This window comes from Myotis nattereri, assembly GCF_964212035.1.
Source record: "Myotis nattereri genome assembly, chromosome: 11".
In the NCBI taxonomy this organism is placed as follows: domain Eukaryota; kingdom Metazoa; phylum Chordata; class Mammalia; order Chiroptera; family Vespertilionidae; genus Myotis; species Myotis nattereri.
In genome coordinates, this window is record NC_138086.1 from 60317735 (window position 1) to 60444589 (window position 126855).

A 126855-nucleotide genomic window follows, 5' to 3' on the forward strand; every position below is an offset into this window, starting at 1 on the left:
GAAGAAGAATTCAAGCAAAACCTAAACGGCCCTGAGTGAGGGAGGCTCCAGAGAGAACGTTTGGACATGCAGACTTCTGAGGATGCTTCTGCTTCTAGGATTTCATGACCATGTGATTCTAAGTCCAGAGTTACAGGGGGGTTCTCAGGGCTCCCTACGCCCATCTCAAGTTCCTGTAGGAAACCCTCCTGTGCTCCCAAGCTGGTGTGATGATTCCTCTCTAGGACTGTCCCCACCCACTCCATCCCACTTACTGTTCTTAACATTTTCCACTTTGGGTTATAGTTGTTGGCATAAGGGTCTCGTTTTGCCATTTCAGAACTACATTTTGTTTGTCTTCCTTTCTCCTGCAACCAGAGAACCCCATTTGTACCTAAAAGGTATTAAGTTGCAGGTAGGAAGGGGCAAAAAGCTTGGCTGGAGTTTTGAATCCAGGAGGCAGATTTAGAGTCCCAGCGGCCAGGGGAAACTTGATCTTGGTCTGCCCTGACTGGGCACCCCATGAAGGCAGGCTCTGGCCATCTGTCCACTCCTCAGGCGCCAGCTTGGTGTTTAACACGTGGCAGGCTCACTGAGCGTTTGTGGAATGTGGGAGGGTTGACATTCCCTTTCATCTGTGTCCTGCTGGAGCTACAAGGGGAGAGAAGGTGGTTGGGGTGATTCTACACCGAAGGGTAGCATCTGACACTGTTTGAAAGCACAGCACAGACACCAAGGCCAGAATTGTCCTCTTGGTCCTAGGAGCTCATCCCCCATCCTGACTTATGACTTCCCAACTCAGAATGATCCTCAGATTGGAGAACCCCTCGTTTCTAAATATCTTCCTCCTACTACCTTTCGGGTCAAACCCCTATTTCTAGATTAGGCTTACCAGATTTGGCCAATAAACGCACAGGCCTCGAGTTAAATTTGAATTTCAGATCAACTATGATTAAATTTTTTCTTTTTAGGATAAGTATATGCCATGCAACATTTAGGACACACTCATGCTAAGAAAATATCCATCACTCGCGAAATTCAAATTTAACTGCGTGTCCTTGTTCCATCTGGCAATCCCGCACGGGAGGCACACTCTGGATTTGCTTTCCATGCAAATTGCCTTTTCCCAAATTGCACCAGGCACAGAAGCCTCATCCTCTTGCATGCCATTCCATCCAGGCTCCTGATTATTATGGTGGAAAGCATGTCAGAAGTCACAGCCTCATTCGTTAGCAGTCACACACTGTTTGATGAAACTTCTCATCCAATTTAGCCCTGGCTCTCAGGTGAGAGAGGTAACAGAAAGAAATCGAGTTCCTTCCCTCAGTTTGCACAGCGAGTAATTGTCCGAGCCAGAATTATAATCTAAGGTTCTGAATTTGGAGGCTTGCTGGATTATATTGTCTCCCCCACCCCCGCCAACCACCCCCCACCCCCAGGACATTTTTCTCTAATGCAGTCCTTTATCTCTTCTGAGTCTTAAAATCCCTCGGAAATCCTCTGGGGGAATGCAGTAATGAATGGGGGAAGGGAGGAGCCGTGGAGGTGAAAAAGAGAGCATCTATTACACATGAACTTTGTACTTTATGTGACCCCAGACCTCTGCTTCTGGTAGGAGCCCACCCTGGCATCAAAATGTTCCTTCAGGCAGCACCTGAGGCAAGAATGCAACAGAAGCGTCTTTCTCGCTGTCTGTCTGTCTGTGTCTCTGTCTTGTTCTTGGCCTTAGAGAGATTCCAAGGGGGGTGGGAGTGGAGGGGAGGGGAGGAGAAACAACAAGCCCCTTGGTTGAGTCCCTCCACCCTCCCACCCCTGAGTCTCTTAAACACTCTGAGTAAAACTCACAAATGGCTTCATCTTTTAAAGCTGTTTTTCTGCTAAAAGATTGGAGGTTTGATGCCTCAACCCTGCAGCTCCCTCTCTCCAGCCCCAGCCAGGATTCAAATCATCTTTCCTGGTTTCAGTAAAACCATCTGGTCTTTAAAACATTGCTACGTCTTAAAATATACAAAACTCAAGACCGACCTTCTCATCTCGGCTCCGAATACATCCTCTTCGGGCTGGGTTCCTCGGAGAGGATGATTCATGAGACATGGCTTAGTATTTGGAAACGGTTCTGCGGTCGGTCCAATTTTATCCTTTGCCTGGCTCATCCTTCTAAAACACACAGTTACGGAAACAGGTTATTGAGTTTCTAGCTGTAATGCTGTGCAGAAGTCATTCCATTTTGTAGCAAAGACTCCACACTAAACTGGTCTGGAAACACCTTCTTCCTTTATCAGTCAAGGTACAGGCCACAGGCTGAGGGGTGAACAGGTGTGTGGTAGGAAGATAAGAGCAGGGGTTTGAAGCCCAGGCTGGCATCTTCCCATTTCTGCCAGGAAGGCAGCCAAGGTCTCAGGTGCCTGACTTCCGGTGGGAGCCCCTCTCCAAGCAGGGGCATTGTGGGGGCAGGGCCCTGCCCACGTTTGTGTCTCAGAGCTAAATAACCACATCTGAACGGTCTCAGATTGTATTCTATTTTGGAAATAGATTAACAATGTTTAATGTTAATGAGGAAAAAATTAAGACATCCTTCATATAGAAGTTCCTGGAGCCTTAGATGCAAACAATGTAGGTTTCTGAAAGTTCTGATGAGCCCAGTTGGTGTGGCTTAGCGGTTGAGCTTCGACCCAGGAACCAAGAGGCCACCGGTTGGATTCCCGGACAGGGCACATGCCCGGGTTGCGGGCTAGATCCCCGGTGGGAGGCATGCAGGAGGCAGCCAATCCATGATGTTCCTCTCTCATCAATGTTTCTCTCTATTCCTCTCCCTTCCTCTCTCTAAAAATCAATAAAGACATATTTTGTAAAAATGAAAGTTCTGATTGGGAACACGACCGCAGGCAGAGAAGAGCGTCTGTAGAAGGGCCTGGCTAGATGAGGGGTTTCTGTGGAGAAGCCCGCAGGGGCCCCGGTGCAGGAAGGAACTGCAGGACAAGCTCCAGGTCTCTCCTGCCATGTTGAGAGGCAGAGGAGCGCTGAGAGGGGGCTGCCGGGGCTGCCATGGCTTTCAGTGACTGAGCTCCAAATGGGTCCTCTGGTGACAGCCCTGTCAGAGAACTGACCAGAGACCCCTAAAAATAAACATGTCTGCTCACATCTGGGGGGCGATGCCAAACCTGTCCCGGTTCCGCCCACAGACCAGCAGACTTGAGGCAGGCCCCCCACCCCCCACCCCCCATGAGAAAGAAGAAGTGACAGTGGGTTTGCATGGGCTTGTGCGTGCGACAGAGTTTGCAGAGCACGACTGGGCATGAGCACCGAATACAGGCGTACGGCTGGGGGCCCGGGGCGCTCCAACCCTGACATTACCTCCAGAAAGGAAGGTGCTGGCAGCATTCTTCAGGGCTTTATGTTTACACAGCTCAGCTCAGGGCATATTGATTTTTGATTCTTTTTTTTTTTTTTTGTAGTTATACCAAGCAGTCCAGGGAATTAAAAATCCAGGCAGCACAAAAATCCCCTTCTAGGTACGATGTTTTAGTTTGCAAATTGCTGCGAGACGGGCTCAGGCAGAACCGAGTCTCATGATGCCGTAGGGGTTTGCGCCCCACTCTGCCTCTTGATCTCCTAAAAGGTCGGCTCCCAGCAAAGCTGGTAAATGCCTGCCTGCTGGGCTCAGCGGCAGGCGGGCGGGCAGCAGGCTCGGGCAGGGTGCAGTCTGTGGCCTGCACTCTGTGAGTGTTCGAGTTGCACTGATCTTGCATGCAGCCCGGGCTCTGACTTACGTGGAAGATTTCCCTCCCTTAGCTGTTCTGTCCTTGCCAAGACAAATGCTGAAGTGTTTGTTCTCTCCGAATGGTACCCCGAGTGCTAAAAACTCCAGGACGAAAACAGATCCCCCTATTCTGCATTCAGCTCACACACAGCAAGTTGTGCAATCTCTTGGGGCCACGACTCTTGCCAACAGAAAATTAAAACCAATTTGGCTCCATAATAAGGAGCCAGGAACATAACTCTTTTTTTCTTAATTTGCCAGGGATCTGATGCTCCCACAGGGATGAAAGTGAAGCCATCAGAGCCCTTGTCAGGGAAAGGAAGTTGAGAGGGGAAGGCACGGGTCTCCATTCTCTCCTCACTGAACAATTGGCAACACTTAATTGAGAGCAACAGCAGAACAGATCCAGGGAGTGACGAGGTACAAGTTGTACTTGCTACCAGAACACACACCGTAGGGCCAAATTAGCAAAAGAGAGTATGTCCGTGGAGCTGAGCAGACATAGAAGTCCTACATAATAGTCTCAGTCAGAAATATTTTTAGTTGCAAAATGGTTTTTATTGCTACGTGCTTTTTTTAAACGTCTACCATGAAGACCGAGTGAATGTCACATGGTAGAGGTTTGAGTTTGGTAGAAGTGATTGTTGACATGTATTGAATGCCGGCGACGTGCCATGTGTGTTCTGAGCGCTTTGTGTGTGTTTGGTATAGTAATTCCACTTTACAGGTACAGAAACGAGCAGCAGGGAGGCGCGGAACCTTCCCAAGGCCGCACAGTTAGCAAGTGGCAAAGGCAGAATTGGAACCCACACAGTCTGGCACCAAAACCTGTGCTCTTCACTGCTAGACTTTACTGCCTCTCAGAAGCTCTGAATCTTGTTGTTTTTGTTTTTGTTTTTGCTCTTCCGCCCTGGCAGATATAAAAAGATAAGCATATAAAACAGCATTTTGAGATGTGCCTGATTTTTTACACCTCTCCCAATTTTACAGTAAAATGAAGCAAACAGTGTCACGCACTCTTATTTGTAACATAGCGTCCATTAAAATGCTTATATGTGAGTAATGTAATCAGCCATTAAAAGTCTTCCAATAAAAGCCCAGCTAGTGTGGCTCCGTGGTTGGGTGTCGACCTATGAACCAGGAAGTCACGGTTGATTCCTGGTCAGGGCACATACCTTGGATGTGGGCTCAATCCTTAGTGTGGGGTGTGCAGGAGGCAGCTGACCAATGGTTCTCTCTCATCATTGATGTTTCTATCTCTCTCTCTCCCTTCCTCTCTGAAATCAATAAAAAAAAATATATAAAATCTTCCATTAATAAATATGCCTAATATAATTATTTAATTGAACATTTTTCTCTAGACCTCCATTCCCAAGTTAATATGAATCAAGTCAGTGAATACCACTAAAAAATAAATATTAAGACACTATTTCTATTGTTAAAAATAAAAAATGAAGACACACAATTTTAGTGTTATTAATATGAACAATGTTATTGCAGACTTTGCTGGCATCATGCTCAGCCTGTGATTCAGGGATCACCCGCTTGTCATTGTTGACAGGTACGGGCACAGCACCATTCTTGCTCTCCAACGGGGAAGACCTAGATGTGCCCTATGTATGCCCTTCATCTACCCTTGCCTTCTTGCTTGTTACAAATCTATTCATGGGGAAAATGTACAAATAAACAGAAGTAGCTGTGAGCACAAGTTGCATAGTCATTTGTAAGTATCACTATAATAGCAACTCAGTAACTGTCAAAAGAAATCATATTAGAATAGAGTGAAGTGACATCACCTTAGAGCAGCTCCAATTTCTTTTTTTAAAAAGAAATTTTATTCCAGAACCCCAATATTTTGTACTTATTGGCCAAGTAGTTGCTCTGTAGTTTATAACTTGTCTCAACACAAGTGTTGTGAGTTGGCAGTTTAAGAATAGCCCAGTGGGACAAATGTTGACACAGTCCAGTTCAGCTACTCATTCATTTATTCATTCATTCAACAAATACTGACTGAGTGGCTCCAGTGTGTCAGGATCTGTTTGTCCCCTGGAGGCATACTCATCACCTTGTGCCTGATACAAATGCTCTGTGTATTGAATGATGTCACTTTTAGTCAATGCTTTGGGCTTTTCTGCCTTCCGCTTTCAATGATCTTTCCTGGCACCCTCCCCTGCCCCTCCCTCACCCCCCCACTCCCACCCCCAGCCCAAATGAGAGGCTTTCTCTAGGACAGTGGTTTTCAGCCTCTTCCATCTCATGGCACACAAACTAATTACTAAAATTCTGCGGCACACCAAAAATATATACCTTTGCCTATCAGAAAAAACATTAGGTATAATTTTGATTCATTCACACTGGACAGCTATTGTGTTGGCTGCTGTCATTTTTTTATTTGACGACCTAAGGGAAAGAGGTCAGTGCTCCCAACTAAGTATGCTTTAAGCATTCTTGCTCTGGGAGATCACAATGGAAGTAAAGACGCTCACCTTAGTACAAAGCACCCTCCATGGGTTTTGCTTCCCGCTGAGTGAGTCAGAGCTTAATCATTTCAGAATCTCAGTGATGAAGTATCATGAGGCCAGTGCTCACTGTCACCTGTCTCGGCCGTTTGCCATCACTCTGCCTGCCATTGTTCAGAGGCAGATGGAGCAGAAATGAGTGGGCGTGGTCGTCTTTCATGAATGGAATCAACAACATTCTAGTGAGCGACAGATGACTTGACAAGTGATTCAAGGGCTTTTCACTAAAAACAAACAAACAACAACAAAAAAAGAATAAATGGACATTGACTTCTGACTCTGAGGTTGATTTGACAACAGGAAAGTTAAAGTCAGTCCTAGGGGGAAAAGTCAAGGTGGTGAACCCTGAGGGGAAAAAATTACACAGTAGTTCTATCTGACTGTATTCCAAGTGTCGTAATTAGATCTCTCTCTCTCTCTCTCTCTCTCTCTCTCTCGCTCTCTCTCTCTCTCCCCCCCTCCCTCTTTCTCCAGCTATGAAAAAGATGATGGATTTATTCTGCTAGGAAATAATAATCTTATAATCTTAAGAATTAAAGATCCTTGGGAAATCCTAGAACAGGAAATTATCCAATCTCTACAAGGCAATAGCAGTCAATCAAACTATATTTATTTGCTTTTCTTAAAAAAAGACCTCATTGTTTACCTGACTACATTGAATTTTTAAGAAGCCATAATACAAATGTACTGACTCATCGACAGAACTTGAGTGGATTCAGAAAATGCTGTAATAGAGAAAACCAAGATGGCGGCATAGGTTAACGCAGGAGTTTGCTGCTTTGAACAACTACTTCAAAAGTGAAACTAAAAGACAGAACGGACATCACCCAAAACCACTGGAACGCTGGCTGAATGGAAGTCCTACAACTAGGAGGAAAGAGAAACGCATACGGACACTCAGAGGAGGCGCAGTGCTGAAGTCAAATTCTGAGGTGCGGAGTGCGCGCGCGGAGCGGGCTGGCGGCGGAGGGCGCGGTTGGCGTTTTCAATCGGGAGGGAGTCGCAGACTCTGAGCTCCAGATCCGGGCGAGTCTTTAGGGACCCAGACTCAAACGGGAGAAGCGGGACCGCCTGGCTTCCGTCAGAGCGAGTGCAGCTTTCTCTCCGAGCTTTGCAGCGGGTGCTGGAACTCAGAGAGGCAGAGCCCCTGGGGACAGGACTGAGAGCCGCCATCACTGCTCTCTCCGGCCCACCCTGTTGATCCTGTGCGACCCGCCCCGCCCAAGCCCTGCACACAGGCATTTGCCGGATAGCCTCAGGCAAACGCCAGATTAGCACCTCCCTAGAGGACAGAAGTTCTCTCACTGCTGACACAGCTGATTCTCATAGCCACTTGGCCTGGAGGTCAAACCCTCCCTGGAATTAGCTACAACAATCAAGATTTAACTATAAAACCACGAACAAAGACCACTAGGGGGTGCACCAAGGAAGCATAACAAAATGCGGAGACAAAGAAACAGGACAAAATTGTCAATGGAAGATCTAGAGTTCAGAACCACACTTTTAAGGTCTCTCAAGAACTGTTTAGAAGCCGCCGATAAACTTAATGAGATCTACAAGAAAACTAATGAGACCCTCGATGTTATATTGGGGAATCAACTAGAAATTAAGCATACACTGACTGAAATAAAGAATATTATACAGACTCCCGACAGCAGAACAGAGGAGCGCAAGAATCAAGTCAATGATTTGAAATGCGAGGAAGCAAAAAACACCCAACCGGAAAAGCAAAATGAAAAAAGAATCCAAAAATGCGAGGATAGTGTAAGGAGCCTCTGGGACAGCTTCAGGCGTACCAACATCAGAATTATAGGGGTGCCAGAAGATGAGAGAGAGCAAGATATTGAAAACCTATTTGAAGAAATAATGACAGAAAACTTCCCTCATCTGGTGAAAGAAATGGACTTGCAGGTCCAAGAAGCGCGGAGAACCCCAAACAAAAGGAATCCAAAGAGGACCACACCAAGACACATCATAATTAAAATGCCAAGAGCAAAAGATAAAGAGAGAATCTTAAAAACAGCAAGAGAAAGAAACTCAGTTACCTACAAGGGAATACCCATACGACTGTCAGCTGATTTCTCAACAGAAACTTTGCAGGCCAGAAGGGAGTGGCAAGAAATATTCAAAGTGATGAATACCAAGAACCTACAACCAAGATTACTTTATCCAGCAAAGCTATCATTCAGAATTGAAGGTCAGATAAAGAGCTTCACAGATAAGGAAAAGCTAAAGGAGTTCATCACCACCAAATCAGGATTATATGAAATGCTGAAAGGTATCCTTTAAGAAGAGGAAGAGGAAGAAAAAGGTAAAGATACAAATTATGAACAACAAACATGCATCTATCAACAAGTGAATCTAAGAATCAAGTGAATAAATAATCCGATGAACAGAATGAACTGGTGATTATAATAGAATGAGGGACATAGAAAGGGAATGGACTGACTATTCTTGGGGGGGAAAGGGGTGTCGGAGATTCGGGAAGAGACTGGACAAAAATCGTGCACCTATGGATGAGGACAGTGGGTGGGGAGTGATTGTGGATGGTGGGGCGGGAACTGGGAGGAGGGGAGTTATGGGGGGAAAAAAGAGGAACAAATGTAATAATCTGAACAATAAAGATTTAATAAAAAAAAAAAAAAAGAAAAAAAAAAAAAGAAAATGCTGTAATAAAAATCTCAGCCGGATATTGGTCTTCTCATAGAAGAGAGGACTTCAGCAGCTTTTTTAAAACAAATCCTGGAAACACAGGCTATCGTTGGAGAGTTTTTGAGAGATCCTACATCTAGGTCTTCTCCTGTAGTTAATCATTTAGTGGTATTCTTTGTTCTACCTTGAAATAACAGACAACAGTGCAAATCACAACTACAACATGGGACTTTTGGGAGATGGATTTTTAACTTGTTACCAAAGCACAAAACCAGACTCATGTCTAAGCCAGCAGCTTTTTTCCTTTAGGAGCAGATGTGAAATGGGTTCTCTCCCATTGGTGATGAGCCACAAGAGGGCAAGGGAGCTGGTTTAGTTTCATTGAATGTCACCTGAAGTCCTATTTGAAGTTTATTAAGACAATTAGATTCAATTCTACAAACATGGAGCTACCTCATGTGAGGAGGTCTGTGTGCTAGAGGCCGTGGGAGCCCAGTGACGCTGAGACAATGGCACCTCATCTCTGGATTCAGAAGCCTGGCTTCCAGCAGCCTTCTTCCTCATTGGTTTCTATGATCCTATGAAATTAACTAGGTATTGAAGCACCTTGAACACCAAAGCAAATCTAAACAATCTATGTCCTGGAACTTCTGAAACCTACACATTCTAGATCAAACTTGGGGAAGGAGAAATCAAGCATTTAATGCACATTTCACTTTGGAAGCTCCTTTCTCACATATCAGTTTTTATAGCTACGTGATTTGTATGCCAGTGTGTTTTTTTCTTTGCTGATAATTGACTTCGTTTTATGGAACTTGTTTAGATTTATTTAGATTAAGTTAATTGCATTTTAACCTAATAGTTCCCAACTTTTAATTAGAATTTCAGAGTTTTCATTTAATTTAATATCTCTTATAATGTTTTCAAAGCCTAGTAGCTAACATTCACTGCACTTGCTCTGAAACCAGAACCATACAAAGCATTTTAATACATTACATTATCTAACCCTATGAGGAGGATATCATTACTATCCCAATTTTACAGGTGATAAAATTGAGGTTTAGTGAAACTAAGTAACTTGCCTGAAATCTTATAGCCACTGAGCAGCCACACTGGATGTTGCCTTATTTCCTTTCTCCCCAAACCACTCCATCCACATTACCCATCTAGTACATGCTCTGGCCTCTCAGGCTTCAGATTTACATGCTGTCTCCATATGAACCAGCCAGCAGAGCCCTTCCCTGGACTCTATGATTCTCAAGCTTCTGCTTGGTTCTGAAGTCCCCACCCTCATTCCAGACCATAGTTCATTGTTGTCTGCATTAGTGCTTCCTGACCAGGGGTAATGTTGCCACCCTGGGGACATTTGGCAGTGTCTGGAGATATTTCTGGTTGTCACAACTGAGGGCAAGAAGGTACTCCTGGCATCTAGGGGCTGGAAGCCAAAGATGCTGCTGAACATCCTAACGATGCACAGGACATATCCCCACGACAAAGAATTCTCTAGTCCAAAATATCAGCAGTGTAAGTCTGAGAAATCCTGATCTACATGATACACCAAGATTTAAAATAGGTTCTCTCTTATTGTGAATTCTATGTTTTTGACAACCTATTTCACGAACTACATTATCCATAGGAGCTAATCCAATACTTCCATATCTCCAGTGGCCAAGCACAATGCCTTGTCCAGAATAGGCACTTAATGCATATATCAGTAGTGGTGAGCCACTCATCTCTTCATTCACTCACTTCCTTCACTGTTCCACAGGTATTTATCAAACTAGGGGCCCAGTGCATGAATTCCTGCACCTTGAAAGGAACTGTGGGCTGCAAGGCTGAGGTAGGCACAGGGGCAGGTCTCAGCCCATCCTCTGCGCACCTGCCTGGTCCCTCCCTCCGCAGCCCTGGTCGCCTGTCTGCTGGCAGCCCTGCTCCCACCGCCACCGCTCCCATGCACTGATGGCACTGGCCCCACTTGGAGTAATTGGGGCTGGCACCAGCCTCGGGTGTGAGCAGGGCTGGCGCCGTCAGTGGGTGCAAGCAGGAACTGCTGCCCTGATCACCCCTCAGGAGCAGGGGGAGGTGGAGAAGCCCTCAGGGACAATTGGGGCCAGCAGCCGCCACTTGTACCCACTGATGGTGCCGAGTGATCAGGACCGGTGCTGAGTGATCGGGACTGGTGCCGGGCACCGGCAGCGGGTGCAAGCAGTGGCTCTGGCACTGGCTGCGAGTGCGAGCAGGACCAGTGTTGGCAGCAGGTGCAAGCACAGAGTGGGACTGCGGCGTGTGGAAGCAAAGAATTTTCAGTAACCGCCAGAGGCTTGCCCTGATGACAGTGACTGGTGTCCTGCCTTGGTCTGGTGCCCCCACTCACCTCCTCCACCATCCTGTTGTAACCAATGCCTGCCATGTTCCGCACACGCCCCCTGGTGGTCAGCGCACATCATAGCGACCGGTTGTTTGGTTGTTCAGTTGTTCTGATTGTTCTGCTATTCGGTCTATTTGCATATTAGCCTTTTATTATATAGGATATCATTCTCTGGCGGGTGCCAATCTGGAACTGAGAGTAAAATGTGAGCAATATAGACATACCCTTGCCTTCCAGAAGCTTATTGTCTAGAGGAAAACTCAAACCACAGAGCAAGTGCTGAGTGCTAGGGTGAAGACATATGGTGGCCAGGAGCTGGGGAAGGCATAGCAGGGGAAATACCAGAGGGGCAGGGTGGTGAGAGAGGTGTTCTTGAGGAAGTTATAATTAAACAGGCACCTGAAGGATGAGGGGGGGATTTTTAAACACATGAAGAAGAGAAAGTGTTCTAGACTGGAGAAACAGTATGTACGAAGGCCAAGAGATGAGAAAGGAACACAGAAGGGGGGTGGGGGGCATGGCACTTGGGCTGTGAGGGGCAAGGAGAAGGAAAGTGAGGGCCTAAAGACATACAAATGTTTCCATTTTATCTCAGGGATAACAGGAAACCATCTGAAGGCTTTATGCGAAAGAGTGACGAGATCTCATTTTGTTTTCAAAGAATCACTCTGTCTATACATCATATGTCATCTGAGAAATGCAAATTAAAATAACAATGAGATGCCACTACACACCTATTACAATAGCCAAAATCTGGAACTCTGACAACACCAAATGCTAGCAAGGATGTGGAGCAATAGGAATTCTCATTCGTTGCTGGTGGGAATACAAAATGGTACGGCCACCTTGGAAAACAGTTCGGGGGTTTGTTACAAAACTAAAAATGTTCAGACCGCGTGATCCAGCATTCAAACTCCTTGGTATTTCCCCAAAGGAGTTGAAAATTTATCTCCACAAGAAAACCTGCACATGGATGTTTATAGCAACTCAATTCATAATTTCCAATACTTGGAAGCAACTAAGATGTCCTTCGGTTGGTGAGTGGATAAATAGTAAACTGTAATACAACTAGACAGCAGAATATTATTCAACCCTGAAAAGAAATGAGCTATGAAGCCATGAAAATATATGGAGGAAACTTAAATGCAGATTGCTAAGAGGGAGAAGCCAATCTGAAAAGGCTACCTACTGTATGATTCCAACTATATGACACTCTGGAAATGGAAAAACTATGGAAGATGTAAAAAGATAAGTGGTTGCCCGGGGGGCAGAGCACAGAGGATTTCTGGGGCAGTGAAACTACTCTGTATGTACTATAACGATTGATACGTGTTCAGACCCATAGAAGGTACAACCCCAAGGGTGAATCCTGTTATAAAGTATGGACTTTGCATGATAATGACGTGTTAACGCAGGATCATCCATTGTAACAAACATGCCACTCTGATGGGGGTGAGGGGAGTGCTGGAAGTGTTGGTAACCGGGGAGGCATGTGAAAGGGAAGGAAGTACTTGGGAAATCTTTGCTATAAACCTAAAACTGCTCTAAAAAATAAAATCCCTTAAAAAGAAAGAAAGAATCACTCTGGATACTGTGCAGAGAATGGGCTGGTAGGTTAACAGTTATGACAATCACAGGGAGGAATTTCTTTGGGGCACCAAAACGTCCATACAAATTGATGTGAAGGCTTTGAAACGTGTGATGACGGAGGAATCCTCTAAATCCTAATCAAGGAAGGTGATTACAAAGCACAAAAGTTGAAATCTTTTCAATTGTATTACTCTGTCTGAAGAAAGACTGCATTACCACAGGAGCCTGTCAGCCTGGGGCTAGAACAGGAAGAGCAGAGAGAGGGAGCATTGAGCAGTGTCTCCAGCAGCAGAGCCAGGCTTGGAGGTGCAGCCCAGCAGTAGCACTGAGGATATTAGTCTGTCATAGCTCAATGGCACCAGCTGTTAATTTCATCCTGCCTAGTAGACATTCAATAAATATTTGTTTGCACCGAATTGGATTAAATTGGATTCCATGCTCACCAAGCAACTTTCTGATCACAATTTGGCTTCCTGTGAATTTTTTTTCTGGGAGCAGAAAATGTACTGATTAGCTGACACAAACTTCCTAGCCTGGTTTCCATTTCTATTTTTGCCAGAAATGGTGAAGTAAGTTGGTATTATGATCCCTGTATCTGTCTCCTTTGTTTGGTCGGTATGATGGACAGCTATGGTTGTTATCCAACTTCTATCTCCCCTTCTCCCTTCCAATCAGAAAACCTTTTTCTATTACCTATCCCTCCACCATGCTGTCCCTGTGCTTTGGGGCTAGCTGGTCCCATCTCCAGCTCCAGGTGGGCCATGACTGTCTGATGCCAATCATCATATTTGACCACCACCACAGGGACTGATTCATATGTTGACATGTGACCTAAGCCAGTCTAACCTAAACAAAATTCAAAAGTCTTTCTTAGGAAACTGGGGCAGAGACAAAGGTGAGCTCATTCTTGATGATGAAGAAGCACGCAGCTCCTGAACGCTGCTGGAAGCCAGGTGGCCACTAATGATGGTCAGCTTTCTGTGTCGGTGTGGCAAGGCTGTAGTGTCCGATTGCTCGGTCAAACGCCAGGAGAGATGTTGCTGTGAAGGTATTTTTTAGATGTGATAAACATTTAAATTTGTAGACTTTGGTTAAGGAAGGTTACCTTCCAAAGGTGGGCAAGCCTCCTCCAACCAGTGGAAGGTCTTCAGAGAAAAGACTGAGGAACCTCAAAGAGGAAGGAATTCTGTCTCCAGGAATTCTGTCTGCCTTTGGCCTCAAGATGGCAACATCCATGCTCCCCCAGGTCTCCGGCCTGCCAGCGTGCACTACAAAGTTTGGACTTGTCATACTAGAGATAAATCCTTAAAATAAATTGAGAGAGAGAGAGAGAGAGAGAGAGAGAGAGAGAGAGAGAGAGAGAAAGATATTTCCCATTGGTTCTGCTTCTTTGGAGGACCTCCAGAGAGCTACCTTCAGGGCACAAAGCAGACACGCAGAAGAGAGCAGAACTAAGACTACTGTGGAGGCCACAAGCCAGAGCCTGGATCAAATCCAGCCTGAAGCCCGTGTGTGTCAGCCATGGCGATTTCGGCAACAGAAAACCCAACTGCCTTAAACAACGTGGAAAGGCCTGACTGCTAAAGCAGAAATCCCAGGGGTAGAACAGACTTCGGGGCCAGTTGACCCAGCAGTGCGGTGATGTCATCAAGGAAGCACAGTCTTTCCTTTTCTCTGCTCCAGAGCCCATGGTGCTTCATCCCAAATCTGATAACTCTCAGACTTTACTGGGTAACCTTGGTAACAACCAGAGCGACCCACTTCCTGCCTCCCATCCAGGGGGAGAGGTTGGATTTCCATCTTTCCGTCTCTCAAAAGGGAGGGTGCTTCTTCTTTCATTATCACATTAGTACAGATTGGGATAGGTTTGCCCATCCCTGAACCACTCATTGTCATTGTCAAGGGAGCAGAAGAAGGGGGATTATCATGATTGGCTTAAATTAATGAAGACCAACCCTCAGAGCCTCTCAATCTCTCAACTCGCACTTGGTGCTGCACAGTGAGGGGGGCTGGGGTGGACATCAGACAGGCAATGGGCATGTCTCCTACAAAGCCCAGCTGCTGCATTTTCTGATAGAGAAGCTAACAAATTGCCTCTTTAAGCCATTTTGAATTGGATTTTTTAATGATTTGCTACAAAAGTTATCCTAACTGTTATGGCGGCCAATGAACCCATCCTCAAGACCTGCTGGCCTCTGCAGACCTCGACAAAATCAGCTTACGGAGTTAAAGACCAGCCCTTACCTTGTGGTCAGCTCTCTGGGCCAGGCCACATGTCTGCGCTACCTGCACCCTCTCCTGGCCTGTCCCACATCTAAATCTCCCTGGGTCTGTCACTCACCAGGCTCATCAGCACCCTCTGAACACTAGGCTCTGTAATTTACCACCACAGGACATCCTTTTCTCCCTGACTCCTGACCTCTGACCTATCATCATGTTTTGTGCACAAGTCATCCACTTAGGATTATATCTACTACCTGCTTCCCTTGCTGCTATTTTGGGCTCCCAAAGGAAAAATACTAATTTTATCTGTTACCTTACTTACTAGTAGCACTGGGTGAGGTGCTTTCTAATTTAAGTCTCACTAGAGGCCCAGTGCATGAAATTCGTGCACGGGTAGGGTTCCTAGGGCTGGCCAGCAATCGGGGCTGATCTGTGGGGTGACCGGCGGGGCGATTGAGGGGGCCCCCCCGCTGGCACCCACCTTGGCTGGCCTGGGGCCTGCGGGCTGGGCGGCAGCTCCTCCATTGAGCGTGTGCCCCCTGGTGGTCAGTGCACATCATCGTGACTGGTCGTTCTGCTGGTTGTTCTGCAGTTCGGTCAATTTGCATAATAGGCGTTTATTATATAGGATCATAACCTTAAAAAGGTGTTCAAATCCTTGTTCACAAATGAGGAAACTGTGCCAGGAATGTTAACTAATGTGACCAGAGTCGTGCTGCTAGGAAGGAATTCATAACCTGGTTGGCCTTCTCCCAAGCTTGCACCACAGAAAATCACACTGGTCTCACCTGCCATTGAATCTTGTTACCCAGTGTGGGTTTAAAACCAGTGATTTACAGTCCTTCTAACGTGTCTTTGACTGTCTCCCTATCACACAAATCAGAGCTTTTATTCCAGACCTTCACTCATTCCTTGTGACCCTAACTACTGTGTCTATAGCTGTGTCTGTACCCATGAAGTATAGATGACCCCCTCTACCTCATGGTGGAATTTAGACTCATCTGACCTAAGCTCTTTATGTATCCAGGTCTTCACCTCATCCCATCACATCTTTCCCCCGAACCTTCTCTATGATCTCAGAGGGTGAGCTCCATCTCCCCTGTAATGCAGTCTTGTTTTTTGGACCCACCTCTTTCTACCTGCACTTATCTTTACCTACCATCTTCAATTCTCATTCATTTGGCCCTTTCCTTTACCCCTTTAAATATTCTCAGCTCTCCCCCATCTTAAAAAAGCTAACAAAGTATTGCCTGACCCTCTTGTGCCCTTTGGTTATTAGCTCTCTCTTCTGACTTTTGCTAACCATTCCTGTATTTATCTCCCAACATCTGATTTATTTTAAATCTTCCACCCCACCCCACCACTAACATCCCCACACACAATGAAACAACTCTCAAGGAAGTTAAAAATGACCTGCACCGGAGGTAGGTGAAAATAAAGGTCGGAGATGCACTTTCGGAACCATCATAGGTGTGAGATTGGAAACTGACATTAGATGCACTTTCCCCTGGAGAGAGTGGCAGGGTGTGGAGCAGGCAATCAGCTTCCGGGGGAGAGGGAGATAGATGGTAAGGAGGCTGACTTGGAGCTGACAAGAGAGGAAGCCAAAGAGCAGCAAGAGAGATGAAAGGAAAGCCAGGAAGCAGCACTGTTACAAAAAACAACTGGAGGCCAAATTTCAGAGAGTGAGTGGACCCTCCTGTGGAATGCTGCAGATGAGTTGAAGAAGACGAAGTACTAGGAATAAAACCATATGGGTTGGGTAGAAGGAGGTCATGTTTAGCTTCCTATTCAAGAACACACTACGATTCCCCTCTGCCTGCCATAGGAGCACAAAACCTCAAGGCTGTTGTCAGAAGTCTCTCTGATGAGGTCCTGCCATTCTCTGTTCTCCCGTTGGATCTGTCTTTCTGGATCTTACATCCCCAGCTGGCACTGCACTGTGTAAAGACAGCCAGTCGTGCAAATGAGTTGTGTCGGGATAGCCAAACAACTTCCCTGCAAATTATGAAAGGCTTTTAAAATTTTGCACTTAGCAACTTGCATTTACTGTGTTCCTTCTGTGTTCCCAGATGCTGTGGGCGGCAGGAAGGCGTAGAAGACAGACTCCTGTGCTTGAGCAACGCACCATCCAGTAGGAGAGCCAGGGGTAAGCATGTGCAGATAATCACACCGTCAGAAATAGTGGCGTTTAAACATGAATCACACAAAAGCAGAAATTATTCATCACAAAGGTTACATATGTGTGTGGTGCACATAGTTTTTGATCATCCAAACATTACAAAAGTATATTAAATAAATAAGGAAAGACTCCTGCTATTTTGCCTCCTTAATTCTCATCTAGTAAGAGTAACATGCTAACAGATAACATAGGATGTATATGTGCATAGATATATGTATACACTCATCTACATACCTGGTTGTGTCATACTATACATATTAGCCCGCAAATTTTTCTCACTCAACAATTATCTCTTTCAACGATATACCTGATCTTTTTTAATGTCTGCATAGTATTCTTTTGAATTCAACAGTCCCCTAGAGATAATCACGTAGCCCTCCTATTTTCCTCTGTCACAAACAATGTTTCAATAAGCATTCATTCCCACATTTTCAGTGGTATGCTGGTAAAGGTTTAACAGTGGCTCTCTCAGTTAAAAGGAAAAAGAATAAGGACTGCTTGGTAAGCTTTGCCTATTTCCATGGTGTAAATGCTCCCACTATTGATGATTTCAAGCAACTTTTGCCATCCAACAGAAGGAGAGATAGGAAGAGATGTGTTCAGGCAGCTCTCTGCAGCAGATCCAGTCAGCCCTGGAATACCACTGTATTTTATTGTGCATATACTTTTGGATGTTTTACAACATAGGAAAGCAAGATATTAAAAGGCAATTGTCACTTTGCCAGACAGGGAACACATAATTACTTTATTAGCTGTAATGAAGTTGAACCATGAATTCAATGCACTCCTTTTGGATTCTAAAGAAGGCCCTTTATCTGTTACCTTAAATAGATTCTGCTTCAAAGCCAAGGAAATTTCCAAGTGTTTCTTTTTATTTCGCCACCTGAGAAAATCACTTAAAGAAAGTAGACAGGATGTATGACTAAATATATTTTAACGATCCAATAGAAGTGCTATTATACTCACCAATTAGTATATTCCGGCACAAACACATACGTGATGAGAGAATGCTGGCCTCTCTTCTCTGGGACACTCACATTAACAGGGCTGAATCACACACACAAATGCATCAGAATAACCACCTCAAACTTGCCTCAGAGTCACCAGGAGGGCTCTCGCCCACACAATTTCCGATTCTAAATCCATAGGCCGAGGGTGAGGCCAAGAATTTATATCAAGTTCCCAGGTGCTGTGCTGTGGCTGCTCTAAAGGCCTCACTGGGAAAGGGGGAAGCACCCTGTGCATGAACGCCGGGCCGAAGCCCCGAGGATTGTCGCCCACGCTCTGGTGTCCTGTCAGTTTCTATCATCAGATCAGATCCCTTTAGCTAGAGACCGTCTCCTATGAAACCACAGATAAATTTAGAAATATAGTAAGTTAAGTTCTTATCAGCAATCGAAGCATTTGAGAACAGGTTTCGTGGGGGGGGCGGGGGGGGGTGGTACAAATTCCTTGCTGCAGAGAAAAGCATACTGAGCTTTGTTTTCTGAAAATGAAGGGCATGGTTAATGATTGCTCTGACAGCTAATAAAAAGGGTAAACTTTCAAAGGAGTGTCATTAGTGAAGGAGCTCAAAGTTCTCATTCACAGCTGTGGTCACACTGGCATCTGGGTGTGAATGCTGTTCCTGCCACTTAACTGATTGTAAACTGAGCAATGTAATCTCTCTGTGCCTCAGTTTACCCACCTGTAAAATGGGGATGATCATAGAAATGGACACCTCATAGGGTTATTGAGAGGATGCGATGGGTACAGGAGCTGACATAGGAGAAGCACTCAATGAATATTGGCTGTTATAAATTAGAACTCCAGTTCTGTACTAAGAAAAAAGCATTTTTTTAGCCAAGTAAATTTGGGAAATACCGAATTAAACCGAGTAAATGTTTCTTTGTTGTAGGATTTCTGAGTGCCTTTTGTATGCCAGGGCACACTATGCCTCCTCTGGAGGGAATATAATATGTAGTGTTTCTAAGGGGTATTTAGCCACAGAACTTTTTTTGCAAGTAGCATTTTGAGATAACAATTTTTAAAAATACTGTTACAATTATAGTAATGCCAGTATTTCTTGACTTAAATAACAACTGAAAGAAATTGGCATGTGTTCCCCGTATACCAACGTCATGGGGGCAGAATTGAGATCACGCAAAAGAATAACACCCCTTGTATCATAATAATTTTCTGCAGCCCTTCTGAAGTGATAACATTTCCCCCGTGTATTGCTTTGTTCTCGCCTGCATTCAATATTTCCAACAAATATTGACAGTGCCTCTATGTAACAGGCGCTGTACTGTAGGTGCTAGGAGTTGAATACTGAATAAAACATTAAATGTTCCTGTCCTCATGGAGTTTACCTTCTAGAAGACAGATAATACACAAATAAACAAGCAAATGAATGGTCTGTCAGGTGGTGATAAGTACGATGAGAAAAATGAGGTGGGCGAAGGGGAGAAGAAAAATCTGCAGGGTGGCGGGTCATGTAAGTCAGCGGTTCTCAACCTGTGGGTCGCGACCCCTTTGGGGGTCGAACGACCCTTTTACAGGGGTCGCCTAAGACCGTCGGAAAACACCTATATAATTACATATTGTTGTTGTGATTAGTCACTATGCTTTAATTGTGTTCAATTTGTAACAATGAAATTGGGGGTCACCGCAACATGAGGAACTGTATTAAAGGGTCGCGGCGTTAGGAAGGTTGAGAACCACTGAGCTGTGGAGGAGAAGGAGCTTCATGGGGACACCCGAGGGAAATGGCCCAGGAGGGAGGCAGTGCACAGAAGTTTGCTGAACTGGGAGTCGCCTGAGCGGCCAAGCCTTTACATGCCCTGCTGAGGGAGGGGGGAGAGAGGGAGGGAGGGAGGGAGGGAGGGAAGGGAAGAGAAGCTGGAGGTGAGGCTGGCGTGCTGGAGGCCACACAGGGGAAGACGGTAGTAGCTCTCTTTTACTGCATAACAAGTCCCCCCAAACTGGGTGGCTTAGAACACCAATGACGACGCATTTCCTCCCACGCCTCTGTGTGTGAGGAATTTGGGAGTGGCAGCCGGGCAGTCTGGCTTAGCGTTCCTCCTGAGGTTCAGTCAGAGGTCAGCTGGGACTGTGTCACCCAAAGACTCCGAGGCCGGAGGGTCTGCGTGTAAGATGCTCACACACAGCTAGCAAGTGGGTGTGGGCTGTTGCCTGGGACACTGGGGGCCTCTCCATGGAGCTGATGGAGGATCTGCGTGGTGGCTGGCTTCCCCCAGAGAGAGCAAATGGGAGAGGCTGAGGCAGAGTGTGATGCCTTTTTGCCCTAAATTGTCAGTCACACTGTGTGTGGGAGGCACTGTAAAGTCATGACCATCCGGATAGGAGGCTCCGTGACAGCATTCTGGGGGGGCTGGCTGCCACACTGTCATAAAGTCTTTGGCTTTTGTTCTGAGACAGAGAGGATCGGAGGTTTGGGCAGAAGAGGAATATGGTCTGACTGGTGTTTTAAAAGGATTGTCAAGCCCTAGCTGGTTTGGCTCCGTAGATAGAGTGTTGGCCTGAGGACTGAAGGGTCCTGGGTTCGATTCTGGTCAAGGGCACTTGCCAGGGTTGCAGGCTCGATCCTCAGTAGGGAGTGTGCAGGAGGCAGCCAATCACTGATTCTCTCTCATCGTTGATGTTTCTATCTCTCTTTCTCCCTCTCCCTTTCTCCCTGAAATCAATTTAAAAATATATATTTTAAAAATAAATAAATAAAAGGATTGTCGGACGCTATGTTGAGAATAGACTATGAGGGGATGGGTAGCAAGGGTGAAAGCAGGGAGAACAATCTCAAGGACGCAAGGGAGAGGTTACGGTGGCCTGGGCGCAGATGGAGATGGTAAAGGTGGTGCGATGTGGTCAGCTCTTCTAGGTGTACTTTGAAGTAGGAGCCAACAGAATCTGATGGGCTGAACTGTGAGTTGTGAAAAGGGAGGAGCCAAAGAGGACTTGACCTGACGGTGCATTTGTTTGCCCTCTGCCCCATCCTGGCTTCAGGCCGGGCCCTCGCCATGGAAACTCATCGAACTCAGACAGGGAGCTGCCAGGGTATTGACAGAGTATTACCCAAGTCTGTCTCTGTGGCACTAGCTCAATATCCCAGCATTTTGCATAAAAAGATCTGGGTGTCATTTCAAGTGAAATATAAAAACCAAAATTGTTGCGAATCCTTAAGAAACGTTCAGGCACTTGTGGTTGTTCCCCAAACCACGGCTAAGCTAATTGTAATCTCCTGCCCCAACACCCCTTCCCAGTTGCTTGTAGATGACAAAATATGACTCGCCATTGTTTGACAAAATATGACTTTCCGTTTATTGTTTTCATTCTACATTAACAGAAAGATTTCTGGACTCTGTCAGCCGTAGAACGCATTCAACCCCTACACAATTTTAAATAACCTTTCTTTGCTTTATAATAAAAAGTGTTTATTTAAAACTTTTACCTTTACCAGGCATTAAAATATTGCTTATTTGATCCGACGTCAGAATCTTTATGCTGAATATTCCAAATCGCTGTGGAGATGAGCACCCTGTAGAACAATGTCGTCATGATGGATCATATTTGCAGCTTAATTGCCCGAGAATGGATATTCTAAGCTAAGCGTGTCTCCTCTTAGGTCCTGGGTTTTAGGGTCCTTGAAAATTCACAAAGCAATCTTTCTCAAATCTGCTGAGACGCCATGTTTGATTATTAAACCGGGTCTTTGAAAGTGCTGTCATTCATTCATTGATTTACTTAGTCATTCCATATTGACCTCATATTATATTCCAGTCTTATCTCTGTGCTGGTGATTCAATTATGGACAAATGACTGCCTGGAGCTTAGCCTTACTGGGAAAGACAGAGGAGAAAACAGACGCAGTGCTGCTAGAGAGTGAGGACGGGGTGCTTTCGGAGTACATAAGAAAGGCCCCTGCCCAGTCTTAGGAAGGGAGGTTATGAATAAGCTGAGACCTGAAGCAGGAAGATAGGTGCAAGGGTGCTCCAAGAGAGAACCTGGCACAAGACAGTCTAAGGCAGCGGTCCATGAGGTCCGAAAGGTTGGCAACTGCTGGTCTAAGGGACATTCAGTGAACATAAAGTGCAATACAGTAGGAACCACACAAGCCAACTCAATAAGGCTGAAGCTTAAGGTAGATGTTGGAAAGTGACAGGACAACTAGAGGGGTAAGCTGGCACCCGCAAGGGCCTGAAACTTCAAGGAGCCTGCAGTTGATCCAGCAGCGATAGAAATTACGTAACCGTTTCCAGTGGGCACCGCTAGGACATTGGTATTTGGAAAGATCACTTCAGCCACAGTTCAGGGCATGGGTTTTGAAGGATAGAACAGAATCCAACCTTCCCTTTATCTCATCATCCTACATCCGCATTCAGTCACCAGCATCTCTCGCCGGTACCACTGCATCAGTCCCCCAAAGAATCCCCCAACCCATTCTCATCAGCCAATTAAAAATGCAAAACTGATCTGGCCGCTCTCCACTGAACGAATGCTTTGCATCCCATTGTCCTTACAAAAAAGCCCAAATCCTTCGCAGCACTCACAGTCCTGGCTCAGTCAGGCCCAAGGTTCCCATCCAGTTTCAATACCACCTCTTCTTCGTTGGGTCTTTCAATTCCAATCGTGGCGGGTTTTCTTTCAGTTCTTTCAAAGGAGCAAGTTCTTGTTCCTCCTGTTCTAGAACTCCAGATGGTCTGTGTTCTCTGCCTGGAACAGTGGACTTACTGTATCTATCTCTGGTTAATTCATGCCTTTTGGTTTATATTTTAGCCTAAATTTCACTTTCTCAAGGATGAGTTGCTTTACCTTCTTGACTAAACGAAGCTCCCCACTTCACACTGGACACTCCCATTACACCTTGGACCTCTCCTCTCACCACACTGTATTGGCCCTGCTTTTTGGATGCCAGTCTTTCCCACTCGACTGAACTTCTGCTTCACACCTCTCCTGCTAGTCATGGTATCCCCATCACCTCTCACTCAGCCTTGATGTACTGAATAACTGAATGATGGCTGGAGACAGTTAAGAGGTGTGTCTGAACAGAGGAAGTAAAAAGAATAGCTTTAAGTCTTGAGTGTTCAGAGCAACTGTAAATGAAGAGAGAGAATTTGGGGAAAGGGCAGGCCCTGTGGGTCTGGTTCCTTGCTGTGTTACATGAGCACTGAGTGGTGCCTGGTCCATGGTAGAGCACTCAATAAACATCTGTGTCAAATGAATGCGGTTGGGTGAGGGGAAGCCTTCGCTCAGGTTGCTGGCTTGGTCTAGTGTTTTCCCATCCCCTGGGAGAAGGGACATAGGAGCAGGATTGCTTGTACAGACAGGGTTTCAAATGGCACCACTCAGCTATTTGCTTTTGAAGAGACTATACAAGTATTCAAAATCACGTTCTCGCAACAGAAAAACATACAGAGCATGAGTGTGTGTGAAGCATTGCCATTGAGTTGTACTCAACTGAGTGTTTATATTCATATTTTAATACTTTAAATTGAACCAGTTACTTTCATTGGAATTATTTCATCTGATTGATTTCGATTTCTAGATCAGATCTTGGATGTGATGCTTCTGGATGTTGTGGTTGGAAGCTGCGATCATCATCATCATCATCTTCTTCTTCTTCTTAGAGGGGGACAATTACAGAGAGTCTCTGAAAACCTCTCTCCCATGACCAGTTATATATCTTTCAACTCAAAACCATAGCAGAGGGTTTCCATGTGGGGTGATGAAAAAGTCCTGGGACTAGCCAGGGGTGGGCAAACTATGGCCCGCGGGCCGGATCCAGCCCGTTTGAAATGAATAAAACTAAAAAAAAAAAAAGACTGTACCCTTTTATGTAATGATGTTTACTTTGAATTTATATTAGTTCACACAAACACTCCATCCATGCTTTTGTTCCGGCCCTCCGGTCCAGTTTAAGAACCCATTGTGGCCCTCGAGTCAAAAAGTTTGCCCACCCCTGGACTAGACAGTGGTGATGGTTGCACAGTATCGTAAAGGTCCTTCCTGCCACTGAATTGTACACTTTAGAATTGTTACAATGCTATCATTTATGTTGTGCCTTTTACCACACAAAAAAATTAACATGAAATGTGTTCCCCAGAAGTAAAAGCGTCTGACCACCATATGCAACTCGGGTATTTTAGAAACGTGAGAAGCTTCGCTCTGCTTGTGCGACGCTTTTGAAAAGCGCAGCAGTGCAGTGCTGTGGTTTCTTTCTGGCAAGACGGTCTGGAGGCCAGCCTCTGAGAAAGGAGTGGAATTTGGGTTGTGTGTGACATGACTTTGAAAGCAAGACAGAGTCTAAGTAACAGCAGAAAACAATCGCTTCCCAGGTCCGTCTGAGAAAAGGGCTGCCCTTGGTTCTCTCCCCGTCAAATTCGATTTGCTTCATAAGCGTTGTCTTCTTAGAGAATGTGAATTCCCAATGCAATTCTGTACTGAAGAAATCCCAGGATGTGGGTTCTTAGTCATAGAGTTTTCAGCTCTATGACTGAAAAGAACACTTTTATTTATTATTTTCCAGCAAGGATTGCATGTTCAGGCAATGTCTACTAAATAATATCTAACAAATTCTCGGATTAAATAATTCATTTCCTGTTTACTGATTAGCAGTTGTATAGTACATACATGCCTACCTATTGGGTTCCTGATTAGCCTGAGGTAGACAGTGTTACTAAACTCATTTGCTATAACTCCAGATAAAAGCAAAAACTTGACTTTCAGGCTTAGCTTTCAGCTTTTTAACCTATCAATACCTTGAGATGTTTTAAAATACTAGAAATTCATTAAGGTTGTAGATATTCTGAAGAAGAACTTGGACGCCTTCATTCCTACCTTCCCGGGTCTCTAATAAGGAGTCCGCACTCTAATAATCAGTGTTTATATCCGTGTGTCTCAACAGAGAGTAGGCAGCCGCCTTAATCAGGTTCAACAAAATCGCCTCAGGTGCTTTTTCAAGCTACACATTTCCCCGAGCCCCTACAGAGAAACTGGTACACCTTTGGGAAGGGGCAGAGGCCTAGGGATTTTTTCCCTTTTTCTCCAGAATTACGACTGCTATCGCGAGCCACTCTTACGGATGAGAGTGCATTGTACCTTTCACATGTATTAGGGCCAAGAAAAGGGTACGAACCAAACACTGATTTATATAACCCTTTGTGGGAGGCTTTTACAGCAAAACAAATTTCTAATGGCAAGTCATTGTCTCATTGCCTAGACTGAATAACACAGACCAAAAAATTATACACAAAGTGTTCTAATGAACTGATGAGCGCTACTCAGCGCTCTAAATATAAAGTTGCAATAAAAATGAGCACCAATAATCAACAGTGCATAGGAGGAGAAACTAGAGTTGCTAACAAATTGGCCCCAAAAGGTTTCAACCTGACTAGGAGCTGAGAGGGTAAAAATGCCACTGTGAGCTTCACTTCAGCTTCCATCCAAGACAGCGTGACGGTGACCGACTTCCTCCCTGCACCTGAAACAACCGAGAAATGGACAAACTACAGGAAAGAGTGGTTTGCAAGACATAAGTCACTGGAGACAGTGATCCTGAGAGAGGAATGATGAAGCAGGCTTTGATACAAGGCGTCCAAGTTCTTTTTCAGAATGTCTAAAACCTTAATGAATTGCTAGTGTTTTAAAACATCTACAGGCATTGATGGGTTAAAGAGCTGGAAGCTAAGCCTGAATGTCTACTTCATATTAGGGATGTGGTGCTTAAAGTAATGAAACAGACCTCTACCTACTGATTTGTATTCCACTCAAGATGTATTGAGAAAAGGCAGGTCACACTCTGTGTATAGTGTGTAGTGTGATTCCACATGAGGAGAAAGATGGATAGATCATTTGAACATACATAGCAAATGTCTGGAAGAATTTGGTGGAGTGCTGTGACCTTTCACCTATTATCTTGGATGATTTATACTGTGACCTCATTTGCACTCACAGCATGAACGCCGTAGCTCAGGCCAATATTCCCCAAGACACCAGGCCCTTTAAGGAACCCTGGCACTGTTGTTCCTTCTATGTGAGACGCCTCCCCTCTCTTCCTTCCTCTCACAAACTCCTCTTTTGCCTGGTGCCAGCTCAGTGTTACCTCCTCAAGATGCTATCTTCAGAGCTCCTACTCTGCTTTCATTGCCTGTCAGCATGTCCACATTTTATTATCTCTCTTTTGTTTTGTTTTTTCAACATACCTACTTTTTTCAAAACAGGAAAACATGACGTTTATTTGTATTTCAGAATCAAAAGCTAGATCTGGCACCTAATAAACACCTGCTAAATGTGTGCTATTATTAAAAAAAGAAAAAGAAAAAGGAATGACCTTTCCAAATATGAAAGTCTAACTTCCCAGAAAAAAGGAATTAGCATCAGCACCCTAATCTGTTTATAAATCTGGAATTTCATTTCAAATAAATGCCTGTTTACGAGGGGGAAAAGCCAATAAGCAGGAAGGTCTTGGGGCCCAATATTATTGAAATAAGGTTTAATCAAAGTGGATGCTTTGAATTACGTGAATATATTGAGTAAATGTTCCGACTCAGTCATTGCTTCAAAGAAATCATTCCGCATTAAATCTCAAGAATCATTTTCCACTTCAGCTCATTTATCAACTTTTATTTATACAAGGAAATGATACAAATGACTGCATCTTATTGGCATTAGTCAGTTCTAATTATAGATCTTATTTTTTTAAAGCATATGACCAAAGTGTTGGTTAAAGCTCACATATCCTGTGATCATTTTTTTATGTTGAGACTTCTATTCTTGTCTTGTTCTCTACTATAGCTCAGGCATGAGGAAAGGGCGAGGAAAAGGCGAGGAAACATGCGAAATTTGATTGGCAGCAAACAGGAATGTTAACCAACCCCCTCCGAAGGGAGCAGGGTGGAATGTGAATAATGGTATCAATCATAATAGGAAGTGAAAAATCAGACATGGTGTGAGCCCTTGGTGTCCTGAGTGCAGGCAGCAGTAGGATGATTGACAGTCTGTGTTATACACATCAGAGTGGAGTGTCTCAATCACCTCTGTCATTAGCCAATCACCATGGAGTCCTTTTGTAATGCTAGCAGTGCAGCGGTAGAGATAAATGATAATGTGTCTAAAATCACACAGACAAGTGTGATTTCAAATATTTTGTCCTGTTGTCTCATAAAGATACCTTTTATACCAGATACCCCAACTTTTATTTATGAGAACACTAGTGGCCTGGTGCACGAATTCATGCACGAATCAGCCTGGCCAGCAATTGGGTCCAATTGGGGAGGCCAGCCGGCCCGGGGGCAGGGACCACGGAAGTTTGACAGCTGGCTGGCTGGGAGGAGGTACCAGGGAGGTTGGCCAGCCAGCTGGGGGGAGGGATTGCAGGAGGTTGGCCAGCCGGTGGCGGGAGGTTGGCTGTGGGAGCACACTGCATTGAGCGTCTGCCCCCTGGTGGTTAATGTGCATCACAGCAACTGGTCAACCGGCCGTTTGGTTGTTCAGTCACTTAGGCTTTTATATATATAGATGGCTTATTGGAGGTACAGACTAATTTGTTATATAAGTAATTTATGAAAAAATTGTTTTTTGGGGGGAGGGTTTAAGATCAGATCTGTTCTATGAATTCCTTCAAATAAACTCCCAGACTCTTCATAATAAAAAGTGACTTAAATAGAACAGATGGCTGTCTACAGATAACTGTTGTTCCACATCTTTGCATATTTCTCTTGGTATTTAGTACCATTCCTTACACAACATAGACTTTCAATAAGTATCTGTTGAATTAATTAAGAGCCTGGAATTAAGGAGAAATGTCTCCAACTCACAAAGAGAAATAAATCTCTCCTTCTTCTAATACTCCTCTAATTTTGCACTTGTGTAGAGCTGTGATTTTTCTGGGGTGTTGTCACACATCCACAAGGACTTAGGCCTTAGATCCTGCTCAACTTATTTCAAAGCCAAGAGAGAAGTGCCTGGATTTTCAGCATACCACCACCCACAGACTCTGCTATCCACTGCCCACCCTCATCGCTGGGCCTCAAATAATTTCTTTTACACTCCATTTGTTTGTTTTGTGGCATTTGTTCTAAAGTTTAAAAAGGGTCTTTGTTCATGTTTTTATTGGACTTCAAAATTCAAATGTCTGGAATGAGGCAAAATTTTGCTGAAAACAAACGTTCTATGCTTTGACCCTAAATAACCCAGTGATTCAATCAGATCTGTTGAATGTGGAATTTTATATATCATTTCTTATAAAGAAATTTTAAGCTTTCTGTGATTTTGGGAAATTAAGAAAATGTTGGATTAAAGATGCGTAATTGGATTCTTAAAGTTTTTCTGTCATGATATGCAAATTTGAAAAGTTGTCCACACAGCAGCCACAGGGATCTCTTTAAAAATCTGATCACAGCTCTCCGCTGCTAAAAGCTCTTCGGTGGTTTCCCACTGACGCCACAAAAGTCTGAACTTCTCCCCACAGTCTTTAAAGCCTCGTCTGTCCCAGCCACATCCAATGCATCAGTCTCATCCTGTAGCCTTTCTCCCCAGCCCTGCACCCAGCTACATACACTTGCTGTTGGGCTTCCCTCCACCAGAACCTGCTCGGATGCTCCCCTGCAGCCTGCAGCAGCACTCTTCCCTCCCCATGCCACCCCTGCCACCCACCTTCCCCTGTGGCTACTCAACCCTCAGGTTTCAGCATAAAAGTCACCGCCTCACACAAAATGCTTTTGTTTCCACAGGTTAGTGGTTCCCATAGCATCTAGCAGTTTCCCTTCACAATGATCTCTATGTTTGTCTTACTCATTGAATTGGATGTCTCTGAGAGGGGGAATGTGCCTAACCTTGGCACTCATGGACCTTTAACTCAAGCACAGTGAATGAGACAATATTATCTATATATATAAAAGACTAATATGCTAAGTGTCCCTCCGACTGTCCGACCAGTTGTTATGATGTGCACTGACCACCAAGGGGCAGACGCTCAACACAGGAGCTGCCGTGATGTGCACTTGCCATTTAGAGAGAAATGGCACCATAGACCTGGTGCCCACAAAGCAATACTTGGCTTCCCCCAAGTGGGACACAGGCCCCGCCATCACCCCAGAGTGACAGCCCACCAAGTCACAGCCAACACTGCTGAGACCCCATGGCGCAAAATGTGGCCCACAGCCCAGCCCAGCCCAGAAACAGTGGTTGTTGGCGCTGGGTAATGACGTCATGTAGCAACGCCCAACTTCCTCTCCCTAGTGACGACTAGCTTCCTTGCAGTTTCTTCAACCCAGGAAGATAACTTGCTTTATAGCCAGGTGCAAACATTTCACACTTTAACCAAATGTCTGTGAAGTGTTTTCCCACACCTCATCTCATTTGATCCTCACAGAAGTCCTGGAGTAGGTAGATAGGAGACTCGGTGGAATCCTATTTTCTTTTCATTAGCTGGAAAACAGAGATTTAGAAAGCTTAGAAACTTGACCCGACTGAAAAGAAGTAAGAAATGGTGGACCTTGAAATAGATTTCAGGTTTTCTCACTGTGCAGAATATAGTCAAACACTGATGCAGTTAAATATTTTACCTTTAGTTCTCTCTGTGTGATCTACAATAATAATCTGCTTCATGTTGATATTTACTGCTGTGTTGCTGACAATTACCTGAAAGAGAAGTTGGGGTGCTTCACTGGGCTGGGAAAAGTTTAGCTACATCAGAAAGCAGGTCTAATTAAGCAAGTTTATTCTATATCTATATAAGGCTAAGTTCACTCGCACATGCGCAATACATATAAAGCTCTCACTTGTGCCAATCGCACATGTGTGTTTCGATCTATCATTGTCAATCGTGAATTTGGTTGACACTTCTATTATAGAGAAAGGGAAAATAGCAATATTAAAATATTTCTTCTAATTAATTTCCTTTTGATGTGCACAAATTTGTGCACCAGGCCACTAGTTGTATTTAAAACACTAGAAATGATCAGGGTTTGAAAGTTACATCTACTTTGTAATCCAGATCTAAAGTATGGACAAACACTGAATAATTTTTTTCCTCTGCCCATGTGCTTAAAGTCACAATTAAAGGTCTTCAGCTGTCAAGAAAGCAAGCAAGAAAAAAAGAATAAAACCCTCCCTTTTTAAAAAAGTATACCCATTGTCTATTTGCTGAGATTCCATGGACTTCAGCATTGCTTTTTAGTTTTTATTGAAGTTTATGATGAGCTTAGGCACTTTAAAATATGTCAAGACTTTAAGGATGAAGGAGAGAAGGAGAAAAGTAAGACTCCTCAAAGTGACTGTTGAATCTGACTCACTTTAAACCGAAGTTTTGGGCACATAGAAGCCACAGGTCTCTGTTGGGTGGGGCCTTACCCCCAGCTCCCACAGAGAGCCATAAATCCGCCCACTCAACTGCATTCTGGGAACAGGAAGGGATAGGACCTTTGGTCTCTCTATCCATATGACTATCCAGGAAGCATATGGACAATGTTTGGAGAACATTTTTAGTGTACTTCATATCAGTTTTTCAATATAAAAAGAATACATACTTTGTGTAATTAAGTATATTTAAAGTATATATATATATATGTATACCTTATACAGATAAAATAACAGCTTAACAAGATGTAATTCACAAACTGTCCAATTCACCCTCTTAAAGTATATACAATCCTGCTCCACTTGATGACAGAATACATTCTAAGAAATGCAGCGTTAGGCTATTTCATTGTTGTGCAAACCCAGCTACATCTTTGTCTGATACCCTCCACCTGAGTGCAGGTGGGACCTGCGACTTGCTTCTAATCAATACAATACAGCAAAGGTGATCGGGTGCACTTACACAGGCCTAGCTGGCACAGCCTAGGCTACTATGCTATAAGCCTATATGTCACCTTACTGTACAAAACAACATGAGATTAAATCAAGCACACGAGATGCAGTAAATACGAGATTACGAGGCTGTTGCCAGCATAACAGGGCATACTGTTTTACAGCAAACAATTTTTTAATAACTGGGAAGAAGACACTCTAAGACAGGGGTGGGCAAACTTTTTGACTCGAGGGCCACAATGTGTTCTTAAACTGGACCGGAGGGCCGGAACAAAAGCATGGATGGAGTGTTTGCGTGAACTAATATAAATTCAAAGTAAACATCATTACATAAAAGGGTACGGTCTTTTTTTTTTTTAGTTTTATTCATTTCAAAAGGGCCGGATCCGGCCCGCGGGCCGTAGTTTGCCCACGGCTGCTCTAAGATAACAATAAAAAGTATAGTAAGTACATAAACCGGTAACATAGTCATTCATTATCACTACGGGGTATTATATACAGTACATAATTATATCTGCTATACTTTTCTACAACTGGCAGTACAATAGGTTTGTTTACACCAGCATCATCTCAAACACTCAAGTAACACCTAGCAATACTACATCAGGAGTTTTCCACGGCAATGAGCGGCTAGGCAATAGGACTTTTTCAGCTCCGTTAAAACCTTACAAGAACACCATCAAATATGCAGTATATTGTTAACCAAAACATTGTTATTCAGCACATGAGTAATCCAAAGGTTTTTAGTATCGTCATAGAGTCATACCACCCTCACCACAATCCGTTCTAGAACACTTTCATCACCCTTCAAAGCAACCCTACAAATTAGCAGTCACCCCCCATTAACTTCCCTTCCTCCAGCCCTCGACAGCCATCAACTGACTTCTGTCTCCTCAGATTTGCCCATGCTGGACGTTTTATATAAATGGATTCATACAATACATAGTCTTTTGTGACTGGCTTCTTTCATTTAGCACAATATTTCAAGATCAATCCATGTAGCAGCATGATCAGTATTTCATTCTTTTTCCAGCTGAATAATACTGCTTTGCATGCATGTGTCACATTATATGTGTCCATTCTTCCGTTGACAGACATTTGTGCTGTTCTACTTTTTGGCCTTTATGAAGAATACTGCTCTGCAGTTCATGTACTGTACATGTTTTTGTGTGGAATCGGTTTCTATTATCTCTTGGATACACACCGAGGAGTGGGTTTGCTGGGTGATATGGTAACTCTGTGCTTAACTCTGAGCATCTGCAGACTTTTCCAAAGTGGCCGCACCATTTTACAGTCCCACCAGCAGAGTACAAGGGCTCCATTTTTCCACATCCCCACCCACACTTGTTGTTGGTTGTCTTTTTTATTGCAGCCAGCCTGGTGAGAGAGGTTACACTCACGTGGGAGTACTAGGTGATATTCGAGCTTACCGACCACAGCACTGAGCACAGTGAGAAGCAACAGGGAACGCTTACAGCTTCTGATTGTAATGCGGAACATTCTCTGCATGGGACAGGGTTGGAGAGTGGAGTATTATGAACAAAGGGACTTCTAGAACTGACCTCACACAGTTGTGAGGAGCAGGAGAATGAAGGCCCCACAGTGGAGGCGGAGTAATTAACTGGTCAATCTCAGAAATCCTGCCGAGAAAAAGAGCTGAGAGGAGGGTGACAAGGAGCCGTTGCCTCTGTGCAGCTATGGCCTCCGTAGGTTTCTGTCAGTCTCTGGTGGTGACCTGGGCAGCTGTTGGTCAGAAGTTGGGAAGAGGAGCCGGGCACGGGCCAGCTGGGACTGGCCAGGCCCCTCAGCATCTGTTCATCACTGACCTGACAGTGACAACCAGCAGAGAGTAATGGCCACTCCATCCCTCTGCCTCCCAATATCATGCAGCTTAACCAGGTCGACACAGCGCAAAACCCCATATCTGCCATCAAGACAATAGGTTGTGTGGACAAAGCATAGGGTGGCCCTCATGGTTCCTGCCCTCAGGTGTCCACATCTTTGTATGATACCCTCCACCTGAGTGCAGGTGAGACCTGCGACTTGCTTCTAATCAATACAATACAGCAAAGGTGATGGATCGCGCCTGTGATTATATTATGTTACATTACACACAGTCTTAGCAGATTGGAGTGAGAAGGCCCGCCTGCTGGCCTTGAAGAAGCAATCAGCCATGCTGCGGACGGCTCATAGAGAACAGACCTGGAAGGGCAACATATCACGGAAGAAAAATCAATCACAGGCATCCAGCATCTCACTTCCAAGGTCTAATTGTTTCACCCTGGTACAGAGTTTCTGAACCTCGGCACTATAGACAGTTTGGGCTGGATAATCTCGTGTGTGGGGAGCTGTCTGGACCTTGTAGAAAGTTCAGCAGCATCTCTGGCCTCTACCCACTAAGCATTCTCATCACTCTCCCCAGGGTGCAGGAGCCAAAACTGTCCCAGGCGCTGCCACATGTGCCCTGAGGGTCAGCTTGCTTTGCCTGAGAACCACTATTCCAGTGTGAGAACCACTCTTCCAGTGTAAGAACCACTGCGGCTCTGAGTTCTGCGTAGCCAAAGGGAAATCTTGAAAAGAAGGAAGATAAGTCTTGGGCAGTTAATTTGCACGCTAAAAAATCTATTTTCTAACCACACACCCACAGTCAACGCCGGTGTTTGCAGCCTGAAATCCAACGGCTTTTTTCATTTTGCTCACCAGCGGATAACGAAGAGAGTGCCTCTGTGAACACATTACAGGTACAACTTGTATGGGGGGGGGGGGGGCGGATATTTTTAACAAGAAGCGTTTGACTCAATCATTAAATAGCAGAGCATAGATTTAAGTCCTATTCTGTGGGAGAATCTATAAAAGGACAGACCTTGGGGAACGCTTTGTTGATGACTCAGTAAGTACACAGAAGATCTTTCTGAAATATTTGCTTGGGGTTCCAGAATCTGTTCTCATCATTATCTTTTGGCATGAGCTGCCATGCTACATAAAATATTGCAGCCCAGGTGATGTTATGGGATATTAATGCTAATGTGAAATCCTATAAATGCGACAATTAAACACGGAATTATCTTGAAACAGATGTCCTGGATAGAATGCTGCTAGCATAACAAGTCCTCAGGTTAACCGAACTTTTAAAAATAAAGTTGACCAAACTAGGAATGAATGAGTGAATGAATTCATTCTTGCAGCCCGTCTTTATTGAGAAAGTACTGCTGGCATTGCTAGAGCTACAGTAGTTAGGGGAGGAATTTAATGGTTACAGTTACAGAAATGGCAGGCTTCTTGTTAAATGAAAGAGACCGAGAACAGATATAAGTAGGTGTCCTAAGTGTGGTGATAATGTCATGCACAGGGCACTGTGGGAGCAGAGAGAGAAGGCAGCTAACTCAGCATGGAGATCAGTGAAGTGCCCCTTCAGTAGCGGAGGATGCGTTTCCATCTGTTGAACAAAGAAGCTAGGAAAGTGTGCTCCGAGCAGAAAGAACGACGTGAGCGAACTGCAGGACTGTGACCCAGGTAAGACCGAAGGAGAGAACAGGTGTATCCAAGTGATAGGAAATGAAGCTGCATGGGCAGGAGGTGCCAGGTGATGACCGGCCTCTTACGACAGCTACGGCATTTTAACTACATCCTAAAGGGGATGAGAACCCTCTGGGCTTCACGCACGGCTGGGATGTAGTTGAATTTGCGTTTTCAGATGAGCAGGATTCCACATGGACACAGACAGGACCCCGACCAATCCTGCAGTAGGAAGACCATTAGGTGGCTACGGCACAGCAGGCTAGAGATATTTGTCAAAGGCTATGCAGAGGCAGCAAGGGTGGGGAAGAGATGATGGAGGTTTGGGCAAGTTCTCATCCTCGGGCTAGGTCTATAAAGGCTGTCAGAGCTGACCTCTTGGAAAGGGTGGAAAGGCAGGAAGAACTCACTTGCGTGGGTTCTGCAGGGGGCAATACACATCTAGAACACATTCCTAAACGTCTTAACGAAGTACTTCTATGATACGGAGAACAACTTTACTACCCCCACCAGAACAGATGTGGTTTGGAGCACGTATTCATTAAAAAGGAATGATCATACTTTACAAATCTGTCTGTGATCGTCAGATCTTGCCCTTCGCATCCCTGAGGAAAATCACCAATGTAGATGGGCCTGTAAATCACACTTCATTTTTCTCAACTAAGTCTAGTTAGTAGACTCAGTGTAGCAAACAATAAGTAACGTATTTTATGCATTTTTGCCAAATAAAACCCACTGGATTCAATTATATTTCAAGAGGCAGACCAATAACCCATAAGCATGGAAAGTTGCAAGATGTTCAAAGCAAGTAGGTAACGACACCCTTTCGGGAATGTATGTGTCATGGGTGTCAGTCAAGCTCTTCTGCTCTAATGAACGTGTTGTGCAGGTATGTCACGCTACTGACTTGGCACCCTTTTGTAACTTCAAGCAAAGACTTTTTCCTCACCCATTTCAGGCCCAAGTAATGGGGTAATTTTTATTTGTTCCCTTTTTTTTAAGCTCACATTTATTATGGTTGTTCTACAAATCAGTACTCATATGTATTAGTCTTTCTTTCTATTATATTTTCTGCATACATATATATGCAAATACATATATGCAAATACATATAATTTTGTCTAAACAGGATTATATAAATGCATTTTTAAATGTTTGTATTTTATATGCAGTCTTGATGTGGCTTCATTTTTGTGTTTATTTTAGGGAGAGAGAGAGAGAGAAAGAGAGAGAAACATTGATCAGTTGCCTCCCACATGCACTTCAATGGATCAAACCTACAATCTCGGCATGTGCCCTGACCAGGAATTGAACCGGTGACCTTTTGGTGCACAAGAAGACACTCAACCAACTGAGCCATATGGGCCCAGGTGATGTGGCTTCTTTTTTATATTCTTAGTTATCGGACTTCTATTCGGTTAGTCTTCAGTTGGTTCTCCAAGTTGGTTGTTCTATAATTCAGTTTGTAATTTTGATGTGGTCATAGGAGGAGGTGAGCACAGCATTACCCACTCCTCCATCTTGACCAGAACTTGCTCTATCGGGATAATTTTTAAATGATGGGAGGCAGAGGTAGAATGTGATAGTTCTTCTTGCCTAAATTCAGCCCTGAAAGACTCAAGAATTTAGAGTGCATTTGCCCCAAAACCTTTAAAACGATACTTGTTAAAGTCTACATCATTCCAAATGGAATGCACTCTAGATCAAGCCTGAATGGCAGAATTGCTCCAATTGTTTCTATTTTCAAGTTATCTAGGCTGATCTAAAGTTTAAATACATTTTCAAGCTTAATTAAATGAAACACTTAATTTATACAAGCATTTAATACTTGGTTGGAAATTGAAAAACAGATACCGTGGAATCCCCAGGTAAAAAAAAAAACCAAGCAACATCTGCTAGTCCCATTTCTCTATCACCTGGGATTGGGTGTGTTTATAGAGACCCAAGTGTTTACATGACCAAATGCCTCTAAAATGATTTTTTAAAACTTTTTAAAATTTTTATTTTATTGTTGAGAGTATTACAGATGTCCCCCATTTGCCCCTCTTAGACATCCCCCCCCCACACACACACACACACACACTGGTGGAAAATCCTGGAAAGCTGTTGCAGAACAACATTTGGTGAAGGCATCAGGAAGAGGCAGCACCCACCACAGGGGTTCCGATCATCACTTCTTGGAACCTGAAAATGCTGAGCAGGTAGGAGAGAAGCTAACTCCTGACTGGGGCTGTGCCAGGATCCAAAGGGTGCTTACTATTTTGGTATGAGTTTTATAGTGATCCATTTATGAAGCTTTTTCTCCCTGACCTTTAGTGGTGCTGTTTTATAGTGATGAAAAGGAAAGCAATTTTAATACATTATGGAAAAAATATAGCACAGTGCCTTACACATACTCAATACACGTTGCTAAAGAAATTAATAAATGAGAGCACTCCCACTCCGCAGTAAAGCATAAGAAGCAGAATTCAAGACTATAAAAAGCCATCAAGATCATCCATCTTGGTATCTCATGCCCCCACCCACACCCAATATTAGAGATGAATAAACTAAGACCCAGGGCCATTAAATAATTTGCCCAAGGTCATATAGTTGATTTAGTAATGAGAACTAGAGATGCAACACAAATGAGAGGATGGTATTCACTCACTAGAGAGTCTGCTAACTTATGTATCTTTGTATATCAATAGACCCTCCCTTTAGCCTGCACATTATAAGTACTCAATAATTATCTGTCACATTCATTCATTCATCATTTTATTTATTCATTCACTCATTCATTCATAGAACCTGTATCTAAATCCCTGCTCTGTGCCCAGCCAGCATCAGGTATGTCATCATTTGGATCACATTCTCCTTCAAATAAGATGTATCAGAATCAAATACATGTGTTCATTCTCCAGTAAGAATTAACATTCCTGTATCAAATCACATCATCAGCCTGTCTAGTACTATACTCTCCCTCCAGCAGGACTCTCTAGCTGGGATTCTTGTGGGAGAGTTGAGTATCCCCATCCCAAAGCTTATTCGGGCCAATATGCAATGTTGCACGTGCCCACGAGGTGCTCAACTGACTGACAAGCTCAGTTAACGCCCTGTTTCGTGAGATTTGGCTACCCGCATATGGTAGTTGACATTATCATAGATGTTCCCCAGTAACGGCAGAGGAATTCAGTTCATTCAAAATTGCTCTAACGTTACCTCGATGAACAGCTCACTAAACCCCATGTAGAGCATAAAATAGAATGCTTCTGTTTACCTAGATGTTATTTATAGCATGTGCCCTTTATCGTCATTACTTTTTTTCTTTTATACGCCCTGCCTTTTTAATTTGGTATGTTTTCATCCCTTTCCAGTTCCCACTTTTCAAAGATCAGATGAGCCTAATTTAACACTTTCTCATCATACATATTCTTGTTTAAAAGATGACGTTTTTAATTTCAAACATTACTAAAAGTTTTTCATTTGGCACCATAGCATCCCACACCGGATCCTGGTAAGATTACTATAAGCAAAGAGGCATTCTACTTCTTTGTTCTGAGTCATATGCTTCATACAGATTAACTTGCTGTCTCAGGTACAGCATGTCCTTGAATAATGCCATTTTGTTCAACGTTTCATTATAACATTGATGAGAAGAAGAAAAAGATTCCTTCCCGGGGCCACTGTCTGTGTGGGGTCTGCACATTCTCTGTATGTCTGTGTGGGTTTTCTCCAGTTTCCTCCCACATCCCAAGATGTGCACGTGAGGTGAGTTGGCGCATGTAGTAAAATGTCCCAGTCTGAGTGAGTGTGGGTGGGGTGGGAGTGGCCCTGCATTGAAAGCTTGTCCTGTCCCTGACCTGCCAGGACTTCCCAGTTACATGAATCAATAAATGCCTCACAACTAAAAGATTATTGATTAATCTGCTATCCTTAAGAACCATATTTTACATAAATAGGTAAGGATACACGTTATGTTATTAACTCAATTTAAACATTTAAGGAACATTAAAATACTTATGAGGCTTTAGCATTATAGATCATTAAAATTTTACTTTCAAAGATTCTTCACTTAAAAAAACAATTTGCGAGTGTCTTAATTCCCTAGCAATTGAATATTCTAAGAGAAAAGGTCTATAAAATATAGGTATGTGTTTCACAGACCACTTGAATATAAAATCACATAATCCAAATAGAGGAAAACTTGGCAAAATCTAACAAAAGTGGATATTAATTTATCTTCGACACAATAGTGCCACTTTTAAGAATCTATCTCAAAGATACAATAGAGCCCGGTTCGTGTGGGTCAGTGGTTGAGGGTCAACCTATGAACCAGGAGGTCACGGTTCAATTCCCAGTCAGGGCACATGCCTAGGTTGTGGGCTCAATCCCCAGTGAGGGGTGTGTAAGAGGCAGCCGATCAATGATTCTCTCATCATGGATGTTTCTATCTCTTTCTCCCTCTTCCTTCCTCTCTGAAATCAATAAAAATATATTTTAAAAAAGATATAATAGCAAAAATATGAGAAGACCTGTACACACCTATTCATTGCAGCATATTTATAATAGGGAATGTGTGGGAACACCTAACTGTCCATCAATAGGGGACTGACTAAATAACCAAGGTACATCCACACAACTGAATACTATGCAGATGTAAAAAGAAATTAGGGAGATCTTGACCTACAATATTACTTGAAGATCTCTAGGAAATGTAATTTAAGTGAAAAAATTAATGTGCAAAACAGAAAACAGTATATAAAGAGATTGCTAACCTTTGTATGATAAAAGGATGTGTGTGTCTATATATATAATTTTCTGCAAAAATAAATAGTGGGAGAATACACCAAAAACTAGTGAAAATTTTTAGTCATCAGAGAAAAGCAAAATAAAAGCACACACAGTGAGATACCTACCGGAAGAGATAATATCACTAAAACACAAATTATCAAGTGTCGGAAGAGACGAGGAACAAATGGAACTTTTGCACACTGCTGCAAGAGTGTAAATTGGAACATTCGCTTTTAGAAGCTCCTTGGCAATAGCTACTGAAACCTGAATACACACATGCCATATGACCCAGCAATTCTACTCTTGGGAATATACTCAGCAGAAATATATATGTGCATTAAAAATGCACATAAGAATGTTCTAAGAAACACTATTGGTGAAAGCCAAAAACTAAAAAAGGCTTATCTTCATCAACAGTAAAATGGATAAATAAATATGGGATACCGTATATTCAATGCAATCGAATATGTTAACATATGACAGAATGAACACTTCTGCTACACGCAACAACATGGGTGGATCTCGTAAACATATTGTTGAGTGAAAAAAGCACAACACAGAAGAATAAAACCTGGCAAATTGGGAGTGTCTGAAGTCAAAGAGTGGTTGTCTCTGGAGTAGAGTAGCATAGGAGTGGGAAGGGCAATTCTGGGAGCTAGAAATATTGTTTCTGGATCTGGTGGTGGGTACATGGGTATGTTCAGTTAATAAGAGTTCATCAAGCTGCCCAGCTGGCATGGCTCAGTGGTTGAACATCGACCTATGAACCAGGAAGTCACAGTTTGATTCCCAGTCAGGACACATGCCTGGGTGTGAGGCATGCAGGAGGCAGCTGATCAATGATTCTATCCTTCTCTCTCCTCCCTCTCCCTTCCTCTCTGGAATCAATATATATATATATATATATATATATATATATATATATATATATTCAAGCTGTAAATTCATGATGTGAATACATCTATATACACATCTATATAATACTTTTAAAATCATTTAAAAGCTTATAAATAATTATATCTGAAGGGAAGGCGGGAACAGGGTGGAGAAGATGGATGGAAAGCAAGGCTTTATTGAACATACCTTGTTATATAGCTTTGGCTTTGAATCATGTACAGATTTTACATATTCCAAAAATAAATTCAGTGAAAAGAAGAAAATGTATAGATGCACATATCGAATGGAGGTAATGAACACTAGTTTGGTCAGGTGTTCAATAATTCCTGATATTGTTATATTGGAGTATAACAGCAGGCTATTCTTTCCGTCAGGATTTTATGTGAATCTGAGCATGGACAAAGGCAAGTCCTCTGAAATGCTAGAGTGATAATTCTAGTTTGGGCCTCCGAGCTTGGAAGGCATCATGAGTGCTAAATGCTCGAAAGTCCAAGCCTTAGGGAAACGAAGAAGAGGGTGGAAAACGGAGCAGCTGGACCAGCACCCGTTCTCCAAAACAAACAGATGGACCGCAGCCAGGCACGGACTAACCCGACGGCCTCTGGAATGAACACAGTGTGAAGGCTGTACCGTCAAGGCAGGGGTCCGTGAGCTAGGCAGTAAACTAAGTGCTAGACAGAGCCCCCACCCGCTTAGCCTTCCTCTGAGTCAGTAATTCAGAACTTTTGCTACCGACCCCCGCAGGACTGTGCAAAATGGCGAGTTCGTCATTGCTTTTGTATCAGGACCTGTACCTGCTTCTTCCAACTGCTTCAGCCCAAAGATTTTTCCAAATGGCCCTAACCTAATGGAGGGTGAAGGATAACGGGAAGAAGCCTAGAATTCTCATCTTGGGGAGAGGCAAGAAATGTAGTTAGACAGGTGTGTATAATGAGCAATCTGAATCCAATCTGTAGAGAATTCTGCCCCCAGTGGGTCTTATACCACAAATGGGGCCAAACGTTTGGACACCCGCCCAGTTTGGGGATTCAAGTCCAGTTCTGCACCTTACTAATTTTGTCACCTTGGCTTGGACTTCAACTTTTCTCATCTGCAAAATGATAAGGAGCCCTGTTGAGCTGTTCTAAGATCAAGCAAGTCATAGTTGATCCAATAAGGCACCTGAAGCCTTTAGTGTAATGTGAGTGTTTAAGACACACTAGCATTGCCATGCTACCAGAATATATAGTCGGCCCTCCATATCCATCCACAAATGCAACCAACCACTAGTCAAAAATACTTGAGGGAAAAAATGTTATGTTGTTGCTGATGTGTACTATGTAGTTAGGTCTGCAGCGCTGCATCTATCCTGAACATGTACAGACTTTTTTCTTGTCGTTATTCTCTAAACCAGGGGTCCTCAAACTACGGCCCGCGGGCCACATGCAAATACAAATATTGTATTTGTTCCCGTTTTGTTTTTTTACTTCAAAATAAGATATGTGCAGTGTGCATAGGAATTTGTTCATAGTTTTTTTTTAAACTATAGTCGGGCCCTCCAACGGTCTGAGGGACAGTGAACTGGCCCCCTGTTTAAAAAGTTTGAGGACCCCTGCTCTAAACAATACAGTATAACAACTCTTTACATAGCATTTATATTGTATTAGGTATTATAATAGTTTATAGATGATGTAAAGTATAAAGGATGATGTGCATAGGTTATATGCAAATACTACTCCATTTTATATAAGGAACTTGAACATACAAGTCGATTTTGGCATCTTCAGGGTTCTGGAACCAATCTTCCTGCGGGATACTGAGGGATGACTATAACCTATCCTCATGCATTACTAACTAAAATAAAAGTAAATGTGATGGATTAACATTTATTCATCGCCTATTTGTGCTAGCTGCCTCACTAAGCATTTACATAGTACAAGATTTTATTTAATCTTTAAAAAACAGTTATGAGGTTACAAATGATGAAATGATGTTGAATGTCACACAGGTAATAAGTGGCAGAACAAGGATTTGAACCCATAGTTCTCTGATTCCAGAAATTATTTACCTTTTGTTTCTACAAAAAGCAATAATCGGGACCAAAAAAAAGAACCTTCTTGGGGAGTAGTCTGTGTCTGCACTCAGCAGTCATTCATAAAGTTGCTCCCACACACACAGTAAGCACTAAACAGAAGGCCTTACTCCCTCTTAGAACGGACAGAGACCGTTCTCTTTGGAAGATGGAGGAGGGCTGGAATGAACAGTGTGGGCAAATTGGAGTTGGTGGGCTGGAGAACAGTGCCGGCACAATAAGAGAGTGAATGGGGACATTTAATGGGGAGAAAAGGGTTTTCAGTCACCATAAGTCCTCTGGGTGAAGCTGAGGTTGGAATGTAGAGGACCAGGGCAAACCAGGGGACTTAGGCCAAAGAAAATATATTCTAAACCAAAACTAGGATCATAGAATAAAATATGAGAAGTGTCCTGAAAACTCCATTCAAGACTAATGGCTGCTGTAGGGATACGCAGTAGGTGGGCTCGTATGGGTGCTGCGAGCTCAAGGCCGGCCAGGGGTCAGAGGTGGAGGATCGTATGTGCCAGGTGTGGTCCCATGCAGTTCAGATTGGACAACAGAATAAACAGAGAGACAGGAAAATACAGACCAAACGGGAAGGCATTATGAGCTTTTTCCTGTGGATCCCAGGACAGCAGCTATTTGCCTATAATTCTGGTTTTAGGTCATTAATATAATTAGGGTAGGGATTTTTTTTTTTCATGAAACTTTCAATGTTAAGTTCTGAATCACCTTATAAAAATGTATTCTTTCTACCATGGCCCATGGCCAAAATATTTTGAAATCTTCTGCTTTAGAGAATATGGAACTTACTAGAAAACGTTACTCTTGTCAATGAAGTTAGGGAAATAAGCTATGATAGTTAAAAAGAAGAGACATATGGTCTTGATAGGCCTCGAAGAGTAGTAGCCTTACCTTAATAGATCACCATGCTCCAAGGTCTAGCTCACCGTCCCACAGGTAAAGGGATTTGACTGCGGCTCCTGTGAAGAGAGTATCAGAGGACTAAGGGATTCATTCCTTTCCAAAGGTAAACATGGCTGCACAAACCTGTTTCCATCATGCGCTCCCTGTGGGTAGTTGAATGAGAATGTGGCGTGGCACACACTGAAACAGAGTAAAGCAAATTAGTTTGATAGTGTGAGTGGTAGTGACATCTGGGTGTGAAAGCTCTCTACGGTAATAATAATTAACAACAACCAGCTAGCATTATTGAAAGCTTACCCATGTCAGGTGTCGCATTTAACTCTTTATATCTCATTTAATTTTCACCCTAGGAGATTTTTCTGCAGAGACATACTTGCCAAGCAGATGGCACATTGATGTCAATTAGTCAACCTACTTCTGATCACATGCTAACAAATTCTCTCTGACTCCACTTTCTAGCTCTGCTGACACACTGTGTTTCCCAGCCTTGCCTACGCAATACTCCTAAAGAGACCCAACGAATGCCGGTGGGCACGCAAGCCACAGAATAACATGGAGAATTTTCCAGAGAACCAGTCTTACTTGATGCTACATAATTTCAAATATTTTTATATACAATAAACTGGATATTGTATGAAGCCCAATGCAAAATTTAAATGAATGTTAGGGGTACACCTTGAAGAAACTTCACCCTTAAACTTAAAAATCTTGAGATCTTTTCTTTAGGATACTTGGTGGGAAGGTTTTAAAGTCATACTCCAAGGGCAATGCAAAAGAGCTGAATAGACTTAAGTTTCCTGAATTATAATCACATCTTTGTCAACCTTCCTACAACACTGTTCAGTTCACCTTGGTTGAATTGGGTGTTTTCAATTTTATGAGCCCCGTATTGACAATTAGCTCTTAGGACCAGGTCTATAGATAGCTAATTTTATCCATTAACATTTTTTTTTCAAAAGTAGAATGTACTCTCTTTCTGACTCAAAAAAAGGGAATACAAATTTATTGTAGACAGTTTTGAAGATCTAGATTAAACATAAAGAAAAAACTTTATGTGCCTTAAGCTCACCAATCAGAAATAAGACTCAATATTTTGACAGTCAAATATGTGGTGAATATCTGCTATGTGCCAGCAACTATTCCAATAGAAGATAGAGACAGAGATGTATAGAGATGCAGACAGAAATAGAGACATACAAATACACATTTATATTTATAAGACCGAGATACTACTATACATATTATTTTATTAGGCAACTTTTGATTTAATACTTTGTTATAAACATGATTTGATTTTATTACATTTTCATCTACCCCATAGTGTTTTAAAGGTGCACAGTAATATTTTTTAGAAATATGATATATATTATCTAATAAACCTTCAACTTATTGTTAGAGTTCAGGTTGTTTTCAATATTTTATTTCTACAGACATACTAAGATGAATATTTATATAGACAAATGTGCATGCATATCTATGATTATTTCCTTCAGATGAATTCTTTTCAGATCAGCATGATTCTCTTGCTGGGTCAAATATTTGCATATTTTCAAAACTTTTGATGCATTATCAAATTGTTTCCCAGAAATATTTATAGCAGTTTATATTTCCAAGTAGCTTATGATAATATCTATTCTCCCATATCCTCAACAGCATTAGGTATTTATTATTAAATTTTTAAACCAATTTGTGGTTGAAAATTGGTTTCTTGTTTTAATATGCTTTTTTTATTCCTCATGAGGTCAAACATCCATTTGGTCTCTGGAGTTCATCTTTTGCAAATTACCTTTTCCTGTCTATTCTTTTACCACTTTTCTATTGGGGTGGTTATCTTTTTCTCTCCTATTTGTAAGAGTGGTTTTTTGTTTTTTTTTAAATAAAGTATATAATGACTTTTTGTCATCATATGGTACAGCTATTTTTTCACCGTTTATAACTTGCATTTTAATTTATTTACTGAATTTTGACCTTGGGTAGTTTTAAAAAATGTTTGTGGTCATATTTGCCAATAATTTTATTTTGTAACTTCTGCTCCGGTTTGTAATTTAGAAAGGCCTCTCCCACCTCTATAGCTGTCACCTTTTGACTCTTTCTAACTCTAAAGAATAACATCACAAACTGTGTTGGACACATTCTGAATGCCTCTCAGATTTGAGAGAAATACTATGATCCCTCTATGTTAGAAGGAATTGGGGGGCGAGGAGAGTTGAAGAGAGGGGGAGGGGGAGGCAGTGCTTTGAGGCATGCATATCACTGCCTTTTCTTCTCAGAGAGCAGCTCTCGTCCAGTGGACTTGGGGAGGGCCCCGGAGTTAGCATTTCTAGCAGGTTCCAAGGTGAGGCTTGAGGATGCCCTAGTCTATGACAATAGACAGGGACACTAGAGTTCCTTAATGAAGCAACCAATTTGAACTGATTTATTTCATCCATTTCCCACTCTAATAATTTTTGCTGATCTGGCACAGTAAGATAAACTTCAAAGTCTGAGCAAACTTTCTCTGGTGTACGTGTCCCCACCCAGCAGTGACCACTCCAGACCTAGCCAGGTGAGGAAGACAGTGTCCAGATGCTGAGTTTCCAGGTCTCCATGGCCCCCGATCACCTGAACTGCTCCTTATGTCACTGGCCCAGGTCAGTTCTGACTGGATACGGAGCGGGTCCATCTTCAGTCTACACCGCTCTGGGCTTCCTCCCCAAGGACCGCTTTGCTGGGGCTGCTCGCCCTCCCAGTCATTCCCACTATGCTGTCAGAAACCCGCTGTGGTACCCCAGAGAAGCTCCTCCACATCCTTCCATGGTTTCCCCGCCGCTGGGAGCTTTCCCAGACCCTTTCTTCCTTCCCCACGTCCAGAAACCACGTCTGGGAGACCTTGCCATCTGGACCTCTCTGCAACCTGCCCGTCCTTTCTATGGTTATTGCTCTTGCTTTGATTCAGGCCTCCATGATTTAGCCCCCGGAGAGGCAGCGTGATGCAGAAACACACACACAGACGATTCGGTGTCACAGAGACCATGCCTGACTCACTGCTTATTAACGTCCTGACGTTGGAACCAGACGGCATTTCTGAGGCTTCCTCCTCTTTAAACGGGAGTCAGATCCATCCCTCACGTGTGACAGACTTAGCGTGCCATTCCACTGAGTGGGTCTTCAACAAATACTGGTTTCCTTCCTTGAACCCTCTTTTGGTTCTTTGGTGTTGATCAATGCTTCCTAATAGATTCCCTGGTCTCTGGAAGAACCCCACACTACCACCAGACCAGCCTTCCTAAATCAGAAATCTGATCGTTCAAGAAGCGGTTAGCGTCTTTCCATTACTCACAGAACAAAGCCGTTCCCGAGGGCTCCATTCACTGTCTCCATCTGCCCCTACAGAACTGTTTTCTATCTGCCCTCTCGATGCTTGCTGGGGCTGCACACTCCTCGGGACGCGCCCTCACACCTTCCTGACTTCCCAGTTCTGGTCCCTGTGGCAGGTAGCCTTCTCCTTTCCCAGCCTCGTTCACCTAACCTCTGCTGTTCACTTCTGAATCCCACCATAGCATCTCCAACACTAAGGCATTTTCTCTGAATGAGTTATGGAAGTGATGGTAGGCTCCCTTCTGGTCACCACCATACGTTACATGAAACATGATTACATCCCTGATAACACTGTAGTGTGATATGATTTGCGTGTCTGTGTCTGAGTCACTGAGAACTGCGGTCACACACTGGGTCACCTAACATAGCCAACCCCTAACAGAGAGAACCATTTTAACTCACTTCTCTGGACCGTATCACACTTTATATTGAATCTATTACAATCAACTCACATCCCATAACTAATATCACTTTCCTGCTATGACACTTTGAAGTTATTTTATAATTTTGCCCATCAAATTATTTAGCTACAAATAACTAGTTTAATTCTGAAAGAACTCTGATTTCTGTGCAATCATTAATCAGACTCACAATTCTCACAAAAAGTAGGAAACCTGACCTAGAAATTATTTTTAAATATAATGAAATACTAAATTAACAATGATATTTTGCAAATATCTAATGAAATACTTATATTTTATATTTCATCTTTTTTCTTTATCATGTGCATTTTTTTTGAACCAATGAAGCTTTTAGGGTTCTCAGATATTGTCATACTCCTGAAAAGCTTATGGGCCAGGAAGACCCTTCTTATGGTACATATTCGATATAATACTTCTGTTGATACATATGCTGCTAAGTAAATAACATGTTTTGGTGGACGAATAAATAACTCTGTGTTCCCAGAGCAGCTGGGCTTGCCTTTGAAGCATCTGTGGTGAAACTAACACACTTGCATGTCTCCCTGACCAGATGGTGGGAGCCACGAGGACCAGAGCCATGCCTTCCTCGTCACCTTTGTCCTCAAGTTTCCAGCATACTCTCTGAGACATGTCAGGTGCTTGAAATGAGTATTAGTTGAATTGGTTAATTTAGTTAACACCAGGTAAAACAACTGTACCAGGAAGTGGGGGGGGGGGTTGGTGTTTTTTTGTTTGTTTGTTTTTTTTTGGGGGGGGTAGGGTTTGCTTATGATGTACTTGGGATAAAAAAAAAAAAATCATAGGACAATATTTCCAAAGCAATCTGTACTCAAATTATATAGTAACATCTCATAAGAGCTTACCATGTTTTTATCACAGAATTCCATAAACGATATATTATGAAACATTGCCACAATTCTGCTAATATTCTTTTGAGCATATTAAGATATCGTGAAGATGTAAAAAGAATTTTAGAGATCAAGCTCATAACGATATGCAAGTGATAGTGATCTAATCAGTCATGTTTGCTGTTATAAAGAAGTCCACATGATTATAAAATATTTCACATATTATGTGAACATTATTATAGACTGCATCATTATCATTAAATACCATCTGTGTAAGCCACCCAGCCAGGTACTACACAAAAGGCTTTAGTTAAAACAAGTACAATCCCTACATTTTGGGAATCAAGTTCTCTCAAGGAATCTTTTTTTTTTTTTTTCTTAAAAAAAAAAGTTTCCTGATACTTTGTTTTCATTTTAAAGAACAATTTGAGAAGCTTGATCCCATTCACTTGACAAGTTCATAAGTTACCAAGTATAAAGGTCAATCTGGAAGAACATTGACTCAATCAAGCTTACATTTGTCGTTTATTAATTTAAACTAGGTCTGGTTATTTATATTGATTTTTAGATAGTCTTTACATATGATGACTCAAGACTTTGTCATGAATTTCAATTTTATTTCTGAATTTACCAGTTGATTTTCAACTTTGTTTATGGCATCTTTTTCTCCAAATAATTTTATGTAGTTGGTTGTTAGTCTTTTGATTAACATTTATGTCTTGGTGTAATGGTGTATTTTCTTTAAGCTCTTTATATGGTTTAATCTTTTAAATTTAAATATTTAGTTCATCTGGAATTCATTTTTTGGATGGTATTTTTGAAATGTGTTGCCAGTTATCGTCACACTACTTTTTTGAGGTATTCAAACTTTCTCTACAAATTCTAAATAATAACTTTTGCATTTCCAAATTTCTATGTATAGATGGATGTATTTCTTGACTCTTGTGTCATTAATCTATCCATCCCTTCTTTCTCAATATTGTATGTTTAAATTATGTTGGCTTTGTTTTCAGTTTCTGGTAAGACAGATTTTTGTTGTTATTGTAAATGAGGTATTTCCTTTTTCAGTTTAAATTTCTATCTTGTTATTATGTCTATGGAAAAATAATTGCATTCTATGAGTTTTGACCAGATGTGAATATCTTTCCAATCCTATTAGTTCTATTAGCTCTTTTATTATCTTTGGTTATCTAGAGAGTCAATTTCATTATCTGTAAATAATGACTTTGTCTCTCCCTTCTATTAATACCATATCTCTTCTCTCTCTTTTCTGTTGCACTGGCTAGAACTTTCCGACCAATGTTTAACATTAGTAGATATAATGGGAACTTTGTCTTCTTTGAGAGGAAAGAAAATCTAAGAACATTCTTATAGCTCAGAATTGTGCACTAAAGATAATTAGTAACTGGCCATTTGCTGTTCTACAACTGTTGTGAAAATAATAATCAGTAATTACTCTGTTACCTGAGCAGGCAACTGTATCAGGCATTTTATAGATTTAATTTATAATCCTTATGATATCCTGCAGGTGGGCCTATTATATCCATTTTTCAGATAAGGAAAGTCTTCATATATTGAATAACTTACCCAAGGTTACTGAGCTGGTAAGTGGTGAATTCAGAAAGAGAACCTAGTTGAGCTTTCTGATTCTAAACTCTTCTTTTTACCATATTATTTGCATTAGATAAATACCATAATGAGTTATGACATATGTAAATGGATATCTCTGATTCAGCAAGTTGGTGTAAAGTATAAGTAAAACATTTTAAGGAAGGTTTTAACTTGTGAGAATTATATATTGACTTAGCATAAGATAAATTACAATCATCACTTCTTAATTTCAAAACCATTAATCAAATAAATGTTAAGTTCCACAACATGTCAATATCTTCATAATTATTTACCTCACTGTACCATATAATCATATATTGATTGAATTGTGACTTAACATTTAATAAGTGCATAACTTCTCTCCCAAGTAGATTGTCTATACATCAGAACTCTGTTGGTGACAAGTGATATAAACTCAACTCAGTTTAGCTTTAATGAAAAAGGTTCTTGTGTACTTACTAGAGGCCTGGTGCACAAAATTTCGTGCACTGGGGGTGGGAGGAGGGTGTCCCTCAGCCTGGCCTGAACCCTCTCACAGTCCAGGACCCCTTGCTCCTTACCGCCTGCCTGCAGCGGAGGCGGGAGAGGCTCCCGCCACCGCCGCTGTGCTCACCAGCAGTGAGCCTGGCTTGTGGCTGAGTGGTGCTCCCCCTGTGGGAGTGCACTGACCACCAGGAGGCAGCTCCTGCATTGAACGTCTGCCCCCTGGTGGTCAGTGTGCGTAATAGTGACCGGTCATTCGGCCGTTCGGTCAATTTGCATATTAGGGTTCTATTATAGGGTGTAACCAGAGAAGTCTAGAAGTAGGGCTGGCCTCAGTCATGGTGAAATTTTCCTTTTCTGAGTTTCTCCCAAGTGTTGACTTGAGGGAAGAAAACAATTATCTTTCTCCCTGCTATACTCTATTTTAAAAATCCAAAATTTCTTGATTTAGGTATTATGCCTACTTCTTGGACCTATCACTGTGGCTGAGGAGATGGGGTCCTCTGATTGGCCAGGCCTTAGTCACATGGCCATTCCTATGAGAGTATGGGGAGGATATGGTGACTAGCAGCACCACCACGATCTAAAGCAATGAATAGTGAAAGATTTCCTCAAAGAAAGAAAGGGGCTGTGATTATCAGAAGATAAAGGAAGGACTATTAGATCAAAATAACAGGCATCTATCATAAATTGTACACTCTTCTAAGTCAACAAAATTTCTTTCCCCTACTTGTATCCCTCATAGCACCTAGCAAAGTGTCCACGTAGATAGAAGGCATTCAAACAATGCATAACTACAGACGAACAATATATACATACAAATAATTAAATAGATCCAGAGTCAGCTATGAACTTCCATTAAAACTATTGAATTAGCCTATATTAATTCTATTTTCCTCCTAAAGTAAAGAAACGTGTGATATGTGAATCAAAACGGGTCACCTGGTGGGTTCTCTGAGACAGTTTAGGGTCCAGTCCAGTAGGTACACTTGGATGAACACCTGTGGAAGGAAGGGGAGGGTAGCAAGATTGGGTCCAGAGAGAAATCAGTGTGGGAGGCATCCTCAATAGCAGCCTCAGCTGTCCCCACAGGGGGCTCTGGAGCTAAAGTGGCCTCTCAGACTTGCCACATTGGCTGCAGCATGCTAGCCTTTCTATTCCTCCCCTCCTCAGTCATTTAATCTGACCACCCTGGGAAGGGCTGGGGACATGAGTGTGAGCGTGTGGACGTCTGCAGCGGAGGCATCCCCGGGGCTGACAGCTGGAGGCTTTCTTCTGACAGCTCTCCTGCAGCTGGGCAACAAGTCTTTCCCTGAAAGCAGATGTGAGGAGTATGTCTGCACCCGCCACATTCTCTAGGGGAGCTGAAACTGACAGGCAATGAGGGGGAAAAGCAAACAAAAAAAGAAACCCATAGTTTTTGCAATGCTCTGCTATAGATAAGCTATAAGTCGTATTGAAAAGGTGTTTCATTTAATCCTCGTGTTGTTCTTTCCTGGGAGAGAAGTGGATTTACACACAGGGAAGCTGATATAAAGCTCTCTTTCCTTTCTTACTTAACCCCTTTTCCCTTGTGTCCTTGTTTCTAAAGTGATGATGATAATGACTCAAATGGGATATAAAAGACATAAAACATTGTCTGCCACCCAGGAGTGAACTCAATAGATAGTTGTTGTCATTCACTATCATTACCAAAGTAGGATTTTTTTTAAAAAACCTGGTCTTTTGTGTTTATAAACAGCAGATATCTTAAGGAGGAATGAAATGCCTTGGACTTCTAGCATGAAGACGGCATCACTTTAGAACAGGCTATTAAGTGCTTAGACTTTTTTAACAGCCAAAACAGCTTGCCCTGAGCACCCTCTACACACACACACACACACACACACACACACACACACACACACACTTCCATCTTTGTCCCCAGTCCCGCGATCCTGACCATCCTTCATTCATTCACATAACAAAAATGACTTAGGTGCCTATATCCTCATGGCTTGGTTTCACCCTCTGACTGCTCTCTAGTCTTCTGGAAGAGCCTCAGCCTCAGAATTTTACCCTTTGCTTTTGTACATAATCATGAGTCAGACACTCTTTCTGATGGATACCACAGACCCCTCACAAAGACCTCCTTTTCCCTCCAGGACTGTGAGCTTCCCTGCCTCTCCAGTGAGCCCAGCACCCCACTCTGGCACCACGTACACTCACCGTTTGTTTTGGTTTTTATATTACATCAAAAACAGTTTTACTAGTTCCAAATACATATACTCAACAACTAAGCATATGCTCAGGGGAGCAAAAAAGTCAGAAACAAAATTATGACACAAATGACCACATGGAGAATTCCAGTCAATCTTTAATCAAGTACTGACAAATCCCCAGTTTAAAAAAACCTGCAGCTCAAAGGGCAAAGGGAACAGATAAAAAAAGAGGAAACTTTATATTCGCCCCTCCCCCACAGGTTTGCCAAACCTGTTGTAGTGTGACTAAACTGTTCAGAATGTGTGGTTTAAAAGCAGTCTCTCTACAAAGAAACTGCTGGCATCCGTAACAAGTGAACAGTGATGGCCAAAAAGCCTGTTCTTCTGAGTCCCGAACATGGTCTGAGAAAGAGTATTCTGACTATAGCAACTGACCAGTCAATCCAGATACATTCACAGTTTTTTAAAAAAAATTTAATTATACATATACTAGAGGCCCGGTGCATGGAATCTGTGGGTGTGTGTGTGTGTGTGTGGGGGGGGGGGGTGTCCCTCAGCCCAGCCTGCAACCTCTCCAATCTGGGACGCCTTGAGGAATGTCCGACTGTCCGTTTAGGGATTGGGCCTAAATGGGCAGTTGGACATCCCTCTCACAATCCAGGACTGATGGCTCCCAACCGCTGGTCTGCCTGCCTGCCTGCCTGATTGCCCCCTAACCACTTCCCTGCCAGCCTTATCACCCCTAACCACTCCCCTGCCAACTTAATCGATGCCTAACTGCTCCCCTGCTAGCTCGATTGCCCCTAACTGCCCTCCCCTGCTGGCCTGGTCCCCCTCAACTGCCCTCCCCTGCCGGCCTGGCCCTCCCCAACTGCCCTCCCCTGCAGGCCTGGTCCCCCCCCAACTGCCCTCCCCTGCCGGTCATCTTGTGTCCACATGGGGGCGGCTATCTTTGACCATATGGGGGCGGCCATCTTGTGTGTTGGAGTGATGGTCAATTTGCATATCACCTCTTTGTTATATAGGATAAAGGGTAATACTCAGAGTTTTACCTTTTGCTTTTGTGGTTGGGCAAAATATATATTATATATACTAGAGGCCCAATGCTCAAAATTCTGCACAGGTAAGATCCCTAGGCCTGGCCAGCAATCAGGGCCGGCTGAGGCCTTCTTTCATTCCACACCACCCCTGGTCATAGCGAGCTATCGAACTCCTGGTCGACTGGTCAAAATCCCGAGGGGACACTTTGCATATTAGCCATATATATATATATATATATATATATATATATTTATAAATCTATATATATCTGTGTGTGTATGTGTATATATATGTGTGTGTGTATATATATATATATATATATATATATATATATATATATATTTCAGAGAGGAAAGGAGAGGGAGAGAGAGATAGAAACATCCTATATAATAAAAGCTAATATGCAAATCGACCGAACGACCTGTGGTTATGATGCGCACTGACCACCAGGGGGCAGATGTTCAATGCAGGAGCTGCCCCCTGATGGTCAGTGTGTTCCCACGGGGGGGGGGGGGGGGGGCAGCGCTGCTCAGCCAGAAGTCCTGAGCTAGGCTCACAGCTGGCGAACACAGCGGCAGTGGCAGGAGCCCCTCCTGCCTCTGTGGCAGCGCTAAGCATGTCTGACTGCCAGCTTAGGGGAGTGGGCCTAAGCCATCAGTCGGACATCCCCGGAGGACTCCTAGACTGCGAGAGGGCTCAGGCCAGGCTGAGGGATCCCAACCCCTCCCCCCCAGTGCATGGATAATGATAAGAATCATTGATCAGCTGCTTTCCACATGCCCCATAACCCTGGGGCATGTGCCCTGACTGTGACCTCCTGATTCATGAGTCAGTGCTTAAATACTGAGCCATGCCAGCCAAACCATATCTTTTTAACTCTTCTTTCAGTACCTGAGTACATAGAAGGGCTATTTTTTTTTTTCTTTCAGCTCATATAGAAATGGAGGAGATGTAATATTGAAGCTAACTTTAACTGAGAATCCCAACAGATTAATTAGGTATAGAAACTGGCTGTTGACGGATAAACTCAACTAGAGCAATTAGGGTCTCTGCCGGAAACATGATTGTCCTTTTAAGAGCTTCTCAGCTGTAACTTGCATATTCAAGAACACGAGTTCAATTCTAATTAGCAACATTTCCCGCCCCCCCCCTCCCCGCCATTTAATTTTCTCTAATTTTAGAAGTCCGCCAACTAACAACTTTATCTGCTCCAACAAATAAGCCTGTACTAAGAGCAGTATTGTGCCAAGTTCTGTAGGCATTCCTGTACCTGGCACCTGGGCTCTTATCTGTGAGCAAAATGGGAATGGGGCTGGGAGTGGTGGAGGAGGAGGTGGTGGTGAAAAGAGTTTAAGATAAATATTTAAAATGTAAATGATACTATTGTGAGGCAGAATAGGAAAAGGGCTATAGAACTTCAAAGAAAGTGTTGTCTCTGTTTGGGGTGGGGGCAGGAAAGGTTTAAGACAGCGGTTCTCAACCTGTGGGTCGCGACCCCTTTGGGGGTCGAATGACCCTTTCACAGGGGTCGCCTAAGACCATCAGAAAACACATATATAATTACATACTGTTTTTGTGATTAATCACTATGCTTTAATTATGTTCAATTTGTAACAATGAAATTGGGGGTCACCACAACATGAGGAACTGTATTAAAGGGCCACAGCATTAGGAAGGTTGAGAACCACTGGTTTAAGGGAAAATGAGAAGGTGAGATGGGCGTAACAACTTGGATTCTAATCCGTATTCCTGCAAAAACAGAGGGTGGAAATATCATGTGGGCAAAAGTAGGTTTACAGTTGTAATACAATACTTAGTAAATAAATAATAATACAAGAATAAATGCTGGCTTCATGTACTCACAACTATAAGCCTACTTTTGCCCACCCCTGAATAAAGGTGCAAGATATGATTGACATGTGATATCCACACACTGGGGAGCCTTGAAGATCAGGGTGAATGGTCTTCTGATTGGAGGCCATGAGGAGGCGGGGACGATGTGACTGACATTTGGCATTAAGGTGCACAAGGGTTGGGGCAAGGAGACTTCCTGTAGGGTCAGAGGAAACTGACAAGAGAATCCACTCCCATGACACTGAGAAAGCAAACTTCAAGGGACCTGGATGCAGGCTGATCTGTTAAGGAAAGGGTGGAGAGGGAGAGAGAGGGAGGAAGAGTGAGGGAAACCAGCAGGAGGATGGTGGAAGAAAGGACTTTGTTTTAGAGATGTTAATTCAAGCTTGGAATGGCATATCCAGATGGGCATAATCCACAGGAAGTTGAAAACGTGCTCCAGCGAAGAGTAGAACTATGGATATAGATGCTGAAGGATTGAAGATAGAGCCCTAAGGGTCCAGGAGATTCTTGAGAGAAACAGTAGTCTCTCCTCTTTCGATACTTTCTTCCTCAAAGATCTCTTCCATTCTTGGTGGGACGTTTTTATTTTGGAAGTGGGAGCAGATGATGGCAACAAGTTAAGAGGTCAGTGAAGGACTCATCAGAGAAGTAGAAGGAGTTCCTGGGTTGTATAGTATCATGGAAGTGGAAGGAAACGAGAGGTTTATAAGTGTGTGTGTGGGTGTGTGGATTAACCCCAAACACTGCAGAGAAGTTGGATTGCTTGAACCCTAAGCAAAGACTCTCCCCACTGTTCCATTGTGTCTGGCTAAGACTATTAACATAGCACTTATCCCAGGATACTTTAATTGCTTATTGTTCTTCAGCATTAGGGAGGGGTAAGTTGATATTGTTGATTATTTTATTCCCAGAATTTACCACTAATAAATGAGTGAATGAATGAATAAACATGTGAATGAAAATATCAGTTGTGATGCAAAGAGTAGCTTAAGTATGGAGGTGGGTGTAGAAGCCAATTCCAAGGCCTATAGTAAATGAATGGTGGCAAAGAGGGTCAGGGAGATATAGTGAAATAGTTTCTCCTTTGTAAGAAACAACAACAACAAAAAACCCAAACACGCAAATTCTTGAAGCTGCTGGCTTTAATTGTGGCAATAAAAAAATAAAAATAAAAAAAAGAATGAACAACCATTGTGTCAGGGAATGCAGACAGAAGAAAGTCTTGCTAAGAATGACATTTCTGCCCCAGCCAATTTGGCTCAGTGGATAGGGCATCAGTCTGTGGACTGAAGGGTCCCGGTTTCGATTCTGATAAAGGGCATATACATTGGTTGTAGGCTCAATCCCCGGCTATGAGCAGGAGGCAAGCAACTGATGTGTCTCTCTCTGTCTCTCCCCCTCATTTCTACTCTAAAAATCAATGGAAAATATCCTCTAGTGAGGAGTAACAAAAACACACACAAAACAAAACAACACAAATGGATGTCTCTTTCTCTCAATCCAATACATTTTTTTAAAATGTCATTTCTGTTCATTCTGAGACTGTGTGTTGACCTAGTGGGACTGCAGAGAGATGTGATGACATGAAAAGCTCTGACAGCTATTCGTGAAAGCTGGATTAAAACTGTGACATGCACCATCAGCTCCGGTCCAAGAGCTTGTATACCAGTGCCCGTGGAAGGCTCGAAGTGGGAACAGCAATCTTTAGGCAGCCAGGTGAGACTAATCTGGAGAAGCTTTAGGAAGGAGATAAATGTAAGCTGTTTTGAAAGGGGACTATTCTAGTCAATTGGCAGAGTCTTAAAGCGCAGGATTAGGTATTTTAATTTGATTACTTGAGGTAATTTGGAGCCACCTCCATGTTCTGAGAAGACTTGGTAGACCAGTAAATGTTGTTTGGAAGCTGACTCGTTTCAGAAGTCTTTAACTCTGGCTGCATATCAGAATTACCTGGAGAGCTCTGGAAAACCCCGGTGCCCGGGCTGCCGCCCAGAACCATGAAATCTAAGGGTGGGACCCAGCCTTCAGTGGGCTTTTCGTTTTTTGTTTCTTAAAGTTCTCTGGGTGAGCCCAAAGTGAGCAGCACTGTTCTAAGTACAGTATAGGACAGCGGTTCTCAACCTGTGGGTCGCCAACCTGTGGGTTGTGACCCCTTTGGGGGTTGAACGACCCTTTCACAGGGGTCGCCTAAGACCATCGGAAAACACATATATAATTACATAGTTTTTGTGATTAATCACTATGCTTTAATTATGTTCAATTTGTAACAATGAAAGTACATCCTGCATATCAGATATTTACATTACGATTCATAATAGTAGCAAAATTAGTTATGAAGTAGCAACGAAAATAATTTTATGGTTGGGGGTCACCACAACATGAGGAACTGTATTAAAGGGTCGCGGCATTAGGAAGGTTGAGAACCACTGGTCTAGGGAAAACTGCAAACAAGCAAGAGAGAGACTTGAATTAGAAAGGTTAGCAAGGAGGCTGGATCGTGGAGGCTGACCTAGCTGTGCGAACAGAGAGAGATTAAAGGGCTGAAGCTAAATAAAGTATCCTGCCGAGGCACTTGGTTGGACTTGGTGATGCATGTCAGCTGCAATTTTTCATAAAGCTATATTCCAGGACCATCACTGCTCTTATTATGATGGATTAGTTGGAAGATGAGCAGGTAGGGCTTGCTTTGCTAAAAAATTGCGGCTAGGTTAGCAAAATGCTCCATTTCTGAAGCAGCAAGGCAGGTTAGAGGAGACGATACAATCTTATTAAAAGCACATAAGCTTTTGTTCCTATTTGAAGGAGGAAATACAACCAACGACCAGAATTAAGACTCAAAATTTAAACTTTAAACTGAGTTATGATGGGAGATATTAGGCTGTGGTAAAATTATGATCCCTTTAGAGTAACCTTGAGGGAAATGAAAAGTCAGACCATTAAGGATACTGAAGGGAAAGAAGGATTCCCCATCATTTTCAATCATAACATTCCCCTCTGCTGGAGTGAAGAATGTGTAACAGGCACGGGAAATGGATGGGTGGTGTCTCGGAAATGATGGCCTCTCAGAAAGGTGGGCTGGCAAGCCACACTGAGAGTCCCTAAAATGTTCCCTTTGAATCGTGTTAAGCTTACTTTGGCATGTCCCACCTTTAAAAGGGAGAGGAAGGGCGGAAAGTCATCAAGTGGCACCATTATTTATAAGAAGAAGTAGTGTTTCATCATATAAGTTGTTTATGAGTATTTGATCAAATATAGACACGGAAACTTCCCTGGCAAGAGCACCCCGAAGAGAAGCAATTGAAGATGGTTGTGGAGCAAAATCATTTTTTTTTTCTGGCTCTGAGGAAGAGGCTGAGCCATACAGCCATGATAAGCCTACATCTAAAAACTGCCGTCATTTTTTTTAGAGAACAGACTTGGAACTGTACATGAAAGAGAACTGTCCCTATGTTCCTGCTCCCAAACGCTGTGTCCCTGGCACTCGCAGGGATAAGGGAGCTGGCAGGGCTGGTCCTAGCTGTAAGTCAAGGTCTACGTGTTGTGTTTGGAGGGGCAGAGACGCCGCTATCTCGCCCTCCTGCAAACTTCTTTATCCTATTTGCAGGGAACGGGGATGGAGGAGGAGGTTAGGATGTTGTTTCCAGAAGACCCTTGAGAAAATTAAAGGATCACACCCAGAAGTGACATTCACTCCTCTCCCCGAGAGGCGCTCAGGCCACTAGCTGGGTAGGAGGAGGTTGATGAGGTTGGGAGTCAGAGGGTGAGAGAATAGGAGTTCACAGGCCTGGCTGGGGTGCAGCAGGAATGAGGCTCTGCATAGCCTGTGACAAGCAAGTGGGCCTGGAGAGCAAGGAGGTGGGAAAGGGTTTGCTGACTCCCCGAGAAGAGAAACCTCCTTCTCCCACTCTGCCTCTGCCTCGCCTCACTCTTGGACACACAACCCACTCTGCCCCATTTCCTCCTGCGGGGCTGACCACCGGGAGGGGGCCCACAGTGACTCTGTTAGGACATTCTGGTCCCCTCAAATGCTTCCAGTTTCCCTTCCTCAGGTTTGCTGTTCCAGGACAGAAGGTTCTAAATTAAAACTCCACAAACTCCCCCTGAATGTTGGTTTGCAAAATTAATGATCCCAAGGAAAAGTAAATTAATCTCTGCTGCTTGGTTGAGGCTGCGGAGAGAAATCAGTTTTGGGGACTGGGCCTTCCTTAACACACCTCCTCCATAGGATCTGCTCCCTGGCTTCCAGGCTAACCATGCTCACAGAGTAGGGGGAGGGGAGGGGGCGTGGACAATACGGCTTGAAACTCCATCACTGCACCCACCAGGCCGCGATGCACTCCCTAATTCTGCAGACATTCATCAAATGCCTGCTTTGTGCAGGATGGTGCAACGTGCCCAAGAGAAGCCAGGAAAGGCTGCATGCTGGAGGTCACCTGATGTGACATTCCTCTCCTGTCAAGTTTTACTTGCTCTTTCTACAGTCACGATTTGAAAAGAATGCAGGAAACACCTTTCCTAAGATTTAAATAACATCCTCATCAAAAGCGCCCTCCACCCCCCCCCCCCACCCCCCAACACAAACACCCCGGTCTGAGGGCTCACGGGGAGATCTTTGAGGATGAGGTAGATGTTAAGGGAATCCAAGTTCTCTGCTGGCCTCGCTGCTGCCCTGCACAGCTCAGTTCCTTTCAACGGAAAAATTAAATCTGCGCTCTCATCGAAACGTGTCCTCACGTTCACCACCTCCCCCCTCCCCCGTTCACCACCCTCCAGGCAGAGGCGAGGTGAAAGGGTGCAGAGCCCCCGCGGAGGCCTGAGAGCAGATGTTTGGGAGGGGCTGAGCGAGGGGTGGCGGGGAGTGTCCCGCACAGCCCGGAGTTGCTCGGGCCTCGGAGCTGTGAAAGGAGCCAGTGTCCGTCCATTTCCTCGGGTGTGAATCACGCTCCCCGGCTGGGCCTTTGGGAGAAAATTCGTGGACACCGTCGGCTGTGTAGAGACTGCCAAACACACATCCGAACCAGGGGCGTGGGGTGGGCGGGGGGAGGGGGGGTCCAGAGGCCTTCCTCCCAGGTCTGTGTGTCCTTTGTGCCCGTGGCCGGCTTCCTGGAGTGTAAACTCTCGGGGAGGGCAGGGAGGAGCCTCGCAGGGGCCCAGGGAGCCCCCTGCCCATCCATAGATGCCGAGTGACAGCGCAATTGGGCCGGGAGGACCCGGCGGGTGTGGGGTGTGCCCGAGCCCCAGCGCGCGCGGCGCCGCGCCAGGACCAGGGCGAGGCCGCGGGCGCGGGCGGCGCGGTCAGACCGGGGCGCCGTCTGCGGGCGCTCGGAGGGGCTCCGTGCACCTGGGCGCCGCGCGGCGAGGGGCGGGGCCGGCTTCCCGGAGGCGGCGGCGCCCCCTTGCGCCCGAGCGCGCGCTCCCCGGCGTCCGGCGCACGCGCGGGGCAGGGAGGGAGGGAGCGCGCCCCGGTGGCGGCGCGAGGAGCAGGCGGAGGGGGAGGAGGGCAGCCGCGGGGAGGCCGGTCGCGCGCGTGGAGGCGGCGGCGGCGCGGGCGACCCGAGCCGAGGCGGAGTGGGGCGAGCGGGAGGGGCGGTGCAGGGGAGCGAGAGCCGCATTTCCCGTCCCCAACTCCGCGCTCGGAGTTTGTAGATGGGGCTGCGCGGCGGCGCCTGCGGCTGAAGGAGAGCGGCGGCGGCGGCGGCGGCGGCGGGCGAGAGGACGGGCGGCGGCGGCGGCGGCTCCGAGGCGGCCGAGGTGCGAGCCGGTGAGTTGCCGGGGGTCCCATGTCGCTCGGGTAACGGTCTCCCCGAGCGCCGGGGTCGGGCGGGGGCGCCCTGTTGCTGGTCGCCGCGCGCCACGCGGGACCCGGGCCCGCCCCGCCCCCTCCGCACCTGGGCTCGGGCCGGCGGGGGCCAGGGAGTCGGGGGCCAGGGAGTCGGGGGCCAGGGAGTCGGGGGCCAGGGAGTCGGGGGCCGGGGCGCTGGTGCGGGGAGGGCTGCTCGGCGCTCAGGTCCGGCCCGCGTGGAGCGGACGCCTTCGCCGCGCCCCCGGCTCCCCGGCTCCCCGCGGGCGGGAGGGCTGGCGGGCGGGCGGCCGGAGCGCGACAACGTGTCTGGCGCATGCTGCCGGCCGCCGCGCCGGCTCTCCCCTCGCGCTCCCCGCGGGCCCGGCGGGGGCTGGGGCGCGGGGCCGGCCCCTCTGCGGCGGCCGGGCATGAATGGGGAGCCGCGGCGCGGCGGCGTTGGCCGCGGCTGACACCTTCGGGTCGGTCCGGAGAGGGCTGGCTCCTGGCTGCGCCTGGCCCGCGTCCCCGGGAGAGGGGGCTTTCTGCAACTCCGGCCGCCACTTCCCGGGAGCGAGACGCCGGGGCTTCGGCCGGAACGGCTGCGGTGGGCCGCGCGCACGCCGCTCCGGGGGCGGTCGCTGCCGAGGCGGTGCTTGGCCATCCTGGGCGCATCGATCTGGAGCCAGAAAGGTGCCTGGACTGGCCGCTGGGTTTGGGTGGTTTTTGGCTGGGTGCAGGGCCAGGAGGGAGCCCGTGGAGGGATCGGTGTGGTGACAGGGTGTGGATTGGCTGGTGGGTGTATTTTTGCAGAAGGACTTTTTTAACACTTGGTGGGGAGTTGAGTCTCCATCTCACCGGCTCCTGGGATTTCAGCCCTTAAACTTCCATCAGCTGGGGCATGGCGTGCGTATGGGAGGCTAGGGAATTGCAGGCTGGTGGGGAAGCTGAGAAGATTCTCCGCATTACTTACCAACAGCCTGTTAAGGTCAAGCTGGCCACGTTTTTTACTCCTTCCCACGCCTTTGGGGATTGTTGGAATGTTACTTTCTGCTTCCCGAATGAGGGTTCCGGTGGCTGGGAACATTGGAGGAGCGTTAACATGCCCCTCAACTGGAATATGACTTAGCAGCCATTTCTTCCCATGAAGTCTTTGAAATGGTCGATTGGAAACTTGTGTATCGCGAATCTATTAGGCGAGGTAACACGCTGTTACCAATGCGGAGATCCTTGCGGGGCATGGGCATAACAGCACCAGACCTCACAGAGTTATTGCTCGTTTTAGGCATCTACTGTGCAATGATAAGGTATCCGGCCTGGTTATAGTCATGTCTTCTGAGGCCTTAATACAGTCAACAAAGAACTTTTATGAGTTGTGTCATTTTGCGGTCATTTGCATCTGGAATTTATCATATACTTAAATACGTATGTAAATATATGTTTGCAGAATGTGTTACTCTTTAAGGTCCATGTTAATTTAGACTAGGGTTACATAATGTACAAATGGTAATACTTTTAATTGCTCTGTTTTGTCCTATAGACACAGAATATATGAAAAAAATGTCCTTTTCTAATTGATGCCACCTTAATTCTTTTCCCACTTAGACTTCCAAAATGATTTTTTTTTTTTACATTCTAGATTAAATGAACACTGGAAAAATTAAGGTGCTTAAGCAAGTCTGGTAGCTCCATGCAAGACAGAATCATTTTTTGCTGTTCTCTAGGCCAACTGTTGGATTTTTAAAAAGGAATCCTATTTTTCTTAAACATTTGAGGGAGCAGTTTGCTTTTTTTTTCTGAGTCTCATTTCAGGCTAAAATTATTCCAGAAGACTACACAGCTGGCTGCTGTCCTGCCTTTCTTCCCTCTTAGCTTGGGGTAACCAAGAAAATCATAGCTGTGAGGCCCTGTCTGTTTATGTTACCTTATTTAAAAGCCTTTTAAAAAATTGAAGTTTTTATTTATTGAAGGTTGTTTATATACTTCATCATTTAATAATGGATGGTTAGCAGAAGACAACCTATATTTTAATTAAAGGCCTTTCACATTTTTGACACCCAAGCTTTGTTAAAAGTAATATCAGCAAATTATTGTTGGGAGTTGCAAGTAATACAAGGATAGTGCTATTCAAAGGATATCTAATTACAGAAACACCAAGAAAATAAATATTAAAAGAGGACCCATTTGTACTTTTGGACATCACTTTATTATAAATTACCTAGTTATATGTGGTTTTTGAAAAGTAGTATTTTGCAAATTAGACATTAGGTTTATACTACTGATAATTTTCTTTTCCGAGGTGATTTATTTGGTAAGTGACTACATTTGTATCAGAACTCTACTTCAGGTGGGTGTGATTAACTTGCAAGAGATGTGCTGGTATTTCTTTCAGGAAGGACACCTGCCCATTAGGGTAAAACAGATATTGTGCTATTTGAGAATACTCTTTTTTTAAAAAATATATTGATTCTTTACAGAGAGGAAGGGAGAGGGATAGAGAGTTAGAAACATCGGTGAGAGAGAAACATCAATCAGCTGCCTCCTGCACACTCCCCACTGGGTATGTGCCCGCAACTAAGGTATATGCCCTTGACTGGAATCGAACCTGGGACCCCTGAGTCCGCAGGCCGATGCTCTATCCACTGAGCCAAACCAGTTAGGGCGAGAATACTCTTAAGTTATTCCTTTTAAAAATTACATTGAAAACAATTCTGCTAGTTTTGTTTTACCTTAGCTTCTTGTCTTCCAAAAATTGTCTTCACATTTATGAATGTCATAAGAGCAGATTAGTGTAACAGATCTCCTTACTGATATGGTGCCAGCACTGAATTAAAGGTTTTATTTCTTCATTGTAGGGACCAGGTTCTGCTTAGAGTATTTTTGGTCAGCCTCATCACAGAAGCTGCAGCGATTCCCCGGCTCTTTCTGTTATCTGTATGTGACCACTGGGGGGAGACTTTACAGTTCAGGCACCACATCCCTCCCTCACATGCACCAGCTACTAATCACCCGGGGGCGCCTTGCCAAACTGCTGGAAATGTGTTGAGGAGGTTGCACTCAGAATCAAGTCTTGATCAAGGTGTGTAATGACTTCTATTTCGTTAGCTCACATCACTTACACAGTACCTCCCTTTATAGATTGTGTTATTTTATTAGTAACAGTCTACTTTTTGGTCAGCCGTTAAGTGGGCTACCCAAATATCTAACATAGTGAAAGAGGAGATTCATGAATACATTAGGGCTTTTAAAGATCTGACTTGACTGACATTTATCTTAGAAGCAGTGTCGGTTTAATTCCTGGCTTAGTGTGCACAGATATTGGTTCTCTGGAAAGGTCTGGCGAGAACCTCACTCTCCTGTGGGGTGTACTCTGTCCAAACCTCTTTAAACCGCTTTGTCTCCTGTTTAAAAAGCTTTCAGAGGAGAGCAGTCGAAGCATCTCGTGTACTTAATTTCACCACGCAGGGAAGTGCTTCCTTATCATAGTAATAGAGATGGGATTTAAACTCGAAACTTTGTTAACCAGTAATCGGTGGCTATTCTGAAGTCAGAAGTCTCGTTTTCACTTTTTCTCATCTGACAGTATTTTTAAAAAAATATATTTTGTTGATTTCAGACAGGAAGGGAGAGGCGATAGAAACATCAATGATGAGAGAGAATCATGGATTGGCTGCCTCCTGCACGCCCTCTACTGGGATCGAGCCCACAACCCAGGCATGTGCCCTTGGCTGGAATTGAACCCGGGACCCTCTATCCATTGAGCCAAGCCGGCTAGGGCCCATCTGACAGTATTTAACCATGTTAATGTCCAATTCAATAACAGTGAACTCAGTTAACAAAGGATGCCTTGTTTACAGGAGCCTAGAACTTAACTTTTAATGTTCTTCCTTTCCAGTGGTTCTCAACCTGTGGGTCGCGAACAATGAAAATACATCCTGCATATCAGATATTTACATTACAATTCATAACAATAGCTACATTACAGTTATGAAGTAGCAACGAAAATAATTTTATGGTTGGGAGTCACCACAACATGAGGAATTGTATTAAAGGGTCGCAGCATTAGGAAGGTTGAGAACCACTGCTAGCCCTTTGTACAGTCTTGTTCATAGTATATTCATTCGTAATAGAATAAACCAGATAGAATTTAAAATATCCTGTTATCTTAGATTCTTCTTGTTTCCTTTCAGATGGCTTTGATTTTGTTCTAAAATTAAAAAAAAAAAATTCAAGGTGTATGAGAAGAGCTATTTTCTGCATAGGAAATGCTCATTCCTGGCTAATCTTAGGATTGTGTCAAATACTTGGGGATGATAATTTCTAAAGACCTGGGTGTTAAAGTTGTCACTGATGTGAGGCTAAATGAAAATTAAAGGTACTGTAGTGAGTTCACAAAGCTCAAGTTATTTTCGAGTCCTTCCCACGGCCTGCCCGTTTCTGTACCTGATCGGATCCCTGCCTACTTCACCACCTTACACCTTTCCTCTTGGGTCTGTTCCTCCTCTGCCGGCTCTTTCACACCCCTGTTCTCGGTGTTGCATCCACACTGCCCTTTCGTTTGTCCCTCGGGAGTGTCATGGCCTGCTTCTGACTTAGTACTCTTCCTGCTGCCCGCAATTCTCCTAAAACATTACGTGACTGGCTTCTTTTTGCCATTTCAGGTTCCCACTCAAATGCTACCTTTCCAGACCAGCAGTATTATCTAACCACCCTTTCGAAATGACTCTGTCCTCATTTCCCACCACCCCATTGCCTTTTTAATTTTTTTTTCTGCAAATAGCACAACTGGAATTTATTTTATTATCTGTATGTTTTCTCTAGAACAGTGGTTCTCAACCTTGGCTGCACATTAGAATCACCTGGGAATCTTTGTAAAATCCTGACTTCTGGGCCTCATCCTCCGGAAATTCTGTTTCTTTGTTATGGGTTGGGGCCACAACATGAGTAACAAAGAAACAGAATTTCCGGAGGATGAGGCCCAGAAATCAGGATTTTAAAAAGATTCCCAGGTGATTCTAATGTGCAGCCAAGGTTGAGAACCACTGCTCTAGAATGTAAGCCCCATGAGAAAAGAGTGGTTTTATCCCTTCTGTTTAACGCCATAATTCAAGGACTTAGACCTGTTCCTGATACACAGCTACCGTTCAGTACACATTCCCCTTTAAACAACAACAGCTAAAAAAGCTTGAGGTTCTGTTCTTCTGAGGTTTTGGTGTTAAGTGTCCCTTTGTGGAGTGAGCAGGTGGTAGTGGTGGTAAGTCGGCCAATGCTGGCTGTAACAATTGCACCTGGCTGGGATAAGCAGGAGGAGACATTTTTGGTGAAGATGCAGGGCGTGTCTGATGGAATCCAGCGGTTGTGAGTGGGGACTCCAGGGTCAGCACCGTACACTTGATCTCTCTGCTCCTCACGGTGCTTTTCCCTCATTTCTGCTCTCGCTGCAGAGCACCCCGCCCTAGTCCTCTCGATGGAAAATTCGCCACCAACAGCTACTGAGTTTTCCCGGGACCCACCCAGACAACAGGAAACTGCCCTCCAGCACCTCTCCCTCCCTCTTCAGAAACGATGTTGTATTATTAGAACTTGGTTGTTCTTGCTTATAACCATGTGAACTGGGATTGGAGAGGCAACCCAAGTAGGTGCCCCAGTGATAATTAATATTCACACTTGACCACCCCCCAAAAAGCAAGTTTCCTTTCTCTTAAGTTTTGCTGGTATATGAGGTTGGAAGATCTGAAAAGCACACTCCCGGTGATACTCAAAAGAAATGTTATTTCTTTTATGGAAGGCATGTACAATTTGGTTGAGGACAGTAAAACATATATAAAGGAAAGAAACAGTCAGTGAAAATAGCATGGCGATAATGCAGGAACTGAGAAAAATATTTGCAACTTGTAATACAGACAAAAGGCTAAGAATACCTATAAATTGATTTAAAAAAAGATCAACCATAAAGTGGGAAAAGATCATGAACAAATATTTCACAGAGAAGGAAACCCAAATGGTTCTTAAGCATATTTAAAGCTGTTCAACCTCACACAGATATAAATACCGTAAATTAAAACTATGAGATACTGTTTTCACCTGTTAGATTGACCAATCAAAAAGTTTGATAATGAAGAAAAAGTTTGATAGTGCGTTTGAAGAGGATATAGACTAACAGGTGCTTCCTCATATTACTGGTGGGAACATAAATCGATAGAATTGTGATTGAAATTTCTGAAGAGTACTAAGGTAAATGGAAATACCTGGGAATATGCATAAATTGATGTAGGTGTTTGCGGGAGAGGAAAGAGCCCAAGTACCACTTACGTTTTTGAACACTAACTTGTGTTACTTTCATCTTGGCTTCAGTCATGAACCCAGGCGAGGGTAAAGGCAGCAAGTCATGGTGTCCATGCATCATCATCATCGTCATCTCGTCCCTGTCCTTTTAGGATGGTGTTTAGTTCCCCTTTCCAGATCACCTCTTTTCTACCCTAGTCCTGGTGGCATTTGTGTCTATGTCACTGAGATTTCCATATACTTTGTATCTTTCAGAACCTCCACTTCGTTAGCTACTTCGTAGCCCTTAAGTAAAGATAGAAGTGAAGGAGCTTAGCTTACTAGCCTTTTATAGAGCCACTTCATAATTGTATGCTTTGGGAAATCCGTAAAAAATGATTTAGAATTTCACTTGTAAATGCGCTTAGGATTTTATTACAATAAATGGTCAATAGAGCAGTTTTATAAGTTATTATATAGTATATTAATGGAACTTTACTTTTATATGGTTCCTTGGTTTTATAAAATATTGTTAGCTCTTAGTTGGGTTGGATAAATGTTGTGAAAAGGTGGGGAGGACAGCTGAAGATGAATGGAACTTTTCTAGAAAAAACCGTTGGAAAGTGTGAGGAAAAGGACACTGAGCAGATAAAGGGCCATCAGTTTAGGAAAGGAAAAGTGAAGGGTTTCGTTTAGGGACAGTCTGTGGTGAGGCTACGTCTTGGGAGGAGTTTTAACCTAGGAAAATGCTAAGCTGATTTATTTGAATACATACTTTGAAGATACAGCATATACGTAGTGATGTTTTTTGTTCTATAGGTCATTTTTACCGGGAACTGACTTGGTACAGGGCTTCTCGATTTAAGGGGCCATCAAAATCTTTTAGAGCAGCCCTGTGCCACAGGGTTCTAATATAGTAGGTTTGATATGGGGCCAGAGCATGTTTATATTTTTAAAGTCCCCAAGAGCCAATATTTGTAAAATAAAGAGTCCTATAAATATTCTGTTTTATAGCCAAATCAATCAGCATAGCTTGTAGGATTCTGCACCGTTTAGGTAACTCTAACCCTAGAGCTTGGTTTGTCTCACCATGGTCTCTGCTTCAGCCAGGTTGGCACCTGTACAAACATCTAGTCGGTTTCCATTGCTTTGCCCAGTTTCATACTCTTCTTTGCCCTCTTGTTTCTTCTCTACGAATAAGTGTTCAGGCTCGCCTCCGCCCAGAAGCCGTCATGCCGGTCTCATCCACAGTTTACCTCTTCAGTACAGGACAAATTAGAACAGAACACATAACTGCAAGTACAGTACACATCATATAAATGACTGGTTTGTGTGTTTCCACTCATATGAACTTGGCGCATATGTGCCTGGTTTTACTGTTGAAAGTCCTTATTTTTTCCTCTGGATGGCAAGGGCTTGGAGCTTAGTCATAGTTGTTACTACCAAACTCAGTATACCTCATCTCTAAAACAGGGATGTAATGTCTCCTTTATGGGGTTGGTTTAGAATTTTAGTTGCACAGCGTAAGTGAAGTGTCTCGCAGAGAGTTTGGTACACGACATTTTCAGTGAGTGTCAGTATCCTTTCCTTCTCACTGTCTGGTGAGGGTTGTGTACAGTGGGTACTATTTGTTGAGTAAACATGTTTTTGTTTGCTCAGTTCATAACTGTCACTTTTTTTCTGTCCAATATAAGAGCTGTTTTATTTTTTAAAAGACCTTTGCTTTTAAAGTAGTCCAATAAATTATGTGCTGTTGAATAAGGTTATGTCTTATTTTTACATGACATTTCAGTGTGTTTAAAAAGCAAATTAAATATTGGATGGAAAGATGACTATATGACCTCAAAAATTTCTCCCAACATAATCTAAAGATTTTTTAAAAATTCACACAGTCCCAGTTTTTCCTCCTGCTCCCCTCCCTAAAAGACTACAAAAGTAAGTGGTGTTTGATAATGTAGCATTTTATTTTGAATGAAGAAAATTACCATACTTACTGCCCTGCCGCTGTGGCTCGGTTGGAGTGTCGTCCTGAACACCAAAAGGAGGCCAGTTTGATTCCTGGTCAGGGTCCATACCTGGGTTGCGGGTTCAATGCTAGGTTGGGGCACGTGCGGGAGGGAATCGATCAATGCTTCTCTCACACATAGGTGTTTCTCTAAAAAAAAAAAAAAAATTTAAAGAAAATAAAATGACCAAACTTTCAATAGGTTTATAATGGTCCATTATCACATGCTGTGAGAGGAATCCTGTACTCTTCTGAATGAATGTGGCTGCCTGCAAGTGGATTTGTCCTTTTATTGTACCTAGAATATGCATATTGGTGTATCTACAGGGTGGGGCAAAAGTAGGCTTACAGTTATGAATATGCAAAACATAGTTTATTCTTATATTACAATTTATTGTTGTATTATTTTCTATAGGAACAACTGTAAGCCTACTTTTGCCTCACCCTGTATAATAAAACGTTTTACGGAAAACTTAGCATTACAGAAATAAAATGATTTGCCTTTATTGTTGTTAATCCTCACCCGAGGATATTTTCCCATTGATTTTTTTTTTTTTTTAAGGGAGAGTGGAAGAGAGAGGGCGAGACAGAGAGAAACATACAATCGATGTGGGAGAGGAGAGACAGAGAGAAACATACAATCGGTGTGAGAGAAACACATCTATTGGTTGCCTCCTGCATAAGCCCCAACCCGGGCCCCAGTGGGGGAGGAGCCTACCACCAAGGTATGTGCCCTTGACCTGAATCAAACCTGGGACCCTTTACTCCACATGCCGACACTCTATCCACTGAGCCAAACTGGCTAGGGCTCATTTGCCTTTCTATTCATCTATTAAATAACCTTCTATCTGGGACTTTGGTATAAGAAACTTGGGTAACTGAGTTAAATTTAACTCATGGAAGTTGCTTATTTTAGAAATTAAACAATGGTTATGCACATTTTTATATAAGTTGATTCAGATGTTTTTCATTTTTAAAACTAGTAATCTTTTGGAATGGGGATAACTGAAAAAAATTTAAAGCGCGTTTTTAAAGAAGGTTGGAATACCGTGTGAGGCAAATAGGCCACGTTGTCACAGTATGCCCATGCCATCCTCAGCATTAGGTTCTCGAAAACCCCACGGTAGAGAAATTTTCCCTGAAGGAATTTAGGATGTTATGGGGAAAAGATAGTTACGTAGCCTGAGATTGTGAATGAACGTTTAAAAATCCTTATAAACTTTTAAATGTTCACCCAGTTAATACATTAAGTAAAATATGTCAAACAGATAATGACAGTTAATGCCGTTCAATTTGGAAATACCAGGTACTTTACACTTAGTTTTCATTTACCACTACTTTCCGGATTTCCACCCTGGGGGGGCGGGGGTGGGGGGGTGGGGGGGTGGGGGGGCGGGGACTCGTACATTCTAAGAAGCTCTTGTTAGGTAGGGTGTCTTAGAGCCTTTCTTCTTTCCACTTAGAACAGTGGTTCTCAACCTTCTGGCCCTTCAAATACAGTTCCTCATGTTGTGACCCAACCATACAATTATTTTCGTTGCTATTTCATAACTGTAATGTTGCTACTGTTATGAATCGTATGTAAATATCTGATATGCAGGATGGTCTTAGGCGACCCCTGTGAAAGGGTTGTTCGACCAACCGCTGACTTAGAAGATATTGACTCCAACTGATGGTTCCAGCGGTGGTTCTAGAGATAGCATAACTTGGATGTTTGAGAGTTAAAAAAAAAAATAATGCTTTAGTAACCTTTATTTAACTCACTCGGCTTACTACAGCCAAGTGGGTATTTATAGTTCCTCCACTCATGATAATTTCAGCAGTACTCACTCCTCAGAACATAGCATAACGGAACACTGGCTTGGCTCTGTCTGTCTTTCTCATTCTCATCTCCTTCCTCTTCCCAACAGACTGTTCCAGGTTGAAGGATGGTAATTTGTCTATCTCTGCTTCTAAGAGTGCACTGCAAATGTCTTCTACTCCTACTCTGCTCTCTCTTTATTTCCCTTTTCTTTTATCTTCAGTTCCCTCTTTCCCAAGATATCTCCGTAAAGAGCAACTTAGAATTTGTAGAAATTCTCACCAAAAGTAAATCTGTGTATATAGCAGAAATTCACATATTAGAAGGGTTACTTTGTGTAGTGTATTTGAGGAAAGAAACTCTTTGTATCCCCTAAGCCAGTGGTCAGCAAACTGCGGCTCACGAGCCACATGCGGCTCTTTGGCCCCTTGAGTGTGGCCACGAAATTTCAATCGCACTGTATGTGTGCACCCGCACGTTGGATTTTGTGAAAGAGCCACACTCAAGGGGCCGCATTTGCTGACCACTGCCCTAAGCCAAGTATTGTCCCATGATCATAGGTGATGCTTAATACTTATCCTATCTAATAGAAGAGAAACATGGTAATTAGCCATACATCTGCTACCCTTCCCATTGACTAATCAGGGCGATATGCAAATTAACTGCCAGCCAAGGTGGCGGCCAGCAGCCAGGCAGCTTGAAGCAAACATGAGGCTTGCTTGCTTCAGTGACGGAGGACTCCAACGTTCCCCGCTAGCCGCTGCCAGCCTCTGAGCTTGCAGTTTGAAACATTGTTACAAATATAGAAGCTAAACAAAATCCCAGAAACCTGCTTTCAGCCAGCCGGGATCTCAGAGCTGGAGTTGAAACAGTGTTTCGATTATAAAACCCAAACAGACCAGATACCTGCTTTCAACAGTGGAGGCCTAAGAGCTGGAGCCAAGCCTCAGAGCTAAAGCTGGCCCAGAATAAAAAAAAAAAAAAAAAAGGAAAAAAGGAGCAGTTGGGAGCTTCAGTCACCCGCCAGCCTAAAAACAGCCCTCAGCCCCTCACCCAGACTGGCCAGGCACCCAGTGGGGACCCCCCCACCCTGAAGGGTGTGTGACCAGCTGCAAACAGCCATCATCCCCTCATCCAGGCTGGCCAGGCACCCCAGTGGGGACTCCCACCCTGATCCAGGACACCCTTCAGGGCAAACCAGCCGGCCCCCACCTGTGCACCAGGCCTCTATCCTGTGTAGTAAAAGGGTAATATGCCTCCCAGCACTGGGATCAGCGGAGCCGTGAGGCCTCCTGCCACCGGGATCAGCATGGCGGTGCAGCACCCAAACCCCCTGATCGCCCTGTGGCTTTGTGTGTGACAGGGGGCGGGGCCACAACCTCCCTATCCGCCCTGCTCTGTTCGTGACAGGGTGCGGCGCCCCAACCCCCTGATCGGCCCTGCTCTGTGTGTGACAGGGTGCGGCGCCACCCCCACCCCCACCCCCCACGGTCCCTGCTCTGTGTGTGACGGGGTAGAGCCATAACTTCCCCATCTGCCCTGCCCTGAGTGTGACAGTGGCAGCACCCCAACCCCCTGATTGGCCCTGCTCTATGGGTGATAGAGGGCGGCGCCCCAACCACCCCCACGGGCCCTGCTCTGTGTGTGATGGGGTAGAGCCATAACCTCCCCATTGGCCCTGCCCTGAGTGTGACAGGGTGCGGCGCCCCAACTCCCCTATTGGCCCTACTCTGTGAGTGACAGGGGGGAGCTACTCAACCCCCTGATCGGCCCTACTCTGTGCGTGACAGTGGGGAGCTCCCCAACCCCCTGATGTGCCCTGCTGTGTGCGTGACAGGGGGAGCTCCCCAAACCCCTGATCGACCCTGCTCTGTGCAAGATAGGGGGTGGCACCGCAACCTCCCCATGGACCCTGCCTTGAGTGTGACAGGGGGCGGCCCAACCCCACAATCGGCCCTACCCTGAGCGTGACTGAAGGTGGCATCACAACCTCCCGATCCACCCTGCTCTGTGCATGACAGGGGGCGGTGCCCCAACTCCCCAATCAGCCCTGTTCTGAGCCTGACCAGCGGCTGGACCTAGGGATTGGGTCTGCCCTCTGCCACCCGGGAGCAGGCCTAAGCCAGCAGGTCATTATCTCCCAAGGGGTCCCAGACTGCAAGAGGCCAGGCTGAGGGACCCCCCCCTCCGCCCCCCGAGTGCACACATTTTTGTGCACCGGGCCTCTAGTCCTATATAATAAAAGGGTAATCTGTAAATAGACCAAACGGAGGAACAACGGAACAATTGGTCGCTATGACAAGTGCTGACCACCTGGGGGCGTGTGTGGAACATGGAGGGTGTTAGACGCAGCAGGATGGTGGAGCAGGTGAGCAGGGGCGCCAGACCAAGGCAGGGGCGCTGGTGGTTACTGAAAATTCTTTTCTCCTGCACGCTGCGGTCCTGCCTAGCACTTGCACCTGCTGCTGGTGCCAGCCCCGCTTGCACCCGCTGCCGGCCCCGATCACTTGGCACCATCAGCAGGTGCAAGTGGCCACTGCTGGCCCTGATCACCCCTGTGGGCTTCTCCACCTCCCCCTGCTCCTGAGGGGCGATCGGGGCAGCAGCCATTGCTCGCACCTGCTGCTGGCACTGGCCCCAATCACTTAGCGCCGTCAGAGGTGCGAGCAGGGCCAACACTGTCAGTGTGTGGGAGTGGTGGCAGCAGGAGCGGGGCTGCTGGCAGACAGGAGCGGGGTGCATGGAGGATGGGCCGAGACCCGCCCCTGTGCCTACTGCAGCCTCACGGCCCACAGTTCCTTTCAAAGTGTACGTATTTGTGCACTGGGCCCCTAGTTATTAGATAAATTGGGAAGAAACACAGATTAGCATATACTGGTAAGTAGTATTTTATCACAGGCAGCAGACTATAAGTTCTGAAAGAGTGTAGGAAAAGAAATTCTCATTGTGGGGAAAGGCCTTGCTACTCATTTGACTGAATAAATTTTGAGATCCCTTTTAGCTCTAAAACTTTGACTCTTAAAAAAGCAAGAACTAGACTATAATTTGATTAGGCATTGAATAGCCAAGAAGAAGAACAAAAAGAATAGTGCTTGGAGTAACATGAGTGAAGGCATTTTAAACGGGAGTGAGATATGTGGTTGTGTGTATAGGAAGTAGATCAATTGGGTTAAAACAGTTTATATTAGAGAAGAGAGGAATTAGGGTGACTAGATAGAAAGCTAGATTTTTAAGAGAAATTTAAACATTCCCAACTGACAGAAAACCGTAAGTTTTTCTAATGCACTATTGTGGTTAAAACAATATTTTAACATGATCTGTGTGTGATAGTCTTATGTTGAATGGACAAAGCCTTGCAGTGATAAATTAAAGGTGAGGTAATGAGGACTTGAAAGACTGTGGTGGCAGAGGGAAGGGGAGTGAAAGATGAATATAGAGAAAGAGTGGGTTCACCAGGGCCAATCAAATGGCCTGTAGAGCTATTTTGGTTTCTAAGGGATTCCTAGGTAAAGGACAGCCCATAGATTTTCAGGGCTTGGGAACAAAATAAGCCTTGTTGTAAAGGTTCATTTAGATTCTTATTTTTAAAAATAAGTTGTTATATTACCTAGATTTAAGCAGGTGTTTCCCAACTGCATTATTATTAAAAATGTTCTTTTAAAACCATTTACCTGGGTATTAATTAAGTCAGATTTCATTTATCCTGCATGATAATACTGTCAACTTTCAATTTACAGTGATGGTGATAGATGATCTGTGGTGTTGTAGTGGAGAGGGGCAGAGAAACTGTATAAAGTAGGAAAAGGGGAAACTTAGAAAATCAAGATACTGATAGTGGTAAGGAAGATAAGAATATTAAACAAGGAATAACAATTTTTATAATGTCCAAATGCATGACATATACTTAAAACAATATTAGAAGTTGTAGGGAATATAAGCGGTGTGTGATTTCATTTTTATTATCAGAAAACACATAGAAAGTTTTTTTTAATTTCACCAAAGAACTGTATATTATATACCTCTTGCAAAATGACCACACTTTTCTCTAGAAAGCTAAATTATTATGAGACATTACTAGATGAGCAAAAAAAGCAGAATGATTTTGATGCTAGAAATATCTATATTATAAAAGGCCAGTGGCCGTAACGGTGTAACGACCAAACGACTGGTCACCAAGAGGTGCATTGATGGGCCTTGTGGCACGGCAGGTCTGGGGTGGCGCGGTGGGTCTGGGTCTCACACAGTTTCATACGCTGGGCCTCTAATCAAACTATATTAGCTTGGTGCATCTAATTGCATTATTTAGAATATACTACTGATTTTTAAGGGGACAGTTTTGCCCCCCATGGGACATTTGGTAACATCTGAAGACATTTTTTGATTGTCACAATTGGGGTGGGGTGAGGGTGGTTACTAGCATCTAGGAGGTAGAGGTCAGGGATGCTATTAAAACAGTTCATTGGATGGTTCTCCATAACGAGGAATTATCTGGCCCAATATGTCAGTAGTGCCAAGATTGAGGATCCTGGAATACAGAGTAGACAAGGTCTCCCTGGGAAATTGAGAGACCTGGGTCAATTTATTACTCCCTTTTTTCTAGGCTTGGCCAGATACTGTCCTTCTGTTAACACACACTCTTCCAGCAGCTCACAGTGAACTTGGTTGTCACTGTCTTGTTTGTTTGTTGTTATTATTGTGTTCTTATCCTAGGATATATCTTAGACACTTTGATTAGACATATATTTCCAAATACGTTCACCTATTTCCTCTTAGGGTGGCCTTTTCTCTGCTAAGTTTATTTGTCTTGTTTCCCTTTTACAGTTTAGTTCTTAAGGAATCACGCTATTTCCAAATTCTGAAGGCCTCTTGACATGATTTCTTAAGTATTTTCTTTTGCATGAGGGCTTTTCATGTGCTCAGGGTGCTTCCTCGTTCTCGAGTCCAGGTTTTTTTGAGAGTGTTTGTTCTAGTTATTTTATGCAAGAACTTTTTTCTGACAGTATTTGAACCTGTTGTAATTTTCCTATATGCAAGAAGCTTAGATAAAATGCTTAACTTAAAGAAAAGAGCATCTGGTAGTATTTTTTTAGAATTGAATCTATTCCTGCTTATTGATAAAATTGCCCTACATATAACAACTACATACAAAATGGTTTATCATGGTTTCATAATAAGTGAAAAACATTGAAACTCTAGAATGAAACAAAGAATGCAAGGATTTTTGTTTGGTTTTATTGTGCCAAACAGAACAAAATAAGTCATTGGAATATAAAGATAAAATGAATGTATCACTAATGGAGAAAGGGGAATATTTTCAAAGAACCACCTCATTTTTCCTTAACCTAACTCAATTTGATGTTGCTCTAAACACACTGGACATTTAGTAAAACATAAGTGCAATAAGCCTGTGTATGCCAGCAGTCCTACATGCCATAAAGGAGCAGTGATGGAAACCAAAGTATGATGAAACTGCTCCTTAGCAGTCAGGATAGTGGATCCAAATTGCATGCATGCCTGGGTGTGTGTGAGTGTGGATGTGCTCAGAATTTTCATCTTTCAAAGGCAGTTCTGGGGTAAGAGTGAATTTTCTTTATCGTAAATATTTCCTGTCCCCTTCTAGTACACATCAATTGTATCTTAATCTTTTATTGTCATCAGTGGAAATGTTTCATTTATTGGCCTTCCATTGATCTAAAACTGATCTACCTCATTGATAGATCAGTTGTTGTTTTTTCTACTTACATATTATTAGTTTTAGGTGTACCACACCCTAATTCCTGTTCCCTGTGGTGACCATTAATCTGTTCTATGTAGATAGGTCAGTTGTTGGCAATAGGATTCATTAATTTACCAAGTGATATATTTTTGAACTGCCCCCCCCCCCCACTTCAAATGTATCTGCTTATTGTGTTTTACAATTTATCTTTATTGTTGAAAGTATTACGGATGTCCTCCCCCCCCGCCCCGCCCCCACCTTTAACTCCTTCTGGCAACTCCCTCTCTCCCCCTACACACACACACCAGGCCTTCACCACACTGTTGTCTCTGTCCATCGGTTATACATATTGCATATGAGTTCTTTGGTGAATCTTGAGTCCTTCCTTGGGCTTCTGCCAGCCATGGAGAGCATGGTGTTGCAACTGCTGCCTCCCCAAGAGGTGTCAGGTCCTCGTTGCATGAGCACGCAACCTGCATCAGTAAGCCTGCTTTAGTCTGGAGACACGTTACCTGAAAAACAGCTAAGTGTTTGAGAGGCTGCTCTTCTGAGTCTAGGAATCCGCAGTAGTCAAGTCAAGTGCACGGCTCCTATCCTTGGTGCTCGAAGAAAGGGTTTGTGTTGATTAATGAGCAGGATCGCTCTCTCTCCCTTTACTTTTTATTTTATTGATTTTAGAGAGAGAGGAAGGAGGGGGGAGAAACATTGATTTATTGTTTCACTTATTGATGCATTCATTGGTTGACTCTTGTATGTGCCCTGACTGGGGGGGTCGAACCCACAACCTTGTCGCATAGGGACGGCGCTCTAACCCACTGAGCTAGATGGATGGCGGTATTATGAATTCTAGGTATTTGTAAGTGCATATATAAACTGTTATCTAGAAAAAAGATAAACCTAAAATCTAGTTTTGAGATACTAAAAAAGATCCAGATTTAGATATTTAATAGCATCTGGATCCTGATTCCGTAGTCAGGTTTGTGTTTATTAGTTGTGTAAAGGCACTTTCAGACAATGCTGCTGATTCAGTTACATGTCTGCATGTTTTCTTGTAACAAAGTCATGAGGCTTTGACCGGCTTTGTTAGTGGTTCGGTTAATACAAATTTATTCAAAGCACGGCTACTACATTGTGAGAGCAAATTAGGAACAACACGACTTATTTGAGCTGTTTAAAAAAGAATGTATGTCTAACTTTCCTCTGGCTGATTCCTGCACTTTAACTGGAATACCTATGGATATAGTCTGGACTAAGGTGGAGAAAGACTGGAGATTAGTAGACCAGTTAAGAGGCTTTTAAGATAGTTCAGACAAAGCAAGAGAAAAACTAAACCAGAGGCTGGAGAGTGGAAATTGTGTTGGGATGAATTTGAGACTAATGAAACATGAAAGAGGAAGGACAGATTTGGGGAAGAATTAGATGTCTGGAGCATAGGGAGAAGAGAAAAATAGATGATTCTGAGAGTTGAAGCTTTGGAGAATGGATGGGAGGTGATGTCATAATAAGGAGAGCTAGAATCTACAGTAGGAGGAGGAGTTAGGGTAGTTTTGAGAACAATAAAGGCAGCATCTTTGGGACTCCCAGGGGACGTATGTGAAGAAGGTAGTCCGAGAAAGGTGAGACCTGTACCTCGGAGTTGGAAATCATACTCCTGTGGAAACTGGTTGAAGCCCTAGAAGTGAATGAGATCGCTCCAGTCAAAACCGAAAACCTGAGGGACACTCAGTAGTGATGGTCTGTCCTCAGCAGGATGAGTGAGTAGGCCATGCCTACACTTACTGTAGAAGTTCAAGGGTGTAGTGGTAGAAAGACAGTAGTGGCTGAGATGGGGAAGGTGGAGAACCAAAGAAATGGTGCCCAGTGTGGTGGAGAAAAGGAGAGAGAAGGCTGTGACTTAGGAAGGAAGTGAGGTTCAAAATAGGGCTTTTAAGAAATTGTTACTGAAGGTTGAAGATGTTAGCACATTTATAAATGTGGGTGTATTAAGGAAAAATACTGAAGTTACAGCAGAAGGATAACCCTTGTGTCGTGGTCCCACAGTGGGTGGTGGGACTTGATTCATTGCATAGGCAGCCGCCCTGCGGGGGAGGAGAGGCACATTTTCTTCTAAGATTTGAGAAGACAGTAAGGAAGTGCTGCTATGTTTGGTTCTACAAGTGGTTGGAAATCGCTAACCAATAAATGATAGCCTCTTTTTTCCTTTCCCTTCTGACAGAATCATCTGCTGACAGTTTACCTGGTAGTTAGTGTAATGAATGGTTTAAATAGGGGGATGTGAGAGAAACCCTAGAAATGGTAAGTAATAGAATTGTGCAGCAATATTTGGGATCTTGATTCTTGGATAACCAGGGAAATGAGAATATTGAAAATTCTGGGGATAAGAACAGAAAGAAGGGTGCTGACTTGGAGGAAAGAGCTGTGGGAATCAGTGTGGAGAGGGTATGAAGACCAACTGGATTCCCCGGCCATTTTGTCCTGGGCGACCTATATTGAAATGAGTGCAGGCATCCGATAGCCAGGCCACTGGGGGACTCTTTTCACTGAGCCTAAATGTAAACTACACCATTAATGCCATTTATCACCTAACAAAGCATATAAAGGAAGTTCTGTTAAAGCAGGAAACTATCATTATAGAAAATGACTTGTACAACATTCTGCAATATTTGAAACAATATCTTTATGTAACCTGTTGAAGATTTACGAAAAAACTACATTGATTACCATATTGTTAGTTCATTTTGTTACCAACGTTCTCCAAATACCTGTCCACTCAATCCTTAATTGCTAGAAGTGAGGGGTTGGCAAGGATATCTAGTTGGTCTGGTGTTCATGCTTGCCATCGGGAAATTTGTAATGAGAAAGAGATTAAAATAGTACCAGTGTTCAATTATCATTTCATCTACTTAGAGTGCTTTTTCACCACTTTGAACATATTGCATATTCCTTAAGTTTCTTTCTTACAACCAGGAAGTCTTCCAGATAAGAAATGTGAGGTTAAAGCCTAAAATAATCTCTCCTTTTGGATAGGCTGTATAGTACCTCTTTGGACTTTATAAATTTCTAAAACTTCGTTAAATAATTAGTAAGACTATTCTATGTAAGGTATTCATGTGGGCACATGGAATCAAAGTTTTCTAACATTTAAACTATATATATATCTTCTACACTAATAAAAGAGAAATATTCAGATTAACCATCACTCTGCCACTCTGCTACACCCACCAGCCAATCAGGAGCGAGTATGCAAATTAACCCAGCTAAGATGGCAGTTAATTTGCATATGTAGGCGCCCAGCGGTCTGGGTCCCAGGAACATCATCGGGCACCCAGGTCACTCCGAGGTAGCCCCTGTGTAGGCCCTGAGCAGCCTAGGAAGGGCCTGAGCCAGAGGGCTCCTGGGCAGGGCCAAGCCTGCCATCAGAGCCGAGGGGTGGAGCCGGCTCCAAGGGGAGCAGGGAGCGGGCCTAAGCCGTCAGTAGGACATCCCCTGAGGGCTCCCAGTATGTGAGAGGGGGCAGACTGGGCTGAGGGAACCCCTCCCCCCAGTGCACAAATTTCATGCACTGGGCCCCTAGTGTGTGTGTGTGTGTGTGTGTGTGTGTGTGTGTGTGTATGTGTATTAGAGGCCTGGTACACGAAAATCGTGCACTCCGGGGGAGTGGGGGTCCCTCAGCCTGACCTGCGCCCTCTCACAGTCCAGGAGCCCTCAGGGGATGTCCGACTAACGGCTTAGGCCCACTTCTTAGCGCTGCTGCGGAGGCGGGAGACCGCCACCGCTGCGCTCACCAGCCGTAAACCCGGCTTCTAGCTGTGGGAGCAAACTAACCACCAGGGGGCAGCTCCTGTGTTGAGTGTCTGCCCCTTGGTGGTCAGTGTGCATCATAGCGACTGGTTGTTCTGCTGTTTGGTCGATTTGCATAGTAGCCTTTTAGTATATAGGATATTTTTTGTAAACTATATTTTGACATTTCATGCAAGGACCCCTTTCATGGGGAGCCTGTGTTCCCCTGTCTTCTAACGGAGCATTCCTATCCAGAGGGCATGATTGAGCAGCATTATATCTTTGAGAAGGGAATGTTTCCATCAACAAAAATGTTGTGTGCTTATTTTTAATGCAGTGTTTTGTATTTACTTGTATGTGATGTTTTGCTCAGTGCTTCAAAAGCTGGTGTAAGTAAAATTGAAGACCAGCCTCAGTGCTAAGTGAGATAAGAATAAAATATTGTAGCCCTAACCGGTTTTGCTCAGTGGATAGAGCGTCGGCCTGCGGACTGAAAGGTCCCAGGTTCGATTCCGGCCAAGGGCATGTACCTTGGTTGCAGGCACATCCCCAGTTGGGGGTGTGCAGGAGGCAGCTGATCGATGTTTCTCTCTCATCGATGTTTCTAGCTCTCTATCCCTCGCCCTTCCTCTCTGTGAAAAATCAATAAAATATATATTTTTTAAAAAATAAAATATTGTAATTTGATAGCTAATCTAGTAGTTTATAAAATATTTTTTAGATGGAGAGATCTGTCTCATGTTAGTGTAACATAATGCTATAATCTGAATTGTGTTTGATTACAGGACAGTGACTTTTAGCTGCAGTTCCTCATTGGAGTGGAACTGGTAGTGTGTGAGTTAAGGACAATCGTGGGTTAACACTAGATAAACATGGCAGTGAATGGAAGCATTTCATGATAAATTAAGATCAACTAAATTTCCTTTTGTTTAAGTTAAATCTTTATACCTATGAATATAGAGAATACACATCTTTTAAAAATTGAAGATACTCTTTATAGATTTTTAAATATTGATTTTACACATTATATTTTAGTGGAGTGTTTGTTTTATTAAAATATATGTCATGCCATAATACATACAAAGAAGAATATAATAAAACATGTCATCCAAGGATAACTTGGTCTTCCCCAGGCTTTTGCCTTAAAAAAGGAAAAAATAAAAAGCCGTTTGTTTTTAATTTTAGAAGAATGCTTACAATTCTCTGATTTTTCTGCATTCAAACAGTTTAGTCTTTACACATGAGAGGTGCATTTTTGTAGGTTTTAATTTCTTTAATTGTTAATGCGTAGAGATGCAGGACTAGCAATGCTCCCCAGTTCTCTTTTTTTTAAAAAAAGATATTTTATTGATTTTTTACAGAGAGGAAGGGAGAGAGAGAGAGAGTTAGAAACATCCATGAGAGAGAAACATCGATCAGCTGCCTCCTGCACACTCCCCACTGGGGATGTGCCCACAACCAAGGTACATGCCCTTGGCCGGAATCGAACCCGGGACCCTTGAGTCCACAGCCCGACGCTCTGTCCACTGAGCCACACCGGTCAGGGCCCCAGTTCTCTTTATCTCTATTTCTTGCTCCCCAGAGGCTGGCACTTTGAACTTCTTAGCTGATTTTCTTGCATTTAGCTCCGTATCAGTAAGTGGCCTGCTTATGTTGCTGACTCTTGATTTTTCAGTTTTCATCACTTTTTATTTCTGCTTTTGCTTTTCTATTTCTTTTTTTTTTTTTAAATATATTTTATTGATTTTTTACAGAGAGGAAGGGAGAGAGATAGAGAGTTAGAAACATCGATGAGAGAGAAACATCGATCAGCTGCCTCCTGCACATCTCCTACTGGGGATGTGCCCGCAACCAAGGTACATGCCCTTGACCGGAATCGAACCTGGGACCTTTCAGTCCGCAGGCTGACGCTCTATCCACTGAGCCAAACCGGTTTCGGCTGCTTTTCTATTTCTAAGAGCTCTTGTATTTCCCCTGGATGTTCCTCTTCCATACCAATCTTACTGTCATTTCATGAATACAATATTCTCTTATTTCTCTGAGATATTTACTGGCTGTTTTCTTCACTCTGACTAGTTTTAAGTAGATTGTACCTGTTTGGTTGTTTATTCTTATTTATCTTTCATGTTATAGGCTTTCCTCGGCATCTAATATCCCAGGGTTGTTAGCTCGTTGTTAAGAGTGGGGAAGCTCTGTTTGCATGTTGAGCTCCTCTGTAGCCATTCTGTGACCGGGTTGTGTGGGGTTAATACCTGAACTTGATGTCTGTGTCTTTCCTCTCAGGCTGGTCATACTCTCTAGCATATACCCTTCACATCTGCCTGGAAGGCAAAGGCCAGGCCAAATGCTTTGGTAGTCAAAGGGGTGAAGCAGGTGAAGGTGGAGTCTCAGTATTCAGCAGTCGCATTTCCCATGATTTCATTGGCCGGTACACTTTTTATCTTACTTTCTCCAGAATGCAAACCTCTATTTTTCAGTCCTGTGTGAGCGGACTGAAGGGTGAGCATCCAGCAATTATTACCCCGCAAGGAGAATGGGGTTGAATTATTGATAAGTAGTTAATGAAAACCTAAGCAAACATATAGTAATTCCAAGACAGTGGAAATACAGGACTAGAGAAAGGTAACTGCAGCTGAGTAGAGAGTGGACGGGCTGATGGACACTGACCTAGTGTTACCCGGTCTCCTTACTGTAGTTCGCCTCGCCTCAAGTGGCTCGTGCTCCTGACTCCTGAGCCTGGAAAGATTTTGTTTTATGAATGGAATTTTCTGCTTTTCTAGCAGCTACTTTAGAGTCTGGCCACTTTGGGTCTGCTAAATCAGTTATTCTTTTGTCCATATGTTTTATAACTTTCTTTGTTGTTTTCTGTTTGTTTGTTTTGTTAAATATATTTTTATTAATTTCAGAGATGAAGGGAGAGGGAGAGAGAGAGAAACATCAGTGATGAGAGAGAATAATTAAAGGCTGCCTCCTGCATGCCTTCTACTGGGGATCGAGTCCGCAACCCAGGCGTGTGCCCTGACTGGGTATTGAACCGTGACCTCTGGTTCATAGGAATGATAATAGAACTGTGCTGCGATATTTGGGGGCTAAGAATAGGAAGAAGGAATATGCAATATGTTCAACCACTGAGCCATGCCGGCTGGGCCTGAAGTTTTTATAGATGTGTTCATATTTGGCTCTTTTTCATTCTGTCTGCTCTGCACTTGGCAAGCCTTTCATCCTGAAGTTTTGTTTGTCATTTAAAACTCAGGGACGTTTTGTCCAAGCCAGTTTGGCCAAGTGGATAGAGCGTTGGCCCACATGCTGAAGGGTCCCAGGTTTGATTCCAGTCAATGGCACGTATTTCCGATGCAGGCTCTATCCTCCACCCTGGGAAGGTGACCAATCAGTGTCTTACTCTCTCACATTGATGCTTCTCTCTCTGTTGCTCCCCCTCCCTTCCACTCTACAAATTAATGAAAAAATATCCTCAAGTGAAAATTAACAAAATAAAACCAAAAAACGCAGGGACATTTTTTTCTATTATTTCTTCGGCTATTTCTTTCCCATCTTGTCTCTGATCTTGTCTTGTGAAGCTCCTGATGGGCACTGTTGGACTTGGCCTATATGTTTTCAGTTTTCTCATATTTCCCGTCTTTTCCTGTTTGTTCTGCATTTGGGAGTTTACTCTATTAGCAGTTTCAATTTTATTCTGTCATTTAGTGTGATGTTTGATTTTTAAACAGTGTGACAATCTTTTTAATTGCCAGGAACTTCTTCCTGTTCTGGGGTTGCTCCATTTTCTCCCTCTTGCTGGCCCATTCCTTTAAGAGTGTAAAAGTCTCTCACGGACCTCTGAGAATGCTCGTAAAAATGAATTGTAAAGTTCTGGCCTCAGCACCATCTGTCTCCCCCTAGTTGAGTCTTTTCAGCTCTGTCTACTGTCACTGATATTTTCTTCAAATGTCTGGTGATCTGGAATAGCTGGATTGTATTTGTAAGTGAGGGACTAGGTTGGTTAGTGGAGAATATCGTCTGGTGAGGATCTCCTCTGTAGTTGTGCAGGCAGCCCTCTCTGAAATGGGGGCGGTGAGTAGGACTGAGTGAGTGGTGAGCCCACAACCCTGGCAGCTTCTCCTTTACACTTGTAGGCAAGAGCAGGTGAGCAAGCTGGGAGCCCTCGTAACAGCTAAATTAAGAACTTACCCGAGGTAGAACATATTAATATTAATGCAATGCTTTAAGTTGGCAGAAGAGAAGGGGAGACAGTGGTACTACCCCTGGAGTGTTAGGAAGGGCAAAGGGAGGTTTGGTTGTCATAATTATGGGACACGGCAGGCATCTGGTGGAGAACAGTCCGGTGCAGAAGGAATATTTGCTCCCCAAATGCCAAGAGTTTGCTGTTTGAGAAACACTGCTTTAGGGTACTCACTCCTGGACAGTCTTTTCCCTGCACCCCGCCTCCTTTAGTTCTGTTATGAAGAACCAGATTCACCTCAGCCTCTCACTCCACATCCGTGTTAGGAACCCTTCCCCGTGCCGGACAAACAGCCAGTATCTCTGGAAAGAACTTGGGACTGGTTTGGCCAGAAAGTGAGCTCTTGCGAATGGGGTTCCTTAATTGCCCTGCTCTCCCGCTGTGCCTGTCCTTTCCCTTTGTTGACGCCAAGCTTAGTGTCTCCCTAAGAATGCTTTGGGAAGTACAGCTCCACATTTTGTCTCAAGGTGTGAAATGTTGACCTTGCATTCAAGAACTTCAGTAGGAGGAGCTGAGTGTGGTTATTTCTATTAGGGTGCCTTCCACTGGTATCTCCCTTCTTTTCCAGCTCGTCACCCTGCCATCTCCATCAAAGAAAGAGTTAAAACACTTGACTCCTTCCCTGTACTCCCTCGATGTTAATAATGCAATAGGAAGTGTGGTTCTAGGAATTTCCCATGTATTATTTAACAGCAACAGCCCTGTGAGATAGACAGACACATTGTCATTCTCCTCTTAGCAGGTGGAAGACACTGCCTGGGGAGGTTAAGCATTTACTCAGGTTTTCAGGACTAGTTACCTGGCAGTGTCCAGGCCCTTAACCACTGTGCTGTACCATCTAACTGTGACTCCTTCCTAGTGTTCTTGTCATTGTGCTTCATACACATGTTTACACATTCTGTTCTACTCTACCAGATTGAATTTTGGGGGAAAGAGAGTATCTCTGTATTCTTCAACATTTAACATTATGTGTGGCCTATAAGCACTCAGTTAATGTTGACCAAGTTCACTGAGCACCTCGAAAATGTTTCTTTTCTTCTTTGATTCAGTATAACCAAATTAGAATTTCCAGGTATTAGAGCTAAGGTATTGGCAGCATATAGTCATATTATAGAAAACAGTTGTTTTACTGACATAACTAATGGTTTACAAGAAGAACTTGGCTGCCATGGTCCAGTCAATTGTGTGAAAATGGTTTTGTCAAAATTTAACCTCAAAGAAACCTCAATTGATCCACATTTCAGTAGGCTCTTTTTTTCTATATCACTCCTTGGAAATGTATTTTTAAAAGAATTTTGCTGCTTTACTGCAAATACGTTAGAAGTAACCTAACTAACTTTTAGGGACCTTCTTTGAAGTTAGGCTTAAATCTTTCCAAATGCACATAGAATGAGATTTTGTTTTTCATATCCTGGATTCTGTAAATTGTACAGCATGGTCCCAGTGAAATAATTATCCTATCTAATAAAAGAGAAACATGGTAATTGGCGTACGACCGCTACCCTTCCCATTGGCTAATCAGCGAGATATGCAAATTAACTGCCAGCCAAGATGGCGGCCGGCAGCCAGGCAGCTTGAAACTAACATGAGGCTTGCTTGCTTCAGTGACAGAGGACTCCAACGTTCCCCCCGCTGCAGGCCTCTGAGCTGCAACTCTAAGCAACTATGTAACAAATATAGAAGCTAAACCAGCCGTGGGCAAACTACGGCCCGTGGGCCGGATCCGGCCCGTTTGAAATGAATAAAACTGAAACAAAAAAAAAGACCGTACCCTTTTATGTAATGATGTTTACTTTGACTTTATATTAGTTCACACAAACACTCCATCCATGCTTTTGTTCCGGCCCTCCAGTCCAGTTTAAGAACCCATTGTGGCCCTCGAGTCAAAAAGTTTGCCCACCCCTGAGCTAAACAAAACCCCAGAAACCTGCTTTATTCCTCCGGGCTTCAGCCAGTAGGATCGCAACATTGTAAGCAAAGGCCAGAAACCTACTTTCAGCAGCGGAGGCCTAAGAGCTGGAGCCAAGCCTCAAAGCTAAAGCTGGCCTAGAATAAAAAAAGAAAAAAAGGAGCGGTTGGGAGCTTCAGTCACCCCCAGCCTGAAAACAGCCCTCAGCCCCTCACCCAGACTGGCCAGGCATCCAGTGGGGACCCCCACCCTGAAGGGTGTGTGACCAGCTGCAAACAGCCATCATCCCCTCATCCAGGCTGGCCAGGCACCCCAGTGGGGACTCCCACCCTGAAGGATGTGTGACCAGCTGCAAACAGCCATCATCCTATCACCCAGGCTGGCCAGGCACCCCAGTGGGGACCCCCACCCTGATCCAGGACACTATTCAGGGCAAACCAGCCGGCACCCACCCGTGCACCAGGCCTCTACCCTATATAGTAAAAGGGTAATATGCCTCCCAGCACCGGGATCAGCGCAGCCGCTAGGCCTCCCGGCACCGGGATCAGCGTGACAGGGGGCAGCGCCCAAACCCCCTGATTGCCCTGCGGCTCTGTGTGTGACAGGGGGCGGGGCCACAACCTCCCTATCCGCCCTGCTCTGTTCGTGACAGGGTGCGGTGCCCCAACCCCCTGATCAGCCCTGCTCTGTGCCTGATAGGGGGGAGCTCCCCAACCCCCTGATCGCCCTGCGGCTCTGTGTGACAGGGTGCGGCACCCCAACCCCTTGATTGGCCCTGCTCTGTGCGTGACGGGGTGGCGCCGCAACCTCCCCATCAACCCTGCCTTGAGTGTGACAGAGGGCGGTGCCCCAACCCCCCAATTGGCCCTACCCTGAGCGTGACTGAGGGTGGCATCACAATCTCCCGATCGCCCTGCTCTGTGCATGACAGGGGGCGGCGCCCCAACTCCCCAATTGGCCCTGCTCTGAGCCCGACCAGGGGCTGCACCTAGGGATTGGGCCTGCCCTCTGCCACCCGGGAGCAGGCCTAAGCCAGCAGGTTGTTGTCTCCCGAGGGGTCCCAGACTGCGAGAGGGCACAGGCCGGGCTGAGGGACCCCCCTCCCCTCCGAGTGCACAAATTTTTGTGCACCGGGCCTCTAGTTTTATCTATAAAATTCTTGCAGAAATAATTTTTAACATCTTATGAAAACTTAATTTACCTGCCATTTTCAATAGGGAATTCAGTTTGTTGAATTGGCATGAATATACCACCAAATGTGCTTACAAAAGGACTTTTAATATTAAAATAAGCTCTAGTTCTAATTTATTAAGACTAGTTTATTTAATTCTAAAACTTGGTAGAAATGCTTATGTAAACAATTCTAGAAAGCTTTTAGAACAGAATATAGGTGGGTAAATACCATGCGTTTTATTAAATTTGCTTCACATACTGAACTATATTGTAGAAAGTTAGAGATAGATTTATACTTAAGAAGTATTTTTGCCATTTTAGTAGGCTAACCATTGAAAGAGATACCACTTCCTTCTTTATGGCTTGTACAATTTGTGAGAAATTGATAGCTTTAAGAATACTGCTTTCTAAACACGGCATTTTGCTGATTCCAAGTATTATGGAGACATTTTACTTTATAAATAACATTTAATTAAAAAACTAGTCTTAATTTTGGTTAACAGGACAATGTTGCCTTTTTGTAACTGAGACTTTATTATCGAGAATTTAGGATGTACCAGACTGTGGTCTAGTTGCTGGGAATAAAGATTTGAACAAGACAGACATGATTTTTGTGCTCATCAGAGTTAGTTTAGAAAGGAAATTATACATTAAACACCAAAGATTGTACAGGTTTGTCAGAGTTATGAAAATATACTATATTAGGAGACTTTATCCTAATTGGGGAAGCCAGGGACATAGGTATTCTGCTCCTGAAGGGTGCCAATGAATTAGATACATAAAGGTGGTTTCCTTCTATTCTTGCTGTAGTAAAATTTTCCATTAGGACTGAGTTTGAGTTTTATTTGACATATTAGATGCGTTGAGATGATTGTGGGGTTTTTTTTTTCCTTATACTGTGAACATATATTAAAGTATATTATGTACTTTTAAAATGTTGAACCATCTTTATATTACTAGGATAAACTATAGTTGACTCTTAATTGTTATTTTTAAAGACATTGTTATATTCAGTTTGTCGATATGTTTAAGACATTTGCATATATGCTCATCAGTGAGTTTAGTTTATAATTTTCTTTGAGTTTTGAAGTCCACATAGAACTTGGAAAGATTTCGATCCTTTCTGTGTTTTATTTTAAAAACATGAATTATCTATTTCTTCAAGGTTTTATAGACTGTATTCTTAAATCTGTCTAGGGCTAATGTCTTTATAAAAGGTCATCTTTGAAAACCTTTGCAATTTCTCCTGTTTTGAACTATTTTCATTTTTATCTCTTTCTCCTAAACTTCAATAATTAACATTTTCAGAGAAAATATCTACCTGATTAAATTTTAAATAAAGTTCTTTGTGTTTTCTTTTTAATCTTTATGCCTGCAATTATTTTCTCATTGCATTTCTAATGTTATTTGTGTCTTTTCTTATTGTAATCAGACTAGCCAATTATTTGTCTATTTTTATTGGTCTTTTGAAAAAGCCAGCTTATTGACCAAATCTATGGTTCTTTATTTTTGAATTGATTTCGTCTTTCCCTATTATTAATTCCTTTGTTTTTCTATTTCCGAATTTCCCGTTACCTTACAAATTTTAGTCTTTCATGATCCATAATGGTTTTCTCATACTTTCTCTCTTATTGCCCTTTTCTAGTGGGAGAATTCTTCAATTTGATCTTCCCACACATTATAACTTAATCTTTTTTCTTTATCCGTTTTGCTTTCTTTTCTCTCCCTAACACATCCCCAAGTAGTTCTGTTTCTTTGTCAGATAATGCTTTTGTTTGTTGAATTAGCTGAGTTGCATTCATGCTGCTCGTTTTTATAAGTGTTTTGTGATTCTTGATTTGTTCATATTTGTAATTGAAGGGTCTAGATTAAATATATTAATTTTTCTACAGCTCAAACAGGAATCCCACTTATATGTCATTGAATCTAGCTTCTGATTAAAGGGTCTGTCCTCTAGTGCTGCGGTTCTCAACCTGTGGGTCGCAACCCCTTTGGGGGTCAAAGGACCCTTTCACAGGGGTCGCCTAAGACCATTGGAAAACACATATATAATTACATATTGTTTTTGTGACTAATCACTATGCTTTCATTATGTTCAATTTGTAACAATGAAATTGGGGGTCACCACAACATGAGGAACTGTATTAAAGGGTCGCGGCATTAGAAAGGTTGAGAACCACTGCTCTAGTGATTATGCAGGAGGAGAGGAACTTGCAAAAATCTGACCTTCTGTGCTTTGGGACTTTTCCTTTCTTCCTGGAATCTCTGAGTACACTGGGACACTTCCCTGTTTCTCTGGCTCCCACCCAGTTTTGCAAGGTTCCCACTACAGAGAACTTCTAACTCATATATTAAGCTTTTACATACTCTAGAGTCGCCTTGTAGTTATCCATGTCTGAGTAATTATAGATTCAGTTAATGTTTTAATAATTTATAAGGTTAATTATCTCTCATATCTTATATATTTTCTCATTATTTTGTCATATGTGTTTAGGATAATTTAGTTTAATTGTGTTTTTTAATAATTCATGTTATTAGACAACTAAGTTATAAAGTCAGACCAGTAAATTGGCTTGTTCGGGGAAACCATTCCTCCATACTGTCACATCTCACCTCAGTAAAAGAGGGGGCATGGGGTTATGCCAGGTGTCAGCACATTTATTCACAACAGAGTATAGAGCAAAAGTGTTAGGGCAGACCCTTGCATGGCAGGGAAGTCGTGTTAATGTTTTGACATCCTGGTTTAACCGGAGCCCCAGGTAATTTGTTCTGCACCTCCCCATCACCTCACCTAACCTCCCCACCAATTTCTGTCCGCCTTTCCCAGCAGTCAACCCTGAGATGCCCCAAATAGGTCCCATTTACCCATGTACAAAGGGGAGTACGGAAGACACAAAGTCCCCTCACCCCAACTTTCACCTTTGGGATTGAATAGCTTGGAGCAGGGAAAGTGAACTGTGATAAGAGCCAAGTGAGGACTTTTAAAGAAGCATGGACAGAAGCATTAAGAATATCTGACTGCAACTTCAGAAAAAAAGTGCACCAGGGGAAAATAAAGTCTCCGCAGATGTTCTGAAACTGCCTGTAAGAAAGGGCTGGGATGGATCATCTGAGCTGGACTCAATGGGGTTTGGCTGGTCCTGTCTGCACCTGCTGAGCCGGATGCTCGGGGGGCTGCCTGCAAGCACAGTGCAGCCTGCTTGGCTCCATCTTCAGCGAGAGTCCTTCAGCTCCCTCTCGGAGCACTCCCCAGTGTGTGACAGCTGTCCACGAAGCTCTGCAACTCGCGCAAGTGCTGAAGTGCTGCACGTTTACTCTTCTGACTGTTGGGGAGACTTCAGGAGATTGGGTTAGGTCTTTGGCTGCTGACAGGTATTGGTGCTGAGAGCTTTCACTTTGTGCTTTGGCCAGGGTGGCTCACAGCAGTGCCTGCTGATAGCGCAGGCTCTCTCTGTTTGCAGACCCGTGTCCCACAGAGGGGCATTCCAACAGGGTGTCAAGAAGGCACACCCTTGCAAGAGATACTGGTGTTTCAGAGACCTAGCAGGTAGGGGCAGGAGTTCTTGCTCATTAGGAATGGGACCCGGCATGGATGGCATCCGGAGCTCTCATCCTGCACGGGCAGTGAGTGTGCTGATTTCCGGGGTTTCCAGCTGTAGCAGTCCTGCATCGTCCTCCGCACGGGGCTGGGGTTGCTACTTGATACACTGAAGCCTAAATAGTTGAGTATGTCTCCACTCTCAAGTCTTTGGGGGCGTGCGTCCCACAGGGACATGAGGTCTTCGAGATTTCATGGAAAAGTACATGATTTGCTTCTTCACAAAAATAAACAGCCGTACAAACACCTGGTTGCTGTCGACCTTCACCCGCATCTCATTCACCCTGAACAGCCAGTTGCTGCCAATTTCCAGGGCTACCCACCCCGTGCAGAACTTCATGGGTTTACAGCAGCGATTTTCAACCTTGTTCATCTGATAGCACATAAACTAATTACTAAAATTCTGCAGCACCAATCTGACCAAAAAAAAAAAGTATAATTTTAATTCATTCGCACCAGATGGCTATTGTTTTGTTGGCTGTTGTTTCTTTATTTGACAATGTACGTGAAAAGAGGTCACTGCCCTTGACTGAGTAGTCAGGTATTGCATGTTTTAAAAATCAGTGTGGCACACTATTGCCCTGTACTGTCCGCTCAGCTTTCCTGGAGCTCCTTGGCCATTTCCTCACGGGGGGGGGGGGGGGGGGGGGAAACCAAGCCAGACTTGGCCAGAAACATGGCTGTGTGGGCAGGTCTGGTATTCTAACAGAAAATAAATAGATAATGTCTAAGTGGGTAAATTAAAAAGTAGCAATGTGGGCATTTATCCAGAAACATAGATGTGATTAAAAGAAACTTAAAATCAAAGTAGTTACTTTTGGAGAGGTGGGATAAGTTGGAGAGGGGCAGATAGTATGGAACAGAGAACTGCTATATTTCATTACTAGAGGCCCGATGCATGAAAATTCGTGCACTTGGCGGGGTGGGGAGGGGCTCAGTCTGTGCCCTCTCGCAGTCTGGGACCCCTTGGGGGATGTCCACCTGCCAGCTTAGGCCCACTCCCCAGGGGATCGGGCCTAAGCTGCAGTCGGACATCCTTAGCACTGCTAAGGAGGTGGGAGAGGCTCCCGCCCCCTCTGCCGCGTTCACAGCTATCAGCCCAGCTTGTGGCTGAGCAGAGCTCCCCCTATGGGAGCTCACTGACCACCAGAGGGCAGCTCCTGCGTTGAGCATCTGCTCCCTGGTGGTCAGTGCACATCATAGTAACTGGTCGTTCTGCCTTTAGGGTCAATTTGCATATTACCCTTTTATCATACAGGATAAGCCATTTAGTAATACCATTTGACTTTTAATATTTGTGTTTTCTTTTAATAAAAGTAGAAAATATTACAACAAGACAACTACAATATTAGTAGACTTATTCTAAAGAATTATGAAGAGGAGATAAAATTAGTAAAATTGAATAAAATGAAGACTGATACTGAATGAAGTGTGGCGAGGGCGGGCGGCGGGGTGGGGGGGGGGGGGTCTAGCTTCACTCTCTTACAGTTATCCCAGTACCATTTGTTGGAAAGGTGATTCATTCTTTCATTGAATTGTCTTGTCACCCTTGTTGAAAATCAATTGACCATGAATTTATGGATTCTCACTTGGTTATATGTCTATCTTTGTGCCTTTCTTGAGTATTGTAGCTCTTAGATTTGAAATTAAGTATGGCTCTCCCAGCTTTGTTCTTTTTGAAGATTGTTTGGCTATTCTGTGTCCCCTGCATTTCTCATATGAGTTTTAGGATCAATTATCAATTTCTGCAAAAACAAGCAAACAGGCATCTGAGATTTTGATAGTGATTACATTAAATCTGTAGATGAGTTTGTGTATATTGCCATTTTAACAGTTTGTGAATATGGGATATCTTTCTATTATTTGTCATCTTTAATTCTTTCAATGACATTTTATAGTTCTAGTATACAAACCTTGCGCTTCTTTTACATTATTAATAATTGTTTTATTTTTGATGCTGTTGTAAAAGGAATGATTTTCTTAATTTCATTTTCGGGGTGTTCAGTGCTAGTGTATAGAAACACAGTTGATTTTTGTATCTTGATCTTGTATCCTGTAACCTTGCTGAACTCATTTATTCTAATAAATTTATTTGTATATTCCTTAAGATTTTATATATATATATATATGATCGTGTCAAAAAAAAAAAAGATAGTTTTACTTATTCATTTCCAATCTCAATGCCTTTTATTTCCTTTTCTTGCCTAACTGCTCCAGCTAGAACCTCCAGTACAGTGTTGAGTAGAAGTGGCAAGAAAGAGTAGACTTCCTTGCCTTGTTCAGTCTTTCACCATTAAGTATCATGTAAGCTATGGAAATTTTCATAGATCTCCTTTATCAAGTTGGGGAAATTTCCCTTCTATTTGTTAATGTTTTTTAATCATGAAAGAATATTGGATTATGTTGAATGTTTTTTCTTTGTCTATCGAGGGAGGTATCGTGTGGTTTTCTGTTTTTGTCCTATTAATACAGTGTATTACATTGATAGATTTTCATATGTTGATGAACCACCTTTGTATTCCTGGGATAAATTGTACTAGTCATTGTATAAAATCCCTTTCAGTCTTGCTGGATCCAGTTTGCTAGTTGTTTATTAAAGATTTTTACATCTTCATTTACAAAGAATATTGACTGTCATTTTCTTGTGATGTCTTTGTCTGGATTTGGTATCTCACAGAATAGTTTGGGAAGTATTTCCTTCTCTCCTTTTTTGGGGAGAGTTTGTGAAGAATTGGTTTTAATTCTTTAATATTTGATAGAATTCACCAGTGAAGCCATCTGATTCTGGGCTTATGGAAAGTTTCTTTTTTTATGTTAATCCTTACCCAGGGTAATTTTTCCATTGACTTAGGTGGAAGGGAGGGGAGAGAGACAGAGAGAGAAACATCAATGTGAGAGAGACATATTGATTGGTTGCCTCCTGCACCTGTCTTTGACCAGATTTGAACCCGAGATCCTCTAACCACTGAGCAAACCCAGCTAGGGCTATGGGAAATTTCTTGATTACTAATTACTATACTTTTAAAATTTTATTTATTAAAATTTCTTATTTATTCCTAAGTAATGTTTTTTAACTTGAAGTTATAAAATAAGTGTAAGATTATAAGCATATATAAGGTAGCCTGATAAAGCCCAAATTACATATAAAAACCTGTCCTGCTACTAATTCATGGGAGGTCAATTTGAAACATAATATTTAGCAATTCAGTTTTTTAAAATGTGATTTTTCAAGAGTGTTCATTGTTACTGCCCTTTTATTTGAATTATTTTATAATTGTATTTCATAATGACTTGGGATTTAAGGCTTTTTAAAATTTATTGAGGTGACATTGGTTAATAACATTTTTCAAGTGTACAGTTCTATAATACATCATCTTCACATTGCAATGTGTGCTCACAAAGGTTTTATTTTAGTATGTTGTTTTTATCTCAGCAGAAATGCAGCAAGTGTTGGATAACCTTACGGAGCTGCCCTCATCTACGGGAGCAGAAGAGATAGACCTAATTTTCCTCAAGGGGATTATGGAGAATCCAATCGTAAAATCACTTGCTAAGGTACATTGGTTTATTCATAAGATTACTAAATTATTTTTTTTAATTATTTTTACAGAGGTCTTTTCAGATATTACTGTGTTAGAACTTAGGCTTAGTTAGCAAATAATACGTACCACATAATGAAATCTCAGTATACGTCAAAATTGGACCACTTTATGCTTTTTCTGTGCTGACTTTAAATACAGGATGAAATGACCCTTAGTTATATGGCCTGTGTTGTAACACATGTAAAATTTTAGGGAAATCAAAACTGAACCGTCATGGGCTGGTTTTCTTTTTTTACATTAGACCATGCACCTATTTTTGACTTCTTATATCTAGTACTTTTTGAAATCTTATTTTCTCTTGGCTAACCCTGGTATTTTAAGTCTCTTTCCATAATCAGTTCTGTAATCATCGCTTTAACTCACTCATCTTTTATAGCTACTTTTGGCCCATTTTTTTTTTCTCTTATACTGTTTTCCTGGAATAATTTTTATATACATCACTAACGCTTGGTGCATTCCTGCTTCACAGCCCTGCCCTCCCACTCTTTCGTGTTCACCAAATGGTTCTTGCTCTCTGACCTTTTTTTCACGTAGCCATTTGTCATTCCCAGAATACTGATTTCACCCTCTCCTTTGATCATTTCTTAGCCACTTGTTTTTTCCTGAGACTTCTGAAAAACCCCACCTTTTGTAAAATTTTCCATTGGTACGAGCTCATTAATGATGCAGATTCTTTATTTTATTCATAAACTCAATCTTCCTAAGATCACATGATATAACGGTTTGGGCCCCTCAGTAGCCACTTGCAGATTGCCCAGCTGGAAGTTTTACGTATATACTGGAGGCCCGGCGCCAACATCAATCTTACCATACATTTCATCTTTTTTCTATTATCATTAATGGAGAATAGTATTTGTCACTTTAGTTACAGCCCACAATTCTTGTTAAAAAGGATTTTTTTTGTTTGCGAGCACGGTTGGACTGTGCTTGGGTGAAGTACTCGGGCGTTCTGGAAGAGCGTGTTCTTCTCTGCAGTTTACTTGTCTAAGGCGCGGTGGTGAGTCAGGGTCTCAGAACTCGCCGCACAAGAAGGCTGGGCCAGTCACTGTGTTTTCTTCCAGGCACTTTGGCAGGTGACACATATTTTTACTGAATTGTGCTCGCTTTCTAGGAGTGCTTTTTCTTAAAGGAAACAAGACCCATTTATTCAAATGCATGTGATTCATTTATCAGAGTTTCCTTTGTCCTTGGTTTGATTAAATTCCAGTTGGTACTCTTGTCTCTTGAAATCTACTAAATAAATTCTGACTTTAAATTTCTTTGACAAAATCTTAGAGCTAAAAAGCTGTATATTAAAAAAGCAATCCCATTTACCATTGCAACAACGAGGTGATGTTAGCATGGCTGTTTGTATAGTGAAAAAGTCAAATAAGTTGTGGAGGTAAGAGCTCAAGCCTTGATGTTATACTACCAGACTCTGCTACTTACTCGCATTGTGAACTTAAACACATCACCTTCTCTCTTTTTGCATCAGTGTCTGTGTCTGTAAGGAGGGTGATAATAACATACCTAGTTTTGCTGAACATACACACATACACTTTCTTACACTATTCTCAGAATATAGTTCCTCACACACAGACACAAGCCCTCAATAAATGTTAACTTTTTCTTTTTGTCTTAAGCTTTCTTATATTATCATAAGAGAGTTAGAGTATTGCAAGGTTAATGATGCTAAATCAGATATTTATTAAAGTAAGTATCTGTATTAAAACAGTAATTCTTGCTTTTTTTGTAAGAGTTAACTAATTATGTATGTTATTTTAGTTTTTTTCCAATGTTGATATTTATTCTGTGATATGCATTGAGTGTCTTCATTATCCTATTCTTATCAAGCTTTCAAAATATTACACACTTGCCTATTCTCATTCTCTGGCATTTCTAGTCTTCTTAATTTTTTCTTATCTAAATCTAATAGAAACTTTTCCTTCTATTTAAATTACATTTGGTCTTTTGACATTTTTCTTTGTTTAAAAGCAGTTATAATTTCTTCTTTATCAGTTTATTTCATGTGATTTAAAATTTCTTCTGAGGTGTTTCTTTAAAATGTTGCTTAATATATAGCCCCCCCTTCTACTTAAAAACTTGTTTTACTTTGTGAATCACCTGGGAAAAAATACATTTAAGTGAAAAATTGCATTTTAAAAATTAAAATGTGTATTTGGACTCTGAAGGATTCTTTCTATGATAGAAATAACATTTAAGTATTATAGGTATCAAATAAGGTGTAATTGATAGTTACCACTTGAAATTAGGATTTTTCTTCAGCATTTACAGAAATGAATCTTAAAATATTATGTGTAAGACTTGACATCTTGCATGGTTTCATTTATAAACTAAATCTTAATAATTATGATTTGCTATCTTCAAAATCAGACTGCAAGCACTTACCAGAAACACAAAGAACACTAAAATATGAAGATTGCATAGTGTTCATTCTCAGTCTGAATGTAAAACTCTGCTTTACTCCTTCAGTGAAAGGGTAATTAGGACGACTGATTTTCTGTGACAGTGTGATTCATGGTCCACTTTATGTGGAAAAGACTATGAGATTTTGAAAAAACAGCTTACGATATATAGACATGAAATGACACCGTCCTTTAAGGTCCAGTTCAAGAACTGCCTCCCCAAACTGATTTATTTGCTGATTTGACTCTGAGTTTCCCAAAATGATTTTTATGATTTTTTAAATGGTAATCTATAGAATGATTATGTTCCTAATAAAGCTTCATCTAGAGTTTGAGCCTAGACCAGAAAATCATTAGGAAATTCTATTGATAAGAAATATGTTTTTTATTGTCATTTGGGCTCTTTGTGTTGTTGTTGTTGTTTCTTACTGATTTCAGAGAGAGGAAGGGAGAAGGGGATAAAGATAGAAACATCAATGATAGAGAATCATTGATCGACTGCCTCCGGCACACCTCACACTGGGGATGGAGCCTGCAACCTGGGCATGTTCCCCAACTGAAAATGGAACCATAACCTCCTGGTTCGTAGGTCAATGCTCAACCACTGAGCCATGCCAGCCTGGCATGGCCTATTTAGCTTTTTCTCATAGTTAAATTATAAAAATGAGTTTTTCATGGCTTAGGATAGGAATAGAGGCCAAGATTTATTATACTGCATGAAAACATGTACTTAAAAATCTCTATATTGCCTCTGATTGAAGTATTAAATTTGGTTTCAATGAATCACACTTTTAAGTCATATCTTTTAAAGCTTTATGTAAAGAAGCAAATCAAGAGGAAAACCACAGTCTGGAGTCAAACAATATGTATTATTACTTTTCCTGTACTGTCTTTTCAAAGGCTCATGAGAGACTAGAAGATTCAAAACTAGAAGCTGTCAGTGACAATAACTTGGAATTAGTCAATGAAATTCTTGAAGATATCACTCCTCTAATCAATGTGGATGAGAATGTGGCAGAACTGGTTGGTATACTCAAAGAGCCCCACTTCCAGGTAAACTTCCCAGCTCTTCTCTCCAAGCCCCTATGTTCCCAAATAGTCTCCTTTCCCAGTGAAGTTCCAGTTTGAGATGAAGTTTTAGATATTATTTAGGTCCATATTTTGCAGAATGTAAATTCCAACATAGATGGTTTAATATTCCGATATTCTGAGGATACAAAAACACACGTGTAACTAAAGCACATTACGTCAATATATGAAGTCTGTCACAAAAATACATCAGAAAGGATTTTTCTTTGTGTAATTAAAAAAAAAAGAAAAAGCCAAATCTGATTCATCATCAGACCATATGCTAGAAACGTCTTTCTCGTGATAGTGGCTTTTTCTTCCTCGTTACCACTGTTTCCCAGACCTCCTTGTGACCAGTCATACATGTCTTCAGTGTTGCTTCTAGGATTGGGGTGTAGTTGATAACCTTAGGACATCAGAGAGCAATGTAAGGATAGGAAGTAGAACATAACATACTTTTGATAGATACAAAACATAAGTGCAATTTAAGCATCGGTCTATGTCAGTGAAGAGTTAGTCATTTTAACAAAGAAAAACCAGTTTCAGGAGAGAAAGGGAGTGGGAGAGATTTCTTATAAATCTGTAATGAAGGCAGTGTGGTATTGGATCAGCATTAGGAAAGTAGATTAATCGACAAGAATAGCAACCCCAGAAATATATCCACACGCCTATGGCTACCTGTCTTATGATGGAGATAGTACATTTTAGTGGGGAAAGAATGGACTGTGTAATAAATGGTTGTGGGGTAGAGAAATAAAGTGTCACTTGATTTCCACTGAAGATCTTGGGGGGCAGCACCCCTTGCTTTTTCCTCAAAGACTTTCTCTGACTCCAACAATGTTAATGTAAAATATGAAGATTTAGAGTGAGATGGTTCCTACAGAAATCAATATCTTAGGTACAAAAACATGGACACATCAGACACACCCTTTATGCAGGGGCCAGTTGATTGACGCCTTATAAAACATACTAAGGTATTGGGACTTTATACTTAGGACAATGGGAAACCATGGGTGGGGATGAGAGGAGGCATTTAACTGGGAGAGGTCTGATTATGGATCTAGATTGTTACGTACTGAGGCAAGAAATTGTGATGGCATTATAAAATGAGGATTTTCCAGTGGTAAGCCATAAAATCAACAGGACATGGTGACTGGTTACATGTGACAGTTGCAGAAGAGAGATGTGGGAAGTTGATTAAGGGTAGGATTTCTGACCATTGGCATCACTGAGGTTAGGAACACTCTAGCACAGTGGTTCTCAACCTTCTGGCCCTTTAAATACAGTTCCTCATGTTGTGACCCAACCATAAAATTATTTTCGTTGCTACTTCATAACTGTAGTGTTGCTACTTTTATGAATCGTAATGTAAATATCTGATATGCAGGATGGTCTCAGGCGATCCCTGTGAAGGGTGGTTCAACCGCCAAAGGGCTTGCGACCCACAGGTTGAGAACCGCTGTGCTAGCAGAATCTGAACATGTGAATGTTGAGGTAACTGGCCATATTAGGTCTGTTATACTTCAGAAACATCTGGGTAGTGCTCTTAGACAAGCTATCTTTTTTAAGTAAATACATAAAACTTCATAGGTATACATTTATATAGCTTAATAAATACATTAAACTAGAAAATAGTAAGCAAAAATACAAAAATTAAGACATTGTATTCTTATGACCCAAATTACTATCTTAGTGCATATTCCTCCATTTTTTTCTGTGCATAAATGTACTTTCTTTTCTTTACTAATTGAGATCATTTTTCACAAGGTATTTTGTAATTCACCCTTTTTTTCAATCATTGATTGCCACTTTTCCATTTAAGTGGACCTCCATCTCAGGTGCACATACTATATTCAAATGTCTTTATTTGATGCCAAAATATTCTTTACAGCTATTTTGTACATACAGGCTTCCAACCTCGGTCCATGTGCAGGATCTGGTTGGACCATCTCTCTCTCCCTTGGTTATGATGTTGACCTTTTGAAGAGGTCAGGTTATTATTCTGTGGCATGTCCCACTTTCTGGATGTATCTGGTTGCTTCCCTACTGTGTTATCTATCCTTTCTAGTTCCTGTAAACATAAGTTCTATCTAAAAGGTCGGTATTCAAGTTAATTATTTGGAATATTTGGAACTCGAATTCATTTTAAATGATGTGATGCAACATGAATTAAATTGTTTCAGAAATGTGTAGTGCCTGGTTGGCCCACCACTATTGACGCTGAGATTGGTCCCTGATTAAGGGCAATGACAGTCTAACCCTTTCTTTGAAAGCTTTTCCACTAGAAGTAATCTAGTATATTATTATTCTAGCATTATACACATTCTGTTTCCTTTCAACCATTTACCTACATTAATAATACTTGCCTGAATCAATATTTTCATTAGAGGTTGTACATGACATTTTTCAGATTCTCTCACTCTGCATTTATTAGCCAGTGTTCTTATATAAAAAGGGTTTTCCTCATCAAGTAGGCTATTGAGCTACTCTGTAATGCATTTCCCACTGAAACATCAGTGAAATGCTTGATCCTTCCCTTTACCAATTTTCAAAGTAAAGCATTACTTAAAGTAGCATTGGTCTGTATTAATGAAGAGTGTTTTCAGTCTTGTTTTTTAAAAAGCGCTGTGGAGTTATGGATTTTTCATGAATTCCGTATGTTTCAGTCCTCTACAATGCTTAGCTCTTTGCTTTTCAAATTATCATAATTGTGTTATGTTGTAGGCAGATTTTTAGTCTATTAATCTGACGTAATGAAAGATCTGGATCAAAGGTATAAAATTGGGAATTAATAATATATAAATAGTGGTTCAAGTCACAGGAACGAATATTTCCTAAGAGGAGAGAACTGAGTGAAAACAAAGACCGGGTTAGAGATTTGAGGGACTTCAGCGTTTATAGGAATAATCCTCTTACACGGATTTGTTCCCTTTTACTTTTTGAAATTTTTCTTTAGTCTCTTACACATATTTTTATGAAATAGCCAGAAATTATCCATGAAACCTATATGTTAATTATTTATATTTTGAACCAGTTGACATTTGCTCCCTTCTTCATATTAAAAAAAAAAAATGTTTTTATTGATTTCAGAGAGAGAAGGGGAGTTAGAAACATCAATGATGAATCATTGATCAGCTGCCTCCTACACGCCCCCTACTGGGCATGTGCTCTGATGGGGCACTGAACAGTGACCTGGTTCATGGGTCTATGCTCAAAATACCGAGGCATGCCAGCCGGGCTCTTCTTTGCATTTTTGATTTATGGTTTTTGAACTTGCATTTTAAAATCTCAAAAAAAATTTTTAACCTAGCTTTATGTTTTGAATCCTTACAGTCACTCTTGGAAGCCCATGATATTGTGGCATCAAAGTGTTATGACTCACCTCCATCAAGCCCGGAAATGAATAATTCTGTTAATAATCAGTTATTACCAGTAGATGCCATTCGTATTCTTGGTATTCACAAAAGAGCTGGGGAGCCATTGGTGAGTAGATAAATTGGTGCCTTCTTCAAACTGAAGCTGCCACACTGTTGCTCAGCCCTACTCTCATTTTCTTCTCTTTCATAACTCGTATCATCATGAAAACTTCATTTGTATTTGTTTTATGTGGTTTTTGGCCTCTGTATAAAATATACTCCTGATGCTGTTTCAACTTGATTTAGCATACAAAATTAAACCAAGATAAAAGTTAAATTGAATTAGAGGCCAGAATAAGTGCTTTATTTTTTTCCTGTGCCCTTTGAAGAAATTAGCTCAGATTGCTTGCTAATGAAGTAGCAAAACACGGAAGAAAGTTGTTGTTAAAAAGTGAAGAAATGGTAGGGAGAGCTCTATAAGTAGTGAAGTTTATAATTTCCTACTTAAAATTATTATTTTTGGATCCTGACTATAAAAACAGTGAAATGGTGAAAAAGAAAAGCCGGGAACAAGGCATATCTGTCTTTTCTTGTTCCTTTGAGGTAACTTTTATCCTGTGGAATGCAGCCTAATATATTTTTCACTTTTTCTGGTTAAAAGTCCTTTTTTAAGAGATTTGACTCTTGACACAGGAGAGAACATGGGAAAAACAGGAATGATCCACTCACCTACTTTTAGAACTGTTTTCATATATGTGTATATATATAATATATATGTATGTATATATTATATATGTATATATATAATATATGTCATATATATTATGTGTATATATATATATTCATGAGTTTTTAAGATTTATTTTTAAGTCTAAAATCAATGACAATTTTGTTCCTTATTTCCTTTAGGGTGTAACCTTTAGGGTTGAAAATAATGACCTGGTAATCGCCCGAATCCTTCATGGAGGCATGATAGATCGACAAGGTCTGCTCCATGTAGGAGATATCATTAAAGAAGTCAATGGCCACGAGGTTGGAAACAATCCAAAGGAATTACAAGAGTTACTGAAAAATATTAGTGGAAGTGTCACCCTAAAAATCTTACCAAGCTATAGAGATTCCATTATTCCTCAACAGGTTAGTAATAAGATTCTTGGTAATTTTTAGATTACTTTTATCACACTGTTGGATATAACTAGCCACCAGTTGCTACTCTTTTGCTAAAGAAATGAGGGGGCAAAACTGTCTGATTTAATTGTTCTGATATGCCTTATTTTGTCATGGGTGAATTGTTGAATTTTTGAACAACCTCATCTTACTACTATAAAGGAATTAGTAAAGAAATCTTTTTGTGAACACCACAAACTGCCATTTCAGTAACATACAGCTAGGTAAAAAAAAACATAAAGCCTTTTAGTCATTAATCTAGCAAATATTTTTTGATAGTTGTTATGTTCCAGCCCCTGTGAGAGAATAATGTAGTCCCAACCACCTATAGCTCAGTGTACATGGGATGGGCTAAAAGAGCAATTTTCAACCCCTGTGCTGCAAGAATTTTTAAAACATGCAATACCTGGCCCAGCCGGCATGGCTCAGTGGTTGAGTGTCAACCTATGAACCAGGAGTTTACGATTTGATTCCCAGTCAGGGCATATGCCCAGGTTGCGGGCTCGATCCCCCATGTGAGGTATGCAGGAGGCAGCTGATCAATTCCCTTTTATTATTGATGTTTCTCTCTCTCTCCCTCTCCTATCCTCTCTGAAATCAATTAAAAAAAACAATTTTATTTAAAAACAAACAAAAAACTATACACTACCTGAGTATTTACTTAGGGGCACTGACCTCTTTTCCTTTAGATTGTCAAATAAAAAATGACAACAGACAACACAATACCAGTCGGGGGTGAATGAATCAAAATTATACCTTTTTTTTTTGATCAGCAAAAATATATTTTTTGGTGTGCTGCAGAATTTTAGTAATTCGTTTATGTGTACCATGACATGAAAAAGGTTGAAAATTGCTGATGTAATAGAATTGTAAAGGAAGAAAAAAATAATGAAGTAATTATTCATTACAAAGAAGCAGTTGACGATTATGGTGAGAATGTTGGAACTGAGGAGAGGGTTTTCAAGCCTAGATAATATAGAAATAGGAAATATCTACCAGTGTTTTAGATATCTTTAATTGTTCACTTTATTCCAGAAATTTATTGTTTCATGTGTGAGTGAAATTGTGTTTCTTTAACCTAAGATGCTACTAGTGTAAAAGGCTAGTTTTTGTATTTCTATGCAATTCTTTGAAATAACATGTTGAGTACCTGTTTTATATTGTTATTCAGAGGGTAGGGTACTATATTTAGTCATGATTTTAGTATGTAAATTGGACTTCTGAATATATTTATAGTATATATAGGCTTATAATGAACTTTGGTGAAATGAAGGTAGAGAGAGACCTTGACTTCAAGGAAAAGAATCATGAATTGGCACACTTCCATTTGGAAAAGTAGAGCCAAAGATTTACTTTTTAAAATTACGTATTAGTTTTGATACTTAGAAAGATTCCAGCCCCCTGTGGTCCAAACTCCAGAATTCTTACAAGCTCACAATGACCATAATGGACTTTTGTGGGAAAAATAAATTTTTATAATATTAATAGCTAGGACTTCGGCCTAAATTCCTCTGTAAATTCTGCAGTTGGTGAACTGATCTGAACGATGGGAAATGCGAGGCCGTTTAGCCCTGTGTTAGGCCACCTTGGTCTTCCTGCTCATCTCCTCAGCTCGGGGACCGCCCGGCTCCACCACTTGCCCTTTTCCCGAGTTGCAAAGTGGAAACTTTTCTGTGCAGTTAGCTGGATCCAGGGTATAGCTCACCTAGTTTCCACTTTTTAGGAATCACCGTCTTCGTTGTCCAGTACCTTGACAAATGTTTCTTATATTTTGTCCAGTTTTTTAGTTGTTTCAGATTGGAGGATTCTTGTTATTTCATCTTAGAAGCAGGAGTCATTTTATCTTTTATTACCATAAAAATTTAATTTTTGAATAAACGAATCATTCCCACAGTTCAAAATTCAAGCAATATCAATTCATAGTCAGTTAAAACCTCCCTCCTAATTCTCTACCAACCTAACCCTCACTCCCTCCATAAGATGCCATGCTGTTAGTGTCTCTCCCGGGCTTCTTCATTCATATGCAAGTGAGTAAGAATTATATATTCTTTTCCCCTTCCGCCTCCTGTTTAATGAAAAGGTTACATAACATAGTATGCACACTCTAAACCTTGTTTTTTTGTTTGTTTGTTTTTCAATTAACTATGTTATCTTGTTTCCTTTTTGGTACATCGCCTGCTTGTTGAAATATATCCCCCCTTTTTTATTTAATATCTGCAGTGTTATATTACGCAAGTTTGCCATCATTTGTTTAATCAGTCCCTGTTGTTAAGTAATTAAGTTGTGTCTGATCTTTTTCAGTCAGTTGCTAATAGTCTTCTACAGAAGTCACTTTGTATAGGTCTGCATAGCATTGCTATTGGATACATTCCCATAGGTGGGTTGCTAAGGTGGAGAGTTTTTGCATTTGTGATTTTGATAGTTACTGCCAAATTGTCCTCCCAAGGGGTTGAACCAGTTTTTTCACCAATCTGTTAGAAAAATGGCTATTGGCCCATAGACCTAGCCATGGTATATTCACATATTTGGATTTCTGCTAATCTGATGGGAAGAAATGTGATAATATAATTTTATTTTTCTATTCTGAGTGAGGTTGAATATCTCCTCCTGTGTTTAAAAGCCATTTGTACTTCCTTTTCTTTCTTGCATCTTCTTTAGATTGTTAGTCATTCAGAATATGGGATTGAAATACTTTAGGTTGTGTTTAGCAACTTTTTAATAATGAGTGAATAGTTAACATCCATAGCCTCTTCGTGAAACACTTTAAAATGCACTTAATAAAATGTAATTATACCTGACAAATATCTAATGACTTTAAGCTCATTACAAATGTTTAGATCAAAGATTGGGTTCATTAATTTTTTTCAGACAAATTTTCTAAGTAAAACCAGTTTAATATGTTCCAAAATTAATTTGATAAAATAATAAATAAAAATTATTTCTTCTAGAAATTCTTTACATTTGAAAGGTATAATTTTTGTTCCACAAATAATGACATTTTCAGAACAATTTGATGGGAGTAGGGAATGAATGTTTGAAATTTGGACTTCCTCAGAAAGCTTTATGGTAACAAAACATATTCTGCCGCAGATAAGAGTAATAAACATAGGCATGTTTAGATGACAGGGTGCCCGTATTATTCATTCAGTGCAGTTTTCTTGAGAAGTAGGGCATAGCCCAGTAGTTTTACAACTTTGCATACTCGTCTGCCTCATTCAAACCCCTCTATAGTTTTGCTGCTTTGATTTATAATGTTCAGACCTGGACAATTCTTTCAGGAAGTAGTTGCTTGACTAAATGAGTGAAGTAATAAGATGGGCCAGTGTTCGTTTATATTTTGTTGATTCATTATCCCTTTAAAGCCTGGCTTTATTTATGCGATGAAAAATGTATTTTTAGAGTGGCATCAGTCTGGAGAGGCATCCAGCCCACGTCCGTCAGGTATGCTTTTCCTCCAGGGCATTCTCTGCTGCTCGGTTTTTCTGTCCTACCAGACAACTAAGTCTGCCTTGATTAAACTTAATCGTTTTGGATTTTCTCCATTGCCAAATCATGGAGCTGCATGCTATTGTCAAGTTAGCCAGTCGTCACATTTTAGGCAAGCTTAATATTACTTGTATGCCTGCATTTAGATATTTCTAAAATTGCAGATCATAAAAAATTATTGGCTTACTGATTTTTTTAGGCATTAATATTTAGCCTTTCCAAAGTTATTGAAAATGTTCAGAATGCTTTCTTTGAAAATCACCTAATTGTAAATAACTAAAATTTTATCAAATTTTCCAAATTTAGTTATTTTAAATTATTTAATATGCATCCACAATATTGCATTTTACTACACTAATAATATCTGCTTGTGTTATTTGAATATCTTGTGTGGTTATATTTATAGAAATATGATAAGTAGAAAAATAACATTATTTTGACTAATTATGTGTTTTCCTGCTTGTTAAAGTTTACTTGCTGATTAATGCTAAGTAAGTTCTTTAGAAGATAAAATTTGAATTTCTATAAATATTCATGAAAAAATTGTTTTAAGAAAGTAATCTATCTGAACTTGCCATCAAATACTGAAAATGCTTAGCTTAATTAGAATTCAAATTAAAGTGACTAAGCAAAATACTGTAGGTACTGGAGATCATAACTAACTGGTAACTGACATACTTATATTGATAAAACAGATTTAAAAGAAATTTGTATAATTAAATGAATTTAAAATAGTTTCCAGGCTTTTTCAGTATTTATCTTATTTAATACTGATTTAAATCAGAGCAAGATGATTCCAGAAAAGTATCTTCCACACTAGTTTTGGCCAGTGTAAGTCTATGTAGTTACCTTTTAAGGTTACTAAATATATTTCGGGTTTGACTTCCACATGAACTTTCATTATTTAATTTTGGTTTCAGAGCCCTTTCAAAAAGTCAGTCCTAATATATCTGAAATATATGCCTTAAATCAACTGCATATATTGTTTAGGATGTTAATGTGGTGCTAATGTTTACTTCATATTTTCTTTTCTGATACCAAATCATTAATGTTCTAATAATTTAATTTTTATTTGAGAGAGACAAGTTCCATAGTTGAAGTATTAAATACATTGTCAATTACAATAAAATCAACGTGGTTTGAAAAAGGTTTCAAAAATCCCGTGATAAATGATACATCTATGGTACTTTTAATTGTTTTCATTTCATTGTTTTAATAATACTTTTAATTGTGTGTTTTAGGTATTTGTGAAATGTCATTTTGATTATAATCCATACAACGATAACCTGATTCCCTGCAAAGAAGCAGGATTGAAGTTTTCAAAAGGAGAAATTCTTCAGATTGTAAACAGAGAAGATCCAAATTGGTGGCAGGTGAGTGTGCTGCTCAGAATTTCCTCACTTGCTTTTTTATTTTCAACCTTAATGTGGCCAATATCTGCATATTCAGGAAGAAGGTATAAGCATTCGTTCCAATGGTTTTACCCGCATGAACAACTCTGGCTGCAGGGCTGCTAATTTTGTGGACAGAGGACCAAATTGAGAGGGAATTTGTGAATGGCTATTAATAAATGCAGAATTAACTAGCCTGTGGTGCCACTACTGGTTTAGGGCTTAGACCTGTTGGTGCTTCCCCATGGGTGATTGCAGTAAGATACAGAATTGGGCAGGAACAACTCATTTGGGGTCTTCCCTTTTCAGTGTGTTTGTTTGTTTTAACTAAGGAGTCTTTTATTGTGGTTGTAGTAATCGTTCTCTTGTCTCCCTTCCCTCTGAATACTTTCATGGCAAATAAAGCATAATTTTTTAAGCTCTTAAAGCTATTTGCCCACCTCTTTCATTTACTGAGAAATGAAGGCGTGCTTTATTGTCAGTGTTGTTTTTGATCGTGGATTGAATTCTGTGTGTATGGAAAGCATGTGTGTTAGCACTGTATTTTGTCCCTTCTGTTTTCCAAAGCTGTGTGATGATGTTCTTCTTCCTCCTTCTCTTAATACAGCTTTCAGAAATCTCTAGCAGCCATAAGTCTGTTTTTGTCATTGTTTACATTGGCCAACAACCACACTGTTCAGAACTGGAGAAACTAACAAATCAGAAAGTCTAAACTCCCTTAAACTGTCAGAGTCTCATTGAAGAACAAGCTGTGAGAGGAAGGACCAGGACCTAGCACCAAACTCTAAATCAAACGGAGATATCAGAAACTCACATTAGCCCTAATAAGTTATAGTGGCTTCTAAGGGGAATGAGTTACAAGAATGAGAACAATCTCACTGGTGTGTCCTTATAGTTACAGTAAATTAAGACATCAGTATGTACAAGTACACTGTGCAACCGGTTAGAAAACTAAGAAACGAGTAAATGAAATAGAATTCATGATTTCAAGACGTTTCTATTGAATTTCTTAGACTGCTCACCTGAAAAACTGCCTTCTGTGGCTGTTCTTTTAGTGGACTTTTCCAGTATTGTCTTCCTCCCCCACGGTTTGAATGCCACCTGTCATCTCACCCTTTTCACCGTTGTCTCCATTTCTTCCCGCATTTTGTGGTCTATTCCTTTAATCCCTTTTTTTTTCTTCCTCAGGATTTTAATTGCTAAAAATGTACCAGATTTTTTTAATGCGAGTTTGTTATAATAAAGTCACTCACTTTGTGGGAGAAGCCGCTAGTAGCCAGTTCTCCAGCCACTATGTTAAACTAGCACTTCTTTGGATTTTACTCTGAAAGTTAGTTCTTGACAGTAGGTGAAGTTTACTCTTTTAGACTTGCTGCTTCTCAGGACACTCAGATTGCTGATAGCGTGAGTTAAAGGCTCCCCCCTGTTTTCCCGAAGCCGTCTTTCTCTTTGACTTGGCGTCAGGAAATACCAACGTGGTAGGATTAAGGCTGATTGTAATATCTTACTAAAGGATGCTAGATCAAATGTCCTGTAAATACATACACTAGCATTCCTTTCTTTCCATTCTTTGACTAACTTGGTGTTAAAAATAAAAAGTTTTAGTAATTTAAAGAGCCTGTGTACTTTTTTATTTTGGTCCCAAAATTTTCTTACAGATGGTGGGTGGGTTGACTAGGTGCCACTTGAATCCTCAGTGCTAAAGTGTTTAAATGACTTGACAGTGCCATGGATTTAAATCTCAAGGTCAGTTTTAAGAGCAAATGTGGTATTTTTTACTGACTACTGCTTGTTCTACTTTTTAGAATATCGTCTCAAGTTTTGGTCACTGAGCTATGCAATTCATTAATTTGATTCTAGGCTAGCCATGTAAAAGAGGGAGGAAGCGCTGGCCTCATTCCAAGCCAGTTCCTGGAAGAGAAGAGAAAGGCATTTGTTAGAAGAGACTGGGACAATTCAGGTGATGAGCTCCACATAATAAGTAACAAGCTGTCCTTTGTGGACACCTTTCTTTGCCTCTTTCATCTGAATTAGCAAGTGAATTTATTTACTGTATGTCTAGAATTAATCCCTCCCATCTATCTGCTTTATTGTGTCTCTCAAAAGTAAACTTTTCGATCCCGTTCTGCCACCTGCTGGTATGGTACCAGAATTCAGTGTGGCTCACCTGCCCCCTTCTGCTTTGTAGGATGCAACACTGGGAAGATCATGCTCCCACCCCTGACGAATCCACAGGGCAGTTGTATCATATTTTGACATTCAAGTTATATTTGTCTTTTCATCCTTTAGGGCCTTTTTGTGGAACCCTAAGTAGCAAAAAAAAGAAAAAGATGATGTATCTCACCACCAGAAATGCAGGTGTGTTTGCAGTACTTTTTGAGAAGTCCAAGTGAAATAGCTTTATAATGTTAATTGGTGTGGCATAGAGTCTATGTATATAATTTTCAATGAATATAATTCAGATTAGTACCCAGTTCAAGGGGTTGGCATGTGAACACATGGTACAATTTAATATGAAGACATTTAAATTCTGATGTTATATATGCTTATGCTGTGACCAATTTGCTTGTTTTATAATTTGCAACACAGTGAATTGCTTAGGATGCTTATATTAATAAAGGAGCAATGTTATAATTGAAGCTATTTGTTCAGAGAATTTTGATAATTTATGTGTCATTTCTAAAGAGCAAAATGCCTTTATGAAGGTCTGAAAGAGTTATGATTAAAGGCAACTATATTCAGGAATAACATTGCCCATGGCTCTTTTGGGAAAATAGTACTGACCAATGAATCTTGGTTTGATCCAGGAGGACTCTTTCTTAAATCTTTTAGACGTAAGGAAAGATAAATAGGACAACTGCCGTCGTTTCTCCTTCAGTGCAGTGGTTCTCAACCTGTTGGCCCTTTACAGTTCCTCATGTTGTGACCCAACCACAAAATTATTTTCGTTGCTACTTCATAACTGTAATGTTGCCACTGTTACGAATCGTAAAGCAAATATCTGATATGCAGGATGGTCTTAGGCAACCCCTGTGAAAGGGTCGTTCGAACGCGTTCGACCGCCAAGGGGGTCGCGACCCACAGGTTGAGAACCGCTGGGTTAGAGGCTGATAGGAATGCCATGCAGCTCTGGAGGCTTACTTGAAGGATTGTCAATTTTAAAGCACTGCCTCTCCACTGGTAATAAACTAAATTGCATACTCTAAGGCAGTGGTTGGCAAACTGCGGCTCGCGAGCCACATGCGGCTCTTTGGCCCCTTGAGTGTGGCTCTTCCACAAAATACCGACTTCTGCGCATGGGCCACGAAGTTTCAATCGCACTGTCCGTGCGCACCCGCACGTGGTATTTTGTGGAAGAGCCACACTTCAGGGGCCAAAGAGCCCCATGTGGCTCGCAAGCCGCAGTTTGCCAACCACTACTCTAAGGGAAATATAATAATAAATTATAATATAATAAATAAGGAGATAATAGGCTCTTCCTCAACATTGGTTAAGCTACTTTGGGAAACTGCAGAGTTGCTGTTAAAATAACCTAAGGAGTATTCTTACTATAGATTGAGAGTGATAGCTATAATGATGGCAATAGAATATTTCAAACTCAGTTTAGCCTTATTATTCATGAAATATGTGTTCTTAAGTCTTTCTTATAAAATAGAAAATTTGTAATTTCACCATTGACTATGAATATAATTTTGGAATGTATTTCCAGTGAAAATAATTTGGATCCTATATTTTATTTTATACATATTTTCAGAATCTTAATATTTAAATGTCAGTATGTTGTCTATATGCATTTATTAATCAAACTGATTTGCAGAGTCACCAAGATAGTACTTGTTCATTTATGACACTGGAAGGGCACACTCATTCTATAAGGATTACTCATTGATGTTACTGGGAGGGCACACTCATTCTATAAGGACTTACTCATTGATGTCACTGGGAGGACACACTCATTCTATAAGAACTACTCATTGATGTCACTGGGAGGGCACACTCATTCTATAAGGACTTACTCATTGATGTCACTGGGAGGACACACTCATTCTATAAGGACTACTCATTGATGTCACTAGGAGGGCACACTCATTCTATAAGGACTACTCATTGATGTCACTGGGAGGACACACTCATTCTATAAGGATTACTCATTGATGTTACTGGGAGGGCACACTCATTCTATAAGGACTTACTCATTGATGTCACTGGGAGGGCACACTCATTCTATAAGGACTGCTCATTGATGTCACTGGGAGGGCACACTCATTCTATAAGGACTTATTGAAGCAGCCACGCTAGGTATACTGCTGTCCTCCATAGGTGATACACACTTTTTAGCCAAATAAATTATATAAACTATTTGTCACCAGATTCTTTATATTAAAGGAATTGTTTCTACTCAAGAATTGATAAAAAGGTTTTATCGATAGAATATTTGATAAGGATAAAGCATGGGCATTTTTCTAGCTTGGCTGGACAAATTTTTAAGAAACAAATGGATGGCAGCAGATGTTTAAATCAAAATATAAAATAATTTCTTGTACTTTATCAAATTAATAAAAACATCTGTGCTGAGTACAATTCAGGTGATATTTCACTAGCATGCTTATTAAGTCATTACTGAACAGCATAGCAGAAGTTTCCCATTCCCTTTACCTGCAGAATTTGACCGTCATGAAATCCAGATCTACGAGGAGGTAGCCAGAATGCCTCCCTTCCAGAGAAGGACATTAGTGTTAATAGGAGCTCAAGGTGTGGGGCGAAGAAGCTTGAAAAACAGGTTCATAGTGTTGAATCCCACGAGATTTGGAACCACGGTGCCATGTAAGTTGTGTGTTTTCTTCTCTGTTTAATTGGCAAGAAAATGTAGTGGGGGCAGATAATTGTGATCTTGAGTCCCAAATAGGTTTTTATTGTGTCAATGAAAACAAGCAAATAGAAGATATGGGCAGCACTCTACGGCCGTCTGGAGGTAGCCCTATTCCCGTCAGCCTGCCGCCGGGTGGCACTCGCTCCTCCAAACTCTAGTTCAGAAATGCTGAGCACAAGTAGTAAGAGTTGTGGCAAAAGCAGCATTAACTCTGTAGTTTCTTTTACTTCCGATGTCTGTGGGAAAAGTTTTATTTTTCACCCATTTTGGTGTAAAGAAAAGGGAGAAAGCTGCTGGGTCCTCAGTCGCCTCTCAGTGTGGCCGTCCCTTTGTTAACTTGCGTGAGCCTGCAAGGTCATGGTCCTGGTTTTGGATAGCACAGCAGGAGGGACTCATCTTCCAGGGCAGGCGGCGTTAATTAAGGGCACAGAGATTGATAGAGAAAATAAAACGATGCTGATGGGAAGTATAACCATTACGTGAACCAAACACTCATGATTTTTGCATTCTTTCCTTATTTGCATATCTACATGTAAAGTTCAGTAGTATTGTCAGAAGTACGCTTGATGAGAGTGGGATTACGTCAAGGATGATATCACTGACTTATTATAAGGACTAATACACATTTGCTTTATTGCAAAGATGCCCTAGCCTTCCCTTCTCGGAACTTACATGTTCTGTCCCCGAACAAGGCAGGAGACGAGCCAGTGTTGCCTCTGTAGCTGCCCCCTTCGTGACTAACCCAGTATTTCTGAACGTATATTAGGGCCCTTAAGCTGTCCTGAGTCAGATCATAGCCTAATGTCACTCCATCTCTTTTCAATGAGTTTTAGAGTTTCTCTGTTATCCAGCTTGTTTTGAGGTTTAATTCTCGGAGAGTGATCTCATTGCTGAAGTTCTTAGGGCTTGGTTGGAGGAGTAACCTTATTGTTGCCCTCGTGCTGTTTGTAATCCCTTCAGGGGAAGGCTTTCCATTGTAAGCACATGAATCACAAACCTCAGACAAATCCTAGTTCAGTAGTTATTAAAGCCTCACTGTGGTCAAAGAACTGTAAAGTATTTTATTTTCAGCAAGTTAATACATGTACAATATTTTAATCAAGTAGTACTTAAATAATGGAAAAAATAACCCCCTATTTTCCTCTACCCCTGCCTTGGGCCTACTTACTAGAAACAGTTGCTTCTCTTTCCTTTTGCTATTTCTTCCGATAGCCTTCCCTATTTCTTAATTGTCTTCATTCTGCTGTTTCTTGCCTTGCCCAGTGAGGCCTCGTCTGATGGCTTCCTGACTGCCCTCCAGCATAGCGGTCACTCTAGCTTCAGTTAACCCCGTCTTATTTTCTTGCTCAGCCTCCCCTTCTTCCCCCACCCAGCCATCCCTAGACGTCCTGTTTTCTCCTCTTTACCTTGGTTTTATGTGTATAGTTTTGTTTTAAGCCAAAGACTCACTTATCTATGAAGCCATGACTTTTGCTTGGAGACCTGACTCAGACCTCAGTCCTTTTACTAGTGAGCACCGCGGGCTGTGTCTCGACTGCCCCGCTGTTGCCACAGTGATGTCTCTCCTTTTGCTGCTGTCCTGGCTCAGAACTGTTGTTCCTGGGCCCCATTCTCCTTTCTTGGTTTATGACCTTGTTTTGCTGGGCACATCCTCTTGTAACTTCACAAGAAATGGTGTACGGGATGTCATTTGTGCATCTTTGTATTTGAAGACGTATATTTTCTGCCCTATATCTGATGGATTATTTAGCAGAGAGTAGAAATTCTAGATTGTAAAACTCAAAAGATGTAGCTCTTGAATCCAGTTCTGTTAAGAAGTTCACTGTCAGACCTAGCCGGACCTAGCCGGGTTAGCTTAGTGGATAGAGCATCGGCCTGCAGACCAAAAGGTCCCGGGTTCTGTTCCAGTCAAGGGCATGTACCTTGGTTGCAGGCTTCTCCCTGGCCCAGGTCGGGGCACGTGCAGGAGGCAACCAGTTGATGTGTTTCTCTCAGTCTTTTCCTCTCTCTTCCACTCTCCCTAAAAAAAAAAAAAAATCAATGAAAAAATACCCATTGGCTATGCCAATGTACGTTCCCACCAACCACGCACAAGGATTTGTTCTTTTCTTCACATCCTCGGCAACGCCTGTTTGATTTATTGAGTTTGAAGTTCATTTTGTTCTTATAAAAGTTTTCTTGATGTGTTATGTTTATTATGGAGCAGTGGTTCTCAACCTTGGCTGCACATTAGAATCACCTGGGAATCTTTTTAAAATCCTGATTTCTGGGCCTCATCCTCCAGAAATTCTGTTTCTTTGTTATGGGGTGGGGCCACAACCTCAGTAACAAAGAAACAGAATTTCCGGAGGATGAGGCCCAGAAATCAGGATTTTACAAAAATTCCCAGGTGATTCTAATGTGCAGCCAAGGCTGAGAACCACTGGTATAGATAGTCGGAATACCATCACCTTTTGATCTGAATTACTTTCTAATTTTAAGTGTATGTGTTTAATGGTTTCTTCAGATATTCTGCATGCATAAGTATTTGATTAGAAGTTGAAAACTTTTTTATATCTGATCCAGCCAAGCTCAGATTAAGGCTAAATTTGAAAGTAGCTCTCTTGTGCCCCCTTTCCCTCTCCTCCCCTCCTTCCCTCCTTCCAAGCTAGTATTAACAGGTTGGCAGAGAGTACCTATCTCTGCATCTTTGCAACAGTTTGAAAGGTGGTAATAGTCCGTTCCTAGTATGGCCCAGGTTGCAGGGGAGTGGTATGTCTCTGAAAGTATTTACGAGTAGAGCTCTAAAATGTCAGACAAAAGGATCCTCTAAATTTCCACTTGGTTTCTTTGTTCTCATTCTCTGAACAAGAATACACATATCAGATCAAAAGAGAGAAAGTTAAGAGACCTTAATAACTTTGAGGTGGCTAGTTCCACCACTAACGCACAAAATATAATAAATAGGAGTAAAAATAAGCAGGAAGCTGAAATAAAGGCATTGAGACAAAATAAAGGATAATTTGTGGGTAAAGTACACTTCAGAAAATTGATAATACCAACTAAGAATAGGAGAACTTTGCTCAGTTACTTGGCACTCAATTAGGAAATGTTAAAGTGAAAAGAGAGGACATAATTGATATTCCTTAGGAAAGGGGAGTAAGTGCGGGTCAGCTGGAAAAGATACTCACTTGCAACATACCTCACACTTCCTAGGATTCACCACAGTTAAGAATTTAGATGCAGGACTCTGCTTCCAGGTAACCATATTTTGAGTTTCAAACTGACCTTATCTAGCACATTTTTTGGATACAAATTATATATTGGGGACTACCTTTTAAAGCATTCCTGTAAATGAGGGATCAGCAGATTATTTTGCTCAAGGGCCACGTGGTAAATATTTTAGGTTTTGCAGGTCATCTAGTCTCTCCCACAACTGCTCCACCAGTATAAAACAAGTGAAGCATAGGTAAGAAGAATGAGCCTAGCTGTGGTCCAATAAAACTTTATCTGCAAAAATAGGAAGCAGGCAGATTTGGCTGTAGACACTAAACAGAAGCATCTTAAGCTACCCTGTTCATTTTAGTCTGTTTTCTAAAATCCTACATTCTCTTTGTGTAAATTCTCAACATTATTTTATTTAGTTACCTCAAGGAAACCAAGGGAAGATGAAAAAGATGGCCAGGCATATAAGTTCGTGTCACGGTCTGAGATGGAAGCAGATATTAAAGCTGGAAAATATTTGGAACATGGGGAATATGAAGGAAATCTCTATGGAACCAAGATTGACTCTATTCTTGAAGTTGTCCAAACTGGACGAACTTGTATCTTGGATGTCAACCCACAAGTAAGCTGCATGGATTCCAAAGCTGATTTTAAGTTTTATTTCCCATGGTGTTTTTGTTTTGTTTTGATTTGAGATTGTGAAGGTAGCCCTTTACCTGGTAGAGAACCTTGTTATGCCTCCATTACCTGGTAGAGAACCTTGTTATGCATCCACTAGTTAAATAAATCTCTGATCAATTAGCCAAGTCCTAGAAACATGACAGAAGTTTAGTATTTGTTTACTTGTTCAAGTAATACATAAATGCATACATTAGAAAATGTGAAATTTAAAATTTAAACCAGACTGCAAAATAGTCACGGGGATGAAAAGTACAGCCTCGGAAATATAGTAATACTGCAATAACTATGTATGGTGCCAGTTTGGTACTGGAAATATCAGGGGGAACACTTTATAGAGTATATAACCACTGTGCTGTACACTTGAAACTAATGTAAAATAATATTGAACTTAAACTGTAGTTGAAAGAATTTTTTAATTAAAGATAATTAAAAAGAATAAAAATTTGCAGTCACACCCCTTCCCACCAAACACACACACACACACACACACACACACACAAATATTCATTTCATTCCCATTCCATTCTGTGTCTCTCTCACTGACCCTTCCCACCCTTCTGCTTCCCTACTCAGAGGTAAATATTATTGAGTTTGGTGTGTATCTTTCTATCTTTTTAGTATGCCTTAAGTAAAAAATTATATATTTGTGTGTGTGTGTGTGTGTGTACACACACACATACTAGTATATACTGGGTGACCCAAAAAATGTATACACACACTGAATAATTATAAAAGCAGTGTTTATTAAAATACATTTCATTTTAATAGCTATCAGCTGTTAAAGTATGTGTATACATTTTTTGGGACACCCTATAATATATGTACACACATATATATATATATAGTTTTCTCTTTTTATTGATTCTTTTATATAAATGAAAAATTCTATACAAAACCTTTAGTTCTTTTTATTAAATAACTAGAGGCCCGGTGCACAAAAATTTGTGCACTTGAGGGGGTCCTTTAGCCTGGCCTGTGCCCTCTCGCAGTCTGGGACCCCTTGGGGGATGGCCACCTGCTGGCTTAGGCCCGCTCCCCGGGGGGGGGATCGGGCCTAAGCTGACAGTCAGGCATCCCTCTGGCATCCCGGCAGCCCTCGGGGGATGTCCACTTGCCAGCAGCGAGCAGGCCTAAGCTGCAGTCGGACATCCTTACCGCTGCTGAGGAGGCAAGAGAGGCTCCCGCCACCACCGCTGTGCTGGCAGCCACCAGCCTGGCTTGTAGCTAAGCAGAGCTCCCCCTGTGGGAGTGCACTGACCACCAGGGGGCAGCTCCTGCATTGAGCATCTGCCCCCTGGTGGTCAGTGTGTGTCATAGTGACCAGTCATTCTGCTGTTAGGGTCAATTTGCATATTACCCTTTTATTATATGGGAATAGGATGTTTCTTGCAGACCTTTTCATGTTGATTGCTGTAGAGCTTTTTTTATTCTTTGTAATTGCTGCATAATATTTCATAATATAGACATATATTAACTTATGTAACCACTCTCCAGCTAGTAGACAATGAAATTATTTCTAGTTTTTTCAGTATTAGCAGAATTCCCTAATTAACATAAAAAAAACATTTACAGCGTTCTTGCTGACTTTTGGGTCCTTCATTAATATAATGCTTTTTTTGTTGTTCAGGAAGCTCAAAGAGTAGAGAGGTCAGAACACAATTAATGGGTCACTGTTTTAGGAAAGTACTGTATGGAATCAAAGGATAGAAGTGGGGCAAGTGTTCAATTATATTCTTAATCCTTAGGAAGAGGCAGCTAGACTTTGGTTATTTAGTGAAAAGTAAAGGGAAACAGTACAAATTCTAATCCTATGTAAGTCGGTGTGTGGTGGTTCTCCTGCACAGGCCCTGAAGGTGCTGAGGACATCGGAGTTCATGCCCTACGTTGTCTTCATCGCTGCTCCGGAGCTGGAGACGTTGCGCGCCATGCACAAAGCTGTGGTGGACGCTGGCATTGCTACCAAGCTTTTGACGGTGAGCACTTCTTTTTAGGTTAACAGTATTACTTCCTCCTACAATTTGTCCTTTTCCTATTGTTATGCTGGTGGTTCCCAATTTATATATAGATAAATATAAGTCACCTACTTGGATGCCTCACAGGCATCTTAAACTTAACGTGTACAATGTAGAACATTTGCTTTCCCTCCCCCACCCCCACCCCCACCCCCCCAAAAAATCATGTTCTCTCCATCCCTACTCTGCATCTTCTAAACCCACCCGCTTAACTCATGCTAGAAACCCAAGAGCATCTCCATTCAGTCATTTTCCTCACTTTGCACATCCAGCCCATCAGCTAATCCTAATGGTTTTATCACCAACATAGGTAAATAGTCTGGGTCATTTCCATACCTTTTGCCACCATCATAATCCAGGGATGTCTCCATTGCATCTGGGTCCTTCATGTCCTCTTCTGTGTTCATCTCAACTTACTACTCCCCTCAACCCATAACTGCCTGTGCCTCCTGGTCTTCTGGTGTCTTCACACATCCAGGCATTTCCCGCTTGGATTTGGCATTGCTGTTTTCTCTGCCCAGAATGCTCTTTCTCCCACTTGGTTCTCAGTTTAAAAGTAATGTACTCCGTGTCTTTGTAAGTAGATCTCTTAAAATGCGTTGTTCCTGATTTTTTTATTTTATAGAATTTACTACACTCCACAAGTTCTTGTGTTTATTTGCCCTTTATCTGTCTCCTTCACTATAGGGTAGGAACCCCCTCTGTCCTATTCATTGTTATATCCATAAATAATGAAACACAGTAGACACTTTAATAGAAACTCAATATTTGAAGAACATGTAGAATTGTGAAATTTCAAAACACTTGTAAAAGCTTTTCTTATTCATGCAGAACCCATTATGTATTCCCCTACATCATTCTAAAATGACTAGAAATATTCTATAATATATAAGTAATGCTAGCAAAAAAATAATAATAATAATGTGAAGTTAGTCTTCAAAAATACATTTGTAAGATTTTCTTTCCTGGAAATAGGCAGCAAATTTAGCTTTGAGCTTAACAGTCACTAGAAATTGGGTTCCATAATCTAGAGTCCATTAGATTTCATCCTAAAATTATTGTCAGCAGTCTTTTAAATTAGGAATCTTATCCTAAATGTCAATGAAACAGAAGATACAGGGTACTGATAAGCACACACATGAACGCGGCTGGGAAGATGGGTACAGGAATAGGTGGTAATGTCTTTTTAACACTCTATGGATTAGATTTTGAGAATTAATATCAGAATCACAATAAAAAATTATCCAAGCTACTAATTTCTTATGTTCACTCTGAGTTGCTATTTGAGCAAGTAAATATACATTATAATAAAAACATTTCCTTTTAAAACTCTTTGACAGGACTCTGACTTGAAGAAAACAGTGGATGAAAGTGCACGAATTCAGAGAGCATACAACCACTATTTTGATTTGATCATCGTAAACGACAATCTAGACAAAGCCTTTGAGAAACTACAAACTGCCATAGAGAACCTGAGAATGGAGCCACAGTGGGTCCCCATCAGCTGGGTGTACTGATGAGTCAATAAGGTTCACAATTAAAATGCAGCTTTTAGAAAGTGACGACAGCAAATAAACTTACTCCTGGGAAAACGCGTGCACAGAGACGATGTCTGCGAGGCCAGGCCTTTTTACCGTAGATTGAAATGCCAGTACACTCTTCCGAATTTTTACAGACAGTGTGGCTGGGAAGGGGTACTAATATATAATTTATCTTAATTTTTCTAACTTTTTATGGACAATCTATTCATATCACATAAAGAAATGCGTTGAAGCATTTTGTATATGTTTTGATTTAGTGCCCTTGCCTTTTTCATCACAAGAATTTCCAACTCATTCATTTGAACCTTGGTCTCACATTTTCACTGTGATAATGAATACTTGAAATAGTTTTGTAAAGTTGCCATTTAGCTCAGTATTTAACAAGTGAAGGGGAAGTTACTCTAGAATATAGTCGTTATTGGCCTTCTTTCCTAATGTAATTTCTTAAGGGAGCAGAACCTGAATGTCAGTGCTACAGCAAGTCTACCACCATCCAAATCTGACATCAGAAGTCCGCTCAGTGCTAATTAGCTTCGTTATTTCAGAGATCTATGGCTGTCCAGTCTGACTTACACAGATGTATTGGGTTTTTCCCCCTTCATTTCTATCTTTAGTGAAAAAATGAAGAGCAATACCTTGCACTCTCATTTGTCGCAAAGACAGGCTGATGTGAAGTTACCATGTACACAGCAAGCAAGCTGGGTGGGCTCAGAGAGTGCCTCCTGTAAACAGCAAAATGACACTTGCCGTTTATTTTTTTTCACAGGTAAAAATTTAATGGACAAAAACGAACTTCTTACACAGGTTTTTATTAGGCTATGGTCAGCAACTGTATCATGCCTCTGCCTTTTTCTGTGATGCGTAAAGATGCCTCTGAGTTTGAAGTTCGGGGCTGTGAACAACCAGTGTGCTTTGTGTGAAGTATGATGTGATCGTTAAGATTATCTGTTCGATGTGTTGTGTAGAAAACCCAGACCACTGAATGATTTTTAAAATTTGGAAATAATGGTCAGCTATTTTACCTATATATAACATATACATTATATAATATATACATTGTGTATATATATATTATATAATATGTATTGAATTTTTTTACATTTCTGTAAGGAAATGCACTTTTGTTTAATGATTAGGGGGGGGAAAAAACAGTTCTCCTCTAGATGCATTAATATATACAAATTTCCAAATCAACCCCAGTTAATACGTTCCTTTAGGATTCTTGGGTGGTATACTTTCTTCCTGAAAAGTATTCAGAGATGCAGCTCATCGTCGAACTAAGTCGTCCATATTTTATATTGCTGCTTGCTGTTCACATAGAAGTCCTCACACTTGAAGGGTTCGGTCCTTACCCGGGGGTGGTTGTCTTTGTCCGGTGGCAGGCACCAGGCACCTGGCTGCGGCCTGTTCTCCGCCACCAGGGCTGTCACATGGAATGCCCGCGGGAGGGCTGGCGGAGGGGGAAATGCAGGTGGTGAGTGGTACGCGCACACTGTTGTAAATCTTTTCACAATAAAACAAAACTCTCAAGTTGCTGTATTTTAAGAGTGGAAATCCATAGATACTTTTAAATTCCAGGATTTCATATCCAGAACACAAATTCATGTTCTTTGTCCATAGGATAGGAAATTGGTGGCAAAATGTATCACATTCATTTAATATCTTCGATAACTTTTAAACCGCCTATATCTACGTCACCTTATTGGCTTCTCCGAGCAACATGGATCCAAGCACAGTGTTGAGGTGAGGTCCTGTGAGTTAGTGTTCCCACACATTGTAAGTTTTAAGAGGAATTTCATTTCCACATTCTCTGTGTGCTTTCGTCTGTGAACAGCTTTGGGATCCTTGTAGCAGCACAAACAGCTTCTCCACAAATTATTTCAACCACCTTGGCAAAATAGAGATGATTTTTACATCATATGTATTTTTAGCTTTATCATATGGGATAAAGTGCATATTATTTAGAAAACAGTCTCTATGTAAAGGAGTTGTTTCTATTATACTCATCAGAAACTATTAAATACACACTAGTTCCCTACTAATATGAAATAAGCGATGCAGTTTAGTTCATTTCAGCCGAGAAGCCAGAGTTGAAGAGAATACATTTAGAAAAGTTCATTGTATCTCAATAAAGCCACTGAACTTGGAGCTCGAGTGCCATCTGAGTCCGCAGGAACCACAGAGATCTCGGGGCAGGCAGGCCCAGCGGCCCAGGATTCTCCCGCAGCCGTGAGTACGGCTAAGATGATTAGCTTTGCTGAAGAGAAAGTGGTTTAAAGTGATGCTGAACGATTGCTAAGAGTCACAGTGCACGCACACACGTGTTCATGCTTTCGGGAAAGATGATGTTCCTGTTTGGACATTAACGGCCCGAGGATTCCTTGTGGGCAGGTGAGTGTCCGCATTCAGGGCATGACTGTTTATATACAAGTAGATACACGTACATTTTTCACTTTCAAATGTAAAAATACCCAGAGTTGATGTCTCTGATGAAGTAAAATTTAACCCTAATTACTGGAATATGCGTGATGTGCTATAAGCGGGATTTCACCTTTATTACAGCCATGCCTTGATGGTGCATTCTCAATTTCTATTTGATGCTTCGGGAATATCAAACATCCAGTACATCAGGGCTTGATTTACTCTTGCCAACTCTCACTATACAATTGCTGAGCATAGCTTACTAAAAGTCGTTATTATAAACCCAATATGACTACTGCAAAAGTAGCTTGAACCTAAATTCCATAATTTAGCAAAATCTACTTATAATTGCTGACGACACATTTTCCTTAAAAGAGCAAATTGGTAATACAAGTTTAGAAAATACAAACTAGCAGTAAAATATAATGTGGCATTATAGATTATGGCCAGATACTAGTTGTTTTGACCATAATATCCTAATAACAATAAACAACGATCTTTACTTTAACGTTTCATTAAATTGGTACTTATTTTTATGTATAACAAGTGTCATGATCATGATTGGAGTTGATTTTCAAGATGGATAGCCATGGAATTGGGTATAATTATTTTGAATTGGTAAACACTGAGCATAAAAGTTTGAAAATTGATCAAAATAATGACCTGCTTAACATTGCATCTTTACAACTTCTGAAAAAATACTCAGTTTTTCCAGAAATCACAGGCTAGAGAGCCAATAATTTTTTAATAATAAACCTTTATACCAAATACGGAAAAGGCAATCCTGAAATTTTGTGTATATAGATAGCAGGTCATTTTTTAAATGTTTAAGTCACTATATATAAATATATATATAGTATATATACAGCTATGTATAGAATATGTAAAATTTCCAAAATACATGAATAGTAAAACTAAATATATTTCACCCATGTAATTATAACTAATATTCTTAAATTTTTGATTACTTCCAAATTCTTAAGCATTCAGGAACTTCTTTCACTTTGTTTGAAAGGGCTTACCTTGAGTCAGGTACTAATCACCTTTTTGAAAAATAAATGAAGTATTAAGCCCATGAAGTTAACATCATAACTTAATTTCCTTAAGGAAAAAGGAAAGTGCTAGACAGAAACCTCTTGGAAAATTCTTATTTAAACCTAATGAATTTTTTATATGGTTCAGGCTTAGAGATTATGGTACCTGCCCTCCTCTTGTTCCAAAGGATGTGCTGAGAGCATTCATGTAATAACATTTATAATGTATTTTGAGTTCTTAGGACAGATTCACTATTTTAATGATAAGATTATTGTATATAGTACAAGTGAAAATTATTCACAAACTTAAGAATGAATTCCATTGACTAATAATTCAGCATCATATCCGTTTTTATGTAGACATTGTATAGCTGAGGAAGATAACAGTTATGTAATTTTTTAAGGTAAGATTATTTTTTAAATAATTTTTTGTTAGCTTCAAGTTTTATTCATTTTTAAAATATTTCCCATAATCTGTCATGTTACTTTCTGTGTCCTGGAATGATTTAGTGCACAGAATAAAAAATGAGTCTTTAATCGCCAAAAAGTGAAGGAAATGATGATATCAAATGTCCAAGGTAAGAATTTAAAAGCATGGTTTTCACTTCTGCAGTATACTGCACTACCTTCTTTAAAAGTTGCTCTTTTGATAAAAATGACTGAGATCCTAATTCTGACTCCTGACCTTTAGTAAAATTTTTATGTTCCTTTACTTTTAATATTCCATTTGTTAAATAAGGCTAACTTAATGTTTGTCTTCAGCTTCAATTACAAAACGTAATCTGTAGTTCTGATACGGTAAATGCTAGACTAGGAAGTCTACTTGGTCTGTCTGTTACATGTGTGCGCTTGCATTGAGGTTACTCACCTCTTCATTCTGTTAAAGTGCCCCTCTTCCAGAGCTGACAGAACCTGGTGCATGCCATCCTGGAATCTCGTCTCCAGCTTTAGAACAGCTCTGAGCCGGAAGAGGGTCTGTCCCGCTCTCAGTGGCCCAGGGCAGGAGGTCCATGTTAGTTTAGAATCCCTTTTCAAGTTAAAACGCTTAGCAAGTCCTTGCTGCCAACCGGACCACTCACAAATCAATTAAGTAAGCAGTCCAGTGTTCTCCTACATCACAAGGCACACTGATCTTTGCCCCTTAGAGCTGCTCTATCCTGTTCTTACGCCTAAAACTTGTCACCAAAGCCCATGTTGTTTACCTGGTGGTATTAAGTCTAAAGGGGGTCTGTTTCTCAGGTCATTGGTGGACCTCTAACCTGACCGAATGCATTTCCGTGACCCTCTCTGATGCCTCGCAGCCATTGGCTGGCTGGCGGTGCAGCATTATAATGGTAACTGACCTCCACACACCAAAGTCCGTCTGTCAGAAGCGAAGATTCTCTCTCTCTCTTTTTTTTTTTTACTACTAGCTTTTACTATTTTCTAATCTTCAGCACAAACTAAATGAACACATCTACAGTGAACGTAAATGGTGCTTATAACTTGGGAGATGCAAGACTCGATGCTTGTAAGCCTGTGTTGGGTCCCACTGAACAGGCTTCCATAGAGCAGAAGCCCACAGGTCTGCTTTTAAAAGTCGGAAATTGAGGTCCGTATTGTACTTCAGAAATAGCAAGCCAGGGGAGAGACATAAATCTGACAGGCCATGCCTGGAATTTGCTTTTCCTCACATCAGTCAAGGTGGCCTGGGAGCGTGGAGGGAGGGGAAACTCGTAGCATGAAAAACCTCTCGGCTGTGAGGGTGTGGTTTTCCTCTTATCCTTAAATAGGAGAGATGGGCAGGGGTATTAGTCACCTTGCCTGGAGCACCGAGAGCTTGTTCTGGGAACATGGTCCAAATGAGAAATGGCCTTCGAGCTTCCAGACTGAACCAGACTCAAGGAAGAGCTCATCTCCATCTGCCCTTGAAATGCAAGATGGATGGTGCTCTTGGCTGTGTGCTGTCTTTAAAGAACTGGCTCCTGCCTGTTCGCTAACATTGGTTGTTAAGGACATGGTGCCTCGGGTTTTGTGTAGACGAGTGAGCACGAGGGGTTGGCGCCAGCGTCGTTTCCTACTTGTCTGTTAGGGCCCATGATGAGTGTTGGTTGTGAAAACCCTGCTGTGGGGAGTTCCCCATTTCATTTTGGTTCACCTTTATTTTGAACACAGATGCATGCTCTTTTTAACCTCTAGTCTGTGAAATGATTGTAGGACTTTTTTTTTTTTTAACGGAGGACAAAATCTTGTTGGCAACCTAAAAATCAAAGCTGCTAAAGTAAGTTTCTGATGAAAAAGTTCAAAAATGAAAACTAATTGCCACTGCTTTCCCAGTAATTGTATTGCTAAGTCGTGTGTAAAAGAAATATTACTGTCCTTGTATAAATAAAATTTTTCTGTAATACAATTATTGATTTTTCAGAAGCTGTCCCTATAAAATTTTTCTTTTCACGTATTTCCAGATACTGCCCCAAACAAAAATTATTGAAATGTTCAATCTGTGAAATTCTGTATGCCTGGTAAAGTATTTTTGTATGTAAAAAGAAATAAATATTTAATATTGGAAAAATGTAATGTTTCATTTATAAGTAGAACTGAGGCTTACAGATAGTAAAATACAGAGACTATGAGGTTAGCTTTGGAAACTTCTTTTAAATGCTAATAATTTTTATAAAAAGCCTCTAATGTAATTTAGTTTTATAAATTTTCACCTGCCTCTCCTCTTGAACAAGGAAACCCTAACTATTGTTTCTTCTAAGCCAGCCCAAGTTTCAAACACAACATACTCAAGGAAAGAAGTCCCAAGACAGAGAAGATTGAAATACAGGATCGAGAAAAGGCCTCTGTGCTCAGAGGGCATGGGGTGCTCCTAGGACCATTGCCAGGGAAACCTGGTGGGACAGGTGTGCGGTGGCGGGCAGCTCAGCCCCAGCCCTGCCGCGAAGCGCGGACCCACCCGGCTGGCCAAGCGATGGAGGCGTGACCGTGGTGCGTGCAGGAAGCCTGTGTCCAGAAAAGGTACTTTGCTACTCTTTCCCCAGCTGGCTTCTGGGACCCTATACCTCATGGTTGAGAAATTGCTAGTTCGGTGTATCTCTGAGGTCTCCCAAAGAATCGGTGTGACCTACAGCAGTTCCTGGATTAACGTGGTTTCGTTCATTGTCGTTTCATTCTAACGTTGATGCGGGGGAAATCAGTTACGGGCCAGAGCCACTGTCTGGAGTTTGCACGTGGGTTTTCTCTGGGCATTCGGTTTCCTTCCACATCCCAAAGGTGGGCATGTTGGATTAATTGGCGTGTCCACA

At 42.0% G+C, this 126855-nt stretch overlaps 1 protein-coding gene across 2 annotated transcripts; it reads left to right on the forward strand.

Annotated features, from left to right (window-relative positions):
- Positions 1 to 60766: 60766 nt before the first annotated feature.
- Positions 60767 to 120896, forward strand: PALS2 (protein associated with LIN7 2, MAGUK p55 family member). Of its 2 annotated transcripts, XM_081102193.1 has the most exons (13): positions 60767 to 60826; positions 94767 to 94885; positions 98238 to 98390; positions 101739 to 101888; positions 102671 to 102898; positions 106328 to 106369; positions 107656 to 107787; positions 109666 to 109765; positions 110095 to 110163; positions 112468 to 112629; positions 116299 to 116501; positions 118405 to 118533; positions 119913 to 120368. In XM_081102193.1, exons 2-13 carry the CDS (start codon positions 94769 to 94771, stop codon positions 120087 to 120089), a joined length of 1662 nt encoding a protein of 553 aa, XP_080958319.1. In that variant the 5' UTR covers positions 60767 to 60826; positions 94767 to 94768; the 3' UTR covers positions 120090 to 120368. The 2 variants fall into 2 exon arrangements, with proteins under 2 accessions (XP_080958319.1, XP_080958320.1); XM_081102194.1 differs by lacking the exons at positions 60767 to 60826; positions 106328 to 106369 and adding an exon at positions 61263 to 61537 and having other exon boundaries at positions 119913 to 120896.
- Positions 120897 to 126855: the final 5959 nt, after the last annotated feature.

What these genes read in the sequence shown, in the direction of transcription:
- PALS2 (XM_081102193.1), top strand. Translation starts at nt 94,769, where the DNA reads ATGCAGCAAGTGTTGGATAACCTTACGGAGCTGCCCTCATCTACGGGA. An exon ending in AAGAGACTGGGACAATTCAG is followed by an intron (nt 109,766 to 110,094) that starts GTGATGAGCTCC and finishes TTCATCCTTTAG; the next exon opens with GGCCTTTTTGTGGAACCCTA. An exon ending in TTGCTACCAAGCTTTTGACG is followed by an intron (nt 118,534 to 119,912) that starts GTGAGCACTTCT and finishes ACTCTTTGACAG; the next exon opens with GACTCTGACTTGAAGAAAAC.